This window comes from Lotus japonicus, chromosome 6 (genome assembly GCF_012489685.1).
Source record: "Lotus japonicus ecotype B-129 chromosome 6, LjGifu_v1.2".
In the NCBI taxonomy this organism is placed as follows: Eukaryota; Viridiplantae; Streptophyta; class Magnoliopsida; order Fabales; family Fabaceae; genus Lotus; species Lotus japonicus.
The window spans coordinates 42,123,620-42,266,880 of record NC_080046.1 but is presented as its reverse complement, the minus strand read 5'-3'; the positions used below and the strand labels follow the sequence as shown (position 1 = coordinate 42,266,880).

Below are 143,261 nucleotides of genomic sequence, written 5' to 3'. Positions count from 1 at the left end.
AAACCACAATTCTCACTCACGGTCCCTGTGGATTCGATATTAAAACCCAGAGATATCTGTGCACTTGCAGATTGACCCAACACTATGAAAGGTCCCTTGAGGAAATTCTTGTTACTGGGAAGTGCCTAAATAGATGCTGCCCCTGGCTGCGCCGTACACTTGATCACAGCGCGAAGAAACCCCACTACTTCTACGTCTATGAATACTTGTTCCTCAACTTGGGGATCAAGCTGCCCTTCTCCCCATTTCTCTGCCAAGTAATGAGAGAGATCAACACCGCTCCCTGCCAAATGCACCAAAACGCCTGGGCCTTCGCCAGGTGTTTTGAGATACTTTGCAACGCCGTCGGCCTTGAGTCGAGGGCTGCCCAATTCTTCCATTTCTACGTCGTGGAGCCGAACTCCCTGAAAGCAACAGGTTGGTTCTCTCTGAAATCTCGCACAGGTCGACAGTGCCTTCACCCATACAAGAGTAATGTCAAGATGGGGCCCGAACGCGGGTACTTCCGTGTGGTTGGGCACCCCACTTATCCTGAAGTCTTCACTCTCCGGGACAGGACTGCTCAGTTTCGTTTTTACTAGACTAAGACCCCCCGCATCGTTCCGCCGCCCTCGGACGCATCACTGAGTAGCGAAGACAAAGTCATCCTCAGCTTCTTCGCTAAGCTTCCCGTTCTCGAGTGTTGGCAACTGTTGGCGGCCGCTCGTGGAAACACCCTTAGTTCACTCTTAGGTTGAAAACCTGCCTACTCCCTCTTCAGATCGCACCATCTTCCTTTTTTTTTTTAAAAAAAGGCTGAACCTCTTTTTAACTCTTGCTAACACTCGTTGTGCCTATCTCTCTTTGTTTCTCAGAGGAAATGAAGTTCACCGAGACTGAACTGAAGAGCGCCCTTTCCGCCAAGGTGATTAAATTCCCCCCCCCGGTTTTCAACACTAATGGGGGTAAGAGAAGGCGCGCCGCCGCTTCGGACGGAGTCGACGGGCCCGTCGCCCCCTACCGAAAAAGCAAATCAAGAGGTCCAGAGCGCCATGTACGGCCGGCGAGACCGTCCTTCCCGAATTTGGTGAGCCAGCGTCGAGTGCCGCCGACGAGACTGTCCTTCCCCCCCCCCCAAAGAAGAAACTTTGAAAAACCAAAGAAGTTGATTCCGGCGAACCAGCATTGGTTGGAGAGGACAGGACTGTCACCCCTCCCCCGAAAAGGAAAAGCAAAAAACCCAAAGCTGGCGAGACCATTCCTCCCCGCCAAGACCCGGCTGGTGGGAGCACCTTGAGTCCGGTGGGCGGGGCGAAGGCATCGTCCAACCCCGAGGAGTCCAACGTCCGCCAACCTTCGCCCGAGGGCATTACCATCACCGCCCCCCAGCCAGTCCCTATGTCTGTCCTTCGACCCAGCGAGTTGGGGTTAGCTCACCTCAGGCCTCCCCCGCCCGTTCGACGAGCTGCCATGATGAGGGTCAAGTTCCTGCCACTCCTCCGTCTCCCTCGTCTTCTCCCCGCCGCTTTTCCCCCGCCTCCGAACACTTGGACGCTAGGGAAAAAGAGAATCCCACGGTGAACCGCCACCTTACCCCTGTCGACTTTATGTTGACCGATCCTTTCTTTGGGAATTTGAAGGAGGTAGAGGATCCTGATCTTGATAGCATGGCCCAAGAAGCTGTCTTGAGCCTCCTTCGCGTTGCTGCTTGTTTGCTAAGTTCTCCAGGGATGCAACCACCGCCGCTGAGGTCGAAGAGCTTCATTAGCAAGCGGAGGGGTATCGCACCGCCACGCTCCAAGCGTATAGCGAGCGCGACAGGTTGGTAGCCCAAGTGACGGACAAGGTGATCAGACTGAACAGATTGGGCATTGAAATGTGTGAACGCGAGTCTGACTTATCCGTTTGTGAGGGGAGAATCAAGGAGTTGGAAGATGAGCTTGACGACGTGCAAAAAGAGTTGGATGCTCAGGCCCAGGCGATTGTTGTGGGCAGGGAAGCTTGCGCCGCCAAAGATAGAGAGCTTGCGCTCCTGTGCAGCGAACTAGCGTCGTCAGGCGAGGCCCTCGCCATAGCAAGAGCCCAAATAGAGGCTAAAAGCAAAGCTATAGCGGAGGCGGAGGCCCGGGCATCCTCCGATGCCAAAGCCCTTGAAATGAAGCTCAAAATCGAAGCTGCTGCTGAGGATGTGGAAGAGCGTGGTCGTGGCTTCTTTCTTGCGAAGGCCCAAATCTTGCACCTATACAAAGAGCTGGACCTTAGCGAGATGGGGGCTTTCAAGAAAGTCACTCCCGACGGCTTGGTTGGCCCAAATGACCCCCAGGTTTTAACGCGGAGTACTTCCTGACTGCTGACAATGAAAGAGAAAAAGAAGATATTAATTCAGGCTGACTACTTGTATTTATTTTCCCTTACCACTTTTTGTATTTATGACCGCATGGCGAGGCTAGCTGTTAATGAAAATTCGTTGCGACTCTTTCTGTCTTCTTCTGCTTATCGTTTTGCCACGTTTTGCATTTGTTTTTCGATTTAAGTCTGAATTACGTTTGACGACTTTCAGTGTGTGCCAGGCTTAACTAGGACTTTTGCTCAGTTTTGAACTGAGGCTTTGTTCACACGCTTTTCCTGTAATATCAGGTGTGGCCTTGCCAGTTTTTCCTAGCGAGAACTTACTGTGGCTGGGGTCCCAATGGCCATGTGGGTTGCCCGAGGCTTAGCCTAGTTAGAGATGCTCACCCATATTTCGGGGAGGCTTTTTGGGATAAGAAGCTTATCCGCACACGTCGCCAACGGGTGGCAACGGTCGCGCCGGACTTTCCGGAGCGATCCCAGACATCAAGGTCATGTTAGGATCGCCACCTTCAGGGAATTTTCCCACCGAGCGACCGTTACAATTCAGTTGCGAGTTAGGAGTATTGCTGAGAACATCCTTTTGTATTTGATCGTAAAAAAAGATTTTTACATTTTTTGAGGGATGCCTCATTAAAAAAACTCCCGCGATTGAGAAAAATAGTACATCTTTATTTTTGTCCTTTACTTTGTTCCTTCCCGCCATGCCATCGCTCCTGCTCCGCCTTCCCAGTAGTGATCCCTTCCGACTAGAGCACCACGCCAAGCACCTCATCTTTCAAACCCGACGTGCTCGCCGCCCAGTCTTCACCCCTGTGAGGCCGGTCTTCCCGCCCGACCGCCCTATGGTAGAATGAGCTCTTGCCTAACTTGTTTCCTCGCTTGGCATACCGGGCCGCCCTTAAAGGTTTAAAATTCGCGGCCCCCACGGGTTTCCAATACTCCACTTTCCCTTTTCCTTTGTTCCCGCGGCGACGCGCTCGGCTCCGTTCCTCTTATTTCTTCGGCTCGTCCCGGGGTTGCTCAACTTTTTCCCATTCACTTTGCTCGCCGCCGCCTCGGTGTAGCTTTAACTGAACCGCTCCTTGTAGCACTGCCTCCTTTTCTCCACTTCTTTCCTGTTGCGTGCCCCAAAGAGCCGGCTTTCTGAACCTGGGCAACCCCTAGAATGCTGCGTCCTTTTGACTCCAATTGAAGAGGTCAAAATTGTCCTCCACCAAATTCTCCAGGTGCCTTTCCTGACTAACTGTTAACCTGGGCTCAATCGCCAGTACTCCCCTACTAAATTTTACATTTCCAAGTCCGCTATTACGTTTGCCCAACGCTCCTCTGTCTGAGCATCAGTGAATTGCCCATCTTTCCCTGCGGCGACGCGCTTGGCTCCGTTCCTCTTATTTCTTCGGCTCGCCCCGGGGTTGCTCAACTTTTTCCCATTCACTTTGCTCGCCACCGCCTCGGTGTAGCTTTAACTAAACCGCTCCTTGTAGCACTGCCTCCTTTTCTCCACTTCTTTCCTGTTGCGTGCCCCAAAGAGCCGGCTTTCTGAACCTGGGCAACCCCTAGAATGCTGCGTCCTTTTGACTCCAATTGAAGAGGTCAAAATTGTCCTCCACCAACTTCTCCAGGCGCCTTTCCTGACTAACTATTAGCCTGGGCTCAATCGCCAGTACTCCCCTACTAAATTTTACATTTCCAAGTCCGCAATTACGTTTGCCCAACGCTCCTCTGCCTGAGCATCAGTGAATTGCCCATATTTCCATGTCCTACCATCTAGCCTTTCCTGATTCCAATTACTCCTCATCCCCCCATACCTTTCACTAATCCACCGTCCCTGTCTTCTCGCGCCTCTTTGACCCTGGCCCTATATGCCCTGCTGACCTTGATCGCCTCCCAAGATCTCAATCTCCTGACATCTATGCTCATCGCTAGCTCGCTTCTTCCCATACAAACTCACGCAGTTGTTGTAGCATTCCCTCGCCCGCCGTTGATCTACCGCGATCTTTCCTACCTTGCCGCAGATCAGCGGGTACTTCACCGCAAGGTGAGCTGTTGATATCACTGCGCAAAGGCGATTCAATGTGTTCCGACCAATGATGACATTGTACAATGCCACTACCTGCAAAACCAAATACCTTACGCGCAAGAGCTTTGCGTTCTCATCAATACCAAAAACTGTGTCTAAATCCAAGTAGCCGCGCACCCAGACCTGTTCCCCCGAAAAGCCTACTAAAGTTCCGGAGTATGGCATCAGGTCTTTATCTGGTAACCCCAATTGGTCAAATGCATCGCCATAGATGATATCCGCAGAATTACCCTGATCTAAGAGCACTCTTCACACATTGAAACTATTGATCCTCACCTTTACCACCACGAGATCGTCCTTATGTGTCTTAACCCCTTCAAAGTCTGCCGACGATATCACTATGTCCGGGTGCTGAAAACTAAATGGAGTTGAAAACTCTTGTACTGAACTCACCGCCCACACATGCCTGCATCTCGCTGCTGGCGTGTCGCCGCCTCCGCCATAGCCCCCTGCAATTGTATTGATCGTTCCAACCGGCGGTTCGAGATCCTTGTTGAAGGTTTCTTAAGCTCTTTTCTTCCTTGTCGCCAATGTCTCCTTCTTGTCCGCTGTTGGTGTCTAGTGACAACCATCCCACCTGCGATCATCCTGCTGGCGGTTTCCCTTGTAGCGATTCACCTGTTGGCGGTCGCCTTGCCAGCGATCGCCGTGGTCATTCAATTGTGAGCGTCTCGCCCTGATCAGCCTCTCAATCTCATTTTTCAACGTAAAGCAGTCTTCGGTGTCATGGCCCGCCGAGCGATGATACTCGCACCACTTGGTTTTGTCTACTGCCACCCGCGGTGGGTTAACTTCCCTCTCGCCTCCTTCGACTGCGTGTGTTTGTAAGATCGAGTTTTGATCTAGTAGTACAACTCTATGTTTTGATGATTACATGTTAACTATTATGTATGAACAATTATAATACTCTAACGTTGTTTTATGAGTGTTCTAATTACAGGCCATGACGCTGGTCTTATTTCACATAATTCAGAAGAACAATGCTCAAAGAGTAACCTCTGAAACGCTTTCGCACTTACTATGTTCAATCTGAACAGTAGATTAAGCTTCAGAGGATCTGAAGATTATAAAACTCTGATATGGATTCAGCTCACTAAAAGCTCTGACTGATCAGAAGCTCTGAAGGATCAGAAGCTCTGAAGGTCCAGAAACTCTGAAAGTCCAGAAGCTAAGTAGTGAAGACTCTGAAGTCGAAGAGTAAGCTGGCTTTGAAGACCAAGTACTTCTCCTCTGAGTCCAGAAGCAGAAGGTACAAAGGTCAGAGGATCCAAGCTTCCTTCTGACTCTGATCACCAAGCTTCACAAGTTCCAATATGAAGCATCACTCTGGTCAGAAGTCAACTAGGATAAAGGTCATGTCACTATCCAAAGTACAAAAGCAATTGTACCATTCATCACGACCTTACCTAACCTATTCAGCCACAACAGAACTTGGAAAACCCAGATCTACCCTCCAACGGTAGAATTCCATGCAAACTTCCAAACCTAATTCCTTGGAGTATATAAAGAGCCTGAAGATGAAAGATGCAATTTAGAAAAAACTTTGTTGAAGCTCACGCGAAAATCAAATATTCTTTCAAAGCAATCTTTCTTCATATTGTACTAATTGTGTTTACTATTAGCTTGCTAAGAAGCATTTCTTTGTAAACCCAAACTTTCAAACAGTTGTTTGATTTTCCTTAAGGAGACCAAGGTTGGTCGGCTCCTTGAGAAGACTAAGAGAGTGAATCTTAGTGATAGCTAAGTCAGTGTATTGTTAGTCACTTCGCAGGTAGCAAGTGCAGTTGTAACAAACTCTGATTAGTGGATTGTCTTCATTCTAAGAAGGAAGAAATCACCTTAACGGTTGGACTGGATTAGCTTGAGGGATTTATCAAGTGAACCAAGATAAAATCATTGTGTGCTTTCCCTAACTCTTATCTTAACACTTTTATCTTTGGTGTTTGAAGAGATTTGTTTAAATCTCAAGTGGATTGAGTTTTAGATTTAAAACGTTATTCAACCCCCCCCTTCTATCGTTTTTCATACCTCCAGTGTTGCCTTTACTTCCCGGAGTAGTTCTGTCAAATGTGCGTTCAGACTTTTGCCTGACCCCTCTCGCTGGCGAGAGTCGGCTTGATGCCACGGGCGCCGACGTTCAAAACTTTCCTTGTTAGGATTGAGTTGTTCCTTCGCAAGCTTCTCCAATGGCTTTGTTTTCTTATCCCTTCGCTTGCTGCTTTCTCCCTTCTTCCGACCTTTCCTGTTTACCGGCGATATGTCCTTTTGACAGCCATATTTCTCCGCCTTTGCAGGCTTCCTTTTGAATGCGTCGTCTTCCTTATCCAGGATGTATGTATTCGCCTGAGCGCGGACTTCCGCCATCGAACGAGCTGGCTTCCGACTAAACTTGCTGTTCAGCTTCCCTGGCTGTAGGTCATTTTTGAATGCGCGCGCACAGGCTTGCGGTTCCGACTCCTCGATCTTAACAAATGTCGCGTTGTACTGCCTCACATACTGCTTCATGGCTTCATCTTCTGACTGGCAGACGTTGTACAGATCATCAATCGTAACCTGCTTGATCTTGCTTGGCGGAGAACTAAACAAGGAACTTCGACGAGAAATCGCGAAAGTTCTTAATGGATCCACGAGGCAAAGTCGTGAACCAAGCCATCGCCATGCCTTTGAACGTTGACGGGAACATCCTACACTTCACGCATCAGAAGCTACACTTATCACCATCTTTGTGTTCAAATAAAGCAGATGATCCTTCGGATCAGTATTTCCACTATACGTCTCCAGAACAAGATTCTTCATGTTGTCAGGTATGGCTACCTCCCTTACTGCCGCCGAGAATGGCTCAAACTCCGCTACAGCCTCCGCCTCCCGTTCTCCTTCGTCATGTTGCTCAAGGTGATAGTAATCTAACTGCTCCTGCAAGTAATCATTTCGTTGTCGTATGTTGTCAACGTTGCAGATCAAACATCTCCAATCTCTGTGAATGATCGGAGCTTGAGGCAACGGCGATCCACATCCTGAGACCTCCGGCGAGCGTGCCGGAGATCCTTGCTGCGAAGGTGAGGACGGTGGAGAAGGTAGTGGAGGCGTCGGAGAAGGAGGAGGAGGAGGAGGCGGTGGAGGCGGAGGAGGAGTCGGTTGCTCGCGACGAACCTCGCCTCTACTCCAGCGTATCGCTGCGTCGACGACGGCGAGTCTCCATCGAACTTCAACCGCGAACTAGAAATTCAACCAAAACACGAAAATCAGAGGAAATTGCAGGGAATTCCAAACTTCTCTCAACTAAAAACAGCAATCCACGTAGTCCGGGAATTGAAATCTACCGATCCCCACAGACGGCGCCAAATGTTCCTGCCAAGAACATAGAAAGAAGGTATAGTACCTAGAGTGAGAGGATTGCAATAAAGCAGATGATCCTTCGGATCAGTCTTTCCACTATACGTCTCTAGAACAAGATTCTTCATGTTGTCAGGTATGGCTACCTCCCTTACCGCCGCCGAGAATGGCTTAAACTCCGCTACAACCTCCGTCTCCCGTTCTCCTTGGTCCTGTTGCTCAAGGCGATAGTAATCTAACTGCTCCTGCAAGTAATCATTTCATTGTCGTATGTTGTCAACGTTGCAGATCAAACGTCTCCAATCTCTGTGAGTGATCGGAGCTTGAGGCAACGACGATCTACCTCCTGAGACCTCCAGCGAGCGTGCCGGAGATCCTTGCTGCGAAGGTGAGGACGGTGGAGAAGGTAGTGGACGCGTCGGAGAAGGAGGAGGAGGAGGCGGTGGAGGCGGAGGAGGAGTCGGTTGCTCAGGTTGCTCGCGACGAACCTCCTCACGGCTTGGCCTTCCCCTCACACGACGCGGTGGTGAACCGCGCCTCTGCTCCAGCGTATTGTTTCGTCGACGACGGCGAGTAATTCAGCATAGTTTTCAAAACCATAAAAAATGGTTTCATGATTATGATTTTTAATTTCAATATCTTGTAACATATATATCCCCACCATTTCCTATATCATCTTTTTTACCGCCCCCAATAATGTTACCTCCATCAAAAGTCTTCTCACTATAAAAAACGCCATCATTAACGTCGGTCCAAAATCTGACGTTAACAAGCCCAGAACTGGCACTATAGCCAATTTAGCGTCTGCGTCGGGAGTGACATTAAAAGACTCGAAGCTAACGTGTAACAACAGCCTCGTGGCCGACGCTACGCGGCGGTGACGCTGGTCGCCACTAATGGCCAACCGTTAGGGTCAATTGTATAGGCCGATGGTAACCTTAACTTAACGTTGTTGCGTGAATCAAGGCCATTTTTACGTTTGATATTGATAAGTGCCATTTTTACGTGTATTTATATATTATTTTAGGCACTTATTTGACCTATATGCTTGAATTATTCATCATTTTAAGCCTCAAAGTATTTAGTTCAGTAAAATACTTAGTTCTAGCCTAAAAAAAGTGAAAATGTTATTTATTTCATGTGTTGAACTTGGACTTTTGATACAGGGAAGAAATTTATGAAAAATCCAAGTTCAAAGTGAAAATTTGCATTTTTAGAGAAGCAGAGTGTGGTGCTAAGCGGGAAAAACCATGTGTTGAAGGAAAGTGTGGCGCTGAGCGGGATTCATGGTCGCTGAGCGCCCGGGGTCGCCTCAAACACCTATAAAAGGCCAGAAATCAGATTTTTGAAGTATCTCTCCATTTCTCTTCAAAATTCCTCTCATTTTGGCACCAAAACAGAGCAAGGGAGTTGGGCTTCATGAAGTTGAGGTCCCTAGGTCTAGGATTGGCGGATTGAAGCTCCAGAGTGTGGTGGTGACCGGCGAAGGACCGTGACAACCTCTTGGAGGCGATGAAAAGCTTGGGAAAGCTTATATCGTCGTGGATCCTTCGTCGTTCTTATGGGTTTCATCTCTTCTTCCTTATCCCTTGTACATGTTGTTTCTATTTTTGTATTTAGATTGTTGAAACTTGATTGTTTGAATTGTTGTAAACTCATTTGTTGATGTAAATCGAAATCTTTCATGTATGGTGTCTCTTTCTATGCTTCATGCTTCTAACCAATCAATTGATAATCAAATGAGTCTCACTAATTTAATTTGTAAATAGATCGAGAGGTTGATATGAGTTGGTGAATGCTTAGATAAATGAACTTAGAGCGCCTATGTCTTAGGTCACAACACCGTGTTAAAGTTTTACTTTCTTCGCTTCAAGTATCGATTGATTTGGGTTAGATTTCTGTGGATATAATTGTGGGTTCGGTTCAAGAAAGAAACCACTCAGTGAACTAGTTGTCCTAGAATGAGAATATCTTGGGTAGGAGCAATAGTGGATTTCCACGTGACAGGTGGGGTTATGAGTTTTAATAGGAGTTTCCGGGGTGGCAACGGAGATTTGCAAGCCTAGGGTACCTTGTTCTACGAAAAATTGGTCATTGAGAATGTCTTTGAGAGAGAACTTGAGTTGTAGTGTTCCTTTTGGTTTTCTAGATGGCAAGGGATTACGTCTAGGTATTCAACTAATAGATTCACCTAGGCTAGGGATAGTTAGGTGGATAACTCTCGGCATCATAAGTGAAATGTACCTTTACATAAGTGATTGAGTGGAAACAATTAGAGAATTAGGTGAAAATGCAATCTGAATGCGTGTTCTTCTCTCTTACCTCCGTAAACTTTCTTTTACTGCTTCCATTTATATTCAAAAAGCATAAAACCAATTTTATCAAACATCTTTCTATTCGCTTGAATCGATATTTAACTGGTGAAACCGATGTTCACACAATTTCTGATGACGATAAACCCGTATCTGCTTTGCTATGATTGAATCGTAAAGGTTAAGCCAAAAGCAGTACAACTAGGATAAAACCTTTATCAAATTTGCAATCATATGAAGTTATGCAGTCATATCAAAATTCAAGGTAACCTTAACTCTACTAAAATACTAGCTTATAGATAAGAGCTGTCGAATCCTTTATGAACATTAATTTGATTGTATCTCTAGTCAATGTGAGATTTCTAAACGGTCCTTCTGTTAAGAGGAAAATTGTTCAGGAAACTGATGGGAAACTTTGAACATCACTCCCAACAATCTAAATGTTTCTAGAAGTAACATCTATGATTTCTTCATTATCTAGCAATATTGTGATATTTGATATATTAAACACAAAATGAAAAACATTCTCAGCTGGAACATTTTTTATTTGATTTTGGATCCGATTTGATATTAACAAAAGCAAATACGCGTAGACTTTTACAGAATAACATACTAACCAAAATTGTTGCATCTATATACTTTAGAAAAGAGGAAGGTTGTGAGCCCCACCTCCATGACTTGGCACTCCAAGAATTACTCTAAACCACCCCCCTCTTTGCAGGACAAGTGTCACCTTCTGATTCTTTTGGACCAAAATAGTATAAGCCCATATTAATTTCAGTTTTTTTTATGGAGACCCATTAATCAAAGTCATTTGAATGATAATTTAGTTTTAATTGTTTTATAACCCCTAATTAATTTCATTCAAAAAAATTTGAATTATTGGTTGTCATGGAAAAGGAAATTTAGTTTTTGAAAATATAATAATTAGTTTTGGAAAATATTAATCAACAGTGTTAATAAATGACTCCATTATGCAAATTTCTTTTTGCATTCAATCCATTATACTCACCGATCCATTTTCAAAAAAGTCAAGGAATTTGATGTGTGTTAATTCTCATGAGCAATTCACGGACAGGGTCAGCAATACTAGAGGGGAAGTAACGTAAATAATGTGATTAATACTTGAAAGAAATTAATATGATAACACAATTAATGGTTTGAATCAGATTTTCCTTTAATAGCTCATCAGAATGAGCGTGTTTCTTATTAACATTGATTATGCACTGTATTACGCACTGTATAGTCAACAACTGGACTATTACAAAAAGAATCAGAATTCACTGCTAGACAAATACCATCCGTGCGTTGCTTTTTTTTTTCTTTCCTTTTTTAGGTTGAATATACCAATAACCCTAATTCCCAAATTACTATATAAATCACCCAATGGCATTCTTCAACTTCATCTTTTTTTTCCCACCAACTATTAGCTTTGAAATATACTTTGTTCTAATGGCAATCAACGATCTCGCCACTATCGATGCATCAAAAGAGAATTGGTCTATTGTAGCTAAGGTGAACTGTTTGTGGCTTAACCATAGCTTATATGGATCCAAGCTTCCATTTTCCATGGACATGATTCTTATGGATGAAAAGGTAAATCACTTTTTCACATAAACATCATGTTTGACGTTCTTTTGCTTAAACTATAAATCACTTATGTTCTCCTTTTATTGAATTTCAGGGTTGTAAGATTCATGCTTCGGTTAGGAAGACTCTGATATACCGATTCCAATCTTTGCTAAGTGAAGGACGTGTATATCAGATTTCTATTATTGCTCCTGGAATGGGAGAAAATTACTCCATGCGTGTTTTATTAAATAGGCAAAAAGGCTGTGACAATGTTAAAAGCATAAGAACTGTAAAGGGTGTTGTTTATCCCACATTCCGCAATGCATGCGAAGCGATGAGATTAATGGAGGATGACCGGGAGTATGTTGATGGAATTTCAATTGCAAGTGAACTTGGTTCCGGATCTCAGCTACGGAAATTATTTACAAGAATGCTTATGACAAACTTGATTTCCAGGCCACAAGAAGTTTGGAGAAAGTCTTGGACTCTTTTAAGTGATGGGATTTTATATGAAAGAAGAAAATCACTCAACATTCTAGGTATTTCATCAATATTAACTTTTTGGCCATAATTAGTAATATTTTCTTTTTTATCCGTTAAGAATTTAGTATGCATTTATTTTTTGACATGTATAATTGTCCACGTCTATTACTATTTCTTTCCATATGTTAATTGAACCAAACAGTATTTACCGTATTTAAAAAATTATGCAGCAACCTAAGAGATGTACTATCATAATTTTTTGGACAGCTAAAATGTAGAAATTACTTACCATATCTATTTTCTAATTTTTATGGAGATACTTTTTTCTTATACTCAAATTAACCTATAATTAGTTTTCCCAATAAAAAAAACAAAGATTCACCTACCAAACTCACAATTATTTGTTACATGTTAAAAAAAATATCAAAAAAATCTATATCAGAGATTCTATTATCTAAATAAATATGTCAAGTTTTTTAAAAAATACTTTTACACATGAGTATCACGTTCAAACTACTACCATTTTATAAAAATAATCCTAATTTGACATTATCAAAATATGGTGAGTGTGATTACAAGGACAATTTTAAGTTGTGTAAATGAATTTTCATTCTCAAAATGAAAAAAAAAAAACACAATATTTCTCCTTTAATTTTATTTTATAATTTAATTTATTTGCCTTATTTCATTTAATTTCCTTCAGATCTTCGTATAAAGGATGAAGAATTACATAACTTATGTATGATTGAGATTGAAAAAATATTGCAAGGCAATGGAAGGTCACTCAAAGAATTTCCATGTTTACCATACCCTAAACTTTCAGAAATTCATAATTTTGAAAATAGATTCGTAGCAGATGAGTTGAATTATAATAGGGATGAAATGGTAAAGATTCATGATTAATTGGTCAGTTCCCTTACTTCAGAGCAAGAGATTGTTTATAAGAATGTTTTGGACGCTGTGTTGTCTGATAACGGTGGATTCTTTTTTCTATATGGTTTTGGAGGATCTGGAAAAACATTTGTTTGGAATACATTATCTGCTGCTTTGCGTTCAAGGGGCCTTATCGTCTTAAATGTCGCATCTAGCGGAATTGCATCGCTATTGTTACCTGGAGGTAGAACGGCTCATTCAAGGTTTAGGTTTTCTATTCCTATTTCGATAAATGAGATATGAACCTGTAATCTTCGTCACGGTTCCCCAAAAGCTGAATTATTGAAAAAAGCAAGCCTAATTATTTGGGATGAGGCACCTATGTTAAACAAACATTGCTTTGAAGCTTTAAACAGATCTCTTAATGACATCATGAAGACTCAGTCTACCCATGGTTATGACATTCCATTCGGAGGTAAAGTTGTGGTACTAGGAGGCGACTTTAGACAAATACTTCCAGTTATTTCCAAAGGAAGTCGTTCTGAAATCTTCGGTTCAGCTATCAATTCTTCATATTTGTGGAAGCATTGCAAGGTAATGAAGTTGATTGTTAATATGAGATTGCAAAATGCTACATCGACTTCTTCAGCAAAAGAAATAAAAGAGTTTCCAGATTGGTTGCTTCAAGTGGGAGATGGTACAGCTAAAACGATTGGTGAAGAAGAAACACTTATTGAGATTCATCCAGATCTTCTTATTGAACAGTGTAAGGAACCGTTGCTTGAATTAGTTAATTTTGCATATCCAAACCTTGCGCATAATTTGCAAAAAAAATCATTCTTTCAAGAAAGAGCGATCTTTGCACCAACACTAGAATGTGTAGAGGAAATCAACAACTTTATGTTAGCAATGATTCCTGGTGATGAAACAGAATATTTGAGTTGTGATACTCCGTGCAAGTCAGACGAAGATTCGGGTGTCAATGCAGAATGGTTTACATCTGAATTCTTAAATGATTTCAAATGCTCTGGAATTCCAAACCATGCAATTAAACTGAAAGTTGGTGTCCCTATCATGCTCATTCGAAACATATACCAAGGTGCAGGGTTGTGTAATGGCACTCGAATGATAGTCAATGCTTTGACTAAATATATAATTGTTGCCACTATTTTAAATGGAAACAAGGTCGGTGAAACAACATTTATTCCAAGGATGAGCTTAACTCCATCTAATTCTGACATTCCATTCAAATTCCAGCGCAAACAATTCCCTGTTACTTTATGTTTTGCAATGACTATAAATAAAAGTCAGGGGCAATCTTTATCTCATGTTGGACTGTATTTGTCAAGACCTACCTTTACTCATGGGCAACTATATGTTGCACTTTCTAGAGTTAAATCTAGAAAAGGGTTGAAGATGCTCATCATAGATGACGAAGGAGTTGTATCTAACACTACACGCAACGTAGTGTATCAAGAAGTCTTCGATAATATTTGACATGTAAGTGTTTATTTATCTTACAATTAATTTCAATTAATATTTGACATGTAATGCATTACTTAAAAACTTGATTTTTATTACTATTCAAGTGTTGACAATATGAGGTATCTACAACCTCATCAAATTAATATATTTACTGTGGTCAATTCATCTACATGTTTGTAACATATGTTCGGTTCTATATCTTTCATACTTACTTAAAAGAGTCTAAACTAAGTTAAAAGACACATTACTACTGATTCATCTTTACAATAAAATTAATCGCCGTGCAACGCACGGGTAAAGAACACTAGTTGATAATGATGTTTGATAAGGGATGTTCAAGATCACTACGCTTTTGCAGCTCCAAAAGAACATCAACAAGGTCTTTCTCTGCTTCTTCAGTTTCTTTTTCTTTTCAAATTCTTGTCTTTATGACTTCTTACAGAGTCGTGTATAGACATTTTGGAGCCTAAGATGAAAATGTTAGAGTGAATTTTTTTTAACAAAAATCTTAAAAAATTTAATCTATCATATAAATTATTAATTTTTTGCATTTTGGATTTTGCATAACAATTCTGACTTTTTGATCTCCAAACAGTGTTGACTACCACCAACAAGAGGAAACCAATGATTGCAGATATGGAAACTTGAAGATCCAACCCCATACTTGCTATGGAAAAGAAAAAGGCTAGTTAGCTAGAATCATGTCATGACTGCATACAATCAGAAGTTAAATCTAAACAAAAAATATCCGTGTTCCTTCATTGCTTGGGGTGATTCTATGGTAGTGTTTCACGTGGAGCATAAAGACTTTTAACAAGAATAAAATGGATAGATGCACCTATTGGTCATCTTATTTAATTGGATAGTTGCATTTTGTTTTCTTTTAGAATCCCATCACTTTTATGAGAACACTGATTTGGATTGACTTTTTGAAGTTTTACTATGTCCATTGCACTCAAACAAATGTAAACTGCCAATTCTAATGCTTAAATTGATAATAAATAAATAAATGGGAAAACGCAAATTAGTATATATGTTATATCATGAAACAAAAACGATGATGATTGCATCGGTCGATGTTAACGAGTTAAAAATTAACACCATGATTAGTTTAGCAATAATGTTTTGTTCACCAATCAATTTCACCTCCACCTTGAGAAGTAGTGAAGAAATGAGAGAAAAATAAGTGATATAATATGTGATGTGACAGAAGATGCAGAGAAAGATAAAAATAAAAAATAATTGAAAATGAGATAAAAGAGAACTGAGGTGTGTATAAATCATTACTCTTAGTTAGTAGGTGTTTTTCTGGTGATCGTTTTGTATCAGCTTTACATTTAGCGTCTTTGTTTTTTGTCTCTTTCCTTCCCTCTCTATATTGTATTGGGTTGAAGTACCCCTTGTACTTCTTTCAATATAATCTCATTGGCTTATCAAAAAAAAAGTTTAGTGTTGACATTATGATTGATGTTAAAAGACTTAAAATTAACGTGTTTTGTTGGCACGCGACAGACATAAATTACTAACATTGGTTAAGTCGACTCTAAACCGACCTTATACATGTGTCATGATGGCTGACGACTATCATCCTTCAGTTAGTTTAGTTGTATAGGCTAACTCAAACCTTCACGATGTAGCGTTAGCCCAGTAGAAAAATTGTGTAAGAAAATATAATAACTGCACAACATAACATAATGTAAAGAATTAAAATATTTACCGGAACAATCTAAATGTATAGAAGTAGGTAAAAGACTCACTAAATAATCTCAAATGTATTTATCTGAGAAAAATGATGTTTGTTTAAATACATCTTATAAGTTTTTCATTCTTAGACACACTTGAATTAGTTTTTCATATCTAAAATCAAAATTTATTGTCCCCAAATGATAGTTCAAATAGTAAGAGATGGTCACATATTGGGTTGAGAGGGAGAGGTTCAGAGATCAAATATTGAAGAGGATAATTTATCTTTCCGATGACATGTTAAAAACAAATAGACAATAACATTATAGAAAGGGAAAAAAGAGATAAAATAGAATATTTAAAACAAAAGTAGATAAATTTTTATTTTTTTAATTGTATTCAATGTATAAATCTATATATATATTAAAGCAGTAACATTCCAAGCATGCCATTATAAAAAATCTCAGCTCCAGAATATTTTACAATATTTTATTCCCCTAACATTGAACCACAACGTGCCACGTGTCCCATTTGGATTATTATATTCAGATTTATTCCTCCATCCTTCATACTCTCTCTTCTCCCACTATCTCCATCCTTTTTTCTCTCCCCCATTATCTCGGTCTTAACATATAATTATACAGATGAATTAATTCTATCTAATTTCTATGTGCAATTAACCATAATTTCTATTCCTTCTCTCTCTCTTTCCTCCCCTTTCTCATATTATTGTTTCACGTTTCTCAAATTTCAAAGTGGTTCAATTGGAATTATAACTTTTGTGCAGGGCAAACCACTTAAATCAGTTTTATTTTCAATTTTTTTAGTCTTATATATTATATGCTTTTACCCTGCGTCTCTTGACTCTCTTCCATTATCACATTTATGGCCAATCAGATTTTTTCTTTACTCAATTTTAAAAACATTTAACTCCCACTCCATGTAACAAGCCAATCACGTTGCTTTTTTCATTTTTTTCTACTTCACTGATTGTCTTTAATTTCCTATTAATTGTGCGTGATTATTAAGACTAACATATTTCCAATCATCAATTTTGGTCAATCATAATTTAAAGTTATCTCTAATTCAAATGCACATTTAAACCATTTTAGATATCAAGACTGTCATTTCTTATACTTCTCATAATTACTTTGAGACATTTATTCAAAATTGCTAAAATATCAATTTTTGATTGGTGGAAGATTGTTAAAAGACTGACACGTGATGCAATTTATCCAACTACAATACGTATATAGACTCTCTTAATCAATTAATTGATTTAAACTATTGAGGTCTCCAACATATATTAATTGATTGATTCTATCACATATTATTTTGATTGGTTTATTTTGCCAACCCATGTTGATAAAATTCATGAGGCTTCACCTATAAATAACACATGAAGTTTGATTCAAAACATAAATCTTTCTTTCTCAACCAATCTGCGTTTAGTTTCTGCTCTTTCCTCTTATTGGAATTGAGATGATATATATTGATATTGATGGATAATAAGGTATGAACTCTCATTTCATTATATGAAATTTTTTTTTTTTTTTTTTTTGAATTCAAGTACGAGGCATATTATTCATAATAATGGTCATAAGTGTCTACAAAGATTGCCTCAGCCAAAGCTCTAGGGGGGGCATCCCACCGAAAGTTTGAAGGAAAGATGTTAGCCATTGAAGCTAGTACATGAGCAGCATTATTTGCTCTCCTATTGACATGTTTAATAATCAGTGAATGGAATGCTTCGATGATGTGTCTACAATCAGCTATGATGGGCTCTATATCTAGTCTGCTACCCCTGCCGTGAATTGCATTAACTACAACCAGGGAATCAGACTCTATAATAGCATCCTCAATTTGCATTTCTGTTGCGTTCTGTAGGCACCATCTCATCGCCAACGCTTCTGCACTAGTTGGATCTAGTCGATAGGACTCAAGGTATGTAGCTGCCACCATCATTTGTGAATCATGAGAGCGAGCGACCATGCCGTAACCAGTAGAGTTTTGTCCTGTCCATCCGGCATCCACATTGATTTTTATGGTACCTTCAGGCGGTGGCTCCCATTTCCTTATGCAGCTCGATTCCTCCTTATCCATATTCCAATCTTGAGCATCGTTCCATTCAGTAAAAAACTTTAGGCTATTCTGCATTGCTATATCAGGTGGGAGAAGCTCATTACTGAACAATTTCTGATTCCTAGCTTTCCATATCGTCCATAAGCCGAGGATAACATGCACCAAATCCTTTGGAGCGTATGCTGAGCAAAGACCTCGAAACCAGTCTGCCAAGCGGTCCTGGATAGAGTCTGTGCGAAGGCCAGTGGGACCTGAAAACCAGAGAGCTCGAGCCCATTGGCAGTGGAAGAACAAGTGAGTCATAGATTCAGTGACTTGTTGATTACAAAGACAGCATTCGTTTTGCACTTGAACGCCACGTTTACTGAGGTTCTCTCTGCAAGGTAGTGTGTTTGTTGCCACCCTATAAGTAAAATGCTTAAGTTTCCCTGGTATTGGTGCCTTCCATATCTTCATCCAAGGGAAGACAGAGTTGGAACTGCTGGGAGTCTGCTCCTGTTTTTTTGCTTGTAATTGAAAATAGGTAGATTTGACCGAGAAACGACCATCTCTACTCCATCTCCAATAGTAGAAGTCATCTCGAACGTTCCAGCCAAGGGGCACAGCTTTGATTGCATCCGCTATCTCTCTGGGGAAATTCTGATCAATTAGTTGAAAATTCCACATTCTGCTATTTTGACTAAGCAAGTCAGCAACGGTTGAGAGACCATGGACCTGAGTAGTTGTAATTTTTCCTTTGCCCTCTCCAAGCAGCCAGATATCATCCCATATTCTGATCTTCCTACCATCTCCTACCCGCCATGCTATTCCTTCCTTAACCAGATTGATAGTACCCCAAACACTGCGCCAGGTATAACTTGGTTGATAACCCACTTTTTCATCTAGAAGAGAGCTGTTTGGGAAGTATTTTGCCTTCCACACCTTATACAGCAGTGAATCCTCAACTTTCAGGAGCCTCCATACCTGTTTGGCCAGCATAGCTTGGTTGAAATCAGCAATATCTCGGAAACCTAAACCACCTTTGCTCTTTGGTTTGCAAAGTTGTTTCCAATTAACCCAATGAAGTTTCCGTTCATTATCCTTTTGTCCCCACCAAAATTTTGCCATTGAGCTCTCAATTCTCTGACATGTACCTGCAGGTAGTTTAAAGCAGCTCATATAGTAACTAGGGATTGCTTGTGCCACAGATTTTAGTAAAATCTCCTTGCCAGCTTTTGATAGAGTTTTTTTCCTTCCATCCCTTCAATTTTGCCCACACCCTTTCCTCAACCTTGGAGAAAATTTGCTTCTTTGAGCGCCCAATAAGAGTAGGTAAGCCAAGATACTTGTCATGGACATCAACAGCCTTTACACCCATCCGATTGCGGATCATCTCCATACTGGTAGAAGTAACATTTCGGCTGAAAGAAATAGCAGACTTATCCAAATTAACAAGTTGTCCTGAAGCTTGTTCATACTCTCTAATGACTCCCATGATACAATGCGCTTCCTCCATAGTTGCCCTGGAAAAAATCAAACTATCATCCGCAAAGAAGAGGTGGCTAATCTGAGGGGCGCCTCTCGCCACTTTGATCCCATGGAGCTTGTTTCTCCCTATCTGATCACTAATCAAACCAGAAAAGGCTTCAACACAAAGGATGAACAGATAAGGGGATAAAGGGTCACCCTGTCGCAACCTTCTCTGTGGGGTGAAATAATCAGTAGGCTCTCCATTTACAAGAATAGCATAGGAAACAGAAGAGACACACCTCATAATTAAAGAGGAAATTGCTTCCGGGAACCCCATGTATTCAAGCACTTTCTCTAGAAAACTCCACTCAATACGATCATAGGCTTTAGTCATGTCCAGCTTTAAAGCCATGTAACCCTTCTTTCCTTTTTTCTTTTTTTTCATGTAGTGAAAGACTTCAAAACCAGTAAGAGCATTGTCCGTAATAAGTCTTCCAGGGATAAAAGCACTTTGCTGTTCACTCACCACCTCGCCCAAGAAAACTTTGATTCTGTTTGCAATACACTTTGTGGCCAGCTTCATAATGACATTGCAGAGGCTTATGGGCCTAAGATCCTTGGGGCTCTCCGGTGCTTTAATCTTGGGGATCAAGCAGACAAATGTTTTATTTATGCAAGAGGGGTCCTCCCCTTCGTTTAAAATGGACAGCACCTTCTTCACTACATCCTCTCCCACAACACCCCAATATTTTTGAATATAAATTTTTGTTTTCTTTTTATTTAGATTGATGCGTTTTGAACCAAGTGGAAGTATCAATCGATCTTTGATTTGTAAAAAAATTAGTTTATTGTTTTCCATAGGCTTGCTGCTATTAACGTTGATTGGTTTTTCTCCTTAAATTAGCTTGCTGTTTCTTTTGCTATAGACACATTACTTAATTGCTTAATTTTAAAATTAATTAGTTTGTTGTAGACGATTTACTTGGCTGATGTATATTTGTTGAACTTTCAAATTTTGTGATTGAAACTACAAATTTCAGATGGATGGGAGCGGCGGCAGCAGCACCACCGCTACTAAGTTAATCACAGAGATCAAGCAAGAGAAGGATGCATGAAGAATTTCAGTCTCTTCAAACATTGGGATAGCTTTGAGTTTCAGTAGTTTTGATTTATGTTAAAAAAAAAAAACATTGTCTAATTTTGTAAGAGCAATTCCAAAGCTCCCTCTCAAACAATTCTGTTTTGTACTTTTGCCGCTTTTGGATCTTGATTTTGAATCAATGTGATCATGTTTTTTGCTTCATCATCTTTTAGTCAATCAACGAGTTATTTCCATTTCAAATTGAGTATCGATTTTTTATATAAGATTATAATATTTTATTTTGATATTAATATCTCAAGAGTACTAAAATCTAATTTGACTAACATTATGGTGTGATTTTAACACATATCAATGAGGGAGAGGGTAGTGGCACATAACCAATAAGCAAATCACTGCTCCATTCATAGTCTCCTCCATATCTTGAATTGACATTTTTCACTCCACTAGAATACTCCTAGATTTCAGAGTTTACAAATGTATGCCAAAACTGCTTACTCTCCTTTTGGAACAGGAATAAAATTATTATTATTATTTGAATATTTTGAATTAGTATGTGATATATACATCACCCGGTTACTATTATAAGCAAAAGTTATATTTTTAATAAATGATGTATGTGACTATTTTAATGATCACCCACATACATCATTTATTGAATGAATCTAAAAACCTAACTTTTGCTTATAATAGTGACCGGAGGGTGTATACAATTTATAAAACGTGTTTCTGTAATAGAGAACTATTTTTAATAAGAAAAAATAAGAATATATGGCAACCTATTTTAAACTTATTTATAAAAAATAGGTAAAACTTAATGGTATAGGTAAATCATTACTTTAGTAAACTACTAGGAATTGGCCTATCGGTTTTTATATAAAAAATGTCAAAACTTATAATTAGTCTTTTTGGCGGGTTCTTTGCTCTTGGGTTAGCCTTAGGTTGGATTTTCTTATGTGGTATATTCATTGTATATTCCTGATCGGGGTTCTGTTGGGCGTTTTTTTCTCTGGTTTTTTGGGGTTGGCGCTTCAATGTTAGGTGATAGCTTTTTTGTTTCACTAATCACCTTTTTGCCCTGTACTCTTTTGAGCTTTGTTCCCAAAGCTTTTTTTATATATCTTTATGCTTTGTAAAAAAATAAAAATAAATAAAGGGAAGATGAGATTTTTTTGAATATCCTTATAAAAAATAATTAACTTATATATTTACAACAGGGTAGATTTTGAAACAGTGTAATGGTAGATGAAAAATATAATTTCAATGGATTTATTATATAAGTTGACTGTTTTGATTACCGTTGTAATTTGATAGCATGATTAAGATAAATCTTCATTAGTTATAAATTATATCTTATGTTATTCCATAGAAAAAATAGTTAACTCCTTAATTATAACAAAGATTGTTTATGATCCAATTCCAGTTTGATTACGTTTTTAAACTTCAATTTTTCCATTATTCTCTCCTATTTTATGCTTCCGTTGGTCTCATAGGTCCCCTTAATTAATGTATTGCGTTTTTTCATCTAGATCAAAACTGAGTAAACACCTTTCAATTGACGATGGTCTTTATAAAAAACATATGTACACAAATTGACGGTACCATCCTCTTCAGTGTGTATATTTAAGATACTTATACTATTCAATTGAATGTAACATGTATTCTTCTTGAATATGTCAAACCATTTGTGTAATTGTGGACCGCACACGTTGGAAAGACAAACAATCCTCCAAGCAAACTTAATTATTTGTGCAGCCACCCATGTCACTTTGAAAGTGTATAATGAAAAATAATTACCCGGGAACTCCAACCATTTTTTTAGGGCTCATTGAAGTTATCAATTTGTAGTAGAAATTTTTAATTGAGCTGTCAAACTTATGAACTTGAAATTTTGAAAGATTAAATTGTGTATTTTCAAGGGATGTACCTGTTGTGACTATCAAGAACTTTTAATTATTATTATTGCTTCCAAGAATTTATAAAGAAATATCTTCTTCTGCTAATTCGAACGGTGGAGTTATAATTAAATATTTTTAGAAGTAAATATATATAAAACTATGATAAATATGTCTACTATTTTCCACTATATGTATCAGCTATTTTCGATAAATTTTTCTACATAAGTTTATGCTATTTCTAATCTTTTAAAATGATTTTAAGAGAATATATATAGAAGCAATATACTTTGATTGTGAAAATTGGGAACCCACGGGGAAGAACATTTTCATTATCCAAGTTCAAAATGAAAAAAATGAAGTTTACTAAACAAAGTTTACCATAAAAAAATGAAAACTATTATAAAGGAAATCTGAATCTAATTTTGAATTAAACTAATAGTGATCATTAGAAAGAAAGTTGTAGTGTTTATTGGTTCCTTATTTATTCTTGGATTATATGATAAAAGGTTTCCACGGATGAATATTTTACATTAATATACTTTTATGTTAAAATTCATTGAAAAATAAACTGATTTTTTAAATTACTTTAGGAGTAAATATAAACATATTGATTTTGAATATAGGGCTCCCATGTGGAATTAGAGAAAATAAACATATTTAGTTTATATTTCTTAATTATATAGTAAAAAGCTCCTACATAAGTAGTATTTTGTATGAAAATATTTTCAAGTTGAAACTAATACAACATGTTTTAATATAATTTTATTACTTTATCCAGACTTTTAAATAATCTTAAGAGTAGATTTATAAAAGCATTGAAAATAGGGATTCCACGGGAAAGAACATTAACAAAAATATATTTTCAAGTAAAAATAACAAAAAATAAAATCTAATTTAATTTTTCATTTTTTTCATAAGTTTAGAAGTAAATATATAAAAAAAATGAAGTTTTGATTTAAATATTAGTCATACTGGAGTTGGAATAAATTAACAAATATAGTCTATACTTTCAAGTTGGAACTAATAGACTATATATTTTTATTTAATTTTAGTATGTTTCTCATACTTTATAAATAATTTAAGAGTAGATTACAGAAACATTATAATTTGATTGTGAATATAGCCATATAAGGATCCCACGGGGAATTAGAGAACAATTAACATGAGGAACGTTTTGCATGAAAATACTTTCAAGTTGAAACTAATAGAAAATGTTTTATTATAATTTTAATAATTTTTCCATACGTTTTAAATAATTTAAGAGTATATATACAAAAGCATTATAGTTTGATTGTGATTATAGGGCTTTCACGGGGAATTAGAGGAAAATAAACATATTTAGTCTATATTTATTAATTATATAGTAAAAAGCTCTTACATGAGGAAGATTTGACATGAAAATACCAATGTTATGAAAACCGGAACGGACCGGCCGGCCATCTCACCGGTCCGGAGCCCTTCTAAAATCGGGAATTATTAAACCGGACAAGAACCGTAAGAACCGGTCAGAACTGGTAAAACCGCCGGTTCTGTGGCTTAACCGGTTGGTAAAAAACTGATTTTCCAAACAGACCTGCACTAATATCAAGCTGGCAGCCCTTGATTTCTGTATTGTTGCTATTAATATTAGTTATTTCCATAATAAAACTGTTGGCATTTATTATTTTTTTAAAATATAACATTTATAACTCATTTTCAAAAGAGAAACATTCATTACTCACCCCTTTGATTGAGAAAACCAAAAAGAATTGAGAGATAAAAATTGTACAGCTACTAAACATTTATTACTCACCCCTTTACTTATAGAAAATTGTACAGCTACTAAACACTTAACAAACCTACTGTTCATTTCAAAAAAATAAGCCTACTGTTAGATTTTCAAAAAATAAATGCAATGATTGAAAAAAAAAAGAGCAATGAAATATTTTGTAACGTTACTATGTAGTTTTAAAAAAATAACTAGGTGGCTAGCTCTCTAATCTCTATCATTTCATTTACGAAAGTTTTTTTTTAAGTATAGTTTTAGAATTTAAATTCTCATATTTAATATAAAATGTTTATAATTAGTGTTATATATAGTATAAATTATATTTGTAATAGTATAAATAATTAATATTTATATTTAAATACCATTTAAATACTACCGGTTGGACCCCGGTTCGACCTCGGTTGAACCTTTAAACCTTAAATCAGTATCTTCACCGGTTCAGTGACCGGTCCGGTTTTCATAACATTAGAAAATACATTCAAGTTGAAACCAATAGAAAATGTTTCAATATAATTTTAGTAATATTCCCAGACTTTTAATTAATTTTAAGAGTAGATATACAGAACCATTTTAATTTGATTGTGAAAATAAGGATTCCACAGAGAATAACATTTATATTAAAATATTTTCAATCTGAAGTAACAAACAATAAACTTTAATATAATTTTCTATTTTTTTTCATAAGTCTAAAGTTAAATATATATACAAATTTGAGTTTTTGATGGGAATTGGAATAATCGAACATATATAACTTTTATTTATTATTGTTTAAGTTACATATTAAAAAGCTCATACAGGTACGAACATTTTACATGAAAATACTTTCAAGTTAGAATTAAAAGAAAATATGTATTAATTTAATTTTAATACTCTTCCCAAACTGTGTAAATAATTTAAGGGTATATATACAGAAGCATTGTAATTTGATTGTAAATATAGGGCTCACACGAAGGATTAGAGAAGAATTAACATATTTGGTCTATATTTATTAATTATATAGTACAAAGATCCTACATGATGATTAACATTTTGCATGAAAATACTTTAAATTGAAACTAATAGAAAATGTTTTAATAAAATTTTAATAATTTTTCCATACTTTTAAATAATTTTAAGAGTAGATATACAAAACCATTTTTATTTGATTGTGAAAATATAGATTCCACGGGGAAGAACATTTATATTAAAATATGTATTTATATAAATATGAAATTTTGACGACAATTGGAATAAATGAACATATATAGCTTATATTTTTTATGCTTAAGTTTTTGATGAGAATGTAAAATCAATTATTGAGTCGCTAAATTTAAGTTTTATAAGCATCCAATCAGCATAAGAATCTCACGACATAGATTAATTCAGCTTCCAAATGAACAAGTTGTTGGAATAACAAGTCCTTTATACATTAGCGTGCGAGAGAGAGAGAGAGAGAGAGAGAGAGAGAGAGAGAGAGAGAGAGAGAGAGAGAGAGAGAGAGAGAGAGATGATGATGATGATGAACATTTAAAGCTAATGCGAAGATAAACATTTACCATGAAAATACCTTTAAAACTATTTGTCACACGGGGATTGAAAGTATATAGTCTATATTTGTTGATGTTTAGGTTACATAGTAAAAATCTGATACAAAGGGGAACATTTAGCATGAAAATACCTTAAAGTTGAAACTAATAGAAAATGTTTTAATATAATTTTTAAATTTTTTTCTAGAATTTTTAAATATTTTTAGGAATAGATATACAGAAGCATTACAATTTGATTGTGAATATAGAATCTGATGGGGAAGAACGTTTACCTTAAAATATTTTCAATTAAAAATAAGAAAAAAGAAAATTTTATTATAATTTTATGGGTTGAGTAGGAGAGGTCCAGATACCAATTCCTGAATGATGCAATTTATCAGTTCAATGTACCAAAAAATATCACATCTTTTATATGTTATACATTTTGTAGAATTATTTAGTTATGAGAAAAACAAAATAAAAAAATAAAAATCATGCAATTTATTACATATTCAATTTTTATAGCATAATCATATTAATTAAACATAGAATTATATTTGTATTTATTTATCATTCATATAAAAAAATAATCCAGATATTAAAAATAATTTTTAATATGTTCAGAAATATGCCCATATGCTTTGGCACGGGTATACATACTAGGAATAATTTTGTTTGAGGTTTCTTTTTGAAACTGAATATAATAAGTAGAATAAATTATATTTAATTTATTAATCTTAAGATCAAACAAAATTGTATTCGCGTTTAATTCCATATGTTTAATTTCAACGAAGGAATTTATGGCGTATACCCCCTAAAAAAAAACCCAAATCCTTTTATTCTTCTAGATGCCTTAATGAGCATTCATATGTTAGTGTGAGCAATCAAATTTTCTATATCCCCCTAAAACACCTCATTAATCCCATTCGTCCATCTCCCACAAATCATACTTAGGCTCCATTTACATTCTTTAAATTTCCAACAATAGTACCCCTTTTTAGAATCCATCATAACCTTAAATAATGATGATATTTCTTTTATTTTGCTTCATTAGTTTCTATTTCCTAGACCAATTTTCATTATATGAAGATCATTTCCATATTTCATTATGATGCATAAAAAAATGATTCTTTCCATAAATTTCACCATATATTAGTTCCATCAAATACAACAAATTACTTTAGTATATATTTGGGAGTTTTGAGTTTTTACATTAATTATTCCCCTTTTAAAAAACATCCAGATTCTGACAAAGGTAAATAATAATAAAAAGTTTTACTATGAAACTAATTAAATACTCTATTTACTCTAATATCGTTAGGGAGGCACTTTGTGCCATCCATCTCAATAATCTTAAAACAAATGGTCATATATTTTTTGTTTGAAACCAATATATTCAATTAAAAATCTCTCATGTATGTCCCTTTTCATTTTTTCATTTTATCCAAGGAAAATTTAATAATAATTCATCTAATATTATATATTTTTTTATATTTTGTATCTTTGTATTATAAGGGGTTTGGGCAATAGTATAATCAGATATTTTAATAGATCTGATTAAGAGAAATAAGAGAAGAGTTTAATTTTGATGCACCGACGGTGTAAAGTTTTTTTACACCGTCAACCAATCAGATTTCAAGGATGTGAGAAAATCTCTCTTTTCATTTAATTTCTTTAATAGAGATTTTCTCACATCCTTGAAATCTGATTGGTTGACGGTGTAAAAAAACTTTACACCGTCGGTGCATCAAACTTTTTCTCATAAGAGAATAGTTAGTTTTTGTAAGTTTTGTTATATTTTAGCTGATAAGGAAAGATTTGTTATTTTTTTTTACTGAGCATTATAAATTAGATAAACAACTTCAAATAAACTTTTTAAATAGCTTTTATATTTAAATTAATTATACATTTATTTAGTTTGTTTTTGTTAGATATCCCTAAAGAATAAAAAATCTACTTTATTACTTCAAAACAAAGTATTTGTTTTTCCAAAAAAAGATTTAGTTCCCTATTGAAATACCAAACACCACATTAACGTATGTTCTTTGAAATTGGCATCTTAGAAGGATTCATTTCCTTTGCTGTATTAAAGAAACCTCCTATGTACAATTGAATTTTATTATTTATTTGTGATTTTGAGAACGTTTGTTGGCTTTTTTTTAATCCATTTAATATTTGTTGCAGATCTTCAAATCAATGATGAGGATTTGATGAATTTATGTTTGATTGAGATAGAGAAGATGTTGCAAACCAATGGAAGGACACTTAAAGAATGGCCTAGCTTACCTTATCCATCTTTTTGTGAGACCTTTCGTTTTGAAAATCAATTTGTTGCAGATGAGCTTAATTACAATAAGGATGAAATGAACACACTGCATCAACAATTGGTCTGTTGCCTAACTTCTGAACAGAAAGGAGCTTATACGCAGGTACTAAATTATGATTAAATCATAATAGAAGGAAAAATGAAAAAATTCGTTTATGATGTGTTTCGTATGGCCTTATTAATAAAGCATGTCAATTTATAGGTATTGAATGTTGTGTCGTCCAATAACGGAGGATTTTTTTTCTTATATGGATTTGACGGATCTGGTAAAACTCTTGTGTGGATCGGAATACCCTCTCAGCTGCGCTGCATTCTGAAGGAAAAATTGTTCTAAATGTTGCGTTAAGTAGCATTGCTTCATTACTATTACCTAGAGGTAGAACTGCTCACTCTAGATTTTCCATTCCTATCACAATCCATGAATTATCAACATGTAATGTCCGTCAAGGTTCTCCTAAAGCTGAGATGCTTCAAAAAGCAAGTCTTATCATTTGGGATGAAGCCCCTATGCTTAACAAGTACTGTTTTGAAGCTCTAGACAGAACTTTGAAAGACATTATGAAGACCCAAACAATTTTTGGCCACGATAAACCCTTTGGAGGAAAGGTAGTTGTTTTGGGTGAGGACTTCAGACAGATTCTTCCAGTAGTTTTAAAAGGAAGTAGACCAGACATCATTTCTTCTTCTGTGAATTCATCATACCTATGGAAGCATTCTAAAGTAATGAAGTTAACTACCAACATGAGATTACAACAAGCTAGGTCCTCTTCTTCGTTCTTGGAAATCAAAGAATTTGCATATTGACTTCTTCAAGTGGGCGATGGCACGATTATCTCAATCGATGATGATGATTCTATTATAGAAATTCCCTCTGATTTGTTGGTAAGGGAGTCTGATAATCCTTTACTTGAGTTAGTCAATTTTGCATATCCCAATGTTATTGATAATTTGGAAAACCATGCATATTTTGAACAAAGAGCACTCCTTGCTCCTACACTTGAAAGTGTTGAAGAGGTTAATAACTTCATGATGTCAATGATCCCTGGAGAGGAAACATAATATTTGAGTTACGACACTCCATGTAGGTCAGATGAAGACTATGAAATAGATGCAGAATGACTCACTTCAGAATTCCTAAATGATGTTAAGTGCTCTGGTATTTCCAACCACAAAATTGTTCTGAAAGTTGGAGTTCCTATCATGCTGATTCGGAACATTGATCAGTCTGCTGGATTGTGTAATGGAACTAGATTGATAGTGACTGCTTTGACATCTTATATCATTGTTGCAACAGCTCTTTCCGGTTCAAAAACAGGTAAACCGGTTTATATTCCTAGACTTAGCTTAACTCCTTCTAACACTGGCCTTCCTTTCAAATTCTCAAGGAGGCAGTTCCCTATAACTGTTTGTTTTGCTATGACTATAAATAAGATCCAAGGCCAATCGCTATCCCATGTTGGATTATACCTTCCTAGGTCGGTGTTCACGCACGGTCAGCTATATGTAGCTTTATCGAGAGTAAAATCTAGAAAAAGGTTGAAGATACTTATAGTCGATGACAAATGAGTAGTATCTAATTGCACTCAGAATGTCGTGTATGGAGAAGTAGTCTAGAACATATGAATGGTTAGATTATCTATCTTAGATTTTATACTTCTTTGTATCATGCACATTGTAAGTAGCCGTGATGTATATTTTTATGTCTTATTTAAAACATTTTCCAAATTTTTGCAGATTCAATAAACTACTAATGAGCATGGGTAAACAAGCAGCAAGTGGAATGCATAAGGATCCTATTTTTCTTTTTATTTCTTATATATATTGATGTAATCTTCCGCCTTTGTTGGATTCAATTGTGATTTCATTGTTGTGCAAACGTATTAAATTTAGTTTCAATTGTTATCTATGGTTTTATGGCAGTTAATCGGTTCAATTTCATGTAAAAAAATTAACGTAAAAAATTTAGAAAAATCTTTCGCCGTGCAGCGCACGGGTAAAAACACTAGTATACGTACAATTGTACAAAGTCAGGGGGCACATTTTCTTTACCGTAAGTCATGGGGGCAACTATTTTACACAGGGGCAATCAAATCAAATACTTCAAGTTAGCATTATAATTTATAACTAAGTAATATGTTTTGTTTCAAATCAAACAAGTAAATTTTGGAATTGAAAATCAGGTGGGGGCATTTGACCTATGGTCTTGTATGTGCATGCGTGCCTGGATGCACCTATTGGTCATCTTACTTAATTGGATACTTGCATTTTGTTTTTTTTTTTTTTTGAATCCCATCACTTTTATGAGAACACTGATTTGGATTGACTTTTTGAGGTTTTACTATGTCCATTGCACTCAAACAAATGTAAACTGCCAATTCTAATGCTTAAATTGATAATAAATAAATAAATGGGAAAACGCAAATTAGTATATATGTTATATCATGCAACAAAAACGATGATGATTGCATCGGTCGATGTTAACGAGTTAAAAATTTACGCCAGGATTAGTTTAGTGTACATTATCACTGACGTTAAAAGACTTAAAATTAACGTGTTTTGTTGGTTCGAACCTTCACGATGTAGCGCAAGCCAAGTAAAAAAATTGTGTAAGAAAATATAATAACTTTACAACATAACATAATGTAAAAAATTAAAAAATTTACTGGAACAATCTAAATGTATAGAAATTGGTAAAAGACTCACAAAATAATCTCAAATGTATTTATCTGAGAAAATGATGTTTGTGTATGTAAATACCATTGGTGGTAGACCAATCCAGATTTATTCATTAAAAACAAAGTAAAGTTGCAATTGGTGGTAGACCACAAGAACCATTTAAATAAGAGGACTGATTCATAAACACTCAATAATATAGACACTCATAAGTCATAAACACATTTTTCTCTTTATTTCCACCTTATCACATTATATCATATACCAATTCATTTCTTCACTCTGATCTCTTTTTCTTTTTGTCTGAGTGTGTATACATAAGAGTGGGTTATGAATATTTTTTTCGGTTAGATTCTTACATTATACAGTAATAAAGTTCAAATATTGGACTTTTGGGATTCATTTTACAAGTAGAGAAGGAGAAGCAATTGGAATCAAGTTCAAGTCATCTTTTCTTATGACAGACGCTCCAAATAGCTCAGTCATGTCCAAATCCTCATTTTTCATTCCGTTGGGAAGTATCCAATCAAAGTGATACAACAACAAAGCAAGAATCCACTCAATATTTGCAACACCATAGTTCATGCCTGGACAAATTCTCCTTCCAGCACCAAAAGGGATATACTCAAAGTTAGTTCCTTTGAAGTCAATAGAGCTATCAATGAACCTCTCAGGATAAAACCTCTCAGGTTCAGTCCAATATTTAGAATCTGTTGAAATTGCCCAAGCATTGACTATGACCTTACTTTTTGCTGGTATGTGATAGCCATTAATCTCACAAGCTTGTGCACATTCCCTAGGAATTAGAAGAGGACCAGGAGGGTGTAACCTTAAGACCTCTTTGATGATTGCTCTCAAGTATTTGAGTTCATCCATGCAAGTTTCTTCAACCTTCCCTCTCTTATGGAATATCTCTCTCACTTCAGCTTGTGCTTTCTTCAATACTCTTGGATCCTTCATCATTTCAGCCATTGCCCAGTTAATGGTAGTTGCTGCTGTGTCACTTCCAGCAGTGAAGATATCCTGAAAGGCAATATATAAATATCAAGTTAAATCAATTCAAACATCAAAGGTATCCAGCACATCAAAGTACTGCACAATTCCCGGAAAGTGATTGGGAAATTTTGACAATTGATTCTGAGGGATCAATTCCTGAAAGAAGCGTTTGTGTGGGGAGCTTCTGACTTCTGAGTGTCATAATTGATTCTATGATAAAAGAAGCTGATTTTCGCACCAGAATATATAATTATTCACATGTTTATGATTTTGCAAGACAATTGATATGCTTACAAAGAGTATGGCTCTGATGTTTCTATTGGTTATGTGAAAATCCTGGTCAGTGCCACTCTCCTCAAATTTTAAGAGAACATCAATGAGATCTTCCTCTCCTCCTTTAACTTGGCCTTGTTTGGTTCTTGACTTTGCCTTATGGTCATCGATGATAGTCACCATAATTTTATCCAATTTTTTGTGTAGCTCTTCAAGCTTAGGCCTCATTCGAGTAAGGTTCTGGAGCCACTTAGCAGAAGGAAACAAATCTCCGATGAAAAAACCCCCAGCTAGCTTCAGAACTTCTCTTACACATGGTATGAACTCTTCTTGCCCCATGTACGTCTTGCCAAAAGCAGCTCTAGAAGTGATTGTGAACATCAATGAAACAATTGCTTGAGAGAGATTGATGACTGATCCTTCTTCTGAAGCAATGCGTTTGATGAGATTATTCACCTCTTCTTCTCTGATTGGCCTAAAAGACTGCACACGTTTCATGCTTAGAAGCTCTACAGTGCAAATCTTTCGAAGCTGTCTCCAGTACTCACCATAAGGTGAAAAGGCTATGTCTGTGGAACCATAAAACACTATATCAGAGACTAGAGAATAAGGCCTTGATGCAAAGGTAACATCATGGGTTTTCATGATTGCCTTAGCATACTCTGGTGAGGAAACAATGATGAAGAAGACCTCTCCAAGTTGGAGATGCATCAAGGGGCCATATTTTTGGGCCAATTCTCTTAATTTTCTGTGTGGTGGAGAGCCAACAAGATGGTGTATGTTTCCTATGATTGGTAGCTTCCATGGCCCGGGTGGTATATTTTTTTTTTTTGAAACTTCGGGTGGTATATTTGGAATTAAGTCAGTTTTCTTGAGATTCTTTAATTTTCGTGTGAAAATGAAGATGAGGAAAATGAAAGAAAGGGTCAAAGGGTAGAAGAATGGTTGAAGGTCCATTTAGAAAAAAACAGGGGAGTAAGGTGCATCAATTTCTTTCTGTTTGGTGAAAAGCAGCAATTCTATGTGTGTATATATAGACAATATGGAGCATTGAAGCAAGGGGTTCTTAGGGTACTAGACATTTTTTTATTAAGAATTTATTTTGGTATTTTCTCTGTTTTGTTTTGAGAGTAGTACATCAATAGAGTGGTAACATACATATGGCAGTGTCGCAAATCATTTGATGCAATAACGTTTTCCTTAAATATATGAAGAAAAAAAAGATATGAGAGATATATGATAAAAAGAGATAGTGGAAATGAAATAAAAGAAAAAATGAGTTGTAAATAAATCAAAATTTCAAAACGATATTGCTATATGTTAGATTAAATTTATGATATCACATAATTGAAATTAAATAAGATTCATAACATCGATAATATTAGAAAAATATTCTCTTCACACCTAAAATTAAATCACGCCTAATGAGAAGAGTAGAAAGATAAGTGACAGGTATGACAATAATGTGTTTCAATCTTATCTTTTATTCATTATATCCGCTAATTGTACACCGTCTATATATTAATGTTAATTTCTTTTAATTCTACGCTCTAAATGTCCAATTTTAGACGCGAGAGAGTGTATTAAGAAGTCTTGCGTTGACTTGAGATATTGCTAAATAAGCATTTACTAAACTTAGAGCAACTCTTACCACTAAACTAGCTTTTAAGGTAATGTTAGAGTTAACCCAAATTCTAAAAATTGATTCATGTGTTACATACTTCTATTTTTTTTACGGGAAGTGTTACTTGCTTGAAGTCATTCTTATTAGATAATATAAGATTATTTTATTATTTATCATAGTGGCAGATTATAGTCTTTTAGTCTTTTACTTATTTCCTATTTATATTTGCTCAAAGCTGTAACACTTGATTCACAATAATAAACTCTACTGAACCTCCTTCTCTTGCCCTCTTTCATTTACGTCTGTTAGTTTTTCTTTTTCACTGACTTTTTTAATGTCTTTATGTGTAATTATATGTCTTTTTGGATGAATGTGAGATGTCAACCAAACAATTTCATAACTAAAGAGACCGGAGGGAATTAAGAAATTCACTTATTGATCCAACCAAAGTTATCCATCTGGACTGATTCTGCGAGATCTCTACTCCAAAAAGGTTTAATTGGAATATTCTATTTGTTTTTTCTTAAAGTTATTATCCTGCCGGATGTAATGTTTGTTTGTTTTGTATAGTGCATGATCTATGCTTCCATGCCGTCACTTGTGAGGTTTCGCAAGAAGTAATAATTGAAAAAAAATAATTTTTATAATAATATAACTGAAAGATTCACTTTGGGGATGCAAATATTCTTTATACACACATCCTAGGACGGCTGCTATCCATCAAAATGAGATCATCAAAACTATCTGAATATTTCCTTAAAAAAAAATCAAAACTATCTGAATATTATTCCTCACATCTTAATTTGGTAGCAGAGAAGATAATGATTAGAAAGAAAATGAAACAAGAAGTAAAAGATAAATAAAACGAGTATATTTTTTTATGAAAGTATAATATCAAAGATAATGAAATGTTGAGCTATCTTCCTACTTGTTTGGTTGGGTAGAAACAACAATGATATATACACACTTCATTTTTTAAACACTTCATTTCCACTTATTTTTGTTTCTATCTCTCTTCTCTTATCATCTATCATATCTCATACTTTCTCTCTCTTACTTTTTCTTTTGTTCCTATCTCTTTCCTCATTCTACCTCTTTCACCTCAAAAAGAGGTGTGTGTAAGTAACATTATTGGGGTAGAAAACAACAATGATATATACACACCTTGTAACACCCTTTTTTTCCGTTATTAGGTTATTTACTATTATGTTTTAATTATTATAATATATGATAATTATTATGTGATTTTATTAGATAAGGTTGTTGGGTTAAGGTGATATATGGAGTGTAGCCCACTAGTACTACTAGTTTAGGGTTAGGAGTGAAATAAATAGTAGAAAAGAAAGAAAAAAAAAATAAGGATTAGAAGAGGAGCAGAACAGAAAACATGTGAAAAGGGAGGAGAAGAGAAAAGTGGAGAAAACCTAGAGTTGATCTACAAGAGGTAAGGGTTTGAATTCATGTTATTTGGATTGGTATGATAGTGGATAATGATAAAAAGCCTGATTTAGGAACCCTAGGATGCAGTTTTTTCTAAACTGAAGGTGGATAATTGAATTTAGGGTTATGAATTGTGGGTGGAAGAGAGAGGGGGTAGCGTGCCGCGCATGAGGCTGTAGAAATTTACGATCTCTTGAATCCTATTTCGAGCTCTATTAATGACCTAATTTGAAGAAGTAGTCTTCATAAAGGTTGTATCCCTTTCTGTTATAAAACTTTTGCCGCTGGTTTCACGTCCTTCCGACGTCTGTAGCTCGAGTTATATGCGTTTTAGTGAGGATAGGTTAAGCTGTCTCGTTTCTCACGAACTGCTGTTAGTGTTAGATTTTTCCTGAATTTTGTACTTCGAATTTTGACTTGAAATTTTACAGGGATTTACAAAACGTGTATAGGGAACCATGATAAAACTATTGGATTTTTCTGAGTGTATTTGAGGTATTTAAAAATTCGTCTAGGTTGTTGTACAGTTTATAACCGTTTTGAATAAATTGAGTCATTTTAGGTGCAAATGTTGTTTTCGAAAAAAGATGTGGTGCGCGCGCATGGTGATGCGCAAGGCGCGGTGGTGCGCGGCCATGACAAGGGTTGCGCGCGAGGGTGGTGGCGCATGTAGGTAGTGGTGCACGCGGTAGTGCGCGCATGAGGGGATAGTGCAGGGAGATGATGAGTTTTTATGGAAAATTAGGAAGAATCTAGTTTTTGTATAATAGTTGCAGAACCTGTTATATATGAATCATATTTAATTTACATCTGTTTAATAGTTCATCATATGATGTTCTTTTTGAATTGATGTTATGTTTGAGATGTTAAGTTGTTGTGATTACAAGTTGTATAATTGATAACATGTAATATGTGTTTTGTGCAACTGGTGATGAGGTGATGAATATGCTAAAATAATTAGGACTTGGAGATGGTATGAAATATGCATATGTTAGTTAAGTTTTGCACAATACACTGCATAGTTGTCAAGAGGCAACGTTTGCTAGTTCTCGTGGATGCTAGTGACTTGTCCCAAAACTGGAGTGATTTTGAAAGCCTAGAGCGAGGGCTTTATTGGTGGTTATCTGTCTGGAGTGGACGCGGTGATACCGCTAAGGATAACAACTTTGGTACCAAAGGCATTTGCACGGGTCTCACTTGAGTCATATGTGTTAGGGAGTTGTTGATGCTAATTAATGATAAATGTGATATTTTTTTGAGATTTGATGTTGTGGTAATTGGAGACAATAATATTTGCTTATTTGATGCTATAAATTATGGAGTATTGTCATAACTGTGAGATTGACTGATTATATTAAATTACATAATTTATTATTTGTTAGTGGAGTGTGAAGAATTTATGTGGAACATAGATAAGCTTTTACATTATTTATTATTATGCTTATCCATATGATATGAGTTCTCACCCTTATGTTGGAATGGTGTTCTATGCGACATCGCTCAGGTATTGAGGATAGTGAAACTTCTCGCGAGTAGTCGGGGGAGCTAGTCTTTAAGATATGCTTTTAGTGATGAGAGTCATGCTCTATTATGTAACACCGGAGAAACGTTTAGTATTGTGTCTGGATGTTAGGAGAAATTTTATGAACTCTCTTTATTTCTTTTTGGGTTATGTTTTATCTTGGAGTTGAAATAAATCCGCTGTGCTATGCATATGATATTGAGGCATCAAAGTTGAAAGTTTATATCTAAATTATGAGCATGACAAGTGTTTTTGATGTATGTTTTTGGAGAATAAATGTGACACCCTCTGTGTTATGCATTTTACTCTGATTTATGCTATAAAAATTACGCGGGGTTTAGAGGGTGTTACACACCTCATGAGTAAAAGGAAAATACTTTTGTTAAAGAATGAAAATGCCTCTGAAAATTGAAAATATGTATGATGCAATTGACAAGCAATCTTGTTCCGGTATGGAACTATTAAACTTGGGCTAAACAGTTGAAAGTAATCAAGAACGAACAAGATTTGAAAGAATGCGTGAAATGTTAGGTGCCCCCGCCGCTTGGGTGGTGCCTGATATTTATAACTTGGGTTTTGGTCCGAATGAACCATGGGTTACCCGGCCCATTTATTACATGATATTGATCAGCCCACTTATACATAAAGTCGGTGCGCCCATATCAGACCACAAGACACTAAGACTTAAGATTAAGTCGAGAGTGTCTTTGATAAGCCCACAAGGGATTGGTTCGCCTAATACAAAAGTAACAGTGATGATCTTTGTTGGCACGCGACAGACACAAACTATTAGCGTCAGTTAAGCCGACTCTGAACCGACATTATACACGTGTCATGATGGCTGACGCTATCATCCTTCACTTAGTGTTAGTTGTATAGGCCAACTCAAACCTTCACGATGTCGCATCAGCCAAGTAGAAAAATTGTGTAAAAAAAAAATATAATAACCTTACAACATAACATAATGTCAAAAATTTACTGGAATGATATAGATGTATGAAAATAGGTAAAATACTCTAAAAATAATCTCAAATGTATTTATCCGAAAAAATAATGTTTGTGTTGTGTAAATACTATTTTTTACGCTACCAATGGAGATTTATTCATTAAAAACAAAGTAAATTACAATGGTGGTAGACCACAAGAACCATTTAAATAAGAGGACTGATTCATAAACCACTCAATAATATAGACACTCAGAAACACATTTTTCTCTTTATTTCCACCTTATCACATTATATGATGATATACTAATTCATTTCTTCACTCTATTCTCTTTTTTTTTTGTCTAAGGGTCGATACATAAGATGATAAGAGTGGTTTATGAATATTTTTTCAATTAGATTCTTACATTATACAGTAATAAAATTCACATATTGGACTTTTGGGGTTCATTTTCCAAGCGGAGAAGAAGAAAAAGCAACCGGAATTAAGTTCAAATCATCTTTTCTTATGACAGACGCTCCAAATTGTTCAGACATGTCCAAATCCTCATTTTTCATTCCCTTGGGAAGTATCCAATCAAAGTGATACAACAACAAAACAAGAATCCACTCAATATTTGCAACACCATAGTTCATGCCTGGACAAATTCTCCTTCCAGCACCAAAAGGGATATACTCAAAGTTAGTTCCTTTGAAGTCAATAGAGCTATCAATGAACCTCTCAGGATAAAACCTCTCAGGTTCAGTCCAATATTTAGGATCTGTTGCAATTGCAAAAGCATTGACTATGACCTTACTTTTTGCTGGTATGTGATAGCCATTAATCTCACAAGCTTGTGCACATTCCCTAGGAATTAGAAGAGGACCAGGAGGGTGTAACCTGAAGACCTCTTTGATAATTGCTTTCAAGTATTTGAGTTCATCATTGCAAGTTTCATCAACCTTCCCTCTCTTCTGGAATATCTCTCTCACTTCAGCTTGTGCTTTTTTCAATACTCTTGGATCCTTCATCATCTCAGCCATTGCCCAGTTAACGGTATTTGCGGCAGTGTCACTTCCACCTGTGAAGATATCCTGAAAAGATAAAAAATTCAAGTTAAATTAGTTCAAACATCAAAGATATCCTGCTACACATCATATCCCACAAATGATTGATTCTGAGTTCCAAATCAATTTTGGCTCAGTTTTCATAAGTTGCTTTTGGTTGCCAGATTTGATTATGCGGAAATGAAGCTGATTTTCACAGCAAAAAAATATATCATTTTTCACATGCATATGATTTTGCAAGGCAATTGATATGCTTACAAAGAGTATGGCTCTGATGTTTTTATTAGTTAAATGAAAATCTTGATCATTGCTACTGTCCTCAAATTTCAATAGAACATCAATCAGATCTTCCTCTGCTCCTTCAACTTGGCCTTGTTTGGTTCTTGACTTAGCTTTATGGTCATCGATGATAGTCTCTATTATTCTATCCAATTTTTTGTGTAGCTCTTCAAGCTTAGGCCTCATCCCAGTGAGGTTTTGAAGCCACTTAGCTGAAGGAAACAAATCTCCTATGTAGAAACCCCCAGCTAGATTCAAAACTTCTCTTACACATAATATGAATTCTCCTTGCTCCTTGTACTTCTTGCCAAAAGCAGCTCTAGAAGTGATTGTGAACACCAATGAAAGAATTGCTTGAGACAGATTGAAGACTGATCCTTCTTCTGGAGCAATGCGTTTGATGAGGTTATTCACCTCTTCTTCTCTGATTGGCCTAAAAGACTGCACACGTTTCATGCTTAGAAGCTCTACAGTGCAAATCTTTCGAAGCTGTCTCCAGTACTCACCATAAGGTGAAAAGGCTATGTCTGTGGAACCATAAAACACTATATCAGAGACTAGAGAATAAGGCCTTGATGCAAAGGTAACATCATGGGTTTTCATGATTGCCTTAGCATACTGTGGTGAGGAAACAATGATGAAGAAGACCTCTCCAAGTTGGAGATGCATCAAGGGGCCATATTTTTGGGCCAATTCTCTTAATTTTCTGTGTGGTGGAGAGCCAACAAGATGGTGTATGTTTCCTATGATTGGCAGCTTCCATGGCCCGGGTGGTATATTTGGAATTGAGTCAGTTTTCTTGGGATTCTTTAATTTTCGTGTTAAAATGAAGATGAGGAAAATGAAAGAAAGGGTCAAAGGGTAGAATGGTTGAAGGTCCATTTAGAAAAAAACAGGGGAGTAAGGTGCATCAATTTCTTTCTGTTGGGTGAAAAGCAGCAATTCTATGCGTGTATATATAGACAATATGGAGCATTGAAGCAAGGGGGTCATAGGGTACTAGACATTTTTTTATTAAGAATTTCTTTTGGTATTTTCTTGTTTTGTCTTGTACACCAATGCAGTGGTAACATACATATGGCAGTGTCGCAAACAGAATATGCAATAAAGTTTTATTCACATTCACACCTAGAAATACAGGAAGAAAAAAAAGAAATCTCATGAAATAGACAGTGGAAATGAAATAAAATAGAAAATGAGTTGTAAATGAATTAAAACCCCAAAATGATATTGTTAGATGTTAGATTAAATTTATGATATCACATAATTGAATTTAAATAAGATTCATATATTAGTAAAATATTTTCTTTACAACCAAAATCAAACCACGCCTAGAGAGAATATGAGTAGAAGAGAGATAAACGAAAGGTATGACAATAATGTGTTTTAATCTCATCTTTTATTTATTATATTCGCTTATTGTACACCGCCTATATACGAGTAATTTAACAATTAATGTTAATTTCTACTAATTCGACGCTCCAAATGACTAATTTTAGGTGTGATAGAGTGTGTTAAGAAGTTTTACCTTAACTTGAGATACCACTAAATAAACAGTTACTAAAAGTAGAGCAATTCTTACCACTAAACTAGCTTTTATGATAATGTTTGAGTTAACCCCAATTTTAAGAATTGATTCAAGTGTTACATATTTAAAGTCATTCTTGTTAGATAATATGAGATTATTTTGTATTTATCATAGTGACTGTATAATCTTTTACTCTTTTACTTATTTCCTATTTATATCTACTGAACTCGGTGGTTTTTCGGGGCTCTCTCTTTGTTAAGAAAGAACTGAAACAAACTAAAGGACCATCCCTCAATACAGGAACTTGAGCAACATTCTTCCATCACTTTAATGCCCCCATGCCACTTGGGTTACATGCATGAGTTACCACACCCAGCTTGGAGGTAGGAGGCAGGTTTGGAGGTCTCCGCCCTCAAACGTTGTGCCTCTCCTGTGTCAGGACGTCCTAATTTAGTTTTTCCTATTGTTGAGCTAAAATCCTTAACACCACGATCCTCGACACCGGTGCCAGGAAGACGAGTTCTCGACAAAAAAGACCATGGTGAGACTTGAGGTTCGTTAGGTAACACTCCCACAAAGTCAAGGAAGTAAAAGAAAATTCGACAAGTCGATAAACTCGGCTAAGGAAGCATTTACCGAGTGATGGGCAATTACAAGCACGTGCGTGTACCCACGATGCCACGAATGGCAACGGTTACCCACGACCCAAGACCACCCACGTGTCAATTAAAATCACGTGCTCAGAATCTCCGGTTGAACGTGGGGTAAGGCGTCAAAATTCAAACCCACTAAGCCCATACACATTGAAGAAAAACCGCCAAGAACGTGGGGAAGGAAACAACGTTATAAATAGAAGAAGCTGCATCAGGAAAGGGGTTCCCAACTCAAACTCTGAAAATTCACCAGAAAGCTCTAATGTCCGCATCAATGAGACTTGATGACCCTATTTTAGTAGTGTTTTTAGGGTCATTTCTTTGGTTGTTTTGAGTCTTTTTGTTGAGTCTCATGTAGTGTTTCATGCATTCTCATGCATTTTTATTCTTTTCTCTAGTTTTTATTTCGTTTTGGTAATTTAGTAGTTTTATAGGTAGTTTTCTTGCATTTTAAGTAAAGTTTAGGACTTGCATGGTTTTGTTGTGTTTTATGAAGGACTTCTTGTGCTAATGAGCTCTTGGAGCTTCTAGAATCTTCCTTGTCTTGTTGGTTAGGTTTGGAGTGCAGAAACTGAAGGGGAAAGAAGGCCAAGAAGCATGGAGTTGATGAAGAACTTAAAGAGAATTGAAAAGAGGAGTTTCAGAAGCCAAAAAGTCTTTTTCAGGCAAGCTTGAGCGCCTAGGCGCTGGGAGTGGGCGCCTAGGCGCCAATAGGGTCAGAGAGCATGTTTTTCAACATGCAATTGGCGCTCAAGCGCTCTGAATTGGCGCCTGAGCGCCCAGTTTCGTTTGTTTTGCCTATAAATAAGGCTTAGGCCAATTTCTTTGATACATTTTGACATTTTACTCATTTTTTATCAAGTTTGAGAGCTGAGGAGAACTTTGGGGCCAAGGGAGGCTTCCAACTTGTATTTCTTCTCAGGTTTTCTTTACATTTCCTTTATGAATTCACTAGCCATGAGTGGCTAGTTTACTTTTTGCTTTGGGTTAAGAGATTCTATGAAATTTTAGTTTGTTAAATCCTATCTCTATGAATGAGTCTTGATTCAATCTTGTATTTCAATTCCTTATTGCATGTTTAGCTTTGGTGCACCTTTGCTATAGGCTAGATTATAATCAAATGGAAATTTGTTATGATTTAGGGACATGAATTGGAATAGGTCCTTCTATACTTGCTTCTAGGAATAGAGTGAGGGTAGGGTTTTGTTGGCCTGAATAACCATGCTATAAAACCTCATATAAATGACTAAGTACACAAGGAATTGGGCTTATCTTTCAATTTGAGAGAATTACTTTTGTGAGGAATCAACTAGTAAGTACATAGGCTATAAAAACAAGAGAGAAATCAAGATATCACATGCATAGGATAGGTGGACTAAAATGGATTAGTTGATCAAAAACCCAAGGCAATTTTCTATCAATTGTTATTTACATCATTTTCAACATTGCTCTTTTGCAAATCTTTTGTCACAATCAACCAAAATCAATTTCTAAATTTTACTGTTTTAAGAACTTGCAAACTTTAGGCTTAAATCAACAATTCTCACTCACAATCCCTGTGGTTCGATATTTTAAAACCCGGAGGTATTCGTACACTTGCGAATTGACCAACAAGTTTTTGGCGCCGTTGCCGGGGATTGTTTGTGGTTTTCGGTTTAAGTTAAAGAGTTTGTTTGTTTGTTTTACTAAGCATTGCATTGAATAGGTGTTACTAACCTTTTCTCTGTTTTTGTGATTTCAGTTTATGCACAGTAGGCTTGGCACGGATCCATTGCTGTTTGATCCGGAGCCTGAACGTACTCTTCGCCGTCGTCGAGCCCAACAAAGAGCTGCTGAGTTAGCCGCCATGGCTGCCCATATGACGGAGGAGGAGATGCAAGCCCACATTGAAGAAAGAGTGAATGAGGCTCTTGCTCAAAGACTTCAAGAGCAAGAATTGGAGAATGCTAATCGTTCTCTTAGAGACCTCACCTCGGCTGCCATGAGCTACGATTATCCGGGCAGCATAGTTTCCCCCGATGGCACGGGAAACTTTGAGCTGAGGCCGGAATTCATCAACTTGGTGAGCCAAAATCAGTATGGTGGAGGTGCTCTTGAAGATCCTCATGCACACATGGAGCGGTTTATCCGCAATTGCAACACCTACAGAGTTCAGAATGTTTCAGCGGACACAATCCGTTTGAGTTTGTTCCCTTTTTCATTGAGGGATACTGCTGAAGAGTGGTTGAATTCACAGCCCCAAGGTAGCATTACATCTTGGGAAGACTTGGCTGAGAAGTTCACCACAAGGTTTGTTCCAAGAGCCCTCTTGAGGAAGCTCAAGAATGACATCATGACTTTTACTCAATCCACCGATGAGAATCTCTATGAAGCTTGGGAGAGGTTCAAGAAGCTCTTGAGGAGGTGTCCTCAACATAACCTTACTCAAGCTGAGCAAGTAGCAAAGTTCTATGATGGTCTCCAATATTCTTCGAGGTTTGGTTTGGATGCGGCTTCAAGTGGAGAGTTCGATGCCTTACTTCCACAAGTGGGGTATGATTTGATTGAAAAGATGGCTATAAGAGCCATGAACTCTAGTAATGATCGCCAAGCCCGAAGAGGAGTACTTGAGGTTGAAGCTTATGATCAACTTATGGCCTCCAACAAGCAACTCTCCAAGCAAATGAACGAGATTCAAAATCAAATGAAGACTACCAGGATTGGTAGTCGAGTTGCCAAGGTGGAGTGTGTGACTTGCGGAGGGCCACATGACAGCGAAGAATGCACAGAGACTAGACCGGAGGAGGAAGTGAAGGCTATGGGTCAAGCTCGGAATGACCCATTTTCAAATACTTACAATCCAGGATGGAGGAATCACCCTAATTTTTCTTGGAGGCAAGGTAATAATGGGCAAGGAAGTGGTTTTCAAAGACAATTTCCTAGCCAAGGATTTCAAGGCCAAAGCTCAAGACAACCTCAAGAGCGAGGAGAAGGTGAAGGTGGTGGTTCCAAGAAGAGCTTAGAAGAGTTGGTGGAAACTTTCATCAACCGGACGGAGAATAATTACAAGAATCAAGAGGCGGCTATCAAGAATCTTGAGAATCAATTTGGCCAGCTGGCTAAGCAAATAGCCGAGAGACCTCAAGGTAAATTTCCTTCCGACACTATCCCCAATCCTAAGCAAGAAAATGCCTCTGTTGTAGCCACTAGAAAAGGGAGAGTGATAAGTGAATTGAAGAAAAAAACAGAGGGAGAAAAGAGAGAGGAGATAGTGGGAGGAGAAGTAGTTGTACCTATTAAGGTGAGAGGGGAAGTTGATCTTACTCCTGAAACTAGCAAGGTTCCGTTCCCTAAAGCATTGGCTAAGAAGAGCTTAGATAAAAAGTTTTCAAAATTTGTTGATGTTTTCAAAAAGCTCCACATTAGTATTCCTTTTGCCGATGCTTTGGAACAAATGCCTATTTATGCTAAGTTTATGAAGGATATTCTGCATAAGAGAAGAAGGTTGAAGGGAGTAGATGAGACGGTGTTGATGACGGAGGAATGTAGTGCCATTTTGCAGCGGAAGATGCCTAAGAAAAGAAGGGACCCCGGAAGTTTCACTATTCCGGTAGAAATTGAAGGCATGGCGGATGTGGAAGCCTTGTGTGATCTTGGAGCGAGCATCAATTTGATGCCACTCACCATGTTTGAGAGGCTTAACCTAGGAGAGGTTACTCCAACCATGCTTTCCTTGCAAATGGCGGATCGATCCCTCAAGACTCCATATGGGATTGTGGAGGATGTAATGGTGCGGGTGGACAAGTATGTGTTCCCCGTGGATTTTGTTGTGCTTGATATGGAGGAGGATGAGAAGATTCCTCTCATTCTTGGTCGACCCTTCTTAGCTACTGGTAGAGCTAAGATTGATGTTGACAAGGGTCACCTCATTCTCCGTGTTGGTAAGGAAAAGGTACGGTTTTCTGTTTTTAATCCTATGATTGAGACTAACCATGACAATGACTTTGTCTGTGATGTGATTAGAAGCAGGTCGAGGGTTTTGGAAGAGATCCCCAAAGTTAATGCCCAAATTGATGAGTTCCATCCGGCTCTCATCAAGCTTGTTAATGGTAACAAGTATGGGGGATCCAAGTACGAGAATTTGCATGCTCATATGGTGAAGTTTACCCAAGCTAGCACCCTTGCTAAGATTGAGGGTGTTTCAAGTGATGAAGTGAAGATTAAACTCTTCCCTCATTCTTTGACAAGGGAGGCTAGAACTTGGTTTGATGAGCAAGAAGACATAGCCTCATGGGAGGATTTACTCCAGAGGTTTTGTGCAAGGAAGACCTTGCACTTGTGGTAAGTTAATCAATGGAAAGGAATTTCCTTCCTAACACCATCGGAAGGAGAGTCCACCTAGGACTATAACCTAGGGCTAAATGGGAGACAACCCATTCTTTTTATTTTATTATTTCCTATCTTTTAATTTTGTAGTATTTTAGGTGTTTAATTTCAAAAAAAAATGAGAAAAAAAGTAAAAATTTTTGTGAAAAAACTGGGTTGAGCGACTAGGCGCCAAATCATGGGCGCCTAGGCGCCAATTAGTGGCAGAGGCACTGCCTCTGTATCTGGCACGAGCGCTCGAGCTCTCCATTTCGTTGTATCTGCCAGATTTTGGGTTTTAAAACCCCAACCTTTCATTTTCCCACTCTTAACTCCCATTCTCCCATAAAAAACGCACCCCACTCTCTCCATACCCCATTTCCACTTCTCATTTCTCACTTGCACACACATTAGCTCTTCCTTTTACTTCAAAGTTCTGCATTGCATCAAGTCTATTCCACTTGCACCCACTCACTCTCAAGTCAAGGTAAGTTCCATTTTCCACTTTTCTTCATCATAGTTCATGAGTTTTGCAATGCATGCTTCTTTTGGGTAAGGGTGAGTGAATTTGTGCTAGTGCAAGTTGGGTTTGGGTTGTGTATGTTCATTATGGGTTGGTTTTGTGCTTAATTAGAAAGGAGTTGTAAATTTGTGAGGAATGGGTAGTTAGGATTTTGTGGATTAGTTTAGTTTAGCTTTTGCTTATTAGGTGTTTGATAGAATGCCTCAATGGGTTCTCTTAGTCGATTTTTGGCAAGTGCTTGTGGTAGTTTTTCTCTCTTTGCCAAAATCGCTAAGAAACTTGTTGGGTGCTCTTAGGTTGTTCTGTTTTTGTTTTTGTACAAAGTTTCTCCTCTCATTTCTTTTTGAACTAACATTTCTAACGTTTGTGGCTTGTGTATGGGCTAACAACTTTGCAGATGCTTGTGAAAAGAGCAAGAACCAACACAAGAGCTGCAGCTTCTTCCTCCACCTTCCGGAGTTTTGATCGCTCCCGCTTCCTATCAGCGATTAAGGAGGAGTTTTACCGAGCTCACCTAGCACACAAGGAGTGTGTGAAGGAGCGGGGAGTTTTGTATCGGGAGGGAAGGAGAGACCTCTTGGGCATGCAAGAAGCCATGGAGATTAGGAGGTGGAAGAATTGGGTCAACCCCATTCCGTTTGCTTGTGAAGTCATGGTTAGGGAGTTCTACGCGAACACCTACTGTGACAATCAAGAGGACAGGTCCAGGCCACCGGTGAATTCATCTTGGTTCAGGGGAGATGTGATTGACTACAATCCAGCAGTCATTCGCAGGCATCTTGGTCTCCTCTCGGAGGACCAAGAGAAGGAGCTTTTCCCCGAGAAGGCCACTTATCATGAGCTCTTAAAGGAGAGGTCACCGGAGATCTTGGAAGACATGAAGGCAGTGATTGTTAGGCCTGGGCGGGAGTGGGAAGCAGTTGAAGATGAGATCATTTTTGTGAGAAGGAAGGATATGACACCACTGGCTAGAGTTTGGGCTGAATTTTTGCAGGATTCCCTCATTCCTAGCTCTAACAAATCTGAAGTTAGAGAGGTTACATTGGTTGCTATCTATTGCATCGTGAGAGGCCATCCTATGGACGTGGCCACCATCATTGCTGGTCGGATTTATTCCCTCTACAACAGGAGTAAAGACAAGCATCGGCCCATCTTTCCTCACTTGATTTGCTCTTTGATTCATGCGGTGAGGGACAGAGCTAGGAGGCCAGTCCATGTTATTGAGAAGAGGTTGCCTGTGGCACCTCTGCTCAGTAAGGAGAGGATCGCTCAACTTTATAAGGAATGGACAGCAAGGATGCCTCAAGAGGATGAAGAGGAAGAGGATCCTGAGGAGCCAGCGGGAGAAGATGAAGAAGAAGAGGAAGAAGAAGAGGAGGAAGAAGAAAATGTTGAGGTGGTGAATGAGGTGGTTACTCCACCACGTGCTGACCCTTCTCCTGCTTGGATGGAGGCCGCTTTCGGGCGGATGTTTTTGAGGCAAGATCGCCTACACAGGGATCTTGACCTCCATTGGAGGGGAGGTAGCACATCAGACCCCAGGTACAATGGGCCCTTGGATTTTAATACCTTGGAGCAGGGGATGATAGACTTGAGCTTGATGCATGATGCCGGTGTTCATCCGGATTATGGCGATGGAAGGGGTGATCATGACCCCATGGAGTGACTTTGTTGAGGTAACTCTACTCTTAGTTTAGGTCATGCATTTTTATCATATTTTCCATTTGTAGATTTTGTTTTCTTTTTGTTCATGCATTGTTTTAGCTGGTTTTGTTTTTGTTTTTGGGTCTTTTACTTCCCTATACTCACATGCTTTTAGGTATAGTTATGCTTCCCTACTAGTGCTGTTTTTGAAAATGCTTTCGTGAATACTTGTTGTTGTTTCGGGGATGAGTGATTGCATGTTGGGGAAGAGAGGAGGAGACTTCGGTCTTCCGAGTGTGTCTTGAGAAAGGAGTCGGTGTGAGTCCATTAAGGGTCTATCTTTGACCCTTCACCATAAAAATTCTCTGGAGGATCCTGACTCACTTGCAATTCTTGGTTCTGCGTTAATTTCACTCATAGCATGCTTAGTGATTTCTGTTTTATTCTTGAGACTTATAGGATTTCTTGAGATTCTGAGTTTGTGGTTGAACATTGCCCTTAGTTGTCCCATTTGAGCTTAATTGGAGAATCTTTTTGTAGCCAAAAGTTGGGATGGATGTTTGGTTGGAATATTGGGGGAGTGATGGTCCTTGTGTGTTGTATGGAGCTGGAAAAGTGAGAAATAGTCTCTTGCCCTAAAAGAAAAAAAAAACAGTAAAAAAGAAAGAAAAAGAACTCCTAAACAAAAGTTGGAGTTGGAAAAAGAAAAGAAGAGTTTGAAAAGGGGTGCAAGAGACTTGTGTAAAAAAAAAGGGTGTTGTAAGCTCCGGGGTTATTAGAAGAGGACCACACTCAATGTGCTTGAAAGCCTAGTTTTCCTTTAGGGACCAACCACCATCATGTTTTACCTAGCCAATGTTTCAACCCTTATGGAAGTCTCTTTGAGTATTTGCATGTTTGATCTTTGTTGCTATTGAGTGAATGACATTCAGGACCTATGAACTTGTTTGTGTGCTCAGTGCACTAAATGAACATCTCGTCCTAGGATTTTTAGTTCTAAATGCTTCTCATGAATGGACTCTACACTCTTCTCTTTTCAAAAGATGCATGAAGTAGGTTGACGGGTCTTTCTCTTGGAACTAGCTGAAATTACTTTGTCCCCCTGTTTTTGTGAAGTATTCCTTGTTGAGAGCACTTGTGTGGGAGCATTTCTTGCGCTTGAGGGCAAGCGAGTGTTTTTTACGCTCGAGGGCGAGCTGTCGTTGAGTATAGTGGTGTGATGACCCTATTTTAGTAGTGTTTTTAGGGTCATTTCTTTGGTTGTTTTGAGTCTTTTTGTTGAGTCTCATGTAGTGTTTCATGCATTCTCATGCATTTTTATTCTTTTCTCTAGTTTTTATTTCGTTTTGGTAATTTAGTAGTTTTATAGGTAGTTTTCTTGCATTTTAAGTAAAGTTTAGGACTTGCATGGTTTTGTTGTGTTTTATGAAGGACTTCTTGTGCTAATGAGCTCTTGGAGCTTCTAGAATCTTCCTTGTCTTGTTGGTTAGGTTTGGAGTGCAGAAACTGAAGGGGAAAGAAGGCCAAGAAGCATGGAATTGATGAAGAACTTAAAGAGAATTGAAAAGAGGAGTTTCAGAAGCCAAAAAGTCTTTTTCAGGCGAGCTTGAGCGCCTAGGCGCTGGGAGTGGGCGCCTAGGCGCCAATAGGGTCAGAGAGCATGTTTTTCAACATGCAATTGGCGCTCAGGCACTCTGAATTGGCGCTCAGGCGCTCTGAATTGGCGCCTGAGCGCCCAGTTTCGTTTGTTTTGCCTATAAATAAGGCTTAGGCCAATTTCTTTGATACATTTTGACATTTTACTCATTTTTGATCAAGTTTGAGAGCTGAGGAGAACTTTGGGGCCAAGGGAGGCTTCCAACTTGTATTTCTTCTCAGGTTTTCTTTACATTTCCTTTATGAATTCACTAGCCATGAGTGGCTAGTTTACTTTTTGCTTTGGGTTAAGAGATTCTATGAAATTTTAGTTTGTTAAATCCTATCTCTATGCATGAGTCTTGATTCAATCTTGTATTTCAATTCCTTATTGCATGTTTAGCTTTGGTGCACCTTTGCTATAGGCTAGATTATAATCAAATGGAAATTTGTTATGATTTAGGGACATGAATTGGAATAGGTCCTTCTATACTTGCTTCTAGGAATAGAGTGAGGGTAGGGTTTTGTTGGCCTGAATAACCATGCTATCAAACCTCATATAAATGACTAAGTACACAAGGAATTGGGCTTATCTTTCAATTTGAGAGAATTACTTTTGTGAGGAATCAACTAGTAAGTACATAGGCTATAACAACAAGAGAGAAATCAAGATATCACATGCATAGGATAGGTGGACTAAAATGGATTAGTTGATCAAAAACCCAAGGCAATTTTCCATCAATTGTTATTTACATCATTTTCAACATTGCTCTTTTGCAAATCTTTTGTCACAATCAACCAAAATCAATTTCTAAATTTTACTGTTTTAAGAACTTGCAAACTTTAGGCTTAAATCAACAATTCTCACTCACAATCCCTGTGGTTCGATATTTTAAAACCCGGAGGTATTCGTACACTTGCGAATTGACCAACAAGACTCAAGGAGCAAGGTGTGAAGATGGAGGAGTACGTTGCAGAACCAGCTTTTTAGTTTTCTTGCATTAAGCTTGTTAATTTCCAGTTCCTTCGTGCAATTTCTTGTCGAATTCTACGTTTCTTGTAGTTTTCATGTTATTTTGATTTATGTGACTTCATGTAATTGATCCTTGCTTAATGAAATCCAGTTTTCTTTCGAACCGATCATCACTGTCGAAAAATACTAACTCACACACAACACTTTGGCAAGACGTTTTCTCAAAAGGACCCCGAATCTAAACTTCCTTTAGTCGAACTAAGAGGATATTTGTTTACCAAAAATCACCGTAAACAAATTGGCACGCCCAGTGGGACCGTTTTTGTGAAAACCAAGTTTTACAGAAGCGTTTTGTGTGTTTATTTTATTGCATGTTACCTGGTATTTGCTACTTGCTTTACTTGTGATTTACGTGTTATATGCTCCTGAGAAGTGGTAAGACTGTGAGTATGGCAAGCAATCGAGGAAAAACTTCCCCCCAAGGGTCTAACGTGGGCAATCAGGGCAGTCCCGGGGGAAGTAGCGGTATCAATAATGAAGAAGTGTCTACTGGGATGGGGCCTGGCACCACTATGCCAATCCAGAACGTGGCAATTTCTGCAGTTGCAGAAATGTCTGTATCTACATCAGTGCAGGCACAACTTGTTCCAACGGTTACAAGAGGAGACATGCCTTATGGTATGCCTATATCTGTGATGCAAGGCATACAAGGCACGTATTCGACGTTCCCTGAGAATGCTCCCCCATTCAGCATACCCCCCTTTGGGGCAAATGGAACAATGTTGAACTTAGGGAGTAGTCGAGTTAGTCCTCCTGGCCCTATTCCTGGGTCTAGTTCACAAATTTATTTGTCTACAGGTATGAACACTGGTTCACTTCAAGCCATTAGGCAGCAAGTCGATGATAGTAACCATGAAATGGTTAACATGCTATCTCGTCAGATAGGCGAAATAATTAACCCTGTGCTCCAAAACAATAATGCCAATAATCAGCATTTGGCACGTCAGATGGATCGCTTGGCTACGGCCCTGGGGGCACCGGTCGAAATTCAACCGGCACCAGGGGTTAACCAAATCACATTGCCTAACCATGTCCCTGCTCCTGTGCGCTATCAAGCGCCACAACACCAAGATGTGGGGGCAAACCCTTTGTTTAGGGAGAATGAGGCAGCGCAACCACCATTGCAAAATGTGTATATGGTGAACAGGGAAGAACATGCTGATGGTGTGCTAGAAAGAATTCGACACCAAAATGCTGGGGGGCAACAAAATGTTGCTGCTGTAGTGGAACAATTGTTGAACCAACATGGCTTCAACGTGGGTTTCGCGAACAGACCCCATTTTGTGTCGGCCTTCACAGAAGAGGTTCTCGAATCCGAACTTCCTCGAGGCTGGAAGGTCCCCAAATTCACTAAGTTCTCTGGGGATTCAGGAGAGTCCACTGTAGAACACATAGCTAGGTACCAAATCGAAGCAGGGGATTTAGCCATCAACGAAAACTTAAAAATGAAGTACTTCCCGAGTTCTTTAACTAAGAACGCGTTTACCTGGTTCACCACCCTCGCCCCTAGGTCAGTCCATACGTGGGCCCAATTGGAAAGAATTTTCCATGAACAATTCTTTAGGGGAGAGTGCAAGGTGAGTTTGAAAGATTTGGCTAGTGTCAAAAGAAAGCCAGCAGAGTCCATTGATGATTATCTAAACAGGTTTAGGATGCTTAAATCTCGATGTTTCACTCATGTCCCTGAACACGAGTTAGTTGTTTTAGCCGCTGGTGGTCTGGAGTAATCCATTAGAAAGAAAATCGATACTCAGTATATTCGAGATATGTCCCTACTCGCAGACAAGGTGAGACATATCGAATTACTAAAGGCTGAAAAGTCTGAAGAAAGGACCAAGACTACTAAGTGGCCAAAGAAGGAAAAAGTAGCTTACATAGACGCCGACCCAGTGTGTCAAAGTCCATGCGTTTATCGAGAAGTCCCCACGGATGTCGACATAAATGATGTCAATCTGGCTGAACTCCAGCCAGGCGATCCTTATGTTTGTAAAGCATTGAAACCACATGAAAACAAACTCGGGGAAGAAAACCCCAAAAACGCAATCCCTGTTGTGAAAACTTATACTTTTGATGTGACCAAAGACCAAAAGCTTCCTTCTCCTGAACAGAGGAAAGGGAAGAAATATTGCAAATATCACAACTTTTTTGGTCATTGGACCTCACAGTGTGTTCGTTTCAGGGATCTTGTGCAGGGGGCATTGGATTCAGGAAGACTCAAGTATGATGAAAAAGCCAAAGGCCAAATGAAGATCGACTCTGATCCGTTGCAGGTAGTCGAGGCCAACTATGTGGAACCTTTCTACATTGGCATGGTCGACATTTCTGAAAAGTTAGATCTAGGCCTGACACTCGGGGAGGCAAAGGAGGAAAACATTGTTGTCGAAGAGCCAGCGGTCGAGAAAGAGTTGAGCTTAGATGAAGTTTACCCCAAGGCCGGAGAAAATCTTGTGGAATTTCTATCCCGGAGCAAAGATGGCGAGAAAGAAGTCATGTTGTGCCCCCGATGCAGCGCAGTCTTCGACAAGTCTGCAGCCAAAGCCTGCCAAGATTCTGAAATGAAGAAACATTATCAACAGAAAATGCCTGTGTCTAGAAGGCTGAAATATCCCCACGAGGAGTGGATTGAAAGAGGCCAGGAATTCGATGGCCATAGAGGCCAGAAGTCGAGGAATAAAGACAAGACTTACGTCCCTGATGCTGGGTTGCCAAAAAACCAATGGTTCAGACCAGCACCCCCAAGGCCGAAACAACACCAGAAGTGGCAGAAAATCGACCTAGGCCAGGGATCCTCTTACATCAACAACTCTCGCGTGTCGCGAAGCTATTCCTATGGTTCTGGGAACTACTATGCTCCTGAGCAAATGACCAGGACTCAGTTCAGGCGTTTTCTGAGGAAAAGAAAAGCTGAAAGGGAAAGAGGTGGCAAGTTCCATTCACTATGGGACATAAAGCCAGAAGACAACCCTCGCAACGAACCTAGTGTGGCGTCGATTATCAATCGGTTGGACCACGCCATTAAACAAGGAACAACTGCGCCACCAAACCCGGCCAAGGAAAAGGGGAAAGATGCTGTCGAATACGAGGATGAAGATATGCTCGAAGATTTCGATGACATCGATGGAGAAGACCTCAACATCGTCCGCATAGTGTCTATCTTACCTACTGAATTCAACAGAATATCAGAGGTTACAGAAAGTGAAGAGGATTACTATGTCGAGGAAGAACCAGACGACAACCCCTTGTGTTATTATGTGATGCAGAGAGGATCTGTCGAGGATGAGAGAGCTATTTTCCAAAGGCCAACCGAGCAGATGAAGAGCCATTTGAAACCGTTATTTGTTTGGGCCAAAGTCGAGGAGAAAGGAGTTAATAAGGTCCTTGTCGACGGAGGAGCTGCAATCAACTTGATGCCTGGGTTTATGCTCAAAAAGCTGGGTAAAACTGAAACAGATCTAATCCCACATGATATGGTACTTTTTGATTATGAAGGAAAGACAGGTTCTTCCCTGGGGGCAATCATGTTGAACATAACAGTAGGAACGGTGGCCCGCTCCACATTGTTCATTGTGGTCCCTTCAAATGCTAATTACAATTTGCTGCTGGGAAGAGAATGGATTCATGGCGTGGGGGCAGTACCCTCGACTTTGCACCAACGTATATCCATTTGGAAATCTGATGGGGTCGTCGAAAATGTACAAGCAGATCAAAGCTACTACTTAGCAGAGACAGGTTACGTTGGTAAGAAGAATTTCGAGAAGAGCCTAGCCACCATAGCTCCTTTGGACACAATGGCTAATCAATATTTCAACCCATACTTAGAGTACTCAGTGACATTGGATCCCATCCGGGGGCTAAACCTCAATGAAGCATGCAAGCCTGATGCCATGAGTGGATGGCACAGCGATGAAGAAAAAGATGTCACTACTGAGTGGCAAACCAGTAGTAAAGATGATTAATTCGAGCATAGCTCGAATTTCGGCTTACGCAGCCGAAAACAAAATAAGAACGGCCTTAGAGGCCGAAAGAATGGCCAAAGAAATGGCTATTGAAGAAGCTAATGTCTCAATTCTGCCTGTCGAAATGACATCTCGGGAAGAGGCAACAACGAATAAGGATAACACGCGCTTGGAAGAAGACGAGCAGAGGGTCGAAGAATTTGAAGATCTCCGTAATTTAAGGCTGGATTGCATCTACGATGATAGCTCATTGGGTTTCGAGAAGCCAACGATCGACATTTCCAAGAAAATGGAAGCACAGGACCCTTTGGAAGAAGTAGACTTGGGTGATGGCTCAGAAAAGAAGCCAACATACATTAGTGCTCTTATTGACCCAGAGTTAAAGGATAGGATGGTGAAATTACTCAAAGAATTCAAAGACTGTTTCGCTTGGGATTACGATGAAATGTCAGGACTTAGTTGAGAACTGGTAGAATTGCAGTTACCCATCAAAGGAGATAAGAAACCAGTCAAGCAATTACCTAGGAGGTTCCATCCAGATGTGTTGGTAAAAATCAAAGAAGAAATCGAAAGGCTCCTCAGGTGCAAATTTATCAGGACAGCTCGATATGTGGATTGGTTAGCCAACGTGGTCCCAATAATCAAGAAGAATGGAAAGATGAGGGTTTGCATTGACTTTCGAGATCTTAATGCTGCCACTCCAAAAGACGAGTATCACATGCCCATTGCTGAGATGATCGTGGATTCAGCTGCTGGCCACGAATACTTAAGCTTGTTGGATGGTTATTCAGGCTACAACCAAATCTTCATAGCAGAAGAAGATGTGTCGAAGACAGCTTTTCGATGTCCTGGTGCCTTGGGGACATATGAGTGGGTGGTCATGCCATTTGGGTTGAAAAACGCTGGCGCGACCTACCAAAGGGTAATGAATACCATTTTTCATGATTTTATTGAAACTTTCATGCAGGTTTACATTGATGATATTGTGGTGAAATCCCCATCAAGGGATGACCATTTATCCCATCTAAGGAAATCCTTTGAGAGGATGAGGAAATATGGCTTAAAGATGAACCCCCTTAAATGTGCCTTTGGTGTTATTGCAGGTGATTTTTTGGGTTTTGTGGTACATAAAAAGGACATCGAGATTAACAAGAACAAAGCTAAAGCCATTCTCGACACAAGTCCACCAACCAGCAAGAAACAACTGCAGTCGTTATTAGGAAAGATCAACTTCCTGAGGAGGTTCATTGCCAACCTCAGCGAGAAGACAAAATCATTTTCCTCACTCCTTCGACTTAAGAAAGAAGATGTATTCCGCTGGGAAGCAGAACATCAAAAAGCATTTGATGAGCTCAAAGAGTACTTGTCTAACCCACCCGTGATGGCACCACCCATAGGAGGGAGACCAATGAAGCTGTATATCTCTGTCACAGATGAAACCATTGGAAGTATGTTAGCCCAAGAAGATGAGGATGGCAAAGAAAGAGCCATATTTTACTTAAGTAGGGTGTTGAATGACGCAGAAACTCGATACACCATAATTGAGAAATTGTGTTTATGCTTGTACTTCTCTTGTATAAAGCTGAAATATTATATAAAGCCAATCGATGTAATGGTTTTTTCTCATTATGATATAATAAAGCACATGTTATCCAAACCTATCTTGCACAGTCGAATTGGTAAATGGGCTTTGGCCCTAACCGAATATTCACTAACTTATCCCCACTAAAAGCAATTAAGGGGCAGGCAATTGCCGATTTCTTGGCAAATCATACCTTGCCTAAAGAAATCGTAAACTATGTGGGCATCCAACCTTGGAAGCTATTTTTCGACGGTTCCAGCCATAAAAATGGAGCCGGAATCGGGATGTTCGTGGTATCCCCAGGGGGCATCCCTACGAAATTCAAGTTTAGGATTAAGAGTAACTGCTCGAACAATGAGGCTGAGTATGAGGCGTTAATATCAGGCCTCGAAATCTTGATAGCCCTTGGGGCAAAGAATGTTGTCATAAAAGGAGATTCTGAGTTGGTGATAAAGCAACTTACCAAGGAATACAAATACGTTAGTGAAAATCTGGCTAGATACTACACGAAAGCGAATAATTTGTTGGCCAAATTCGACGAGGCTGGAATAGGCCATGTTTCCAGGATAGACAATCAAGAGGCCAATGAATTGGCACAAATCGCGTCAGGATACGTGGTCAATAAATTGAGGCTGAAAGAGCTCATCGAGGTCAAAGAAAAACTAAACCCCTCTGACCTCGACATCCTGGTCATTAACAATATGGCACCTAATGATTGGAGAAAGTCAATTGTCGATTACTTACAAAATCCTGTGGGCACCATAGATAGAAAAACAAAGTACAGGGCGATGAACTATGTCGTCATGGGAAACGAGTTATTCAAGAAGCACGTCGACGGAACACTACTGAAGTGTTTAAGTGAAGACGACGCGTTCATAGCAATCGCAGCTGTTCACGATGGGTTATGTGGTTCTCATCAGGCAGGAATCAAGATGAAATGGATCCTATTTCGACAAGGGATGTATTGGCCTACCATCATGAAGGATTGCATGGAATATGCTAAGGGATGCCAAGATTGCCAGAAACATGCAGGGATACAACATGTGCCAGCAAGTGAATTGCACTCCATCATTAAACCGTGGCCATTCAGGGGGTGGGCTTTAGATCTAATTGGCGAGATTAACCCATGTTCTTCTAGGCAACATAAGTACATAATAGTGGCCATAGATTACTTTACCAAGTGGGTAGAGGCAATTCCTCTACAAAATGTTACTCAGGACGCGGTGATCGATTTCATTCAGAATCACATAGTGTACCGTTTCGGGTTACCTGAGTCACTCACTACAGACCAAGGCACAGTATTTGTAGGTAAAAAAGTGGCATCATTCGCAGAATCTTGGGGTATAAAACTCCTAACCTCGACTCCTTATTATGCTCAGGCAAATGGCCAAGTAGAAGCGGCCAACAAAACATTAATCTCCTTGATTAAGAAACATGTTGGTCGAAAACCTAAAAGCTGGCATCAAACATTGGGCCAAGTGCTTTGGGCTTACAGGAATTCGCCTAAGGAAGCTACCGGGGCAACACCATTTCGACTAGCGTACGGCCAAGAAGCGGTGCTGCCAGCAGAAGTGTATTTACAGTCATGTAGAATCCAAAAGCAAGAAGAAATTCCAAGTGAAGACTATTGGAATATGATGCTTGATGAATTAGTCAATCTCGACGAAGAAAGATTATTGGCATTAGATACCCTAACCAGGCAAAAGGATCGCATTGCTAGAGCTTACAATAAAAAGGTTAGAGTTAAATCTTTTATGCCTGGTGATTACGTATGGAAGGTTATTTTACCAGTCGATAAAAAAGACAAACGTTATGGAAAATGGGCTCCAAACTTAGAAGGCCCTTTCACAGTCGAGAAAGTGTTTTTAAATAACGCTTACTTGATTAAGGAATTAGGGGGTCGAAATCGACAAATGACAATAAATGGCAAATACTTAAAAGCATATAAGCCAATGTTGCATGAAATAAACATCGAATAAGGAATAAAAAAATAAATTGCCAAAAGTCGAATGTTTTATTAATTGAAATGAAGCATTACAGATATGGCAAAAAACGCTAAAAGGGAGGGTTGGCCCTATTACTATTGTATCTAGCCCTTAGAGGCTCCATGTTGAGATTCCAGTCGCGATTTCTCCTGTCGAAGATCCAGCTCCTCACGAGCGGTAATGGAAAGCTTGTCAACCAAGGCTTTCAGAGCTCCCACACTCCCCTCAGGGTCCACTTGATTCGAAGCAGCCCTCAACTAGTCAAATTCCTCCATCTTCTCATCAATTTGGTGTTCAACAAAGAACACTCGAGCAGTGAATTCCCGGTGTTCTTCATACAGAGGCACCGCTTCATGCAGAAGGCCCAGAAACTGCAGGAGAGGAATTCTCACAGAGGCAATAATATTCCGCTGCAGAAGTTGGTTGATGAGCCCAGTAAGCTCTTCAGCCAAAGAAAGGAAAGAATGTAACTCCCAAAACAGGTCTTGATCAAAGGCCAAACTCCGGATTTGATTAAGAATACGACGGCTAGCCATGGCTGAAGGAGTTTGTCAAAAACAGGAAGGGAATTCTGGAAAAGAAGTAAGGAAGAGTTTGAAGAAGTTACTGAAAAGAAGTAACCAAAAACGCTCTATTTATAGTATAACAACAAAGGAGTGCATTAATTAATAGCAATCAGTTGCCAACTCTTCATCTTATGGTTACACGCCACGTAAATTACCACTATCATCGTAAATAGCTTTGGCCTTTAATGGACAAAGACTTTCATTGAATCAAGAAAACGTGGTATAGGAGTGCAATAAATTGGCCTATTTCCCAGAAACCAAGCAACGACTGCGTAAAGGGTGCGATGGAGTTTGAACGGCGCAACAATAGTAAATAGCCGTCAGAATAAATGCATAGTGGAAACTGAAAGGACTTGGCAAATTAAATGTCAAATTATATGGTCTAAGTGCCAGAAACATTGTCGAAAAGTTACATGAAACTTGGCATCAAAGGCCATGATCGAAATAGTGCCATCATTACACATTGACAAAAGGAAATCTTAAAGCAGAAATTTAAAAGAGTTCAAGCGGTCAGCAAAAGTAGCAATCTTAGCGTCGAGATCCTTCTTCACAGCCTGGTCAACCTCCAAATCCTTGATAACCTCTTTTGTCGAGATGATCAGAGCTTTGGATTCCTTAGTAAGCGCATCCAACTGAGTCCTCACAGCAGGGCCTTCTTCGACCAAATCAGCTCGTTTCTTCTCCAACTTAGCAATCTCTCGATGCAGCTCCTCAAGTTTAGTGTCGACATCAGAAATTTCATCTGCAATCAAAACCTTCCTAGCAGCAAATTTCTTGAAGTCCTCTTTCATCGCTGCAACCTGAGCTTTACCAGAAGAGACTTTTGCTTCCTTAAGGCTAACAGCTTGGCCAACGTCCTTGGCTTGATGAAAAGTGGCTAAAGCATCCATCAAGAAAGATTGAAGGTTGGCCATAGCAGCAGCCTGATGAGAATCAAGCTTTTGACCAAGCAGGAAGACAAGCAATTCCTTAGCAGCATGACTCGTTTGAGAGTCAGCTCGAATCTGGTCGAGGAAGCCACTATCGAAAACGATAGCCTTCAGCCGACCCATGCTCTCCTCAATTTGCTGAAGATTGGCAATTCCACTGGATTGAGCAGTCTCAGCAGTAACATCAGCTTGACGGGGTGGAGAATCCCATTCCAAGGTGCCATCGAGAAAGCCATCCAAAGCCGCCAGTGGATCTTCCTCAAATAAAGTATCAAGCTTCTCACTAGACACGTGAGATGAAGAGTCACCCTTGGCTTGAGGCGAAAGTTGCACAGTAGCAGTCGACTTTGGAGGAGGCATGGGGTTAGCATCTTTATCAGGAAGATTTTTTGTTTCGCGAATGGGAGAAGTTACACCTTGAGTTTCCTACAAGAGAAAACTAGGAAAATCAGCCCAGGCCTCTTTAGTGGCCTCATTGATAAAATAAGACGCACATCCAAGGAACCACCAGAACGCGAAGAAGTTATAAAGATGGATGATTACCTGGTGGGAAGACCCTTTGGAAGGGCTCGAGTTGGTGGAGCTCTTGGAACGATGAGGAGATTTGTGACCGGATTTGCTCCTGACCTTCCTCCTTCCCTCAGACGTCAAAGTCTTTTTAGCTGAAGATACAGCTTTAGGAGGCTTCTCGACACCCCCAGTTTTGGATTTTGCAGGGTTGGGAGTTGGAGAGGTTTCACGGGACGGAGGATTGGAAGTGGAATGCTCATGGACATCAGCCTGAGGAAAAAAGCAAAACGCGATCTGACTGAGAAATCACAAATTAAAATATCACAAGGTACTCTTGAAAATAAGAAGCATACCTGAATAGCGGCGTCGCCACCACCTTCTTTGCCATCGCCTTCAGGTGCATCAGACACCAATGTAGAAGCCTTGCTAGCTGTAGAAGCATCAGCCCCTTTGGCCTTCTTCGGGCCAACCGAAGCAGCAGGTTTAGCTTTCCTTTTTCGGCCCTGTCGAAGAAAACATTAATCAAGATCCCGAAGAAGCCAAAAAGAAAAGGAAAAGCTAAAAGGAAAATACCTTGAGTTTGTCAGAAAGGATGACATTATCGTCCTCATCATCATCATCATCATCCTCAACCACAACTGGCTTGTCTTTAGAGGAATGGGCCACCGGAGAAATAACTTGAGGAGCTGGCTTAGTAATGACTTCAGCTGCAAATAGAAGGGAAAGTTAAGAAGTAAAGCAGCAAAGACAAGGCCAAGTCGAAATATTACCTTGACCAATACGCATATTCAGCGATATGTGGTTGAAGATTTCGACGGGCACATGATACGGAAAGTTCCATAAGTGGTATTTAGTCCAAGTCACTCGCTTTCGAGGAGGAAGAGCTTGATTGGCCAATACATTTATATTTACATGGTCAACCCATTTGGGCAAGACCGGTGGAAAGGCCAATGCAAACCTGCTCGTAGGCAAAGATAGGAACCTAAAGCCAGTTTTTCGAATAACAAAAGATAGACCTTCCTCACCATGAGGAATGACTAACTTGGATTTTTTGGCTTTGGATTCCCATTTTTTCCGTAATACTTGAGCCGCTTTCGCAACTGTATCTCGAAGGCGAAGAGTTGGATAATATACCACACCGAAGAACTCTTGAAAGGATCGGATTTCTGCCTGGTGCATACCTTTGGTCTTCTTGATATCCTGCTTCTGCAAAAGAAAAACATCTGTCATGCATTGAAGACAATCGACGAGGGGCTTCGAAATTTGGGTCCAATACCCAGACCACCAGGTTTTGAAAGCGTTAGTGGCATAATACGAAGGAACATAGTTGAAAGGGCTCAAGTTGAGAAGCTTCTTGTTGTAAAAATGAACTGTCGTGTCGAAAGCAGAAGCCTTTTTTACGGTCCCAGGGTATAGGACAAGGCTCTTGTCGAACAGGGTGTTGGGCAGAGCCTGGCTAAGCCCAAACTGTCGAGAAACCAATTGAGGATTGTAACCACACAAAGTATAATCACTGCTAGCGAAGCCCACAGTCAAGACCCTAGGCGAAATGATGGTCCTCCAGAGCATAACGTGATGTTCCTTGGGCAACGCAGGATCACACACGTTGGGATAAGAATTTCTCAGCCAGAAAGGGCCACGAACAGCGATGTAAGGGGAAAAACTGGAACGATAATGCTTCAACTCGAGAAACATGGTAAAATACTTTCTGAAATCGGCCTCAAAGCTCGACGCATCATAAGCCGGGGTCACGGTTTCGAGCCTGTGGGCATCAATCCTGGTGTTAGAAACAGCTGGGGGATCATCTTGTACCGGCAGGAGAGATTCGAAGACCGCATTCAACCAAAGTTGAAATAGCCAAAGAGGTCCAGCCGCATTCAGAGAAACGGTCTTAGTATTCCGAATATCTTCGACAGCTTCATTCAGCATCTGATAAAGGTTACCAAGAACAAGCCTAGCCATGGCAAGTTGTCGACCCTCGTGGAGCAAATTGGCTAGAGGTAAAAGCTTGGCAGGTATACGCAAAGACTTGGTACAAAAAACGTAGGCTGAAAGCCAATACAGCAAGAATGCGACATGTTCAGCATCAGATACCTCATCACTCTCGACATAATGGTCCTTGATAAATCGGCTAAACGAAATGCTATCAGTGGGAATCGAGATGGGTTTAACAGACGCAGGCACGGAGTGATAATCATCACCAATGGGCCATAATCCAGTGATGGCAGCAACATCCAGGAGGGTTGGGGTAATCATGCCAAAGGGAACGTGGAGGCAGTTAGTAGACCTCTCCCAAAAGTAAAGCGCGCTCAATATCATGGCAGGGTTATACGAAATTTGGGATCTCGACAGCTGAATCAAATCGAGAATCCCAACATTTTTCCAGTGTTGTCTTTTGTGCTTCTCAACCCTATCTAACCGTTTGAGATAGGCTTTGTCATTGGCAGAAGGGTTAGGAGGAGCTGAACGAAAAGCCCGTTTTGGGTCGTTCAGGAATGGCATGCGGTAAGAAGGTTGGAAAGCCAAGATAAGCTCCTCTCCCCTAACACTAGGATGAAATGACTCATGCTCCTCAGGAAGACTATTGGGCCTATCATGCTTTACTACTTTTAAAGGACCCAGAATGGCGCGTAAAGTACCATTAACAGAGAAAGGAATGAGTACCTGGGATTTCCAGATAGCTCTCTTCTCCGCTTCGTTGGGGGGTTCTGGGATTGCCACACGCTTGGATTCATCCAGCTTGAGCTCGGTGGCCAACGGAAGGGTCTGCTTAGGGGTGGTTTGCTCAGGATTGGAAGCCATTGAAGGAAATGATGGTTGTTCTGAAGAAAGTCGAGGAAGACGAAGGGAGAACTCAGGAAGAAGAAAGCTGCAAGCTTTAGGTTGTGAAGAGCGTAAAGCTTAAAAAAGAATGTCAATGGGGTATTTATAAGCAGAAATGCAAACGGAACCCAAGCCGCATTATGCCTCAATTTATGAAATTTGGAGTCCAAGTGATATTTTATTAATTAAATCATGTCATTGCCCAGCTTTTTGACATAGACGAAATTATGGCCCTAAAAAGGCTATAACTGTCAGCTAGTGGAGAGTCATCAGACGTTATGGCCACTGATTGGACTTAAGGATCGAACGGTCAAGGGTGCAGAACATTTGAATTGATGAGATTGCACGGACGCGATCAAAAACGCTTGGTGCCTTCCAGCTAAGGCAGTCGACAACCAACATTTTTGAGGGGCAACTGTTGAGCTAAAATCCTTAACACCACGATCCTCGACACCGGTGTCAGGAAGACGAGTTCTCGACAAAAAGGACCATGGTGAGACTTGAGGTTCGTTAGGTAACACTCCCACAAAGTCAAGGAAGTAAAAGAAAATTCGACAAGTCGATAAACTCGGCTAAGGAAGCAGTTACCGAGTGATGGGCAATTACAAGCACGTGTGTGTACCCACGATGCCACGAATGACAACGGTTACCCACGACCCAAGACCACCCACGTGTCAATTAAAATCACGTGCTCAGAATCTCCGGTTGAACGTGGGGTAAGGCGCCAAAATTTAAACCCACTAAGCCCATACACATTGAAGAAAAACCGCCAAGAACGTGGGGAAGGAAACAACGTTATAAATAGAAGAAGCTGCGTCAGGAAAGGGGTTCCCAACTCAAACTCTGAAAATTCACCAGAAAGCTCTAATGTCCGCATCAATGAGACTCAAGGAGCAAGGCGTGAAGATGGAGGAGTACGTTGCAGAACCAGCTTTTTAGTTTTCTTGCATTAAGCTTGTTAATTTCCAGTTCCTTCGTGCAATTTCTTGTCGAATTCTACGTTTCTTGTAGTTTTCATGTTATTTTGATTTATGTGACTTCATGTAATTGATCCTTGCTTAATGAAATCCAGTTTTCTTTCGAACCGATCATCACTGTCGAAAAATACTAACTCACACACAACACTTTGGCAAGACGTTTTCTCAAAAGGACCCCGAATCTAAACTCCCTTTAGTCGAACTAAGAGGATATTTGTTTACCAAAAATCACCGTAAACACCTATGTAACAAAAAAAACTGTACTGAACTTCCTTTTCTTGCCCTCTTTCATTTCCGTCTGTTAGTTTTTCATTTTCAAGTTTTTCACTAACTTTGTTTTTTTATCTCTTTATGTTTTCTTTGTGTTATTTGAGATGTCAACGAAACATTTTCATAACTAAAGAGACCGGAGAGAATTAAGAAATTCACTTATTGATCCAACCAAAGTTATGCATCTGGACTGATTCTGCCGGATGTAATGTTTGTTTGTTTTGTATAGTGCATCTATGTCTTCACCCTCGTTCTTTAAAGTGTAAGACAAGCATGCCGTCACTTATGAGGTTTCGAAAGAAGTAATAATTGAAAGAAAATAATTTTTATAATAATATAACTGAAAGATTCACTTTCGGGATGCAAATATATATCCTTTATACACACATCCTAGGACGGCTGCTATCTTCCAAAATAAGATCATGAAAAGCTATCCGAATATTACCATGTTCACACCTCATTTTTTATACACTTCATTTTCACTTATTTTTATTTTTATCTTTCTCCTCTTATCATCTATCACATCTCATATTTTCTTTTGGCTTAAATACTCTTTTGGTCCTTGAAATTTTAAAGGGAATCAAATCTGATCCCTTTAAATTTTCGCATCAAATTGGGTCTCTGAAATTGTTTTTTTAATCTAATTAAGTCCTTTTGCTCAATTTTAACTAGTCAACGGTCCAGTGGAAAGCCTAGTCAGCTAAGGATGGCCACATGCACTTTTTTCACATCAATTTTAGTCCCTTAAAAAATATTTTAATCAATTTTAGTCCTTGTTCTTCCACCTTCCTCTTCCACCTTCTTCCTCTTTCTCCATAACTCAAATCCTTAAACCTAGAAATTCAAAACCCTAAAAAAAACTATATGTTTATCACATTCACCTTGGTCTTCCTTTTGAATTTATATGTGATTTGAGTTACGGAGGAAGAGGAAGAAGGTGAAAGTGGAAGAAGGTGAAAGTGGAAGAACAGAAACTAAAATTGATTAAAATACTTTTTAAGGGACTAAAACTGATGAGAAAAAATCCACGTGGTCGTCCTTAGCTGACTAGGCTTGCCACTTGACTGTTGACCGGTCAAAATTGAGCAAAAGGAGTTAATTAGATTAAAAAACAATTTTAGGGACCCAATTTGATGCGTAAATTTTACAAGGATCAGATTTGATTCCCTTTACAATTTCAAGGACCAAAAGGTTATTTAAGCCTTTTGTTTTTCATTTTTTCTTCTTTTCGTATTTCTCTTCTTTACACCTCTTTCCACACCAATGAGGAGTGTGAAAGTATCATTATTCGAATATTACCTCACACTTAATTTGGTTGCAGAGAAGATAATGATTAGAAAGAAAATTAAACAAGAAGTAAACAAGATAAATAAAACAAGGAGTATTTTTTATGAAAGTATAATATCGAAAGATAATGAAATAAATATTAAGATATCTTCCCACTTGTTTAGTTGGGTAGAAAATGAATGATATGAAAATACTTTTGTTGAAGAATGAAAATGTCTCTGAAATTGAAAATATGTATGATGCAATTGATAAGAAATTAAATTAAATTAAAGCCACTTACCACTTCATGCAAACACTTGCGGCAACAAATTAGCTAGTCAGTACTACACAGTTAATACTTTGGACTCCTAAAAAATGTAATGACAAAAAAAAAATTGGTTAGTTTTCTCTTGATTCTCTTGAGAGCTTGGGGCTCACCTCTTTTTTTTTTTCTCTATTCCTTTTCTTTTTGTCCCAAATGGGCTCATTTTCTAAAATTTCCCCCAAAATCTTTCATTTTTAGTTCGCTTACATTAATTATAATTTTTTTTAAAATAATAGTAGAACGGAGAGAAAGCACCTCCAAACTACCGGGCAGGACGTCAGTGACTTGCTGGATAAGTCAGCAGAGATCCATTCCTAGGTAGGAGCGTCGTGAGATTACCCCAAGGAGGAAGGTTGCCACACTCTAATTCTCTTTAACAACAATAGGTTAGTATTATTAGCATCCATTTGGAGACTCGTAGGGTTTTCATGATAAAAAAAAAATCAAGGGAAAAAAGTGATTATGAGTAGCTTTTTATGAGAGATAAGTAATTATGAGACATCTTACCGATCTAAATGCAGTTCTTTTTTACATTTGGTTATGTAAAAATTAATTAAAAATATCTGGCTAAATTTTTTTTGGTACATGAGAAATATAAATTGCACCGGCCAATAATCGATCCCTGGACCTCTCCCTACCCAACCCATATATATCCCTCAACTCCTACCACTTGAGCTATTCTACGGGGACCTGGGTAAACTTTTTAACATAATAAATATCAATTAAAAATTTTAAAATATCTTTTATCGGTCATTACATATTTAATACTATACTTTCCATAAATAATTTATTTTCCAATTCATTACTCCCTCCATTCTTTTTAATTGTCGTTTTAGAAAAAAAAAAATCATATTTAACTGTCATTTTGATGTTTTAAAGTTATAACTTGTCAATTATACCCTTACTTTTTTAATAACTTCACTTCCTTTCATTTTTAGTTCTCTTACATTAATTGTAACTTTTTTTTTCAAAATAGTAGTAGAACGGAGAGAAAGCACATCCAGACTACCGGGCAGGATGTCAGTGACATGCTGGAGAAGTCAGCAGAGGTCCATTCTTGGGTAGGAGCGCCGTGAGATTTCCCCAAAGAAGAGGGTTGCCTCACTCTAATTCTCTTTAACAACAATAGGTTAGTATTATTAGCATCCATTTGGAGATTCGTAGTGTTTTCATGATAAAAAAATAATAATCAAGGGAAAAAAGTGATTATGAGTAGCTTTTTATGAGAGATAAGTAATTATGAGACATCTTACCGATCTGAATGCAGTTCTTTTTTGCATTTGGTTATGTAAAAATTAATTAAAAATATCTGGCTAAATTTTTCTTTGGTACATGGGAAATATAAATTGCACCCGCCAAGAATCGATCCCTAGACCTCCCCCTACCCAACCTTCATATGTCTCTCAACTCCTACCACTTGAGCTATTCTACGGGGACCTGACTAAATTTTTTAACATAATAAATAACAATTAAAAAATTTAAAATATCTTTTATCGGTCATTACATATTTAATATTATACTTTCCATAAATAATTTATTTTCCAATTCATTACTCCCTCCATTCTTTTTAATTGTCGTTTTAGAAAAAAAAATCATATTTAACTGTCATTTTGATGTTTTAAAGTTACAACTTATCAATTATACCCTTACTTTTTTAAAAACTTCACTTCCTTTCATTTTTAGTTCTCTTACATTAATTGTAATTTTTTTTTTCAAAATAATAGTAGAACGGAGAGAAAGCACCTGGAGACTACCAGGCAGGACGTTAGTGACATGCTGGAGAAGTCAGCAGAGGTCCATTCCTAGGTAGGAGCGCCGTGAGATTTTCCCAAGGAAGAGGGTTGCCTCACTCTAATTCTCTTTAACAACAATAGGTTAGTATTATTAGCATCCATTTGGAGACTCGTAGTGTTTTCATGATAAAAAAGAATAATCAAGGGAAAAAAGTGATTATGAGTAGCTTTTTATGAGAGATAAGTAATTATGAGACATCTTACCGATCTAAATGCAGTTCTTTTTTTTCATTTGGTTATGTAAAAATTAATTAAAAATATCTGGCTAAATTGTTTTTTGGTACATCAGAAATATAAATTGCACCCGCCAAGAATCGATTCCTGGACCTCGCCTTACCCAACCCACATATATCCCTCAGTTCCTACCACTTGAGCTATTCTACGGGGACCTGGCTAAATTTGTTAACATAATAAATATCAATTAAAAAAATTAAAATAGCTTTTATCGGTCATTACATATTTAATACTATACTTTCCATAAATAATTTATTTTCAAATTCATTACTCCCTCCATTCTTTTTAATTGTCGTTTTAGAAAAAAACAATTCATATTTAACTGTCATTTCGATGTTTTAAAGTTACAACTTGTCTATTATACCCTTACTTTTTTAATAACTCCACTTCACATTTTCCATAAAGTTCTAATTTCTCAATAACTATGAAGAGCTTTATGACTTTATGATTGAGAGAGAGTGATTAATGGTTTAATGATATGAGAGATTGGAAAAAAAAAAACTAACAATCAACTATCTTGGTTGAAGAGCTTTATGACTTTATGACTGAAATGTGAGAGGGTAGAATGGAAAAAAACTCTAACAATTCACTATCTTGGTTGGAGAGCTTTATACTAAAACGACACTTAAAAAGGAACGGAAGGACTAATTAATTAGGAGAGTATTTCACATGATTCGTCACTTATTAGTCTTCTTTTGGGCGCAATACTTTTTGGTCGAAGACCTTTTGTTCCTGACGGACCTTCTCGGTTCAAAGGCAATGCATGGAGCATAAACTTGTCTATTGCGTCCAACAAGCAAGGACCTCGGCCCACAACAACATCAACCCCCATTGGAGGCTCCAACAAGCTATTCAAACAAAGGATAAGACGACTCACCGAAAAAACGCTCCTTTGCTAGGGTTTGAAGGCAAACCACAGCAACCAGCCGCCACCCCCATTGGGGGGTCCTCCCCATTTGGGGATTCCTTCTCCTCCGCCATGGGGGCCTCTCATGCTCTAGGTAGGTAGTTTTCTCCCACAATAGGTGGGTTATCATCCACATTATGTGGATTTTCTACCCAAATAAGTGGGTTTTCTCTTCTTTTTATGTTGGTTTTTCCACCCTTTTGTAACCACTTCTGTTATCACCGCCCACCGTGCCGCCGCCATGCCATCTCCACTGTGTCGCCTCTGCCCTCATCTCGCAACCTCCTCTGCCTCTTTCGTCGTCTCCTCCTCTGCCCATCTTTTCTCTCTTTTGATGGTTTTTCTCTACAGCCTCCTCACACCCGCGAGCCTCACCTCCAACCTTCAGTCGTGATCACCATCGTGTTCAACGATATTCACCGCCCCCTCCTTTCAGATGTGATCTTTTGCTTGTTCTGAGGTGTTGTGCACCGCTGCGGTTGTGGACCTTGTAGCAGAGTTGCTGACGACAGAGCCGACAAGGTTTTGGAGAAGCGACATATAAGCTTTTATATCAAATATTCACTTCGTTCGCATAAGATCAGGTTCTGGGTTGGTGGTGGAGCCGACGCCGTTCCACCTTCATCGTCTTTGCCTTTGTCGGAGCTTCCAAGCTTTAGTTCCCAAAAAGCTAGGGTTTTTCTGGATATCTTACTTTGGGCTTAGCTTTTGGGCTCTTTGGTGAAAGGCTTGGTGGTTTTGGGCTTGCAAGTTGTTTTATTCAATTAATCTCCTTTAGCTAACCGTGTTTAGATGTATAAAGGAGTCTTATGGTTAATTGTAATGAACTTTCTTGTAAGTTTACTGTACTTTAGCTAGCAGGCCCTTGTATAGCATATGAAAATTTGTTTGGGCTTTGTAGAAGAGACTGAATTTGTTTGGCTCTTGTAGCCTTGTACTAGGGCATGACCCTTTTCAATGAATGTAACTTCCTTCTTTGACAAAAAAAAAAAACAAAGGATAAGACAAGAGATTGGGTCTACCCCAATCCTCTTAACAAATTATCTTTTCTACAAAGTTAGAAACATTAGCTAGCAAAGCATCCCCTATATCTCAGCCTTGATCAGATATTTGGGTTCCTCTGTAACAAACATAACAAATGCAGTTCTATATCTTATGATAATTTGATAATTACTAACTATAAATTAAGGGTCACCTTACACACCCTTAATGATAACACTTTTTATAAACTGACCCACTGCTCTTTCATATACTGACTTGAGCATCAGAGTCTAATATTACGACCATCTAATATTATAATTCATCTTTATATTCTTCCGATAATATCTCAAATCATAAAATCATATCCATTTGTGGGATTTCACATAAAACAAACATTCATAAGAACTATACAATGGAATCGAGAAAATGTATTTGATATTAAAATGAGAATACGCTATTACAATAAACCATAATGTCCTCAAAAGAGTTACTACCAACCCCTAGAATAAAGAACGCCGACGAGAGATAGGTTTTCTAAAATAACTAATTATACTAAAAGTTTAAGTTGTTGGGTAAATGTCACATAAATGATTTTAATTATATTATAACTAGATATTATACTCGTGCGTTGCACAGATTTACTTACTATATTATAGAACATTATGGAATAAATTATTATAGTTTAAATAAATAAAATTTAAAATAATTTTAACTATAAATATAAAAAAATTTGTTAAAACATTTCAATAAATTTAATTAGAGTTATTTTTGTGTAAATAATTACTAGTACTCAAATTTAATTATTGATATATAATTATTAGAATAGAAATAATTTTAACAACTTAAAATTTTATTTATTTAATGACATAAAAAGTTATTAATTGAATTTTAAATATTTAAATTAAGTAATAAGTTAATTTTATTGTTTCATATATTTATTACAAATAAAATTTGATGTTTGGTACAATGCATTCAAGAATCAGTTCTTCTAGATATTATACCCGTGCATTGAACGGGTTTACTTATAGTATTATTTAACATTATATATAAATTATTATAGTTTAAATAAATACATTTTAAAATAATTATAATTTTAAATATATAAAATATTTGTGTTAAGACATTTCAATATATATAATCAGAGTTATTTTTGGGTAACTAATTAATAGTCCTCAAATATAATTATTGAAATTTAATTATTAGCATAGAAATAATTTTAGCAACTTACAAATTTATTTATTTAACGATTTAAAAATTATAAATTTAATTTGAAATATTTAAATTAAGTAAAAATAAAGTTAAACAAGTTTTGATATCCTTTTTTTATAGTTTTTACCGGGAAAGTCATTCGTTGTGACCTTTCAAGACCAAGAAGAATAAATTAATTTTAACTTTTCGAATTATAAGTTACAACTTAAATAGCATAAAATATTATCCAGTGAACTTAAATTGATTCAACTTATTTGGTTTCTGAATGTTTCCTCATCGCTGATAGTCATGATACTAATCCCTCGAGTCTTTATTATCACGTTTAGTGGATAGATCTCTCACAATAAATATTTATACAACTTTGGCCATTATTATTTAAATAATTTTTTTGATAATGTACAAATATGTTATAGATAATATTAAATACCATTTTGCGGCATTTTTAAATTAAAACTATTTTATCTAAATTATTTATTAAAAATATTATTTTATTATTAACTAATTTTAATTTTTATGTCAAATGACAAACTTAAGCAAATTTAAGTTTTTTAAAAAAGTCCAATTTCAGTTGGTGAATGTTGTTATTTAATGTAAGTAGTTGAATATTTTTCGACAATACAATTTTATTTCAGTTTTTAATTATTTTTTCATATACTTTTACAAATCAATTTTATTAGTTCTTAATATAGTTTAATACAAAGGTACGAGAGTTTTATGGTTTAGTCCATTAAATGCAATACTCAAGTCTCCTTTACATATAAACTAGGTATTATGCCCGTGTGTTGCACGAGTTTATTTACAATATAATAGAAAAATTATTGTGTTTAGACATCTAAATAGAGAGTATTAGAGTGTTTTTATGCATGAAATTGCTTGTATTAGGGTTCTCTTTATGTAGATAAATGATATTACTGAAATTTAATAAATTTTTTGGTTAATGATCAAATTAGTCCTAGAGTTTGTAAGAGAGTTTAATTTTAGTCTCTATGAGAAAAAATTACGTATAGTGGCAGTCAATTTTACAATTACTGACAGTTTTTCACTGCCACTAAACGTCATTTATCCTCAGAGGGACTAAAATCACACTCGCTTACAAACTCAGGGACTAATTTTACCATTAACCCTAAATTTTTTTGAAAAGGAAAATATTATGAATAACATAAACACATTTGAAAATATTTTTTTCAAATAATACACACATGCGTTATATTTAATAGTAAATATCTTATAGAGAAATTTATTTAATTTTTAAACTATTTTTCTAGAGTGTTCATTAATAAATTTTATCTAGACTATTATTTAATTTAAATTATTAATATTTACTACATATAAATATATTTCTTAATTTTTCCCTCAATTTATGATTGATGTTTAATATTCTAACTATTTTTAAAAACTACTTAATAAATTATTCTTTTGTATAAGAAACTGAAAAATTGACCATTAATAGTTAAAAGGGTTAAAATCTATAATCGTCTCTGTACTTTGAGCGAGTTTTGAAAACCGTCCCTCGCCGGAAAATTATCTGAAAACCATCCTCAGACTATTGAAAATAATTTCAACCCATCTCTCTGGCCGCCTCAGGTCCGACTAGCTCCTTACGTGGCTGTCCACGTCAATTGGGTTAAAACATATAATCGTCCCTGCACTTTGAGCGAGATTTGAAAACCGTCCCTCGCCGAAAAACTATCTGAAAACCATCTCAGACTATTGAAAATAATTTCAACTCATCCTACAAAATGCATAACAACACACGTCATGAACAAGCAACACATGGTGATGAACAAGCATGCATAATTTCAAGCAAATTTCAAGTTTCAAGCATCACTAAACCCAAATCGCACACTGTCACCTTGTATAACAATATGAACAACTCAGCAAATAATGCAACAAGATAACAACTGAACAACAATAAAAGACACAGGAAATTGTTAACCCAGTTCGATGCAATATCACCTACGTCTGGAGGGTTTTCACCCAAGAGAGATAATCCTCTATTATAGAGAAATTGTACATAAAAGGTCTCACAAGAACTGCCTCAGTTCAACTACCTTTTCTACCTATCTCTACCCGTGGAATATTACTTAGGTCTCCCCCTAAGTATGAGAACATCCTCTCACTCTCTCTTACAATCACTGCCACAGTGATTGAACTCAAGTATGAGCTACAAAGACAGATCTCAAGATCACACAGAAAGACATTCACCCTTAGCTCACAACTATTACATAAAGCTGTTAAGAGTACAAACAGTATAAACTCGATGAAAACCCTAATATAATGATATGTTCTCTACAACGAGACTAGGTCTTGAGTCTTCATATATAGTCTTCCAGGCCTTGTCTTCATTGAGCTTGAAAGAGCACACGGTCCATACACAAATCAGGAAGTTGTTAATTGAAAACAACCGAGTAACAAATCTACTTCAGATCCTCGTAAATAAGCAGATCCAACTTCCATAAATGGCTCCAAATCAAACCCCATTGAACCGGGTTTGATTACACAAGGAATATCCCTTGACGGCGCACAGAAGCTTCCAACAAAACCTAACTTGAAAAACAAAGCTTCACAGATAACCTAATAACCAACTAACAGCAGATACTGAGGGACAGATGTCATAGGCAAGTTATTACAACATCGGGTCCGACAAGTTGGCACACACATACTTAGCTAAAATGCAGACAACCAAACAAAGGAACAACAAACTCCCCCTTTGTCAAATTTTAGCTAATATACTACACTACCATAAAGACTCTTTAGAAACACTTGTAGCTTGAAATACCAGAGAAGAGTAGTTCAAACCATACCAGGGTAGCTTAAAACATTCTTCAACAACAAAGTTATTATCAGCAGCTATGAATACCCAGATGCAGTACCAAAGACTAGAAACAAACAGAGTACAACACACAGCAGAAGATCACATCACATCAGCATCATCAAGAACTACTGCTACTGCTACAATTACTGCATACAGCCATAACTCCCCCTTATTAGCACAATTTGGCAAAGGCTCAAAGAAGAAAAGTCATGCTATTATAGAACAGTCATTCTAGTGTTGAGAGAATCCAAGAGCAGTACTCAGAAGCTTATTACAGACCAGGAGCAAATGTAGTAGGTATAGAACCACACAAGGCTGTAGCAAATACATCCAAAAGGAAAAAAAATTAACTAAAGAAAGGTGCTACAAGGGCTAGAACTGGTGGATCCAGTTACATCCTCCTTCTCTTCTACAGTAGACTCCTCAATTTCCCTGTTAGACTCATCATCATCCTCTCCAGCATTTTCATACTGAGCCTCTTCTTCCTCAACACCAGCATTGTCATCCTCAACATTCTCAGTAGATTCTTCAATATTACCTTCCTCAGCACCAGCAGCAGGAACCTGTGTCATGGCTTTGATGAGCTTGTCCACATTCCGCTTCGTAATCTTGCAAGCCTGAATAGTGGCATCTAAGGATTTGGAGACAGCCCTCAATTCAGCCAAAATATCATCTTTGCTTGCACCACCTGCCTGAGTAGCACTGGTACTGGCAGAACCCTTTACTGGAGATAGCACAATGTGTCCCAGCAAACAAGCGATAATCAAACATGAGAGGCATAGGTCTCTTACCTTGTGATTCATCAACCCTCACAACATGAGGATGTTGTTTGACAATTAGTTCAGACAATAGTCAAGGAAATAGAATTGACAGTCTCACAGCATAAGAGCCTGCATGCTTCAGAGTCTGATAAAAAACCAGTTTGCCAAAATCAAACTGACCACCAGTGCCAATTAGATAGAGCATTCTTGCAAGGGGAGGAGTTACACCAGATAGGTGATTGGTGGCCATCCAATTTGCACACCCAATCTTGAAAAGAACAGCATACTTGGTAGTTAACTTCCTAGAGGGAAGAAATCCTTTCTTTGGCCACTTCTAGACCATCTTGCCAGTAAGGGTCTTAGCAACCCTATTTAAATCAGGTTCTTCATTAGTTCCAGCAACCAGACTTCTTCCCAAAAACTCATTAACAACTTCAGAAGAGAAATTAACACACTTTCCTCTGACATAGACCTTCCTGAACTCGGGACTACTCTCATCATCACAGTCAGTAGAGATATTCACAATGAATTTCCTAACCAATTGAGAGAAACATCTGCCAATGTCCTTTACAGTCTTCATCAAACCTGCATTAACCAACAGTTCCATGATCTCTTTGAGTTCCAAGGCTTGGATCCGACGACACTTCTCGTTTTCCAAAACTAAGATTTGCATCCTAAGCTTCCTTTCGAGTTTATTATCCTTATTTGAAGATTTAGAGGTTGTTTAATGTCTTATGAGTTTTCTTTACAAAATAATATCCTTTTAGTCTTATCGCAAAAACTTATAAGTTCTCGGGATCTCCAAATCCCAAATGACTCCAGAGAATGTCTCGATCCATGAAAACCATAACAAGGCCCGAATCTCATTCGTCCTATCAAACTTTCTCAAAACTCTCAAAATAAAATCGGCATGACCTGCCCGCTATTCTCACTACTCAGAATCACAAATATCAGCGAAAAACATAATTAAATCATCACAGTCAACAAACATGTCATATGTCAATACATCTCAGAATAAACACGTAGCACTTAGCATATAAAGCATGCACCACACATCCTAGATTACCCACATAGCACATAGCATGTAAGTCAATCTCCAAAAACAGTCAGTAGATGAATCATCTACATTGTCAGCCGAAGCCTCAGAAAACATTTTTCCAATCAACCACAAACAAGTGCATAAACAGTAAATCAATGTCGAAAGCATCGACCCTAAGCATTAACTAAAGATTCAGTGAGTAGCCCTCACCTGCAGATTCTCCAGGATGGTCCTCTAACTCTTCTTCACAAGCAAAGCCTTGCTCCTCAGGAAATTCCTCAAATGAACCTTTAAAGTAAAACCACAGAATTCTATCAAAATCTATCGGAAACTAAGCTATCAATGCTCACTAAGGTTACCCGAAGTAATACATACTCCGAGGTACGATAATCTAGCGCGAAAGGACAAGTTTTCGAAAAAGGAATTTTCCTCCTCCCCCCCTTAGAGTGCTCGGCCACTATTGGTAATTGTGGGGTTCGATTTTTCTTCGATCAAACTTGGTTCCTAGGTTATTATTAGTCGTAACTAAGGGTATTCTAAACTCGGAAAAATTATCGGATAAAAAACTGTCGCAGGGGTATTTTGGTCAATATTTTTAGCTCAGAAATTCAAAACTGAAATTTCGAAAAGCAAATTGGATGGGGACGTCACCAACGACGTTTATGACAACTAATCCTACTAGCACTAAGCTAAGGCGATAGTTTTCAGCCCAAAGGACGAAGCTTTGCCCCAAAATGGGTATTTTCACCAGAATTGAAACTCGACGGTAGTTTTTCGAGAATCGGCGAAGTATTATTAGCTAAACATACTCAGGAGAACGTAGGGAAGATGTTTAGAATCAAAAATGAAGTATTCAGGATAGTTTTGCAAAAACCTCAAAACTATGAGCAGAAAGACATAGAGAAAAGCTATGGAAAAGACGATCAGAGGTAAGGATTAGCGACTATACCTCGAAACCTTGAAGTAGCAACTGTTGGATCAACGATCAAGCAAGAAATGAACAAAAACTCTTATTCCTCTTCCTCTTGGTGAGCTCGCAGGTTTTGGAGAGAAAATGGTGGAGATTTGTGATATTTTCTCATTTCTTGGCTATATATAGAGGTTGGCAAAACGCGGGAAAATGAAAGTTTCGCGAATCTGATTTTTCCGGCTTCATTCTCCGTGAATTCTAAGATAGGTTTTGGCGACATAAATCCAAAACTCAAAAGAGGTTCCCTAGTATTTTAAGTGACTAATGCAAAATCGGTGTAGAACTATTTTACCCGATAAGTTGCTTTTTGCATCGAATGTCGGAATAGAAAACTTCCTTCTGAAGAAAGATTGAAATCATCAAGAGAAATGGGTGTACGCGTGTAGAATCTTCATTTGAAGCTCTGAATAGAAAAAGTCTTCATTGTCGGTTGATTCAAGGGTTTTTGAACTATCAGGGTTTTAGTTTCGGCAAACTTCCGATGATTGGAATCGGACGTTCGTAGATCCTAGAGTTTCGCCTTGAAACGATTGTCGTATATGGAATAAGAGAAGTTCTAACATTTCTCTGAAGATTTTTGGAATTAATTTCCATCGTGACTTTAAGTGAAAACTAGCTATTTACTAGGGTTTCTGCCCTAGGTTTAAGCGTATAACGATCGTGTTATACCTTTTATCGATTTTGATACAATCCTTAGACTTTTCCTGAACTTTCTCCTTCATAAATTTATTTCATTTAGTAAACTCTTGTTCAGGTTTCCTTTCACGATACATCAACCCTAATCGTGAATGAGAAGTTTATTCACTTAGCATAAACTGAAAAACTTGGGTCTTACAGTAGTGGTGATGTCAGGAACATCTGGCTCGACATCTGGCTCAGAGTCAGTTTCAGCAACATATTTCCTCTTCTTTCCAGTGGATGCAGCAATCTTCTCATATTTCTTGTCCTTCTTTGTCTTCTTCTCAGGAACTGAGACCTGAGATGCTTTTGGAGTCTTGGGAGTCTGAGGACCAGGAACCTTTTTCTTCTTTTCTTTCAAACCACATTCTTGCTTGTAGAAACTGTGGCCTTCTTACTAGCAGAGGCAATGACTTTCTTGTGCACTTCTTGATCATCAGAGTCTTCTTCTTCAGAGGCAACATACACTTGTTTCTTACCCTTCTTGGACAAGGGTTCAGGGGTTTTCTCATGGGGAATTTCAACAGAGGGAGTCTTCTCACTTGAAGATTCCTGACTAGCAACCTCAGTATCATCTTCCTTCTCAGTATCAGGTTCACTAGGGTTTGCCTCAGAGTTCGGTTCAGAATCACGATCATCCTGTGATTCAACATTTGGCATGACATCCTGTGCAGTGGCAACATCTGCAAGAGTCTCTAAGGCATCGCTTTCTTAATTATCATCAACAAGTGGATCAGGAATGGAATCTTCTGAGATGTCCTGAACACTTGAAGTTTTCCCTGTGCCTCGCTTGACAACATGCTTGATCCTCATACTCCTTGTCTTCTTGGCTGGTCCAGACGATTTTGGAGAGACAACTTTTGCAGAAGAACGAGTAACCCTAGAGGGAGTAGAAGATGCAGTCTTCAAACCAAGAAATTTGACTCCATGTGATTTCTTCATAGGTTTGGGACCGGCAACGATCTTCTTTCCTGAATCTTGAGTCATGATTGAGAGCAACTTGACACACTTACAAAAATAACCGTTAGAGTGCAAAAAACACAAAGAGAGAGAATAAATCAAGTTTGTGGAACCAAGACAAATCAGTTATGTGTCTTCCTCAACTACAGCAAGGGCGGTTAAATAGAGGAAATTATAACTGTTGCCCTTGACATGTGTCAATAACTGCTATAAGTCAGTTATTACACAAATCCCCAATTTTCCTCTTAACTCCTCAAACGTAGACGCATCCAGTGCTTTTGTGAAAATATCCGCTAACTGCCTATTTGTTTCCACATGCTCAAGAGTGATAATCTTTTCTTCCACCAAATCTCTAATAAAGTGATGACGAATGTCAATATACTTAGTCCTGCTATGTTGAATTGGATTTTTTGAAATGTTGATGGCACTCAGGTTGTCACAGTATAATGTCATGACATCTTGCTCGACATTGTATTCCTTTAGGATCTGCTTCATCCATAATAGTTGAGTACATCCACACTAGCAGCTATATACTCAGCCTCAACAGTAGATAAAGAGACACAATTCTGCTTTTTGCTGAACCAAGATATGAGATTATTTCCAAGAAAGAAGTATCCTCCTGAAGTACTTTTTTTGTCATCTGCATTTCCTGCCCAATCTGCATCACAGTAGCCTATCGAATTGGAATTAGAGTTGTGACCATAAAAGATTTTGTAATCAGTAGTTCCATTAATGTACTTTATAATCCTTTTGACTTGAATCAGATGACTCTCTTTAGGTGCAGCTTGATATCTGGCACACACTCCAACGGAGAAAGCAATATATGGTCTGCTAGCAGTGAGATAAAGAAGACTTCCAATCATACTTCTGTACAAGCTTTGATCAACATCAGTTCCACTTTCATCTTTAGTTAGCTTGATATGGGTTGCTGTAGGAGTTCTCTTATGAGTTGAACCTTCAAGTCCAAATTTCTTAACTAGTTCTTTAGCATACTTGCTCTGTGAGATGAACATGGAGTCTTCCATCTGTTTTACTTGCAACCCCAGGAAGTAATTTAATTCACCAACCAGACTCATTTCAAACTCAGATTTCATGTGGTGAACAAAATGTTCTACCATGTGGTCTGACATGCCTCCAAAGACAATATCATCTACATATATCTGAGCTATCATGACTTTTCCACCATCCCTTTTCACAAATAAAGTCTTGTCTATTCCTCCCTTGCTGTATCCCTTGCTTATCAGGAACTCAGTCAACCTTTCATACCAAGCCCTTGGCGCTTGCTTTACCATACAAAGCCTTTCTTAATTTGTAAACATGTTCTTGAAAGGTTGGATCTACAAAGCCCTTTGGTTGTTCTGCATAGACCTCCTCATTCAGGTATCCATTCAAGAAGACACTCTTTACATCCATCTGGAACAGCTTGAATTTTAGAATGCATGCTAGTTCTAACAGCAATCTGATTGATTCCAATCGAGCAACAAGAGCAAAGGTCTCATCAAAATCAATTCCTTCCATCTGAGTATACCCTTGAGTAACTAGTCTGACCTTGTTTCTTGTCACATTACCATTTTCATCTGACTTATTTCTGAAAATCCACTTGGTACCAATCAAATTCACGCCTTCTGGTCTGGGAACAAGATTCCATACTTCATTACTCTTAAATTGACTCAATTCTTCCTGCATGGCATTGATCCAGTACTCATCAGTTTGGGCCTCCTTGATGTTCTTTGGTTCAATCTTAGAGATGAAGCATGCATTTGCAATGATGTCTCTAGACCTAGTAATAACTCCTTCATTTAGATTCCCAATTATGTTTTCTTTGGGATGTATCTTCTGAATTCTGATTGAGGGAACAACCTCCTTAGATGACTCTTGTTCTTTTTCCTCTTTAGGTTCTGTGTCAGACCGGATGTCACAGTTATTTGGTCTCTCATCAACTATCTGAGGCGCATTATCATCTCCATCTGTGTTGACTTCACTTAGACTGCTTACCCTGTCATCCACAACCACATTTATGGATTCCATCATAGTTTTTGTGCGAGAATTGAACACCCTGTAAGCCTTGCTATTTATTGAGTAACCCAGAAATAACCCTTCATCACTCTTAGGATCAAGCTTCCTCCTCTGTTCTCTATCATTTAAAATACAACACTTACTTCCAAAGACATGAAAGTACTTAACAGTAGGTTTCTTCCCTTTCCACAGCTCATATAGAGTAGAGTCAGTTCCTGAATGTATAGTTACCCTGTTGTGAATATAGCAAGCAGTGTTTATAGCCTCAGCCCATAAGTGATAAGGAACTTTCTTAGCATGAAGCATTACTCTAGCAGATTCTTGCAGTGTTCTGTTCTTTCTTTCAACCACACCATTTTGTTGCAGAGTAATAGGAGCAGAGAACTCATGCTTGATTCCTTCATTTCCACAATATTCTAAAAAAAATCAATTCTCAAATTCCTTTCCATGGTCACTTCTGATTTTTACAATTCCATAGCCATTTTCTCTCTGGAGTTGCTGACTTTGATCTCTGAATACCTCAAAAGTGTCTGGCTTTTCTGCAAGAAAGCTCACCCAAGTGAATCTTGAGAAATCGTCAACAAATACAAGCACATACCTTTTTCCACCAAAGCTTTCTTTTTGCATTGGTCCCATCAAGTCCATGTGTAGCAGTTCTAAGGATCTTGTTGTACCAATCTGAGTCAGTTTCTTGTGAGAAGTTTTAGTCTGCTTTCCAATTTAGCATTCTCCACACACTTTGTCTTCTTCTATCTTCAATCTGGGAATACATCTGATGGCTTCCTTAGATATGACCTTCTTCATGCTTGTGGGATTTAGATGTCCCAAATTTTGATGCCACAGTTTTTCTTCATTTTCCTTTGATACTATGCACACTGAAGACATAGCCTTTCCTGTGGAGACCACATATAGTAGTTGTCTTTGGATCTCACTCCAGTCATGACAACTTCCTCATTCTCATTAGTAACAGTGCAGCCAGCTTTGTTAAAAGAGACATTCAGTTCCAAGTCACATAATTGACTTATGCTAATCAGGTTAGCAGTCAGGTCTTCTACCAGCAAAACATTACTTAGATTCGGAGAGCCACTACTAACAATCTTTCCAAATCCCTTGATTCTTCCTTTAGCACTATCACCAAAGGTGACAAAGCTGGTTGAGTGAGGTTTGATATTATCTAGGTACATCTTCACACCAGTCATGTGTCTGGAACATCCACTATCAAAGTACCAATCCTCCTTAGAAGATGCTCTCAAAGAGGTGTAGCCAACAAGAGCTGTTACAATGTTCTTAGGTTTCCACTCTCTTCTCTTTGGATTAGCAAAGGTGTGCATCTGAGTAGTTCTCCAATGTTGAGGTGTTCCATACAACCTATAACAGTAAGGTCTTATATGTCCATGCTTACCACAGTGATGACATTTCCAGGTTGTGTTCCTCATTATCTGGGTTGGAGGATAAGAATAAGGAATCTACCGGTACCCTTGTTGAGCAACATGTTGGGACATTCGGCTTGACATCTTGAACTCAATCTTCTTCTCTGCAGGAATGAACTTGTTACTGACCTTTTTATTTTCTTCAGTTGCGGGGTCTTCAGTATATCCTAATCCTGTCATATCCTTTACAACCTTTCCTGTTTCTAAAATTAAGTCAAACACATCAGTTCCTTTATTCAACATACGAACAGATTTTACCATACCTTCAATTTTTGACTTCAGCACAGTGACTTCTTCTTGAAGGCTGCCATTCAATATCAGCAAATTCTGCTTCTCAACTTCCAGATTCTTGACAACTCCTTCCAACTTCATTCTTTTTTCACAGGCATCCTTCCAGTTATTGAATAGAAGTTTGTAGGTTTCTGCAAGTTCCTCCTTAGATATTTCACCATCACTTGATTCTGATCCAGAGTTGAACTTCACATAAGACCCATGACCTGAGGTTCTTCTTCTTCTTCTTCTGTATCATCATCAGACCAAGTTGCCACCATTCCTTTACCCAGTTTCTTTAGATAAGTTGCACATTCTGCCTTGATATGCCCATATCCTTTACACTCATGACATTGGACACCTTTGCTTTTGTTGGATTTGTCTTCTTCCTTGTTTCTGCGAGCAAAGCCAGAGTGTTTTCCAATGTCAGACCGCTTGTCTGGCACATTTGGTCTAGGTCTTCTTTCAAACCTCCTCATTACTTTGTTGAATTTTCTCCCAAGCATAGCTATTGCTTCAAACAGATTTTCATCAGAATCTTTATCACTTGCATCATCATCTTTAGTATTTGATACAAAAGCTGTACTTTTGCTCTTCTTGTCTGACCTTTCGTTCACGGACATCTCGAAGGTCTGTAATGAACCAATTAATTCATCTACTTTTATGCTGCCAATATCCTGAGCTTCCTCAATTGCTGTCACCTTCATATCGAATTTCTTGGGTAAAGATCTAAGAATTTTTCTGACAAGCTTTTCCTCAGACATTTGTTCTCCAAGTGTAAATGATGCATTTGCCATGTCGAGCACCCTCATGTGAAATTCTGACACAGTTTCATCGTCCTTCATCTTCAGATTCTCAAATTGAGTGGTGAGAAGTTGAAGTCTTGACACTCTTACTCTTGTGGTACCTTCATGAGCTACTCTGAGGATTTCCCATGCATCCTTAGCCACAGTGCAGGTATTGATTAACTTGAACATGTTCTTGTCCACTCCGTTGAAGATGGCATTCAGTGCTTTTGAGTTTGCTAAGGCTTCATCATCTTCCTCTTTGGTCCATTCTTCTTCAAGCCTCAACTCAGTGGTTGAAGTTCCCTCTTTGTCACTTTTCACATGATGTTTCCACCCTTTGACAATGGATTTCCATGTCTTGCTGTCAATTGATCTAAAAAATGCTACCATACGAGCTTTCCAATAGTCATACTTAGTACCATCCAAGATTGGTGACCTATAAACAAATCCTCCTTCTTTGCTGTTATCCATAGTATCAGAATTATCTCCCTAGATCTCACCCAAAAGTAGAACAGGGGGTGTCTGCTCTGATGCCAATTGAAATTATGGCAAGTATAACTTGGATGTTCTACCAGATGTCTAAGACACCTTGTATAACAATATGAACAACTCAGCAAATAATGCAACAAGATAACAACTGAACAACAATAAAAGACACAGGAAATTGCTAACCCAGTTCGGTGCAATATCACCTACGTCTGGAGGGTTTTCACCCAAGAGAGATAATCCACTATTATAGAGAAATTGTACATAAAAAGTCTCATAAGAACTGCCCCAGTTCAACTACCTTTTCTACCTATCTTTACCCGTGGAATATTTCTTAGGTCTCCCCCTAAGTATGAGAACCTCCTCTCACTCTCTCTTACAATCACTGCCACAGTGATTGAACTCAAGTATGAGTTACAAAGACAGATCTTAAGATCACACAGAAAGACACTCACCCTTAGCTCACAACTATTGCATAATGCTGCTAGAGTACAAACAATATAAACTCGATGAAAACCCTAATATAATGATATGTTCTCTACAACGAGACTAGGTCTTGAGTCTTCATATATAGTCTTCCGGACCTTGTCTTCATTGGGCTTGAAAGAGCACACGGTCCACACACAAATTAGGAAGTTGTTAATTGAAAACAACGGAGTAACAAATCTGCTTCAGATCCTCGTAAATAAGCAGATTCCAACTTCCATAAATGGCTCCAAATCAGTATAGTATGGAAGTTGTTAACACGAAATGAATATTATTAATATGGAAGTTTGAGCCAAAATACTTTAGTATCGTACAAACTGACTAAGAAATAAAAATGAGAACAAAGTGCAAAGCTGAGAAGTGCACTAAACCCACCACCAACCCACAATTCATCAATAATTTATTACTATCATTACTAAGACAAATCACAAGTAAATTTAAAATTAATTTTTAAAATAATACACAACTGCATTACAGTTAATTTAAACAGCATACAAAATCATTTCATATTTTAAAAGTAAATTTCAAAATATATATTCACAAAAAGCATCCAACCATTAACTAATTTCAATATCTAACATGTTTGTTTTATTTAAGAGATATTAGTTTGTGCTATTTTTTTATTTTTATTTTCAACCTTAAGTTGATAATTAATTGAAATAAAAATAAAAATATTAAATTAATTAATCTTGCCAATGATGTCAAACTCGATCAAATATTATATATATATATATATATATAAAACTTATGAACATGATATCTAAATTTAGTTTTTAATTTGTTATTTATACGTAAAACGTAGTAAAAAGTTTTATTGGTTAATTTTTAAAATTCATCAATTTATGAATAATAATTAAAATTAAATTTCTGTCAAAAAAATAAAATTTTAATTTTAATTTTAACATATAAGAATTTGAATTTTTTTACAATTATTTATAAATGTAAAATTTATTTTTACTATATATTTTTAGTAATGTAAAGGTAGTCAATTTAAATTATTATTATTATTATTTAAATTTAATCAATATTAAAAATTATTTTAAAATATGAGAAATTGAAAATTTTGACAATTATTAATTAGTATAATGAATAACAAAGTAGATGTAGTATTTTTTTCATTTTTTATTTAATTATCTAATGTATTTAATATAAAGGTAAACTAATTAATACAAAAGTTCAAGTGTGCTTTACATATATATATATATATATATATATATAAATAGAATTTTTTAGTTTTAAAACTATTTTATCAAAATGATTGGTTAATAAATATTATTTTATTATTGACTTCAATTTTTAATATTTGAGAAATGAAAAAATCAAGTAAATTTTATGTTTATGAATTATAATATTTAATGTAAGTAGTTGAATAGTTTTTGACACTATAATTTATTACATTTTATTGTTTAATTTATTTATTACAAAGATTTTTTTTTCGAAAGTCTATGACAAAGAAAAATTGATGTTTGGTTAATGCATTTAATACAATGCAACACTTGTGTTTTACGTATGTATTTAATGCAAAACTCAAGTGTGCTTTACATATATATACTAGATATAATACCCGTGCGTTGCACATGTTTACTTAAAATATTTTTAACAATAGAAATAACACGTTGTACGAGTTTATTTACAACATTTTTAACATTAATTTTTTTTTGAAAAATGAAAGATGATATATTAATAACGGGCATATAAAATTGATTATAGTTTAAATTAATACATAAATATTAAAATATTTGTATTCTAAAATAAAATATAATAATTGTGTTTAGACATTTCAATAATTTCAAAAAAAAAGACATTTTAGTAAATAGTATTAGAGTTCTCTTTGTATAAATAATTAATACTACTCAAATTTAATAATTAATATTTATTAATTTTAAAAATGAAATGAATTTTTTAATTAATAATATGAAAATTAATTCAGTCAAATAAGTTTTTAATACCATTAAATAACTTGTATTGTTCTATCCAAGAACATAGGAAGAAGTACGGTACCCATAGTGAGAGAATCCTAATGTGAGAATCTAGAGAGAGTTTAGAGCGTAAACGCTTAGAGAGAGGAAGTAACTGAATTTCAAGTTTTTATTTCTCAAATGAGCTAAGAGTCCCTTACAATTGGTAACTGTCCCCTCTTTATAGATTTTGGGGGTTGGGCTTGGCGCTCCTAATTTTTCTTAATGGGCCAGTTGGGCCTCCTGGGAGAAGGCCAAATTTCTTGGCTTGTACGTCGCCCCGGGCTGGCGCGCCTGGGCGAGGGACCCTAGGGTCTCGCCCAGTCCACAAGTCCACAAGACACCGAGCTCGAAGCATGAGAGCTGAGTGTGTCTTTTAAGAAGAAACCTAAGGCGACGATCATGAGTAAACTATCTAACGTCGAAGCCTAATGACTTAAAACAGTTCCTAACATGGCTTGACAACTAGAGCCTAAGACTAATTTTGGTTCTCTTAGCAAGTTTCTTCGGTCTCCCAAGTCCACAAGTGAGCTAGTGGCGACAGCCATCATCTACACTTGGTCTTCTCGCCCAGTTGCAGTCATGCATGTGTCATGAGTCGTGGTGGCTTGACGCACATTAGGCCTATGCCACGTGGCAGCATAGGTCTGCAGAATCCCAACTGCCTTCCTTGAAACGTCCCCTCAAAATCCCCGCAAAAGCCTGTCAGTTTGACTTTAAACCAATTAGCTTCAACTGTTGCAGTTTCCATTTATTGCGACATTCCCACTCCCCAAAATCCCGCAACTACAATCATTTCATCGTCGGTATGGTGCACGATTTTCCACCTTTCCCCCACGTTCCTCAATTGCCCCCAGCACTCCCTTACACGTTTCCCCTTGATCATCATCATCCCCTTCCTATAAAGACGTTGCTTCCCCATCCCTTACTCCTTTCACAACCCCAACTCCTGGCCACCCTTTTTACGAGCGAAACCCCTTCAACAGACCATTGCCCCAGTTCACACAGCGCCCCATGCGCCGCCCTTTCTCCCAGTGAGTCTTTACAACTTCAGAGTAATTTTCATTTCCTAAGCCCTTTCCTTTAATGGCTTCAAGACGCCGAACCAAGAACTCCAACCGAAATATCACCGTTGCCACCCCTTTACGGTACGTTCCCCCTGTCGACCCTCCCCCCCCCCCCCGGGGGTTGTTCCGCTCGATAAAAAAGACATTGTCGCTTTCCGAGCTAAGTCTTCGGAATCCTTGGCAGCTCTTATAGTAAGGGGCCTCCCGGCCGGAACAATTCCTAACCAACCGTCCAATTTAGAGCAGTCGTCGTCCATCTGCGAAATTTCCTCAGAGTCTGGTGGGTTTTGTCATGAGAAACCCCTTGACAACATTCTGTACTGTGGCTGTTGCTCAGCCTCTGAGCGCCCTTGGTGTAACACCCCGATTTCGGTGGCGTCACTTTAGTAACCAAAAAGAAAATAAAGGCGGAAAAACGTGACTATTTTTTTTTCGATATTTGTTTTGAGTAAATAAGAGACTTGTCGAATTGAAAGACGTATCGACGTAAGATAAACAAGACTAATATACAAATATATATACAATCCCCACCGTAAACAGCATACCTCGTCACGAGTAACCTCCAGCGACGGGAAAGTAGTGCCTGACGGCAAATATGTACAACACAAAATATAAGGTCAATATTCTGATATACAGTCCTCCAAAAGAAAGTAGGTCAGCTCAAAACAGCCCGAAGACCTCCTAATCCGACCAACTCCCTGTGACTCCCGTAAAGAGAACCACACAAAAAGCTAAAGGTCGGGGACCTACCCTGCCCCAAAATGAGAAAAACTGAAGATCAGAGCCACGACGCTACTCCTACCCTAATCCCGACTAGAGGAGTACTACACACCACTCCCAGCTACGCATCACCATGATCGTCGTCTGAATCTGAATCCAAAACGATCACGTCAATGACTGCATCAGTCCTCACAGCGGGTCCCACGGGTACTGTACCCGATCCCAAGACAGCAGCTGCCGCGACGGTGGGTGAGCTAGACTCAGATGAAGCCCCTCCTACAGGAAACTCCTCTGAAGGGTCCTCCTCGTCCTCAGGTGATGGTGGTGGTACCACAACTCCAGGGCCACAGTGCACGCCCGGCGGTAGGTTGAAGCTAACCGTGTGGCGTCTCAAGACTCCTTGCGTCAGGTTCCCCATTCGGTCCACGTGGTCCTCCATTATTCGCCCCGTGTAGATGGCTCGGTGACCTGTGGGGTCGACCACCCAAGAGCCCGGGGTGTCCGTGTCTAATAACTCAAACCTGGTCCCCCCCGAAGGGACGACCATGTCGAACCACTCGGCCATCGACATCTGACAAAAAGGGCATACATAGCCCCCCATACACAGGTAGCACGCGCAAGGGTCAACTCAAAGAATTACATAATAGTACATCCAATAGGCAAAACTTAAGTAGTAGCCACATAGGCTTAATTATGAATGTCAACATTATAAATTGCATAATCTGTCAAATAGGAATAAATAACATTTGCTGGCAATTAACATATCTCAAAACGTTAACAGGTAACAAATACAAACAGCAACTAAAATCAGCATGAATGGTGCATGAAATGCATATGCAAAGGAACAAGATGCATTCCGGAGGGATAGGCACCAACGAGTCAGCCCTAACACCAGCCACGGTGGGACCATTTCTGCTCGGGTGTCTCTTATACCAAACAAAGTGTAGTCAGATAAGCAGTAAACCCGCAGGCCTGCCATTTCCGTCTGCTGCCAAGAATCACCGCAGTGTTCTTACATGGAAATCCGGGTCTTATGACCATTTTTGGAATCCAACGAGGTCCGGCATCCCACCGTGTATGAATGCAAGTGGTTAGCCAGACAACGTCTCCTACCTCACTCATCATGTCGTCACGTGTTCTAGCTAACTAATTGTCTCTAAAAAGAATACCCTAAGGTAAATGTCGATTCTGCGACAAAAGACAATTAATTATAAAAAGTATCTCATGATGATTTCTCGAATCATCCGACTCATCTCCATCCGATGGTCAAAAACTGCTCAGCGAGCAAAAAGTACCAATGTACTTGGAAACTACCCGTTTCCCGGCTTATCTTTCAGATAGCCCAACAACAAATCAGCTCATCGAGCGAAAGAGCATCAACATACTCAGAAACTTATTAATTTTCCCGACTTATCTTTTAGATAGTCCAACAACAAAACTGCTCATCGAGCAAAGAGTATCAACATACTCAGAAACTCATTAGTTTCCTCAAAACTTGGACTCGGCGACACTTCTCATTTTTCAAAACTAATATTCAAGTCCTAAGCCCTTATTTGCGATTGTGATCATCATTTAAAGATTCAGAGGTTGTTTAATATCTTATGAATTTTCCTTGTAAAATCGTTTCCATTTAGTTTTGTCTCTAAACTTATGAGTTTAAAAGATCCCATAATCCCAAGTAATTCCCAGAGAAGATCTCGATCTATCAAAACAATAACAAGGCCCGAACCTCCGTTCGTCCCGTCAAACTTTCTCAAAATCTCGCGATAAATTCTGGCATAACCGCCCGTTATCCTCACTCTGGCGAACAACAGATATATGTGTATTTGCATAATCAAAGTAACACAATCCAACAGTCATGGCACATATATCAACACATTGAAGAATAACCATGTAGCACTTAGCATATAAGGCAAATATCACACATCCTAGATTAACCAGGTAGCATTTAGCATGTGAATCAATCTCAACAACAATCAAGCGATAAATGATTATCAATTGTCAGCCGAAGCCTCAGAAAACGTTTTTCCCAGTCAAACACAATCAAGTGCATAAACAATAAATCAAGTCGAATTCGTCGACACCTAATTCATTATCTAGTATTCAGTACTAACTGCAATTCCAATCCCAACACATATTTGCTTTCCCGTGTCGGTTCGCTTTCTTTTATTCTTTAGCTTCGTCGTCAAGCGCTCTCGTTATTCGTACCCTTCACAAGTACACATAACATAATTACTATTTGAGTTAACCTACTAACTCAAGGTCTAAAGCTATGACTTCAGGCAATTGACTCGAAGCGGATGTATGTTAAACCTAATCCCCATAATGGTTATAACCCATTAGGATCAATTTCAGAAATCAAGACAAGTCGTCATAATGACAACAAAACACAATAAACAACGCTTCAAAAGCTTTTGAATTAGTAAATCACTTTAAAACCAAAAACTTATATCTTTGTTAACATAGAAAAGTATACATAATTAATACTTACTACTCTCGTTTTCCTTAGAGTTCTCAGTCTCCATTAGAATACTCATTGAGGTCTTAAATCACCTAACGTAAAAATAAATCCTTCCCAACTAAATCCATTAACCAATAAACAAACTCAAATAAAGTTCCTCCTCTGTCCTTCTACATACCCACGGCCTCAAGGCCCTGTTTTCACCAAAATATTTTCTCAAACTCTTTTGTATTTCCATTGTTTCAAAACTAATCTCATAATCTAACTCAACTCTATCGTGTAGGATGCAAGGGCATTTTTAGTAGTCTAATCCTATCATGTAGTGTGGATATAAGACAACTATATTATAGGAGAGATTTATAATGGCTAGGTGTTGTGAAGGTAATCACTAATGTCATATAATTATAGTGAAATCTAAAACTGTATCATCTGGCCATACTTAATTAGATAGTACCCGTGGACCATTAATTCTTTTTTTTTTTGTTATAACTACCACTTACCAAGAAAACCATATTTTATAACCATTTAATCTCTAACATGTAGTAGATAGAGTAAATTGACACCATTATGAAAAGCACAAGAATGGCTTGCTATGACCAAAGTCACGTAAATTAAGTGACAGATTTAATCAAGAAGGAAAACAGAGTTTGTGAAAGTGTAGTGTTATTAAGAGTGTAAATTGACTACTAACAAAAGCTAAGTATGTAATAAAATAGTTTGTATGCCATATTTATTTCCTACATCATCTCCTTAACTAAATGGTTACTAGCTTTACAATTCTCCACTCAAGCTAATAAGGTTCATATCTGGATTAATAACAAAACTACCAAAAATTTCAATCCAAAACTAAAGATCCTTATGATATACATATATGCTTCTCCATAGGTTAAACTTTAAACACACAAAAAACGTTATATTTGTACAGCACGAGACTCTTCCTTCTTCCACTGGTTTATGTGACCTTTTCAAAAATTCAATGACATTGTGATCAATAAAACACATCTTCCATTCTCCTTAAATTTCGTTGACACTGCAGAGGAAGAATATGCAGGTTTCTACATAAATTATAGAGTGAATTACCATTTTGGTCCCTAAGAAAGTAGGTGCCGGTCATAGTAGTCCCTAGAAATCATTAATGGTGAAAAAAATCTCTGAAAGTGTTGACGTCGGTCATAGTAGTCCCTATCTATGTTTGGTCGTTAGTCCCTAGGACGGAAAATGCCCATGTGTCAAGTTATGTGCCACGTGGGTTTCAATTTTGTCCCCAATATTATCAATTTAGTCCCTGACAAGCAATTTAATTTAATTATAATTAAAAAAAATAAGAATAAAAAATTCGAATTAAATTTAAATATTTAATTAAAATTATGAATTAAAAAAATAAAAAATTAGGAATCAAAACAGTAGTAGGAATCGAGAACAGAACCTAAATTGATTCTACCATCAAGCAAACATGAAACCCAAATTGAATATAGCATCTACCCAGAACCTTTTTGTTTGACAACATCTACCCAGAACCTAAGAGAAAGATAGGAATTGGCCACATCCCCTACATGTATGTTTCTATGGTTAAAAACCCATGTCTAGCACCTCCACTTATCTCCCCATCCTTCTTCTTCCTTATCCTTCTTCCTAGAAAACATGCTAAAAAAAACCCAGAATAACTTGTGTGTTGCCTGTCCAAACTCTTGATTTCCTGTCAGAGTAAGCCCATTCAATACCCGATTATAAGTAAATTTTCTTAGCAAAAACCCTCTAGCCATCATCTCTATTAACAAGTTCCCAGCCACCACCAAATCCTCTGATTTCTTCCTCACAAACATTGCACTGATCAGAACATTATACATGTCCAAATTGGGCAAGCACAAACCATCCCCATCTTCTCAAAACATGCTCAAACCCTTCTCAAGCTCCCCAACATCACAAAAATAACGAATCACCACATTGTAAGTCTGAACACCAGGCCTGATGCCATGTTCCTCCATCCTCCCCATGAACTTCACCGCCCTCTCCATGTCACCAGAATGACACAAACCTCTGATCTGCAACTTGAAATTTCCAACACTAGATCTGAGCCTCGGGGGAAATCAGAGAGACCCAGTAACCCATCTGGACGAATCAAGACGCAAATTGCGAAAAGGTCGGAACTTTTATGAACAAACCTTGATTGCTGATGCTTTCGCGATTTAAGAACCTCGAAACTTGGCCGAAAATCGCCCTCCACGGCGGATCATGGAGGCGATGGGGAAAGGCTACTGGATCCTCATTTACTCGCGGCGAGGATTTTCGTGGTGGTGTCTGTTTCTTCAAACGACGAAGTAATCATCCGGAAAAGCCATTTTCAGGCGGCGGTGGTCGGCAGCTGTGGCGAAACGACGAATTGACTTGGGGGTTTTGTTGCGCACCTCACGGGGAGTCGAAAGGTGGTGTCGAATTGTCTATTGGTCTGGTACTTTGGCCGAAATCGAGGAGATAAGGTGGTGGTGGTGATTTTCTCCATAAATAGTGTGGTGGCTCGACCATGGCGAGGGGAACGGTGGTGACGGTAAATGAAGAAGATGATGATGTGTGGATGGATCTTTGTTTGATTTTGGTCTCTCTTCAATCTGATGATCTTGGTTCCTCTCTAGATGTAGTTTTTTTTACTATAATTTTTTTTTGTTACGTCGGAAATTATTATAATTAATATTTAGTCTTTTTTTAATTCATAATTCTAACTAGGATTTTTATTTTTATTTTTTTTAATTATAATTAAATTAAATTGCTTGTCAGGGACTAAATACGTGGCACATAACTTGACACATGTGCATTTTCCGTCGCAGGGAATAACGGCCAAACATAAATAGAGACTACTATGACCGACGTCAACACTTTCAGGAATTCTTTTCACCATTAATTATTTCTAGGGAGTACTATGACCGGCACCTACTTTCTTAGGGAACAAAATGATGATTCACTCTAAATTATATGGTCCAATTTGCTATCATGGGGACCTGGTCCTAATTAGTTTCATTGTTTCCCTAAGATCATTTTGAGTATGATCATTTCATTACTTTTCTTTTTGTGATGCTACCTATACCAAATTAAAAGTTGTTCTTGCCATGAACATTGAAGAGAGGTATAGTACCTAGAAGTAAAGGAATTGTGCTAAGAGAGAATGAGAATCAAAGAGAATGCTGAATTTCAAGTGTTATTTCATCAAATGAGCAAAAGTCCCTTACAATTGGTAACCACCTCCTATTTATAGAGCTTGGGTACTACCCATTGGGCCCATTGGGCCTCCGAGATCAAGGCCCAATTTTAAGGCCAGGGCCCCGCCTCAGGGCGGGCTGCATGCTGGGCGTTGTCCCTCTAGGGGTTCACCCAGTCCACTAGTCCACAAGACACCGAGCTCGAAGCATGAGAGCTAAGTGTGTCTTTTAAATGCCTTTACATGTGCCCTTGTATACTGGGATCTAAGCTGCCAATCGTGACTTAAGAAAAGTGTGACAAACTACGTCGCCAACATGGCGTGAGTAAAAGGAAATTAACATCTTTAGCCACCTAGTCCACTGACTTGGCGAGCAACCCGAGCTGGCAAGTCCACAAGTCCACAAGTCCACAAGCGGCGAGGGCGATCGCTCCGTTCTGGCGATTAACTAGAGCAGGTACATGATTGTTCGCCGGCGGGAAAGGTGGCAGGCATTGGTCACGTGCTGATCATCCAACCATGGACTGGCAGTATTCCCGGTCGAGCGACTAAACTTTGTTGCTGGTATCACCTGTCAGGCGATGGCGTTTGGTTTCTTCAGTGGCGAGGCTTTTCGCGCTTTCCCTTATTTCAAAATCCTTTCAAATCCCTAACTGCCCCACGTGACTGCCCCACGTGATGTGTCAGTTACATCAATTTCCCTCTTTCTCTGGAACCGTCACTTCACTTTTCATAACCGTCCCAACGTGCGCAGTAACTCCCCATTACACGCGACCCACTTTCCCAAAACCATCATGACTTCCGACCTTCCACACGCGTCCAACACGCGTCACCCTTCCAGCTTTCCCCCTTTTCCTATAAAAACCCTTCTTCCCTACAATCATCCCTTTCCGAAACCCCTCTTCACCTCCCTAATCGCTTACCAGACTCCTTCTGCCAACTTCCGTTCCGGAGCCATCGCTTATCACCCCTTCCGCTACCCACTCTTCACATCTTACTCCGGTGAGTCCCACTGTCCTTATCTCTGCATCATACACATACTCATCTTTTCCTTTCTTTCACTTCGCTGCCTTCTAAAAATGGCTTCAAACCCTACCTCCCCTAATCACTCCTCTTCCTCCTCCGAAAGCGACCCTGATTCCACCGCCGCCGGCGGCCTCCGTTTAGAGGTTCCGGAGATCCCAGCTTACCGACTAAAAACCTACGCCACTCTGCCCCTTCCAGTCCAAGTAGCCCCCAAACACGAGGCTATAGACCAACCTTCCATCTTCCAAGATAGCGATCTCATTGTGCAATTCGTGAACTCCCTGGGTGGCTTGTCCAATGACGATGAGTTTAACGCCAAACTCAGGATCTGGATTTGCAGTCCCGGGGATCGCCCCTGGCTTCATAAGCCAAACGGCGACGTAAAGAGATCCCACTTTTTCTTTCCGTATGAATACATGTTTAGCGAGCTTGGAATCAGGCTTCCTTTCTCGCCCTTCGTCCAAACCGTCCTCCGCGACATCAACGCGGCTCCCTGCCAACTCCACCCCAACGCCTGGGCCTTCATTCGGTGCTTTGAAATCTTATGCGCCACGGTTGGCATCGCCCCCTCTCCCACCAGTTTCTTCTACCTCTACGATGTTGACCCCAAGTCCTTAAAGGCCCGAGCCGGCCGGAAGTGCTTGAATCCCCACAAAAGTAACGCGAAGTCCTCCTTCGCGCGGAAGTACTTTCGTGTGGCGGTTCACCCTGCCTATCCAGAGGCCTTTACCCTTAGGGATGGGACCGCCCTTTTCCCTCTTTACTGGACGGAGAAGCGTAATGGGATTACTGATCCTTCAGAGGAATCATTGTCCCCCAACGATAAAGCTTTTCTGAATCTCCTTGCCCCGCTCCCCATCCTTGACTGCTCAACAGTCCTTGAGGGCGCTGACCACTCAAGGACTCCCAAATACCTAGGTTGTCCATAGCTTGGTTTTCTTATCGACACCTTCTTTTCTCGCCTTCTGAGTTGTCACTGATGTTTTTTATTGTTGCAGAAGATATGAATTTCACGAACGCCGAGCTCCTGAAGGCCCGCGAGAGGAGAATGGCTCGCTTTTCCCCAAAGTTCAACACTGAGGGCGACGTGAAAAAGCGGGGCGGTGCCGAGAACCAAGCTGAGGGCGCCAAAGCTCCCAAGAGGAGAAAATTGGTCAAAGCCTCCTCCGGCGCCGGCACCTCCAACCCTGGCGCTCAGACCTCCACTGCTGCTGTGCCTAAAGGCAAAAATGTCGCTGAAGCCTCCGTCGCCGCGGTCACCGAGACAACCACCGTCCCGGCTCCTACTTCTGCCACTGCCGCCGCCGAGTCCACTGCTGGCGCCGAGTCCACTGCTGGCGCCACAATCGCCTCCTCCGGTGCCATAGCCACCTCCGCTGACACAAACACCAACATTTCCCAATCTCCGGCTGTTGAGAAACCTGCTGCCACCAATGCCGCTGCGTCTTCCGATACTCCTGCTGGGGAGAAAGAAAAAGAAGATGAAACCCCGAAATCTCCCACCCGCCAGGACGCACCTCCTAGCCCACCCCAACAAATGATGGGGGCTCCATGCCCTCCCCGCCTCATCAAGAGGAAAGATCCTGCCCTGGCGCCACCATTACCTCTGAAGCAGCCCGGATTGAGCAAGCTCCTGCTCCCGAGGGCAGCTCTACAAGCTATTACAATATGCTCCCCAATGCCATCGAACCCTCAGAATTCCTGCTCACTGGCCTCAACCGCGACGCCATAGAAAAAGAAGTGCTGAGCCGAGGCATCAACGAGACTAAGGAGGAAACCCTTGCCTGTCTTTTACGTGCTGGGTGCATCTTTGCCCACGCGTTTGAGAAGTTCAACGCCGCCACCGTTGAAGCTGAGCGGTTGAAGGCCGAAAGTGCTAAGCATCAAGAAGCCGCCGCTGCTTGGGAAAAGCGTTTCGACAAACTAGCGACGCAGGCAGGAAAAGACAAAGTCTATGCCGACAAGATGATTGGCACGGCGGGGATTAAAATCGGCGAACTAGAGGATCAGCTGGCGCTGATGAAGGAAGAAGCGGATGATCTTGACGCAAGTCTTCAAGCTTGCAAGAAGGAAAAAGAGCAAGCTGAGAAGGACCTGATCGCCAGAGGCGAGATGCTGGTTGCTAAAGAGTCGGAGCTCGCAACATTGCGCGCTGAGCTGGAGTTAGCGAAGAAGGCGCTGACGGAGCAAGAGAAAAAGTATGCCGAGTCCCTGGCCCTGGCGAGGTCTAACATGGAGGCGGTGATGCAAGCCACATCTGAGGAAATCAAGAAAACGACCGGCGCTCACGCTGAGGCCCTCGCCACGAAAGATGCCGAGATTGCTTCCCAACTGGCCAGAATCAAAGTGCTCGAGGACGAGCTGGCAACGGAGAAAGCCAAAGCCACTGAGGCGAGGGAACAAGCCGTTGACATCGCCCTTGACAATCGCGAGCGCGGTTTCTACCTCGCCAAAGATCAGGCCCAACATTTGTACCCGAACTTTGACTTTAGCGCCATGGGAGTAATGAAAGAGATAACCGCTGAAGGACTGGTTGGTCCCGACGATCCTCCCCTGATCGACCAACACCTCTTGACAGCGACTGAAGAAGAAGAGGAAGAAGAAGAACAAGAGAAAGAGAAAGAAAACAATGAATAATGTAATTTTAACATCACTTAGCTTTTACTGCCTTCTTGTCATGCACTTTTCCGCCATTCATATATATAAGCAACTTTTCGCCATAGCTTTTATATTGCCGTTAGATATTTTGTAAATCATGTTGGAATGCTTTCGCCAAATATTCATCCGCCGACCTTATATCTTGCGCCATTTTTTCACGCGTCATATGATTGAATTACGCCTAACGATTCTGTGCGTTAATTTTAACTAGGACTTGTTGCTTGGTATTTCCCCACCAAGACTTTAACATTTTCCACAAAGGGATAAATGGCCTCCATTCTCGAGGGCTTCGCCCGGGGCTTTGCCCGCTCGGGGCTTACAATGCTTGGGTCCCAATGGCCATTTGGGGGTCCCAAGACTTTTGCCTAGTTAACGGTGCTCGTCGTATTCTGGCGAGACTTACCCAGCACATCGTTTACGGGACCGGCGATCACGTTAGACTTTCCGGGGGGTGATTCCCAGGCGTCAAAGGCCATTTGTGGAATCGCCGCCACCTTCAGGGTTCCAGCAAGCCCCTTTGGGGATCAAGCTCGTCCCACTTAGTGATCGCCGTAATTCTTTATGTCGATCGGCAATTCCGATCGTCAGGGAATCCCTGGAATTTTTGGACACGAATTTCGTGAATTTTCGTTTTATTTCATTGACGGAGCGCCTCATTAAAAAACTCCTTTCGGAGAAAAAGAGCACGCTTTGTTATTGCAATACATTGGAGAATTTGAAAACACTTCAGAAAATTTCAAAGATATCTGGCTCCGGCGACTCCGCCTTGTTCACTTTCTCGCCTGCGATCAACTATAATAGTAACGCAAGCTCAAACCATTGAACGACCGAGGTAACCGCCTTCCATCAAGCTCTTCTAAGTGATAGGCCCCATTACCAAGAACTTTAATAATGCGGTAGGGCCCTTCCCAGTTAGGAGTAAGCTTGTTCCCCGGAGCTCCCGATCGCCACTTGAGGACCAGGTCGCCGACCTGCATATCTCGGACGCGAACCCTGCTGTTGAACTTTGCCGCCACGCGCTGCTTCATCGCTGTTTCCCGAATGTGCGCCTCGTCGCGCGTTTCCGACAAAAGGTCCAGCTCCATCGCCATGTTGGCCTGATTTTCCCCTTCAAAACCTGGTTGAGTCCGCCATGTGAAGTTGTCAATCTCCACCGGCAACATGGCATGTACCCCATAGGTCATTCTAAAGGGGGTTTCCCTTGTAGTAGATTGCACAGTGGTGTTGTACGACCACAGCACCACCAGAAGTTCATCCAACCAAGCTCCCTTAGCCTCCGCAAGCCGTCGTCTTAGTCCTCGTAGGATTACCCTGTTCGCAGATTCCACCTGCCCGTTCGTCTGCGGATGCTCAACAGAGGCGAACCTCATCTGTATGCCCATTTCCCTGCAAAACTCCCTTGTTTGGCTGCTTGAAAACTGGGTCCCGTTGTCAGACACGATCGCCCTTGGAATCCCGAACCTGCAAACAATACGCTTCCAGTAGAAATTGACTATCTTTGCAGAAGTAATCTTGGCCAGGGGCTCAGCCTCAATCCACTTAGTGAAGTAGTCCACCGCCACTAATATAAACTTCATTTGCGCCTTGGCGGTCGGAAAAGGTCCGACCAAGTCCACACCCCACATGGCGAAAGGCCATGGGGCGCTCATCGTTACCAACTCTTTTGGCGGTGCCTTAGACAAATCCGCGAACACCTGACATTTCTTGCACTGCTTCACGAAGTCCATACAATCTTTCCTGAGGGTGGGCCAGTAAAAACCCGCCCTCGACACCTTGCAAGCCAAAGCCCTTCCCCCGATGTGGCTCGCACACACTCCTTCATGTACTTCAGACATTATCGCCTCGTACTTCTCTGGCGGTACGCATTTTAACAACGGCGTTGAAAAACCACGGCGATACAAGTGTCCATCAATAAGAGTATAGTGGCTCGCCTCCCGCCGTTGTTCCTTCGTGCATTGCTCCACTTCCGCCGGGTCCCCCGCCAAGATAGATATTATGGGACCCATCCATGTCCCCCCTCGGTTTACGCACGCCATGAGCTCGCCTTCGATGCTTGGGTACGCCAGCGTTTCCTGAATCACACTTTTGTTATTGCCGGGCTTCCGCGTGCTCGCCAATTTGGCCAGCGCGTCCGCCCGCTGATTTTCTGCCCGAGGAACGTACTCTACCACGACCTCTTGGAAAAGTGTCATCAAATATCGTACCCGCTCAAGGTACTTGAACAGATTGAGATCTTTGACCTGGAAAGTTCCCTTCACTTGATTCTCCACCAATTGTGAGTCCGTTCTTATCAACAAGCTCCCGATCTTTACTTCCCGCGCCAACTTCAACCCGGCGATGAGAGCTTCATACTCTGACTGGTTGTTTGTGGCTTTGAACTCAAATTTCAGCGATTGTTCCAGTATTAGATCTCCTGGTTCTTCCAACGTTACTCCCGCGCCACTGCCGCTGCTATTGGAGGATCCATCTACAAAGAGAGTCCACTGTGTGTCTACTCTTCCAAACCGATCTGGGGTTAATTCCACCACAAAATCAGCCAGCGACTGTGCGCCAACCTTGCCTCGTTTATCATATTGCAACCCATATTCGGACAATTCAACCGACCAGGCGACCAATCTGCCTGACAAATTCGGCTTTTGTAACACTTGTCTCAGGGGTAAATCCGTCCGCACCCTTACTGGAAAACTCTGAAAGTAAGGTCTTAACCGCCGGGCGGTGACGAGGACCGCTAATGCTGCCTTCTCGATTTTCTGGTATCTGACCTCTGCGCCCTGGAGTGTGTGACTAACAAAATAAACAATTCAATGTTCGCCATCTACCTCCTGCAATATCACAGAACTCAGAGCACTATCGCTCACAGCAAAATACAAATGCAGCGGGTGTCCCTGTATTGGCTTCGACAAGATTGGTGGCGACGATAGGAGTTCCTTGAGGCGAACAAAAGCTTCCTCACACTCCGCCGTCCACTCAAATGCGACATTCTTGCGAAGACACTTGAAAAAAGGGAAAGATCTGTCACCAGACTTAGGAAGAAACCGAGATAACGCTGCTATTCGCCCTGTTAAACGTTGGACCTCCTTCACATTAGAAGGGCTTTTCATCTGCTGAATCGCCTTACATTTATCTGGGTTTATCTCTATTCCTCTGGATGTGATCATGAATCCCAAAAACTTGCCACCCTGAACACCAAAAGAGCATTTCTCCGGGTTGAGGCGCATATTGTGCTTCCTTATCTCGCCTAATGCTTCCCCGAGATCTTGATGATGGTCCAAACCACGTACCGATTTAACAATCATATCATCAACGTAAACCTCCATGTTTCTTCCCACCTGCCCAGCAAAAACCCTATCCATCAACCTTTGGTTGGTCGCCCCAGCGTTCTTTAGTCCAAACGGCATGGTGCGATAGCAATAATTGACTCTGGCGGTCATGAAAGCCGTTTTGTCCTCGTCTGCCGGGTGCATGCGGATCTGATGATAGCCAGAATAAGCGTCCATCAAGCTAAGCAGTTCGTTGCCCGAGGCACCATCAACGAGGCTATCAATGCTGGGAAGGGGATATGAATCTTTTGGACATGCTTTGTTTAAGTCTGTGTAATCTACACACATTCGCCACTTCCCGTTCGCCTTCTTCACCATTACGACGTTCGCCAACCACGTCGGATACTTCACTTCCCTGATGAACTCTGCCGGCAGCAACTTGTCAACTTCCTGTTGAACCGCCTTTCCCTTGTCTCCTCCCAAGCGCCGCCTAAGTTGTGAAACAGGCTTGACACTTGGATTCAATGCTAGTCGATGGCAGATGAAGTTTGGATCAATTCCAGGCATGTCTTTGCAGCTCCAAACAAACAAATCTAAGTTCTCCCCAAGCAGCTTTGTCAGGCGCGTCTCCTGCTCTTCTGTCAGTCTGGTCCCAATCTTCAAAGTGCGATCGCCAAACTTTAGCGCCTTCGTTTCTTCAATCGGCGTGGGCCTGTTTACCCGCCCCTCGCCACGTGGGTCAAGATTTTCATCCGAAGCTTCAATTTCATAACATCTATGACCGACCAACGCACTCTTCTTGCCATACAAGTTAAGGCAATTATTGTAACACTCCCTCGCCATCTTCCGGTCCACCTTCAGCTTTCCAACATTTCCACTGCTTAGCGGATACTTGACCGCCAAGTGGGCTGTAGAAATTACAGCACAAAGGCGATTCAATGTATTTCGCCCAATGATGACGTTGTAAGACGCCACCACCTGGAGAACCAGATACCTTACCTTCAAAACCCTGGCACACTCATCTTCCCCGAATATTGTGTCTAGATCAATGTATCCTCGCACCATCACTTGCTCCCCCGCGAAACCTACCAAGGTTCCCGCATATGGAGTCAGATCACTGTCAGTTAGTCCCAACTTGTCGAATGCATCGCCATAGATAATATCAGCCGAACTACCCTGATCCAGGAGTACCCTTCTAACGTTGAAACTGTTCATCCTTAACTGCACTACGATCGGGTCATCCTTATGAGGCTTTATCCCCTCAAAGTCTGCCATCGAGATTGTTATGTCAGGGTGTACAAATCCAAAAGCGACCTCATGAACGGAATTAACGGCACGAACATGGCGTTTCCGCGCCGCATGGGTGTCGCCACCGCCGCCAAATCCTCCAGCGATGGTGTTTATGGTCCCGACGGGCGGTCCTGAGTGTTGAGCGAACGTGTCATCAGCTCCTCTTGTGGCGATAGCCGCTGATTCTTGCTTTTTCTTGCCCTTAGTGTCCACTCGCTCCTCCTCTCGCTTATGCGTTTTGTTGTGATCGCCGTTGTTGCGCCACTGGCCTTGGCGATTTCCTTGATATCCCGCCCGAATCAACTTATCAATTTCCCGCTGCAAAGTCCAGCAGTCGTCTGTGCTGTGCCCGGCGGACCGATGGAATTCACACCACTTCTTGGGATTGGCGTCCCGTGATTGATACTTAGGGGCCTCTGGCTCATCCACTAGATTTGCGCCCCTCGCCTCACGGAGCATATCCGTTAATTCAGTATTCATTACCATGTCAGCTTCCTCCCGCTGGCGATGGGACTTGGATTGCCATGGCCGGCGCTGTTCACTGCTCCTTGGTCGGCTTGAATACCGGCTTCCCTTTATCTTGCCTTTGCTGCTTGCCATCCCCCTTATCTTCGTCATTCTTATCTTTTTTCGCGCGCTTGGGCGACGTGTCGCCCTTTTCCAGCTTTGCGCGCTTTCTTTTGAAAGCGTCGTCCTCCTCATCAAGGATATAAGTGCTGGCACGAGCACGCATCTCTTCCATCGAGCGCGCCGGCTTACGTGTCAATTTGTTGTTCAATCCTCCCGGTAGCAAACCGTTTTTAAATGCTAAAGCACAGGCTCGAGGCTCCTCGTCCTCTACCTTGACCGACGCCGCGCTGTACCTTGCCATGTACTCTTTCAGTGACTCCCCTTCTTGCTGGCGAATATTGTATAGGTCATTGATCGTCACCGGCTGATTCTTATTCGCCGAGAATTGCACTAGAAACTTGGATGAGAAGTCTCTGAAATTTGAAATCGATCCGCGCGGTAAAGTTGTGAACCACGCCACCGCCGTCGATTTAAACGTCGATGGAAACATCATGCACTTCACCGCATCTGACGCCGCAATTATCACCATCTTCGTATTGAAATACAGAAGATGATCCTTCGGATCGGAATCTCCGCTGTAAGAATCCAGAACTAACGTTTTCATATTATCCGGAATCGCCACACTCTCCACATCCTCCGAGAACGGACGGAACTCAGCCACGGAATCTGCTTCTCTGCTTCCATCATCTCGCTGTTCGCGACGGTAGAAATCTAACTGAGCCTGTAGATGCTCATTCCGCTGCTGGATGTTGCCAATGCTGCGCATCAAATGGCGCCATTGCTCCTCTGTTACCGCCGGTTGTTGCTCCGGAGCAGGTGAGTTCTCTGGTGAGCGCTCCAGAGATCCAACCTGTGAAGGCGATGGAGGAGGTGGTGGTGATGGAGGAGGAGAAGGCGGTTGTACTCCCGCCATTCGTACCAGAGAATCTAGGACCACACGATGAGGCCGTCGAGGCGGCGAAATTCGCTGTCGCACCGGTGAATGATGCTGTCTCCTGCGTCGAGTCTCCATCGAAACCAAGAACGATGCAAACTCGATCGGAAAACGAACACCGGTTACAGAATCAAAGTCAAAAGTCCAGAGAATTGCCTGATAGCATTCAGAGATAACTTCCTGCACAATCAATCCACGTGAATGGGAGTAGAAAGTTTACAGTCCACACAGACGGCGCCAAATGTTCTTGCCATGAACATTGAAGAGAGGTATAGTACCTAGAAGTAAAGGAATTGTGCTAAGAGAGAATGAGAATCAAAGAGAATGCTGAATTTCAAAGTGTTATTTCATCAAATGAGCAAAAGTCCCTTACAATTGGTAACCACCTCCTATTTATAGAGCTTGGGTACTACCCATTGGGCCTCCGAGATCAAGACCCAATTTTAAGGTCAGGGCCCCGCCTTACGGCGGGCTGCATGCTGGGCGTTGTCCCTCTAGGGGTTCGCCCAGTCCAAAAGTAAAACAGGTTTATGTAAGCTTTACCCAAAACAGAAAACACATACAAAATTTTCATTTTCCAACTGGACTAAGAGCATCTCCAATGGAGTCCTTATTTTGGGATCTTAAAATAAGATCCGGATCTTATTAGATCTCACCATTGGAGCTATCCTACGTGACATGAGATCTTAATTTTTGCTAAGATCCGTGTCTTAGCTCAGGTACTCTCAAATGTGGGATCTTAAATAAAATAATATTTTTTTGTCTCTCTCCTTCAATACAAGAACCAAAGTGAAAAATAGGGAGAGAAATAAATAATATAAATATATTGAGTACTGTGGGTCCAGTTAAAAGTAAAATAAGATCTCAACCACTAGAGTAAAATGTGCATAGGGACCTTATGAGTGTCTTAAATCCTATGTCGCAATCTGGACCCACAAAAAGTAAGTTAAGTCCCAAAATAAGATCTCACCATTGGAGATGCTCTAATAATTAACACATAGCTAAGCTAACAATCCTATTTTCCTCCCCTCATAAACTTATCAGGTATAATACAGTAAACTAAATGGAAGAATACAATTGAAATTCCCATGCCCTTTGCAATTGAACAACCAAGACACTAACTCACACACACAACAGACGCATAAGGGCCCCTATTGACCCAAAACTTTTAAGCAAAAAGTTCATGTCTTTCTCCTTCTACCTCAAGTCTCATGGTCATGGGGCTGAGCTTCAATTCTTCCTCTGGTCATGGCCTTATCTTCCTCTGATGAACAGCAAGCCCTGAGCACGGTGGCAGAGAACAAGGAATATGGAGATTAGGAGATGATACAGAGAAAAGAATTAGGGTTTTGAAAAGGAAAATTTGAAACTGATAAGGAGAATCACCTCTTACTGATGATTGGGCCTTGGATTCAGGAAAAGGAGGTTGAGAGCTTCAAGAAATTGGCCTCCGTTCTCAGAACAAAGCTCGCCGGAGTAGACGGCGGCGGCGGCGGTCGCCGGTGTCGCGGTGGCCGATCATCGAATCGATGAAGGGGTTTTGTTGCGGTTGATGAGAGGAGTTCAGTGGTGGCGTTGGTTTCTCCAAAAACTTAATGGTTCGCCGGAGATCGGAGGAAAAAGGTGGTGGCTCTCATGGAGAGGAAAAACAGAACATGGACAGTGGTGGTTGCTGCGTGAAGGAGGCATGGAGGTGGTGGTGGTGCTCGCGGTTTTGGCTCGTGGTGGTGTTGTTGTTCCAGACATGTTGGAAAGAAGAAAATGGTGAGGAGGAAGAAGAGAAGTTGCAGAAGAAATAGAATGAGGAAGAAGAAAAGGTCGACGAGTGAGTGAGAGAGAGGATATGGTTCAGATTTTTAATGAGTGGCATGTGCATCCTTTGTGTGAGTATGTGGGACCAATGGTGTATCCATACATCATGTATGGTACATGCATGTGCTGAAAGGAAAAATGATTTGATCTGATGGGGGTGGCTCACGTGCAAGGAAAAGTGGGGAGAAAGAAAAAATAATTTAATGACTAAAGAGGGAGAAAGAGTGGGGACGGTTGAGAGAGTGAGTGGAGGAAGAGAGAAAAATCAATGCTTATTAGGGAAGTGGGGACCACGTGAAGGAGAGATAAAAAGTTAGTGAAAATTTGAATTTTGAATGAGTGGGTGGGAAGAGAGTGGATGGTGTGGGAAGGTGTGAATGAATTAATTGAGTGGTTGAGGGAAAAGAATAAAGAATATTCTTTGGTGATAGGCTAACATAGGTAATTATAAGAAGGTAACCTGTTAGAACAGGTCATCTCTATAAAAAGAAAGGGATAATTAGACAATAGAAATTCTTAAGATTAAAATGAAATGACACACATAAAAATAATTATAATTTTATTCTTGTATTTAAATAAAACTATAAAATAAAAATATTGTAATTAATTAATACTCGATTAATTTTCACGGATCGCGATTAGATTCGAGTAAGGAAAATAATATAAAAATACTAAAATATAAACACACCATTAAATAGCTATAAGGAAAATATTCCTTAAGGTATTTTCCGCCATCGCGGCGCAAGTAATATTTAATAAAAATAATTAATAAATAAAACGCGTTGTCGTACGATATGCAAATTAAATAAATAAACGTTCTATTTACTTTCGGGTCTCACACTTGGCTTCGCCTCCCTGACCACCTCGTGAATCACCCCCAATTCTTCTACGTGTACGAATACATGTTCACAAGTTTGGAAATCAGGTTTCCCTTCTCTCCGTTTATTTGCTCCGTTTTGCGTAGTATCAACGTCGCCCCGTGTCAGTTCCATCCAAACAGCTGGGCTTTCCTGCGATGCTTTGAAATCCTCTGCGAGGCAATCCAGCAAGAGCCCGAGCCCTCTCACTTCTATGGGGCGTCCGCCCAGCCTTCACCACCACGCAGCTGGGTTTCCCTGGAAGCTAGACCCAACTGCCAACGCTTCAACCCCTTTTAGTCCACAATTACCACCGACCTCGCCCGAAGGTATTTCAAGATCATGGTATCTCACGAATACCCCGAGACTTTTACCCTGAGGGACGGAACCACCCGATTTCCCTTCTACTGGACCCAAGAAGTATCCCCAATAGTCGACCCACCTGATGATTCCCTAACTTCTGAGGACAAAGTTGTTATCAGCTTCCTAGCTAAACTCCCGGTTTTAGACTGCTCTCGCGTGTTCGGTAAAGCCAAAATTTTATCAACTCCCGCTTACTTAGGTTTTCTTGCCCCTTCCCTGCTTCGACCCTTATCACTTGTTTATTTTACACTTCTTACCCCTGGCTGACTCTTTTGTTGCTTTTCGTTTCAGGGAAGATGAATTTCGCCAGTGCGGACCTTCTGGCCGCCTTTGAAAAGAAAAATAACATCCTGTTTCCCCCCGGGGTCAACTTGAGGGGCGACAAGACATCTTCTCCAACGGCCCTGGCGGGTGAAGGTGGAAAACGGGCTCTTGGCGAGGAAGCCTCCCGACCCCCCCTAAGAAGCCACACCACTTGACTACTACCTCTTCTTCTGGCGGGCAGAGCGTTCCCGTTACCGTCACGACTTCTCGTGGACCGGAGGAGACTCTTAAGGCGGCTCAACTCAGCGGACCCCCCAAGGTGACTCTTGCTTCTTCGCTCAACGCCCGGGGCGATCCTGTTGGTAAATCGCCCCCTGAGGGGACGGTTATCCCGCCACTCTTCGGTTAAAGCTCAACACAATCTGCTATTTTACCGCCACTGTTCCATCATGAAAATAGAGATGAGGTATAGTACCTAAGGTGCAAGGAACGGGATGAGAGAATCTAAGAGAGTTTAGAGCGTAACCACTTAGAGAGAGAAAGTAACTGAATTTCAAACTTGTTATTGCATAAATGAGCTAAAAGTCTCTTACAATTGGTAACCGTCCCCTACTTATAGGTGGGGGAGTTGGGCCTAGCGCCTCTAAATCATCCCAATGGGCCAGTTGGGCCTCCGGGACAAAGGCCCAAGTCCCTGATGCACTCCTTGCCCTAGGCCAGCGTCTCTGGGCGAGGGACCCTGAGGTCTCGCCCAGTCCACAAGACACCGAGCTCGAAGCATGAGAGCTAAGTGTATCTTTAAACAAAAGAGACAAGGCGATGGACGTAAGAAACTAACTAACGCTAAACATAAGGCACGAAAGTAAAGAGCAATGGCCAACATGGCTTGGTAATCTAAGGCCTAAAATTTGAGATTTTGAACGCCTCGTCGCGTTCCCTTGGTGGCTTGAGTCCACAAGCTAGCTTGTGGCGATGACACGTGATTTTCCCGCCCCGTTGTGGCCACGCACGCGTCCTGAACCTTGAGACCTTGATGCTTTTGGGCCTACGACACGTGGCAGCCTAGGTCTGGAAAATCTCAACTGCTTCCCTGAAACGTCCCTTCGAATCATGGTTGAGCCTGACAATTTGAATTTAAACCAATCAGCATCAACCGTTGCACCTTTTCATTTAATGCGTCCTCTCTATTCCCCAAAATCCCGCAACTGCCATCATATCATTTCCTGACATCATGGGGCATGATTCCCCACTTTTCCTACACGTTTCACAACAACCTCCCTTAGCTTTTCTTCACACGTTTCCTCCCAAACGATATTTCCCGTTTACAAAGGTGTTGCCCTACCCATTCTTTTAATCCTTTCACGATTACAATCTTGCTTCCCATCTTGCGCGAACCTTTTCCACAGTTCATTGCTTTAGCTTTTGCGACTTCCTGCGCACCGCCTTTCTTCCGGCGAACCTTCACAACATCAGAGTAACCTTCACTTCTTGCACCCTCTTCATAATGAGGCCAAAGCACCAAACCAGAAATTCCAAGCGTAATGTCACCGTCGCCACTCCTCTGCGGTGCGTTCCTCCTGTTGATCTGCCCCCCCAGGGGGAGCTCCGCTTGAAGAGAAAGACACCGTTGCCTTTCCGAACGAGAACCTGGGAATACTTGCCGGTTCCCGCTGTTAGGGCCCTGCCCGCCGGGACGATGCCCAACCAACCATCCAGCTTGGATCAGTGGTCATCCATTTGCGAAATTTCTTCGGAATCCGGTGGGTTTTGCCATGAGAAACCTCTTGACAACCTCATGAGTTACGGCGTGTGCACAACCGCCGAACGTCCTTGGCTCCGTCCCAAAGACAACCACGTGGGTGTTCCCCACTTCTTCTATGTGTATGGATACATGTTCACCAGTTTGGGAATTAGGTTTCCCATTTCCCCCTTCATATGCTCCGTGCTTCACAGCATCAATGTCGTTCCTAGCCAACTTCCCCCAACAGTTGGGCTTTCCTACGATGCTTTGAAATCCTTTGCGACGTGATTCAGCAAGAGCCTGAACCCTCCACTTCTTCTATTTCTATCGCGTGTCCGCCCAACCGTCGCTGCCACGCAACTGGGTTTCCCTAGAAGCAAGGCCCGGGCGTCAACGCTTCAACCCTTTTTTGCCCAGCATTGCTGTCGATTTGGCTCGGAAGTTCTTCAGGGTCGTGGTGTCCCACGAGTATCCCGAGGATTTTACCCATAGGGACGGCACCGCCCGATTTCCCCTCTATTGGACCCAAGAAGTGCGCCAAGTAATTGACCCACCCGAGGACTCCCTGACCCCCGAGGATAAAAATGTCATCAGCTTCCTGGCTAGACTCCCGGTTTTGGATTGCACTCGTGTAATCGGAAAATCTTTTCTCACTTCCTTCTCCGCCTTTCCCGCTTTCTGCTAGCTTACCCTTGCCGCTCTTTGCTTCAGAAAAAATACGCCAAGTCAGCGAGGGCCTTCTGACCGCCTTTGAGAACAAAGGAAACGTCTCGTTCCTCCCCCTCCCCCGAGTCAACCTGAAGGGTGACAAAACGTCCCTGTTAAAAGTGAGTGGGAAGAGGCTTCTCGGCGAGGAGACCTCTCGCCCGTCCCCAAACAGACCACATCCTGTGGCCGTTACATCGTCTTCTGGCGGGGAAAGAACTCCTGTCATCTCTGCATCTTTTCGCAGACCTGAGGAGACTCCCAAGCTGAACCAGCCCGGCGAGCCTTCACTGGCGACTCCGGTTTCCTCGCCTCACGCCCGGGGTGATTCCGTCGACAAGCCTCCCCTCAGTGCGAAAGTAATCCTAGCGCCTCTTGGTCAAAACTTAATGTCATCTGCTAGTGCTTTACCGCCCAATCATAGCTCTGCCCCAGGGCTTTGCAAATCGAGAGCCTCCATATTCCTTGTCCCTGACGCCAGCGCAAGTTGCGAGGATGGACAAAGTGGTCAAGCAGCAAGGCTTGGACAGGGTTTCAGAAGGCGCATTGGCGACGGCGTTCCACGCTTTTCATCATTACAAGCGGTCCGCCCAGGATGCCGAGGTGTTGCGATCAGAGGTGGCGCGTCTCCGTGCCCTCAACGCTGGATTTGTGGAGGAGCGTAAGGCGTTCCTCGCCCAACTAAACGCCAAGGAGACTTCGTTTGCCAAAACGTTGGCCGAACAAACTAGCCGTGCTGAAGTCAGCCTGGAGTTTCGAGACAGAAAAATCTCTGATTTGGAGAAGGCCCGGGCGAAGCTTCGGCTGGAGGCTCAGGAGGAATCTGAAGCAAAAGTGGACCTGGTGGCCTCCAAGGATCAAGCCTTTTCCTCAATGGAGACCGAACTCGAACACCATCGTGCTGAACTGGCAAAGATGGATGAAGCTTTATCCACGATGAGGACACAAGCTCAGCTGGACGCGAAGGCCTTGGAGGAAAGAACGAGGTCAGACGCCGCTGCTTCCGCCGTTTTTTAGCACGGCCGTGGTTTTTCCCTCGCCAAAGCCCAAGTTCAGCACCTCTATCCCCAGATCGATCTTCACCAAATGAGAGCATTCAAAAAGGTTATCCTCACTGGGTTGGTTGGTGTCGACGATCCCCCAGGCTTTGTCGCCGAGCGTTTCCTGAACAAAGAAGATGTAGAAGGAAACAAAGAAAGTTAGCGGTTCTTAGGTTGATTTTGCAATTACGATCTATTTTTTGTGGCTTATCTTTTAATGTAAGCCCTAGATTTTGCTTGTGCCCTGTCCTGCTACGTTTCATTTCGCGCCAGCTTTCCATACATTTTTATTTACTCCTGCTTTCCTTTCTCGTCGACGTCGTTCCTGCTACGAATCGTGCGAGCTCTCGGCTATGAACCGTACGAGTCCTAAACCTCGTGCCTGAAACGCCTCTTTCCCAGATTTCAACGGAAGGTTACCCTTGACCACCGGCCAAGAACACTTATGACTTTAATGTGAGTTGCACCATTTCTCAAGGAAAACTCCTCGAGAAACTGCCTTGGTATTAACTCCTGGAGACTGATTTTAACATAAAAAATAAGTATAAACAAAAGCCTGATCCCACTAAGTGAGGTTGGCTTTATGAATATGTTTGACATTACAGTGAAAATAATAGCATTATATTTGCTAACAGTGTGCTTCTATATATGCAGCAATACTACTCAGCATCAGCACGGGAATTGGCACGATTAGTCGGTACATGCCAAGCTCCGGTTATACAACATTTCTCTGAAACGATTTCTGGGTCAACAACCATAAGAAGTTTTGAACAAGAATCAATATTTAATGACACGAATATGAAATTGATAGACAAGTATTCCCAACCCAAATTATACAGTGCTATTGCAATGGAATGGCTGAGTTTCAGGTTGGATCTTCTATCCTGTACCGTATTTGCCTTCTGTTTGGTGTTCTTGATATCTTTTCCAAGTTCAATTACTGATCCTGGTGAGTAGTTGAAATTACATACATTTACTTGTCACACTCCTTATAACACCAGGTATATATATAACTTCAATCCTTTTCGAACTTCACATGTATTTCTGTCTTAGGCATTGCGGGATTGGCAGTGACATATGGGCTTAATCTAAATTCTATACAATTTAATCTGATCCGGTATCTTTGCAATTTGGAGAACAAAATTATATCTGTAGAAAGAATACTTCAGTACACCTCCGTCCCAGGTGAAGCTCCTCTTGTAATCAAAGACAACCAACCAGATCATTCTTGGCCGTCATTTGGAGAGGTTCATATCCAGGATTTACAGGTATCTTTCAGAAGTTATTCATTTTGAATTGAATACTAGAATTAGGTCAAAATCTAGCTTAGGACTTTCAGGGTTGCTCTACCCTTTATAAGGACTATTTTGGCCATATCTCTAATCAATGTGAGATTTAGTAACAGTATTTATCTATCTATCCTTAATGAGGCAGTGTGTGATGCAGGTTCGGTATGCTCCACACCTGCCTCTTGTTTTACGGGGTCTTACTTGCACTTTTACTGCTGGAGCAAAAACTGGCATTGTGGGAAGAACAGGAAGTGGAAAATCAACTCTAGTGCAAACACTTTTCCGACTTGTTGAACCTGTTGCTGGAAAAATCTTGATAGATAACATTAACATATCTTTGATTGGACTTCATGATTTACGGTCCAAACTAAGCATTATTCCTCAGGATCCAACAATGTTTGAAGGGACTGTAAGAAGCAACCTGGACCCTTTGGAAGAGTCCACAGATGAACAAGTTTGGGAGGTAATTTAGTTTTGCTTGACACTAAGAAGAAGTTTCCGTTTTAGTCTTTAGTACCAGTACATATTAATCTATTTCATGATATATTTTAGGCTCTAGATATGTGCCAACTTGGAGATGAAATAAGGAAGAAAGAAGGGAAGCTTGACTCCTTAGGTATGAATTCTGAAACTTTGAACAAATATGTTAGGATGTGTTACAAGTTATAATTAGATGTATAAATGTGGTGAGAATCTACTACTTACCATGATGAGTTCTGCAGTTACTGATAATGGAGGAAATTGGAGTATGGGTCAAAGGCAATTGGTCTGCCTTGGCCGGGTTCTTCTTAAGAAAAGTAAGATTTTGGTGCTTGATGAAGCAACTGCACCAGTTGACACAGTCACAGATAATATTATTCAGCAAACAGTTAAGCAGCATTTTTCAGAATGCACAGTCATTACAATTGCTCATAGAATAACATCAATCCTAGACAGTGACATGGTTCTGTTTCTAAATGGAGGCAAGCAATTTTTTCCCCTTTCTTCTTCTTTATTTGTCAATTTTTATTTTCTTCTCTAGCTCATAAATGTGGACCCTGGACATGGTTTCTCTTCATATTGATCCTGCAGGGCTAATTGAGGAATATGATTCACCAAAGAAACTGCTTAAGAACAAGTCTTCAGGTCTTGCTCAATTGGTTGCCGAATACACAAGGAGGTCAAACTCTGGTTTTGGAAGTTGAACTGAATCTGAATTAATGTCACCAACAATATATGTTGTTACGCAGAGATTTTACAGTTACACATATTTTCTCAGAGACTTGTATGTGACTCACTTTATATGGATATATCACAAATAAGTGCTTGTCTGATGTTATTAAATAGTTAATGATATAAATGGCCAACCAACATTTAGCTAGCTATAAACCGAACTGTAAAATGATACCTATGCATACCTGAGAAATTAATATGGACATCCTAACTCTCTTCTAGGAGAACCAGCAATCCGGGGTTCACATATGAGCAGGGGGTGTTGTATTACGCGCATCGCCTGGTAATTTCTGCTTCCTCTCGATGGATTCCCACACTCCTCCATGAATTCCATGCAACTCCCCAAGGTGGACATTCTGGTTTCTATCGAGCATATCGCAGAATTGCAGCCAATGTGTATTGGATTGGTATGAAGGGCATGATCCAAGATTTTGTCAAAGCCTGCGACATCTGCCAGAGGCAAAAGTACTTGGCAACTTCTCCAGGCGGATTACTCCAACCCTTGCCAATTCCGGATAAGATATGGGAAGAGCTTTCTATGGATTTCATAACGGGTTTGCCCTAGGTTAAGGGGACTGATACAGTTTTTGTGGTGGTTGATCGTCTATCGAAGTATGCACATTTCATCCCTTTGCGTCATCCATTCTCAGCAAGGGTAGTAGCAGAGGCTTTTGCCCTCGTTCCATAGTGAGTGATTGTGATCCCATTTTTGTTAGCAACTTCTGGGTTGAGTTATTCAAATTGCAGGGCACTCATTTAGCCATGAGTACAGCTTACTATCCCGAGACGGATGGACAAACAGAGGTGATTAACCGCTGTTTGGAGACATATTTGCGTTGTTTCATTGCTGACCAACCTCGCACATGGCTCCACTGGCTACCTTGGGCAGAGTATTGGTACAACACTGCCTAGCTTCTACAGGAGTGACCCCTTTCGAGGTAGTCTATGGACGCGCTCCCCCCACCATGTTGCGTTTCACTGTCGGAGAAACAAAGGTGGAGGTTGTAGCTCGAGAGTTGCTGGACAGAGATGAGGCTTTGCGTCAGTTAAAAGCCCATTTGCTTCGTGCTCACGGACATATGAAATCTCAGGATGACAAGGGGCGGAAGGATAAGCAATTCACGGTTGGTGAGTGGGTTTTCGTTAAGCTTCGTCCCCATAGGCAACAATCGGTGGCTCAAAGGATTAATCCGAAGCTCTCGCCTCGGTTTTATGGTCCTTTTGAAATCATCGAGCGCATAGGGGCAGTGGCTTACTAGCTCCGTTTGCCCCAAATGTCTCGCATCCACCCGGTCTTTCACATATCTCTTCTGAAGAAAGCAATTGGGGACTATCTAGTGGAAAAGGAATTGCCAAAGGGTCTTGCTGGAGAACTACCCTCATCTGTGGAACCGAGTTCAATTTTGGCTGCTCGTACCATTCTGCAGCATGGTACGAGCAGCAGGGCGAGCCTGTCAAACAGTACCTTGTTCAATGGAAAGGAAAAACAGGGGATGAGGCTACCTGGGAAGATAAATTAACCATTTTGAATCAATTTCCCGCTTTCAACCTTGAGGACAAGGTTGTTCCTCAAGCCGGTGGAATTGATAGAGCTCTAAATGAAGATTGGGCCACAACACATGAAGCTAGGCCCAAAGTATGGAAGGTTTATGTTAGAAAGAATAAGAAAGGGGAATATTAGAGAGAGTGAGCTGGCAATAGTTAGTTACGCCTTTTGCGGGTGAGAAGGGTGTGTGAGTGGGGTGAGATTTCCATATAAGCTTTCTGTTAGAATGGGAATGGGTATGATGAGAATTAGCTAGTAAGAATAGAGTGAAGAGAGTCTCAACTAAATACTAACTTCTCAACCTCTCTATTAGTTCTATCACAAACTCTTTACAACTATCAGTAATTCTCACGAGCAGAATGTCAATGAGATGCATTTCAGGTTTAGCTATTCATGGTGGCCAATTAGGAAGTTTAGTGTATAGAAATACTTCATCTTTGTTAAGATTACTGTTAATACTGTAGAAGCACTTTCTATTGTTGATTTCTGCAACTATTTGATGTCCAATGCTTGGTGATTTGGCAGGATGAGATTCAGAAAAAAACAGGCAACATAGTAATGCTAGATGAGGGTATATTCGATGTAGATGCAAACACATCTATTGATCAACTCTCAGAAGATTTGAACATCAAGATGCCTGAGGTTTGCTATTTTATATAAACGCAAGTTACATATTTGTCTATGATTAAAGCTGCAGTTACGCGATGTTTGTAATCATGTTTCTATCAACTTTGTATTAATTTCATGTAGTTAGTGCAAGTTTTCAGGTTGATACACATTCCATTCTTATATCTTTTATAGACTATGATTCTTCCTGATTTTGTGGAGCTGGAGCATCTTTCCATCTTAGATATAGACACCATTGCTCATTTGGATTTTTGGTGTTTACTATAATAATTAGAATTTAATGACTACTTGGATGGAGACAATGATGTTGGAATTATATATGCATACTACACATAAGTCATAAATCGTTAAGCTATTTCAGACTTGCAGGCCTCTTAATATTCACTTCACATCTACAATTACAGGATCACCAATACGAGACAGTATCTGGCTTCGTATGTGAAAATTTTGGCTACATCCCCAAGATAGGTGAGATCATAGAAGTACCTCTTGAAAGAAAAAATGAAGACGATAACGATGCCCCCATTGCTGACCACCAGGATCAGAAAGAGACTTTCAAACTTGAGGTAACCAACATGTTAATCTAACAAGCTGAATCTAAAGCTTCACTTTTCTTTTACTCCTTTCTCTTCTGTCCCGTGTAGATAGAACTCTAGTTTTTTTGTTATTTTTGTGTAGATACTAGCAGGAAACTCCAGAAAGGTGACCGCTGTTCAGTTTACGAGGATTAATGGTGGTCATGAAATGTTGGAGAATAAAGAAGTAACTCGCAAGCCGACAAAGTTCATGAAAAGAAAATGGAGCAGGAGACGACACCAAGTTTGTAAGAAGTGCATCTACAGAGATTTCTAACGCAATTATTGTACCAAGTTGGTAGAAATGCATTTCCACAGGCACCAGAGAACAGCTTTTCTAATTATGCCAAATTTGAAAGATGAAAAAAGACGCAGAAAGTGAGAACCTGGAGTGAAATCAATGTGATCATCAAACTTGTAGAGCTTTCTGACGCTTTCAGTTTGCCATATTTGTAGCAACAGAGAAATTGAAAAGATTGAGCCATACATAAAACATGAGAGTCAATGCTGAATAAAAGCATTAGAACTTTACCATAGCTTAATGTTTGTCAGAATTGCTCTAATTAGAAAATAAAACTATTTTATAGTATCTATATAAATGCATTTGTCACATTAGCTTATTTGATCGTCTCTCCATAAATGGGGAGAAAAACTTGTTTTAACCATAAGTTAGAGAAATAATTTATTTTCAATTTCAGAGAAAAACTTGTTGAGGCGATGAGTCAATGACCAAACAAAGAGTCGTTTCTGCTGACCAAAACAAAGATATACAATTGAGTTTGGATTGCGTTTCCTCCGCTTTAGGCTAGAAAGTTGAAACTAACATAAAAAGATCAAGTACTTTCACCATTTTGTCAACCTTCAACACTTGAAACTTTCAAAAATACAGCAAAATGAAAATTGTCTCCCTTGGAAAGTTCTCTCTTTAGCTAGGGTGTAATGTAAAATTGGTAAAACCTTAAAAGATTGAATCCTATTTAGCAAAGGCATTGAAATTAAAACATACACTTCAAATGATTACAGGAAATCCTGCAGGGGTTCCCAATGAGATGCTCGACACTCATTCTTCGCGAAGAACTTGTCATATGCCCATTTGATGTGCGGGTGCGAATTAGTCTATTCCGAATATATCTGAACGAAGGAACATATATTGCATGAGATACTCTATGATGATATAATGGATCTTCATAAAAATTGAAAATAGCCTCTGCAGCATTATCCCTCAGTTCCTCGTTCCCTTGATGAAGTAAGACCATGAGAATTGGAATTGCGCCTGCCTTAGCTAGGGCCAATCTATCTGCTCCATCATAGCTTAGCTCAGCAAATACCCTAGAAACATTCTCCATTACTGTCTCAGTTCCACTCCTTAAAAGCACAACAAGGACTGGGATTGCGCCCGAATCCCGGATCACAGGTGATGAGATTCGACAACCAGATAGATCCCACATCACATTGGTCGCAGATACTTTAGATTCATGATCACCTTCTCTAAGAATTCTCACCAAATGCCCAACAATCTCAATAGCACTATGCTCTCTAACAGCCAATTCAGAAAGTACATCCTCAGCTATCCCCTTACCATAAGGATCAGGTCCTTGAAGGAGCTCAACAAAAAGAGGGATAGCCCCAGCTTGAGTAAATGGTCTAGTTTTACCATCAACATGAACGGATAACCTACGAAGAGATTTGGCAGCTATAAGTTTAGTGGTTTTATCTCCATCACGCAACAACTGCACAAGCACCGGAACCGCTCCTAATTCAAGAAGCTCATGCTCAGTCTCACCTGGGACTCCACCAAGCAATTCAATTGATTGGCATACTCTTTCCCTAGAGATCATGCTGCCAGTACCAGCAGCCTCGACAATAAGATGAAGAGCTCCTAATCTCATGAGTTCATTCCTGACATTCTTCTGCAATCCTAACATACTCAAAATCTCTAACAGATACAACCTAATATTATCATTGTTATGAGAATTCAACAAGTTCATAATGACTCGAAATCCGCCCCCGGAAAAAACTGTTATCCTACTTTCATTACTGAAATTGACAAGAACTAGCAACAATTTAATCAAAACTTCCTGCATCGTTCCCTTGGAATGAGGCAATAACCTTATCAAAGAATGTGTAACACCATGTGTACCCATTTCAATTGCCAACGCGGCACCATCACCTCGGCAAGAAATGCACATCAAGCAGTAAGCAGCAGCCTCTTAAAGTGAAGGAGAAGGATCATTTGGAATACTTTTAGCAAGAATCTCCGTGAGAATAGGTATGGCAGGAGATAATATATGCTTAGGGACATGCTCAGAGAAACGAGACAACTTGTCCATGGCTTCCATTTTCAAAGGCTTGGTCCCTAAGACCATAACATTCTGAAACTTCCTCAGTGCTTCTTCCCAACCAAGGTCCATGGTTTCACTTTCAACCTGTTCCGTTCAACGTAATTCAATCAGCATAAATAATAAATCAAAAAATATTATTATTCATAATATTCTACTAAAATAACAAAATAAAAATCAAGTACAAGCCAAAATAAATTTTATACATGGATTGATGCATAGAAAATACTACTGCTACTAGCACTCTAAGAGTAAAAGAAAACCGAGTTATAAAGCAAGAAACATAAAATTTAGGGATGAAGAACACAAAAGGGGAGTGAATCCCACATATGGTACAATTCTTCATCATTGTCAGACTATAAATAATAAAACAACGAAATAAATCAACACATAAAATTTATTCTTCATCAGAGTGATGAGGATTAGTCATAAGACTTAGCAATATTACTACAAACATAATATTTTTAATATTTGGTGCTGATTTAAGCATTTTATAAATTATTCTATAAATATATGTTAATTTATAATATATTATAAGTTATATACTCACATAATATTTATTATTTATCTAAATTGTAGGTTAAAATCGATCTCTACTGCTCCAAATCTAAACCTGTGCGTAGCTTTTCTATTTCAGTTTTAAAACTTGATTATTGGGCTTAAGCCCAATAACTATGAAAACCCTAAGTCTGTTACCAACATTTTACGCTTGGCAGGGAAAGACTCTATAGCAGCAGCCGCATTTCCTCCTCTTTATTCCTTTCTGACCAAATATTCTATCTCATCACTCTTTTCTCTCACTCTGCCGAAGATGGTGCCGCCTGCTGTAATAGTGAGACGGTGGGTCTGCACCGCATGGGAGGCTAAGAGGAGGAGGAGGGTTTGGCCTCATCAAAATCATTCACATGATCATTTTTTGGTACTTCGCTTCTGAAGTTTTCTCTCTCAAAAGTGGATCTTCCTAAATCGCATACTCCCAGAAATCACGTTTTTACTGCGATTTGGGGAGTTAGGTTACAATTTAAAACCAATATAGATAGAATGTGATTTAGGGGTTTGATTATAGCATGGGTTGACGATGAATCACAAATTAAATCACTATTTTGACTACCATGGTGAAAATGTAAAAACACTACTATTCAACATGAGAGATTTCTTCACGAAACACATGAAATTTGTGTAATAAATTATCGAGATCTCATATATAGTTATTGAAAACCATATACATTATTATAGATTGCGTACCTGTAGTAGGTTGAAGATTGAAGTGTTTTCCTTTGTCCTTTGGAAGTTGGCGTGCTTAACTCACAAAATCAAAGAGAGGGGGTGTTGCAGAGTTAGTTGATGAGACTACAGAAGACTTATATATAACTCCAGTCCATTTTCAACATGGGCCTATGGTTAAATCTTAGACTGTGCCGCACACTAAAAAATATTACAAATATTCAAGCCCAATTAAGTGGAACCCTTAAATCGTCAAGTGAGCTTATACATTTTATCTAGATTATGAATTAGCCCTTTTATTAAAACAAAAAATTAAAATTTATTACGGCCCACAACAATTAATTAATAATTCTAAGATGTTGAGTCGGGGAAAAATAATATTACATAAAATAAAAAATCAACAATATAAAAAGTTTCCACACATTCTGCAATACTTTTCCCACAAAACCTGTTAAATATAACAATATACTCCATTCGTTGCTCAATATTTGTCACTTTAAGGTTGTGATACATGAATTCAGAAATATCATTTAATGTTCTAATTTTATTAAAATTACTATGTAACTTCTTAATATCCCCCTTATCTCTGTTATTAATTATATCTTTTTAGTTCTCCTACTACTAATAAGTTCAGGAGACTAGTTAAGTATTATAATATTCTCTATAAATTGTAAAAGTGACTTGGGGTGTTCTTGGTTTTGTCGTGGTTCTATTTTGGGTTTGTTTGTGTGGGCGTTTGGGGCTTAATCCCTCTTTTGTTGTGTTTATCTGTCTTGTGTTGTATTCTCTTTTCTTGAATTTCTTGAGCTTTCTACTATATTTATATATATTATTGATCTTTCTAAAAAAATTGTAAAAGTGACAACTAAATAAGAACAAAAAATGACCAAAATAGTGACAACTATATAGGAACAGAGGGAGTAAAACTATTCATTTGACCCATTAGCTTTTGAAATAATTGGTTCTCTTGAGAAAACCCTCATCACTCTGAATCTTGTTTCGTTTGTTCCGTCACCGCACCTTTATCGAGGTATCTTATTGCAACACTAACTTCAACCATCAATGCTTACGTAGCTGTAGAAAGGTATTCGTATGATGGCAACTTCTTCATTAATGAAATGTTATTTCCTTTAAAAAATGAAGATGATTATCATGCCCCCAATGCTGACCACCAGGATCAGAAAGAGACTTTCAAACTTGAGGTAACGAACTTGTTAATCTAACATGTTGAATATAAGGGTTTTGTTTGACCGTAGTTTTATTTTTCTATTTTAAAAATATATTTAGTTGACCCTAAAGCCTCCCTTTTCTTATAATCTTTTCTCTTGTGCCCCATGTAGATAAAACTTCATTTGTTTGTGTAGATACTAGCAAGAAACACCGCAAAGGTGACCGCTGTTCAGTTTACACAGATTATTGGTGGTCATGAAATGTTGAAGAATAAAGAGTTAACTTGCAAGTCGCGGAAGTTGATGAAAGAAAATGGAGCAGGAGATGACACCCAATGTTAAAAAGTGCGCATGTACGTTTTTATAGAGCTAATTCTCCTAACAAGAAATTAGGAAGAATGATAATTAGTTGATTGTTTTTCATTTTCTTTAGTCTAGAAAGTTGAAACACAAACATCAAAATAATCAACATGTACTTTCACCATTTCAGACACTTCATTTAAAAAATTGCACGTTCTTGTAAATATACTAAGAGAAGTTGTCTAAATGATCCTAGGTAAATTAAACCACTCATGGTTTTCGGTAGACTAATCACATTTAAGATAAATGAGTTAGAATTTTCATATTTTATTCATTAATTTATTTATAAATAATCCTATTAGTCCATTAGGGTGGAGTTACCCCTTATGAGTCATTTAGACAACCCCTACTAAGAGCTATAAGCAGAAAATTTGAAGGATCCATCAAATGAAATTAGAACACCAACACTCACTTGCTGAATGCATGATTTTGAGGAAGAAGATTTTCATCGACGTTTTCTCCTTGATTCAGAAGACCTACAACCTTGAGTGAGTAGAGCTTCCTCTGTATCCCACACTCTCTTTCACAACTCTCAGTACGACAAATTGTGGAGCCGTTAGATTTTTGATTCAATGATTATAGAGGGGACTAGGCATAACAGTTATAATCCTAGTCTTTACTCATCATAGGCCCAAGGGTTAAGGTCCCCACCAAGCACTTTTCAAGCTCGAATAAAAAGATCACTTAATTAATAAGGGAGCCTACTTATGCACCTCTTCAAGAATCATAAATTAACCAATTTTTCATAAAATAAAATAACAATTTATTTATTGCAGCCCATAGCACTGTTACATAATTCTAACAAGTGCACATTATTGAAACCTCAAAATAAAAATAAAAATACAGTAAAATAACGATTGTCTCCCATGGGAAGTTATCTGGCTAGCAAGAAAGGAGGATAATACCCCTGCTTTAGTTCTGATGAAAACATACACCTATGTTAGGGTGTAATGTAAAATTTATAAACCTTAAAAGATTGAATCTATTTAGCAAAGGAATTGTGATTGAAACATACTGTAAGACCCAAGTTTTTAAGCTTATGCCAAGTAAATAGAATCCTATTCACGATTAGGGTTGATGTATCGTGAAGGGAAACCTGAACTAGAGTTTACCAAATGAAATAAATTTATGAAGGAGAAAGTTCAGGAAAAGTCTAAGGATTGTACCAAAATCGATAAAAGGTATAGCACGATCGTTATACGCTTAAACCTAGGTCAGAAACCCTAGTATATAGCTAGTTTTCACTTAAAGTCACGATGGAAATTAATTCCAAAAATCTTCAGAGAAATGTTAGAACTTCTCTTTTTCCATATATCACAAACGTTTCGAGGCGAAACTCTAGGATATACGAACGTCCGATTCCAATCATCGGAAGTTTGCCGAAACTGAAACCCTGGTATTTCAAAACCCTAGAATCAACCGACGATGAAGACTTTTTCTATCTGGAGCTTCAAATGAAGATTCTACACGCGTACACCCATTTCTCTTGATGATTTCAATCTTTCTTCAGAAGGAAGTTTTCTATTCCGACATTCGATGCAAAAAGTAACTTATCCGGTAAAATAGTTTTTACACCGACTTTGCATTAGCCACCTAAAATACAAGGAAACCTCTGTTGAGTTTTGGTATTATGTCGCCAAAACCTATCTTAGAATTCATGGAGAATGAAGCCGGAAATATCGGAATCACGAAACTTTCATTTTCCCGCGTTTTGCCAACCTCTATATATAGCATTAAAAACAAGCCTCGAAAACCAAAAATCATACCGATATTTCTTTGAAGAATTAGAAGATTCAGCGGGGAGAATATCGTGTCTAAAATACGTTGGAATCAGTAGGAAGAATCGGAAATCACTCTCATATTTTTATCTTAACTCTATGAGCAAAATCCTCCGATATCTAAACAAATCTGTACCGGTTTACAAAATATCTTCTCAAAATATCTGTTCATACTCATCCAATCTTGATAAATATCTATTCATACCTATCCAATCTTGATAAATATCTATTCATACTTATCCGATCCTTGCTAAATATCTTCCATTTCATTCCCTATATATATATGTTGAAGCTTGAGACAAAACCTCACAAACACACACACACAAGCCGCGGCCAAGAGGAGAGGAGGAGAAGAAGATTTTCTTGATTTCTTGCTTGATCGTTGATCCGACAGTTGCTACTTCAAGGTGTCGAGGTATAGTCGCTAATCCTTACCTCTGATCGTCTTTTCCATAGCTTTTCTCTATGTCCTTCTGTACTCTTAGTTTTGAGGTTTTTGCAAAACTATCCTGAATACTTCATTTTTTATTCTAAACATCTTCCTTACGTGCCCAAGAGCACTTCTGTCGGATTAGTTTTTCCGTTATGTCGCCGGAACTCCGCCGGAATCAATTTCTGCTTAAAATACCCATTTTTAAGCAAAGTCTCAACCTTTGGACTGAAAACTATCGCCTTAGCTTAGTGCTAGTAGGATTAGTTGTCTTAAACGTCGTTGGTGACGTCCCCATCCAATTTGCATTTTGAGATTTCAGTTTTGAAATTCTGAGCTAAAAATATTGACCAAAATACCCCTGTGATAGTTTTCGATCCGATAATTTTTCCGAGTTTAGATTAACCTTAGTTACGACTAATGATAACCTAGGAACCAAGTTTGATCGAAGAAAAATCGACACACACAATTACCATGTGTGGCCGAGAGCTACCCTAGGAGGAGGAAGAAAATTTCTTTTTCAAAAACTTGTCCTTTCGCGCTAGATTATCGTACCTCGGAGTATATGCTACTTCGTGTAACCTTAGTGAGTATTGATTGCTGAGTTTCGGTTAGATTCTGAGGGAATTCTGTGGTTTTTACTCTAAAGGTTATTTTGAGGAATTTCCTGAAGAACAAGGAGCTGATTGTGAAGGAGCGTTTGAAGAGAACTCTGGAAATTGGCTAAGGTGAGGGCTACTCACTGAATACTAGATAATGCTTTAGGTGTCGACGAATTCGACTTGATTTATTGTTTATGCACTTATTTGTGTTTGACTGAGAAATGTTTTCTGAGGCTTCGGCTGACAATGTAATTTATTCATCTACTGACTGTTTCTTGAGTTTGAATCATATGCTATGTGCTAAATGGTTAATTTAGGATGTGTGATATCTGCTCTATATGCTAAGTGCTACATGGTTAATCTAGGATGTGTTAATATATGTGCTATGATTGTTGGACTGTGCTAATTTAACTATGCCATTACATCTATATCTGTTATGCTTCAGAGTGAGGATAACGGGCATGTCATGCCGATTTTATTTTGAGATTTTGGGGAAGTTGATGGGACGGACCGAGGTTCGTACCCTATTATTGTTTTAGTGGATCGAGACCTTCTCAAAGGAAAATTGATTTTGAAAATGATATTGGAAAAACCCCATTTGAATTCACGTAAGAACTTGGGTTGTTCTGTCTAAGGCAAGAAGGGCTTTTAATGAGGCATTGTGCCCGGCCAGCTTACCTGGGAACTTCTCGGGCCATTACTTGGGTGATGATGGACCTTTTGTTTTGAGACCTTCTCCAGGGAATCATTGGAATTATAGGATCTTGGAAACTAATAGGATTAGAGACGAAACTTAAACAATTTCATAATGAACCTCCATAATGTATTAAACAACCTCAAAACCCTTAATATAATGATAAAAGACTCAGACGAAAGTTTAGGGCTTGAACATTAAGTTTTGAAAATGAGAAGTGTCGTCGAGTCCAAGAGTTGAGAAAACTAATAAGTTTCTGAGTATGTTGATACTCCTTCGCTCTTTGAGCAGTTTGTTTAGCCATCCAAGGGATGAGCCAAGAAGCTTCACTGAGGCGTGAGACCTTGTGAAAGCGAGAATCTTCACTGAGGCGTGAGACCTCGTGAAAAGCATGGATCTTCACTGAGGCGTGAGACCTCGTGAATAGCATGAAACTTCATTGAAGCGTAAGACTTCGTGCAAGTGTGTAAATTCATTGAGGCGTGAGACCTTGTGAAAGCATAAAACTTCACTGAAGCGTGAGACTTCGTGATTGTATAAGACTCCACTGAAGCGTGAGACTTCGTGAGAGCATTGATGACTCGAAGAGTTATCGTGAGTGTTTGCACTCTTTTTATGATTAATTGTATTTTGTCGCAGAATCGACTTTTACCTTAGGGTATTCTTTTTAGAGACAAATAAGTTAGTTAGAACACGTGGCGACGTGTCGAGTGAGGTCGGAGACGTCGTTTGACTAATCACTTTGCATTCATGCACACATTTTGAGGTTAATACACGGCGTGATACCGGACCTCGGTGGATTCCAAAATGGTCATAAGACCCGGATTTCCATAAAAGAACACTACGGTGATTCTTAGTAGCAGACGGAAATGGCAGACCTTCGGGTTCACTGCTGATCTGACTACACTTTGTGTGGTGTAAGAGACACGCGAGCGGAAATGGTCCCACCGTTGCTGGTGCTAGGATTGACTCGTTAGTGCCCATCCGTTCCGGAATGCATTTGTTAACCAGCATTGCATTTCATGCAACATGCATACTGACTTAGTTGCTGAGTGTGATTGATAATTGTTAATCTTATCTGATGCATGTTAAGTGTTATTACTGTCTTTTATATTCATTGTGAAATATACAACCCTAGGATGCTATCCCTAACTTATAAGCCTAGGTAAGTTATCTATATCTGTATCTATTGGATTTATTATTTACATAATTCTTTGGAGTTGACCCTCGCGTCTTCTGTGTGTGCTTTGGCGGACAAACGCCCTTTGTCAGATGTCTATGGCAGACTGATTCACGATGGTTCACCCTTCGGGGGGAACTAGGTTCGAGATGCCGGGATAGGAGCGCATCGCGGTAGCGAGAGGAGGACGGATGGTGTACATAGACTTGGTCGTTCTGGATTCAGATTCGGACGACGATCACGCTAGTATGTAGGTTTTAGTGCTGGCGTGAGCTCCTCGAGATGGGATTAGTGTAGGAGTAGAGTCTTAGCTCTGACCGTTATGTTTTCTTTTGGGAACAGGGTAGTTTCCCACCTATAGCTTTTTGTGTGGTTTCTTTACGGGAATCACAGAGAGTTGGTTGGACTTAGGAGGTCTTGTTTTAGGCCGTTTGGGCTAACTCATTCTCATTTTTGAGGGATAGTGTTGCGAACACTTGACCTTTCTTTTGGTTTGGTACTACAGCGGGGGCTGTATTTATCGTATATTAGTTCGGATATCCTTTGTTGTAGAGTTTCTATTTCTTCCAGTCTTTGGTTCTATTATCGAAAACAAAAATATTCACGTTTTTCCGCTTTAATTTATTTTTGGTTACTAAAGTGACGCCACCGAAATCGGGGTGTTACACATACACTTAAAGTGAATGCACAAGATCCTGATTCAAAATGAGTTCCAGCTGCTCGACACTCATTATTTGGAAAGATCTTGTCATGAGCTCCTCATTTGATGCACAAATGTGAATTAGTTTACTCTGCATATCTCTGAAAGAAGAAAATTTTATTGCATCAGATACTCTATCATAGTGTAATGAATCTTCATAAAAGTTGAAAACAGCCTCTGCAACATGATCCCTCGGTTCCTCATTCTTGTGATGCAGCAAGTCCATCAAAATTGGGATTGCATCTGCCTTAACAAGGGCCATTCTATTTTCTCCATCATAGCTTAGCTTGGCAACGACCTTAGAAACATTCTTCAATACCTTTTCAATTCCACTCCCCAAAAGCTCAACAAGGACATGAATTGTACCTGATTCCCGGATCACAGATGATGGGTTCTCTTTACCGGAAAAAACCCACATCACATTGGCCGCATATGCTTTTGATTCATCATCGCCTTCTTTCAGAATTCTCACCAAGTGCCTGACCATTTCAACAACACTATCATCTCTAACAGCCAATTCAGATAGCACATTCCCGACTATCCTCTTACCAAAAGGATCAGGACCTTGAAATAGCTCAGCAAAAAGAGGGATAGTCCCAGCTTGACTAAATGGTTTAGTGATTTGATTAGTATGAGCAGATAACTTATGAAGAGAGTTGGCAGCTATAAGTTTAGTGGTTTGATCTCCGGTGCGCAACAACTCCACAAGCACCGGTGTAAGATCAAGTTTTGATCATGTAGTACAACTCTATGTTTTGATGATTACAAGTTAACGTTTAGTATGAACAATTATGGTACTCTAACGTGTTTTCTGAGTGTGTTCATGACAGGCTCTGACCCTGATATAATCTCACACAAATCAAAAGCACTTTGCTTAAAGAGTGACCCTAGCAACGCTATCGCAATCTCTATGTTCAAACTGAACAGTAGAAAAGCTTCAGAAGATCTGAAGATAGTCAAGCTCTGATGTGGACTCAGCTCACTTGAAGTTCTGAAGATCGAGACGTTATGATAACCCAGACACTCTGAAGGCTCAGAAGCTCTGATGGTTTAGAAGACTCTGAAGATCCAGAAACTGAAAAGTGAAGTCTCTGAAGTCCAGAAGCAAACTGGCTCTGAAGACCAAGTACTTCTCCTCTGAGTTCAGAATCAGAAGCTACAACGGTCAGAGGATCTATCCTTCCCTCTGACTTTGATCAACAAGCTTCACAAGTTCCAACACGAAGCATTCCTCTGATCAGCCACAGCAGAAGCTGGAAATCCCAGATCTACCCTCCAACGGTAGCATTCCCATGCAATGTTCAAACCCTAATCCTTGGAGTATATATATAGGCTGAAGACTGAAAGATGTTGTTGAAGAAACATATATGCGCAAGCAATATTCAAATCTTCTTAGCAATCTTTCTTCATCGAATTCATTGTGTTTACTACAAGCTTTTCAGAAGCAATCTCATTGTAAACAATATTTCTTTAAACAGTTGTTTATTTTTACCTTTAGGAGATCAAGGTTGATCGGATCCTAGAGAAGACTAAGAGAGTGAATCTTAGTGTGAGCTAAGTCAGTGTATTGTTAGTCACTTGTAGGTTTCAAGTGCAGTTGTAACAAATCTCTGATTAGTGAATTGCCTTCATTCTAAGAAGGAAGGAATCACCCTCACGGGTGGACTGGACTAGCTTGAGTGATTCATCAAGTGAACCAGGATAAAATCCTTGTGTGTTTTTCTCATCTCTTATCTTAAGCACTTTACTTGTGTTTCGAAAGATTTGTTAAAATCTTAAGTGGGAAGTTTTATTCTGAAAACGCTATTCAAACCCCCCCTTTCTATCGTTTTTCATACCTTCAATTGGTATCAGAGCGCAAGTTCTGATTACCACACCTAACAGTGTTCAGTGATCCGGGCCGGTGTGAAAAACAAATGGCTACCACCAGTGAAACGCAAAAAGATGGTTACAATGCAAAGCCTCCTATGTTCGATGGTCAAAGGTTCGAATATTGGAAAGACAGAATCGAAAGTTTCTTTCTGGGCTTTAACGCAGATCTCTGGGATATCATTGTGGATGGCTATGAGCGTCCAGTTGATGCTGATGGCAAGAAGATCTCCAGATCAGAGATGACTGCTGAGCAAAAGAAGCTTTACTCACAGCACCACAAAGCTAGAGCTATTCTTCTTAGTGCTATTTCCTATGAAGAGTACCAGAAGATTACAGATCGTGAGTTTGCCAAGGGTATCTTTGAATCCTTGAAAATGTCCCATGAAGGAAACAAGAAGGTGAAAGAATCAAAGGCACTGTCCTTGATCCAGAAGTATGAATCCTTCATCATGGAACCTAACGAGTCCATTGAGGATATGTTTTCCAGATTTCAGTTGCTTGTAGTTGGAATAAGACCTCTCAACAAAAGCTACACTACAAAAGATCATGTCATAAGGTTTATTAGAAGTCTTCCTGAAATTCGGATGCCTTTAGTGACTTCAATAGAGCTTACAAGAGATGTTGAGCATATGAGTTTAGAAGAACTCATCAGCATACTGAAATGTCATGAACTCAAGCGCTTAGAAATGCAGGATCTGAGGAAGAAGTCTATAGCTTTGAAATCCAAATCTGAGAAGTCGAAAGCTCTCCAAGCTGAAGTAGAAGAATCTGAAGAAGTATAAGAAGATGCTGATGAAGATGAGCTAACTCTGATCTCCAAAAGGCTCAACCGCATCTGGAAGCACAAGCAGAGCAAGTACAGAGGCTCTGGAAAGGCCAAAGGAAAGTTTGAATCCTCATCTGGCCAGAAGAAGTCCTTAGTCAAGGAAGTCACTTGTTTTGAATGCAAAGAATCAGGGAACTACAAGAGTGATTCTCCAAAGCTGAAAAAGGACAATAAGCCAAAGAAGCACTTCAAAACTAAGAAAAGTCTGATGGTGACTTTTGATGAATCAGAGTCAGAAGATGTTGACTCTGGTGGTGAAGTTCAAGGACTCATGGCTATTGTCAAAGACAAAGAAGCAGAGTCAAAAGATGCAACTAACTCTGAATCAGCATCAGAGGAAGATCCTAACTCAGATGATGAAAATGAGGTATTCGCTTCTTTCTCAACCTCTGAACTAAAACATGCTTTGTCTGATATTATGGATAAGTATAACTCTTTATTGACTAAGCATAAAAAGTTGAAAAAGGATTTCTCTACTACTTCTAAGACTTCTGCTGAACATGAGAAAATTATTTCTGAAATGAAAAATAATAATCATGCTTTAGTAAATTCCAACTCTGTGCTTAAGAACCAGATTGCTAAGTTAGAAGAAGTGGTTGCTTGTGATGACTCTGATAGTAAGAATGAATCTAAATATGAAAAATCCTTTCAAAGATTCCTAGTTAAAAGCGTAAACAGAAGCTTGATGGCTTCAATGATCTATGGCGTAAGCAGAAATGGAATGTATGGCATTGGCTATTCTAGACCCAGTAGAAATGAGCCTCCTATGCCTAAGGCTAAATTCTTGTATGGACATTTTGTACCCTCTGGTACTATATTACCTGAATCATTACCTGTTAAAGTTGCTGACCCCCCTCTCAAAAAGGGAACCTTCTCCATGTCTAAATATCATGCTAAAATTCCTTTACACTGTCATGTTGAGAAACCCAAGGTGATCAGAACCTCTGAGGTAACTAACAAGAGAGGACCCAGAAAGTGGGTACCTAAGGATAAGATTATCTATGTTGCATATATCCTTGATCGCTCCATTGAAACACCAATCATGGTATCTGGACAGTGGATGCTCGCGTCACATGACGGGAGAAAGGCGTATGTTCCAAGAGCTAAAACTTAAGCCTGGAGGCGAAGTTGGCTTTGGTGGCAACGAGAAGGGTAAAATTGTTGGTACTGGTACTATTTGTGTTGATAGTAGTCCATGCTTTGATAATGTTTTATTGGTAGACGACTTAACTCAGAACTTATTGTCTATAAGTCAATTAGCTGACAAGGGTTATGATGTTATTTTCAATCAAAAGTCTTGCAGGGCTGTAAGTCAAATCGATGGCTCTGTTATGTTTAACAGCAAGAGGAAGAACAACATTTATAAGATCAGATTATCTGAGTTGGAATCTCAGAATGTGAAGTGCCTTCTTTATGTTAATGAGGAGCAATGGGTATGGCATAGACGGTTAGGGCATGCCAGTATGAGAAAGATTTCCCTGCTGAGTAAGCTCAACCTTGTCAGGGGCTTACCTGATCTGAAGTTCTCTTCAGATGCTCTTTGTGAAGCATGTCAGAAAGGCAAATTCACAAAAGTCCCGTTCAAGGCAAAGAATGTTGTCTCAACCTCAAGGCCGTTGGAACTTCTGCATATTGACCTGTTTGGACCAGTGAAAACTGAGTCTAAAGGTGGCAAAAGATATGAGATGGTCATTGTTGACGACTATAGCCGCTGGACATGGGTAAAATTTCTATCCCGCAAGGATGAGTCCCATTTTGTGTTCTCTACCTTCATTGCCCAAGTGAAAAACGAGAAGGCTTGTAGGATTGTGCGTGTCAGAAGTAATCATGGTGGAGAGTTTGAGAATGACAATTTTGAGAGTATGTTTGATTCCTATGGAATTGCACATGATTTCTCTTGTCCCAGAACTCCTCAACAAAATGGGGTTGTTGAGAGGAAGAACAGAACTCTTCAGGAGATGGCTAGAACCATGCTCCAAGAAATTGGCATGGCAAAGCACTTTTGGGCAGAGGCAGTAAACACAACATGTTACATTCAGAACAGAATCTCTTTGAGACCAATTATGAATAAGACTCCTTATGAATTGTGGAAAAATATAAAACCCAACATTTCTTATTTTCATCCTTTTGGTTGTGTTTGCTATGTTCTAAACACTAAGGACAGATTGCATAAGTTTGATGCTAAATCTTCTAAATGTCTATTACTTGGTTACTCTGATCGATCTAAAGGTTTCATATTTTATAATACTGATGCGAAAACTATTGAAAAATCAGTTCATGTTAGATTTGATGATAAGCTTGACTCTGATCAGTCAAAGCTAGTTGAAAAGTTTGTAGATTTGAGTATAAATGTTCCTGGTAAAGGCAAAGTTCCAGAGGAAGCTGAGCCAGAGAAAGATGAACCAGAAGAAGCTGGTCCCTTTGATTTACAACATCAGAAGAAGAGCGAAATTACTGCGTCTCATCCTAAGGAATTGTGTTGATCCGAGGATATAAGGGTATTTTTGTGGGTCTTTTATTTTATTTATAATTTATTTTCTAAGTTTTAATTAGCTTTTATGGTATTTTTAAGTAATTTTCGTATTTTTAATTAATTTATGATTTTAGGAGTTTTTATTATGATTTGATAGATTTTAGTAGTTTTTATCTTATCATTAATTAGTATTTTTTAAATTAAAGATTTAGTTATGATTTAGGTTGTTTATTTTTGGGTTATTATCTACCTAGTATTTTATTTTGGTTTATTTTGTGATTTTTATTTTATTTTATTTACGATTTTCGGAATAAAAAGAAAAAAGAAAATCAGGAAAAGAGATCTGATCCGGAGCTGCAGGTCCACGGAGCTATTGTGCACCCGCAGGAGATCAAACGGCGGTTACTTTGTCCCCTGCCATGTGGCGCGATGGTGGCACAGGCCCACCGTAAGACTGTGGTGCGAGTAGCACTGGATGCCGCCCCTTTTAAAGCACAGGCCAACTGCTGGATGACACGTGGCACTGGTAAAGGACGGATTTTGACATTTCCCCAAACCTGGACCACGTGATTTTGAACGGAAAAAGCAGTACTATTAGGGATATATATATATATATATATATATATATATATATATATATATATATATATATATATATATATATATATTTTGGTAGAAGTATTATGGGAGGCTTTTGGTGATAGGAATTGAGCACAAACTACTTAGGATTTTGAGAGTTTTTTCAAGGTTTTTCCTAGAGACTTTAGGTGATATTTTTCTTATCTCTTGAATTTTTGTTATGGCCATGCTTGGCTAAACTTCTTTCAGTACTTGGGTGTGGAACATTTTTAGGATTATGTTTTGATTCGAATCTTTGCTTCATATGAATTTTATTTATTAATCTACGTAGTTGTTTCAATTTATCTTGATTATACTTGAATGCATGCGAGTAATTTACTGATTCTTCTGAGAACGGAAGTTGATTAGGAATTAGAGAAACAAGGAAACAATTAGATTAGGCGTTCCCTACTGCTTGATTCAAGAGTATAACCTAATTGCGTTGGCTAGTTTAAATAGAACTTAATCTTCAATTCCCTGGTCTAGGTGCTCGTAAAACAGATTTAGTAATTGAATTGAAAGTCTAGGGCGTGTGAGTTATCAACATCTTCGAACATAGGCTAAATCGCCGTATAGGAGTTTATTAAATTCATATGAACATTGTTAGAATGAAGGCATAAGCCGAATAGGTGAAACAAGACCCAAGTACTATTTTTCTCATCTGATTTCATAAACTATTTAATTTTTCGCTTTTACTTTTTATGAGTGATTGTTACAATCTTTAAAATCCTTAAAATTGATTTTTATTTTCATAATCTAAATACTAGAAGTTAATATAATTAGTATTGAATCACAATCTTCGAGGGATCGATAATTTATTACTACGGGCAACTTTGTACACTTGTAAATGAGCTATCAAGTTTGGCGCCGTTGCCGGGGATTGTCTTTCCAATACTGGTTTTAATTAATCTCTTTTGTTTAGATTTTTTTTTTGTCTTTTAATTTTTTTGTTATTCCATCTTTATTGAACGGGTGCTTCTAATTAGTGTATTCAGTGTATGCGAGGTACAGTTGATCTAGAGGCATTGCTTTTTGATCCAGAAATCGACCGCACCTTTCATTACCGATTAGCACAACAAAGAAGAGCCCTTGCATCTGCAATGGCAGCTGAAACGAATGCTGAATTGGAAGCGCGACTTCGAGCGGAGTTCGCAAGAACTCAAGAGGAACGGGTGCAGGAAGCAGTGCGCCGAATCCAGCAAGAAAGAGAGCTAGAGGAGGCCAACCACCCTCTTAGGGATCTGAATGAACCTGTCATGAGTTATGATTACCCAGGAAGTATAGCTCCTCAGAATGTCGAGGCTCAGAACTTTGAACTCAGACCTGCACTCATCAACCTGATCAGTCAACATCAATATGGAGGATCTTCCACTGAAGATGCCCATGCTCACCTAGAGCGGTTCATCAGAAACTGCAGTACTGCACGTCTTCCCAATGCCGAGCTTGTTCGTTTGCAACTCTTTCCTTTCTCACTAAGGGACACAGCTGAGGAGTGGCTCAACTCCCAACCTCAAGGCAGCATAACAACTTGGGAAGATTTAGCTAAGAAATTCACTAAAAAGTTTTTCCCTCGTACCTTGCTAAGGAAGCTGAAGAACGACATCCTGGTTTTTAAACAGGAAGATACTGAGAATCTCCATGAAGCTCTAGAGCGGTTCAAGAAACTGTTAAGGAAGTGCCCTCAGCACAACCTTTCTTTGGGAGCACAGGTAGAGAGATTTTATGACGGCTTGGCTGATTCTGCGAGATCAAACTTGGAAGCAGCAGCTAGTGGCGAATTCGAAGCTCTTTCAGCTCAAGCAGGTTGGAACTTAATCAATAAAATGGCTGAAAGTGCAGTGAACTCTACCAATGACCGCCAAAACAAAAGGGGTGTACTGGAAATAGAAGCGTATGATAGGATGGTTGCTTCAAATAAGCATTTATCTCAACAAATGACAGCTATGCAACGACAGTTCCAGGAAGCCAAGATATCTAATGTGGATAGTATCCATTGTGGAACATGCGGTGGTCCTCATGCCAGTGAAGATTGCGGTGCAGATTTTGACGAGGAAGTCAAGGCTTTGGGAAATTCCTAAAATAATCCTTATTCCAACACCTACAATCCGGGGTGGAGGAATCATCCTAATTTTTCCTCGAGGGAACATAACAACTTTAATCAAGGAGGAAATAATCAGAGGCAATATTCAAATCAAAGATTCCAGTCTCAGAATTCAGGACCTCAACGGAATCAGGATCAAGGCAGTGGCAATGGGAAGAAGAGCTTAGAAGAATTGATGGAGAATTTCATTAACAAAGCAGATACTAGTTTCAAAAATCGTGAAGCTGCTATAAAAAATTTGGAGACTCAGGTGGGACAGATGGCCAAGCAAATGTCAGAAAGACCCCCAGGTATGTTTCCTTCAGATACTGTCATTAATCCTAAAGAAAATTGCTCTGCCATAACTCTTAGGAGTGGTGCTACCTTGAGTGAGCCTAAACAGAAAATTGTAGAAAACAATAATGTCAATGATGAGTTTGTAGGAGATATTGAACCTTTAGGAGAAAATAAGAAAAAAACATAAATAAAAAGAAGAGGAAAAGAGAAAAGTAGAATTAGAAAAAAGTTTACAAAAGTCCCTTTTTCCCCTTTCCCCACTAACATAGCAAAGAGGAGGTTGGAGAAGCAATTCTCCAAGTTTATATCTATGTTCAAAAAGTTGTGTGTAGAGCTCCCATTCTCTGAAGTTCTGGAAAAGATGCCTCAATATGCTAAATTCATGAAGGAGATACTCTCAAAGAAAAGGAGGTTGAGTGAAGAGAATGAGTTCGTTGAGCTTACTGAGGAGTGTAGCGCTATTCTACAAAGGAAGCTTCCACCCAAACGAAAGGTTCCAGGTAGTTTCACCCTATAATTTTGGGGCTTCAAAGTAAGTGAGAGCCTTATGTGATTTAGGGTCAAGCGTCAACTTAATGCCCCTATCAATGTTTGAGCGACTTAATGTTGGAGAACTGAAGCCGACAATGATGATGCTTCAATTAGCGGATCGCTCCATAGTGGCTCCATGGGGAGTTGTTGAAGATGTGCTAGTAAGAGTAGGAGAGTTCGAGTTCCCGGTGGACTTCGTGATAATTGATATGGATGAGGACTCTAAAATACAATTGATTCTGGGAAGACCGTTCCTAGCCACTTCACAAGCGAAAATAAATGTGGGGAAAGGAAAAATATCTTTAAGGGTAGCTGATGAGAAGATCAGTTTCAACATATTTGACCTGAAGCCAAAACCAGTTGAGAAGAATGATGTATTTTTGGTGAAAATGATGGAAGAGTGGAGTGATGAGAAGCTGAAGCAGTTCTTCCTGAAAGAAAAAGCTGGAGCATCAAATAAGAAGAAAAAAGAGGACACACAGATCAATCAAACTGAACAAGTCTACTCAATGAGCATGATTGTCAACTCTGAGCAGAAGGAGGAGATCGATTCCAAGCAGAAGGAGGAGATCAACTCAAAGCAAACGGAGGAGAAGGTAAAAGGTGGGTGCTTCCAATGGAAGCCAAAGCGTAAGAAAGAAGAAAAATCTTTTATCCCTCTTAACTCTAAACTTAATGATTGTGTTTTAGCTCTTGAGGTTGCATGCAAAAATCTAATTAAGGTGTGTACTCAACTGAAAGATCCCGAAAGTGAAATGCACTATGGGATAAACCCTGGATGACATTCTGAGTCTAGGGGAGTCTAGCAAAGACTATAAAATTGCGCTTCTTGGGAGACAACCCAAGTGATAGTTTTAGTTTCATTTTATTAGTTTTAAGTTTTATTTTCGTCTTGTTTTCTTAGTTCTAATAACTTTTCTGCTTTTGTTTCCTGTTTCATAGTGTTCGTATTATTTATTAAAAAAAAAAAGGAAAATTCAGTCAGTCACGGCCACTGGAATTTTTTGCGTGGAAAACGGCATGAGTTGGTGTTAATTCCGTGCAAATGCAAGAGCAACATTGCTTCTGGAAATTGCAGCATGGAAATGGTGCCATTTCAAGGCTATTTCCAAGCCATAGCATGAGTCAAGGCTAGGAAAAAACACTTCTAAAATTTTCAGCATTGAATTTGGCGCGGTTTTAGTGTATTTTCCGCGCTGTTGCGCGAGACAGAGGTGGAGGCATTAGTTCTGATTTTTTCAGCATAAAAAACGGTGCTATAGCACCAAGATTGTTTCAAAAAAAAAATATTTTAAAACAAAAAAAATAAACAAAAACACGTGGGCACGAGGATAAAAAAAAACTACTTAAAATAATAGAAGATTTGGTTTTTATAACAAAAATAAAAACAATATTACTATATCTTAAACTTATCTTTTCACCTAATAAAAAAAACTATCTTTCTTCAATCAGTTTTGTTTTCAAAAACGTGCTCTTCTACTCCTCTATTTTTCCCCACACAGTTTTCTTCTTCTTCTCCTCCTTTAAAATTTTTCTTCTCCCTTTAATCACCTTTGTTGAATTCTTTACTTTCTCAGTGCGTGTGTCTCTCGACCGAGGTATGTTTCTTTTTCTCATATATTCTTCTCGTCCTCCACTCACTTGTTTCGAGTTCAGCTAAGATTTATGGGGAGATTTTGAGCTGAAATTGTATGCTTAAATGTATGCTCACCAAGTGGTTGATGAAATCTCACAAAGAAATTTGAACTTGGTTCTGCATCTTTTTTATTTTTTTGGTTAATATCACTCTTTGATTGTGTTTTAAGGTGTTTTTATAGGATGAGCTTGGATAGAGATGATATGAGCATTGGAGCTGACGGGGGATTCTGAAGCTCAAAGTAGCGGAGCGGCTGGAGAGGAGGATGATGATGATGAGCCTCAGAGCTCATATTAGGGGAGTTATTTCCCTTATCTTTTTATTTATTTATTTTAATTTTCTTTTTTTTTTCTTATTCAAGTTGAGTCTTGTGTGGTAGTAGTTGTTGTGTTTTGTAGAGTCAGTTTACCCTTATATGCTTGTGTTGTGCACCATATTACTTGCGTATCTTAAGCGGTTTCACCCTGAATTTAGATGCTAGTTTTGTTTGTGAAAATTGCTGAAATATGTTATTTGGGGTGATTCACATGTGGGAAACTGTTTGTGTTAAGAGAATGAGAGTTGGGTAACTTTGGGAACCTGAGTTAAGTTGCTTGGAAACACTGTTTTGAGTTCTGATAATGGGTACACTTACCCTTTTGTTTCTGAGTGTTGAGTGAATATTCTGACATACTTGTACCTGCTTGAACCTGTCTTGATTTGCATCTCGGTTGAATATGTGCAGTTTTGTGATTCAGAGAGAGACTTATAGGAATTTTTGTTGGCTTTCAGAATTTGCTTTCATATTTCCCTTAGTGGCCCCTTTGAGCCTTAATGATTATTTATTTGGTACCTTGCTTTGGTGATTTGTTTGGTTGTTAAGTGATCTTAGTTACTTGAAAATTGGCAAGAGCTTCGAAAATTGTAGGCTTCTCTTCTCTCAAAAAAAAAAATGAAAAGGAAAAAATGTAACATTTGAGGTATATGCCTCGGAACAAAGGAAAAGGAAAAAAATATGAACTAAGTGAGTAAGGTTATGGGGGTGGTCATCCCACTTTCTATATTCCCCAATCACTTCATTACTTTGTTCGAAATGAAGAAAAAGAAAAAAAAGAATTAAGAGAGAGAGCCTAAATGTGTTTAATCTATTGCTTTTGTGTGCTTCATGAAGAATGATCACTTAACTAAATTGGGTAGCCCTTTGAGTTGTCAATTCTTTCAATTCCAAACCCACATTGCACCTTTGGCCACGTTTCAACCTGATGAGGTCTCTCCTAATTGCTTTGCTGTCTTATTTGATTTTGAGTTGAAAGATAGCCAGATTTGATGCACTGTACTTGTTTGTTCATGAGCTGAGAGATGTGTGAGCTTAATTGTGTATGGACTCTTGACTTTGTTTCCCTGCTGCTTGTAATTCTCACTTACTGAAGTTTATTCACTTTCTTATCTTAGCACTTGCATGAACTACTATGATGAACCCTAGGTTTTTAGACTGAGAATTTGGCATCTGAGTTAGGGGTGATTAGTTCTATGCTTGAGGGCAAGCTAATTGAGTTTACGCTTGAGGACAAGCTGTCGTTGAGTATAGTAGTGTGTTGACCCGAGGATATAAGGGTATTTTTGTGGGTCTTTTATTTTATTTATAATTTATTTTCTAAGTTTTAATTAGCTTTTATGGTATTTTTTAAGTAATTTTCGTATTTTTAATTATTTTAGGATTTTAGGAGTTTTTATTATGATTTGATAGATTTTAGTAGTTTTTATCTTATCATTAATTAGTATTTTTTAAATTAAAGATTTAGTTAGGATTTAGGTTGTTTATTTTTGGGTTATTATCTTCCTAGTATTTTATTTTGGTTTATTTTGTGATTTTTATTTTATTTTATTTAGGATTTTCGGAATAAAAAGAAAAAAAGAAAATCAGGAAAAGAGATCTGATCCGGAGCTGCAGGTCCACGGAGCTATTGTGCACCCGCAGGAGATCAAACGGCTTTTACTTTGTCCCCTGCCATGTGGCGCGATGGTGGCACAGGCCCACCGTAAGACTGTGGTGCGAGTAGCACAGATTTTGACTTTTCCCCAAACCTGGACCACGTGATTTTGAACGGAAAAAGCAGTACTATTAGGGATATATTAGGGCTGAGCATCTTACCCAGACCCGACCATAACCCGACCAACCCGGTACCAAACAAAGCTTCTCGGGCGGATAAATACGGGTCATGGGTTGTGCGGGTGAAAGATGTGAGTAGGTACGGTTTTGTTTGGGCGGGTGCGGGTTCAATATTTTTGTTTCGTCGGTGCCCGCACCCGACCGATTCTACATAGTATGAATTTTAAAAAGCACTGCTGCGTGTATTTAATGCTCTGTGCATTGTACAAGTTTTTCAAAGCTGTGTCTTATCAAAATTCAAGTCAATGTCAAGTCTCTATTTTTTTAGAATTAAAAAGTTGTAGATGGAAACACGTTACCCACTGCATCACGTTTCAGTTTCAGAAAAAGTAAAGGTCTCTTCTTCTCTCCCTTCACCCATGCATCTCTCATCATCTTTTCATCCCCACATCAGAAGCCTTTTATTTTTCTAGTTTTCTCTACTTTCCATTTTCCCTCATACGTTCTAAAACTGTCGAAAGTCATTCATTGTGTCATTCTACCATTTTCCTCTAACTGCTATAAGCTTCGAACACCACTGGAAGCCATTCATGGTAGTGGAGAAGCAAGCTATTGAGATCCATTCCTCCTTTCTTCATCTCTGTTGCTGCTCCTTCTCTCACCGTCGTTGCTTTCATCGCCGGTGTGGCTTGAAGAGACGAAGCGACTCGCCGCTGCTCCTCCTCTCTCCTCCGCTACTTTCCTCACCGGTGCGGCTTGAAGAGGCGAAGCATAGTCGCCGGATCACCACTGCTCCTCTTCTCTTCCATGTTGGTTCTTCTTGTTTTCCTTCCTCTTCCCTTGTTCACTTGACCCGTGAAAACCGACCCGTCCGACCCGTCCACCAACTCAACCCGCACCCGAGTTATCCGATCCCTGATTCGGTCGGAGACGGCCTTGAATATGTTCGATTAAAATCCGCCCAAACCCGACATCTTTCACCCGGGCCCGCCCGAAACCGACCCATGCTCAGCCCTAGGATATATATATATATATATATATATATATTTTGGTAGAAGTATTATGAGAGGCTTTTGGTGATTGGAATTGAGCACAAACTACTTAGGATTTTGAGAGTTTTTTCAAGGTTTCTCCTAGAGACTTTAGGTGATATTTTTCTTATCTCTTGAATTTTTGTTATGGCCATGCTTGGCTAAACTTCTTTCAGTACTTGGGTGTGGAACATTTTTAGGATTATGTTTTGATTCGAATCTTTGCTTCATATGAATTTTATTTATTAATCTACGTAGTTGTTTCAATTTATCTTGATTATACTTGAATGCATGCGAGTAATTTACTGATTCTTATGAGAACGGAAGTTGATTAGGAATTAGAGAAACAAGGAAACAATTAGATTAGGCGTTCCCTACTGCTTGATTCAAGAGTATAACCTAATTGCGTTGGCTAGTTTAAATATAACTTAATCTTCAATTCCCTGGTCTAGGTGCTCGTAAAACAGATTTAGTAATTGAATTGAAAGTCTAGGGCGTGTGAGTTATCAACATCTTCGAACATAGGCTAAATCGCCGTATAGGAGTTTATTAAATTCATATGAACATTGTTAGAATGAAGGCATAAGCCGAATAGGTAAAACAAGACCCAAGTACTATTTTTCTCATCTGATTTCATAAACTATTTAATTTTTCGCTTTTACTTTTTATGAGTGATTGTTACAATCTTTAAAATCCTTAAAATTGGTTTTTATTTTCATAATCTAAATACTAGAAGTTAATATAATTAGTATTGAATCACAATCTTCGAGGGATCGATAATTTATTACTACGGGCAACTTTGTACACTTGCAAATGAGCTATCAAATTGATTCTGGGTAACAAAGATGAACCAGTCAGAACCAGATCAGCCTTCAGACCCTCTGAAGAGATTCTGCTCAGTCTGAAAGGATTGATGTCCTTAATTGAACCTAAGTCATTTGATGAAGCTCTTCAAGACAAGGACTGGATTCTGGCTATGGAAGAAGAACTGAATCAATTTTTCAAGAATGATGTTTGGAGCCTAGTGAAGAAACCTCAAAGCGTTCACGTGATTTGAACCAAATGGGTTTTCAGAAACAAGCTGAATGAGAAAGGAGATGCAGTCAGAAACAAGGCAAGGCTAGTTGCTCAAGGGTACAGTCAGCAAGAAGGAATAGACTATACTGAAACGTTTGCTCCGGTAGCAAGACTGGAAGCTATCAGACTACTGATCTCATTCTCAGTGAATCACAACATAATTCTTCATCAGATGGATGTTAAGAGTGCCTTCCTAAATGGTTACATCTCAGAGGAAGTCTATGTTCATCAACCTCCAGGTTTTGAAGATGAGAAGAACCCTGACCATGTTTTTAAATTGAAGAAATCTCTCTATGGTCTGAAGCAAGCTCCCAGAGCATGGTATGAGAGACTCAGCTCATTCATTCTGGAAAATAAGTTTGTAAGGGGTAAAGTAGATACAACTCTCTTTTGCAAAACTTACAAAGATGATATCTTAATTGTGCGAATTTATGTTGATGATATTATATTTGGATATGCTAATCCATCTCTGTTCAAAGAGTTTTCTAAGATGATGCAGACTGAATTTGAAATGAGTATGATGGAAGAACTCAAGTACTTTCTAGGTATACAAATTGATCAAATACCAAAAGGAACGTACATCCATCAGAGCAAGTACACTAAAGAACTTCTGAAGAAGTTCAACATGACAGAATCTACAATTGCTAAGACTCCAACGCATCCTACATGCATCCTGGAGAAAGAAGATGCAAGTGGTAAAGTTTTTCAGAAGCTCTATCGTGGTATGATAGGATCACTTCTATACTTAACTGCATCTAGGCTAGATATTCTGTTTAGTGTTCATCTATGCGCTCGTTTCCAATCAGATCCGAGGGAAACCCACTTAACTGCTTTTAAGAGGATCTTGAGATATCTTAAAGGTACCACTAACCTTGGCTTGATATATAAGAAAACATCAGAGTATAAGCTTTCAGGTTACTATGATGCTGATTATGCTGGAGATAGAACTGAGAGAAAAAACACTTATGGAAATTGTCAATTCATGGGAAGTAACTTAGTCTCATGGGCAAGCAAGAGACAATCAACCATTGCACTATCCACTGCAGAGGCAGAATATATCTCAGCAGCCATTTGCAGCACTCAGATGCTCTGGATGAAACATCAGCTAGAGGATTATCAAATCCTTGAGAGCAACATCCCAATCTATTGTGATAACACTGAGTAAGAATCCTATCTTACACTCAAGGGCAAAACACATTGAGGTAAAGTATCATTTTATTAGAGATTATGTTCAGAAGGGCGTACTTCTTCTGAAGTTTGTTGATACTGACCATCAATGGGCAGATATCTTTACAAAGCCCTTAGCAGAGGATAGATTTAATTTCATTCTAAAAAATCCGAATATGGACTTTTGTCCAGCATGAAGATGGATCAGAACCTCTGGCTACGATGCTTCTCTATCAGAAGATGTCTAGTTCAGAAGGTAACTCTATCAGAGGTTTAGTACCCATTGGTGCTTACTCTGAAGCTGAGACAGTAAACGTGTGTCAGTTGCTATGATACATCGTTCCTTGTGCCCGTGGTGACAATCTGTTGTAATGTGAGTAGAAGTGCTTCTCTCCACCGTATGATATGTGTATTAACTGTTTGTAATGATGTCTTTAATTTTTAACCGTTGATTTTACTTTGCTTTTTAATCAACAACGGTTACCTTCTAAAACCACTATGCACACACGTTTCCCATCACTTTCGGTTTTACCTTCTCTCTCCTGCTTTTGCAAAACCCTTATCTTCTTCAATTCTCTCTCGCTTTCAACCTCTTCTCTTCTACCCAAACCTTCATCCTCAACAATGGTGAATCAAGAAAGAGCTGACTCCGGTGACAAGTCTAATTTGTCGATGGAAGAGTTTTTTCCAAAATGGTGGTGGGTCTTCCAACAGGGCAAGTGGGTCCTGTTCTACGTCCTCGTTCAACTGAGAGTTCTCAACATGAAGTGCAAGACACTGAAGATGTTGTCCCACTTTCTCAGAGACAATGTGTGGTTACCTGCTGCTTTGCTCCTGAAGAACTCCAGGTTCTTGCTGAATGGAGATTTGATTTTGATGTCATTGCTGCAAATGGGTTTGACCTGCGTCCTGAGATTCAAGCACAAGGCTGGGAAAGGTATTTTCAAAGGATCAGTGGTCCTGTGTATGATAAGCTTGTGAAGGAATTCTGGAAACACGCAGATTGCAATGAGCACCAAGTGGTATCCTTCATTCTGGGAAAAAGGATCATCATAACTGAGAAAACAATTGCAAGGCTTCTAGGTCCAGAATCGAGCAAGGGCTACAAGTTTCAGTTGCAATAATCAAAGGTCTCAACCAACACCAATGAGAAAGTCAACATGGCTCTCTACTCTACATGGAAGCCAGGAAAGAATGATTGCAAGACCAAGGAGCTTCACCCTGATTTGAGAATCAGGCACAAGATTCTTCTGCACTTCATCAACCAGAGACCAAAGGGAAGCTCTCCTGATTACATCAACTTCACCCAGAAGGTGTTGTTGTTCTTCGTCAAGGACCACAAAAAGGTGTGCCTGCCTTACTTCATCTTTTCTTATCTGAAGGAGTGCATCAAGAAGTCCAGAACCAACTCTTCACCAAAATCTGCCATAAAATACATACCTTTTGGTAGTTTGCTTTCTGACTTCTTTGTGGAAAGCAAATTGGTGCATGCCCTGCGAAGGTAGGGATGTTCTGAAGACTTGACAACAATGGCTGGAGATACTTTCAATGCCACATCCTTAAAAAGAATGGGCATGATCGAAACCAAAGCTGAATCCAGCACTGCTGAAGGAAGGTCTAGGAAAAGGATTCCTCTAAAGGGCTATCCTCTCTGGTCCAAGGCTGATGATCCAGAGGCAGTCAGATACTATCTTGAGGATCTGAAGCAGCAAGACTTTGAGATTGATGTGAACAAATTCTTCAGAAATCTCCCAGAGCCTCCGGACTTTGAGTCCCCAAGGAAGAAGAAGACCAAGAGGAAGCAAGTTGAAGCATCTGAGGAGAATGATCCCTCTGATGGTGATGACAATGATGATGATGATTCTCCACCGCCTAAGAAGAAGGCTAAGAAGGAAAAATGTGTTGAAGCTACTACTCATCGTCTCAGACGAAGAAAACTTCTGGTTGAACAGCAGATAAGGGAACAACTCTACTCTGCTATTGAAGAAGCACGAAAGAAGAAATAACAAGAAGAAGAAGCTGCAAGGATTGAAGAAGAGCAATGTGAAGCTGCAAGGTTGCAACCTCTGGAACAAGCTGCTCAACTTCAAGCTGAAGCTGAGGCTCTCAGAAATCAAGCTTTCAGCATTATTCCAGTTGCTTTTGCATCAGGTCAAGCTTCTCACTCTGATCAAGCTACAACATCTGTTCCACCTCAGTCAGATCCTAGGATTGATCTCATTGAACAACGCCTTGACTCTCATGATGCCATTCTTCAAGAGCTAAAGCAGATGTGCACAGAGCTTCTACGGAGAACACCCAATCCTTAGATTTTAGGAACTCTCTCTTCTTATATGTTCTTATTTATTTGTTTTAATTTTCTTTCTTTTTAAACTATGTTTTCTTCACTTTTCTTTTTATGTTATGTTTTTCTATTACATTTCCCATTATGTGCTGCATATTAGTTGTTCATCATAAAATGTTTTAAAATTAAC

At 39.4% G+C, this 143,261-nt stretch overlaps 10 protein-coding genes, 1 long non-coding RNA gene and 2 other non-coding genes across 13 annotated transcripts; 5 read left to right on the top strand and 8 right to left on the bottom strand.

The window, feature by feature from the left end:
- The first annotated feature begins 11,508 nt into the window (after positions 1-11,508).
- Positions 11,509-14,923, top strand: LOC130725335 (uncharacterized). Its single transcript, XM_057576575.1, has 5 exons — positions 11,509-11,652; positions 11,741-12,167; positions 13,037-13,247; positions 13,401-14,169; positions 14,912-14,923. The coding sequence occupies exons 1-5, from the start codon at positions 11,509-11,511 to the stop codon at positions 14,921-14,923; spliced, it is 1,563 nt and encodes a 520-aa protein (XP_057432558.1).
- Positions 14,924-31,163: 16,240 nt separating this feature from the next.
- LOC130723822 (cytochrome P450 71D11-like) lies at positions 31,164-33,226 on the bottom strand. Its single transcript, XM_057574957.1, has 2 exons — positions 32,243-33,226; positions 31,164-31,975 (listed from the first exon to the last, which is right to left on the bottom strand). Exons 1-2 carry the CDS (start codon positions 33,176-33,178, stop codon positions 31,352-31,354), a joined length of 1,560 nt encoding a protein of 519 aa, XP_057430940.1. The 5' UTR covers positions 33,179-33,226; the 3' UTR covers positions 31,164-31,351.
- A 4,657-nt stretch (positions 33,227-37,883) lies between these two features.
- On the bottom strand, positions 37,884-39,991 carry LOC130723678 (cytochrome P450 71D11-like). Its single transcript, XM_057574790.1, has 2 exons — positions 39,057-39,991; positions 37,884-38,825 (listed from the first exon to the last, which is right to left on the bottom strand). Exons 1-2 carry the CDS (start codon positions 39,957-39,959, stop codon positions 38,199-38,201), a joined length of 1,530 nt encoding a protein of 509 aa, XP_057430773.1. The 5' UTR covers positions 39,960-39,991; the 3' UTR covers positions 37,884-38,198.
- Positions 39,992-43,572: 3,581 nt separating this feature from the next.
- On the bottom strand, positions 43,573-43,679 carry LOC130727063 (small nucleolar RNA R71). Its single transcript, XR_009015103.1, has one exon. It is a non-coding gene; the product is annotated as a small nucleolar RNA R71 (small nucleolar RNA).
- Positions 43,680-73,915: 30,236 nt separating this feature from the next.
- On the bottom strand, positions 73,916-77,673 carry LOC130725334 (uncharacterized). Its single transcript, XM_057576574.1, has 5 exons — positions 77,377-77,673; positions 77,152-77,311; positions 74,667-74,911; positions 74,484-74,594; positions 73,916-74,284 (listed from the first exon to the last, which is right to left on the bottom strand). The coding sequence occupies exons 1-5, from the start codon at positions 77,671-77,673 to the stop codon at positions 73,916-73,918; spliced, it is 1,182 nt and encodes a 393-aa protein (XP_057432557.1).
- Positions 77,674-78,464: 791 nt separating this feature from the next.
- LOC130725333 (uncharacterized mitochondrial protein AtMg00810-like) lies at positions 78,465-79,145 on the bottom strand. Its single transcript, XM_057576573.1, has 2 exons — positions 78,847-79,145; positions 78,465-78,765 (listed from the first exon to the last, which is right to left on the bottom strand). The coding sequence occupies exons 1-2, from the start codon at positions 79,143-79,145 to the stop codon at positions 78,465-78,467; spliced, it is 600 nt and encodes a 199-aa protein (XP_057432556.1).
- Positions 79,146-86,968: 7,823 nt separating this feature from the next.
- On the bottom strand, positions 86,969-104,569 carry LOC130722168 (uncharacterized). Its single transcript, XM_057572818.1, has 2 exons — positions 103,970-104,569; positions 86,969-103,864 (listed from the first exon to the last, which is right to left on the bottom strand). The coding sequence occupies exon 2, from the start codon at positions 101,779-101,781 to the stop codon at positions 99,331-99,333; it is 2,451 nt and encodes an 816-aa protein (XP_057428801.1). The 5' UTR covers positions 101,782-103,864; positions 103,970-104,569; the 3' UTR covers positions 86,969-99,330.
- Positions 92,177-95,603, top strand: LOC130725332 (predicted GPI-anchored protein 58). Its single transcript, XM_057576572.1, has 2 exons — positions 92,177-92,273; positions 95,113-95,603. Exons 1-2 carry the CDS (start codon positions 92,177-92,179, stop codon positions 95,601-95,603), a joined length of 588 nt encoding a protein of 195 aa, XP_057432555.1.
- Positions 104,570-110,022: 5,453 nt separating the features above from the next.
- LOC130725331 (ABC transporter C family member 3-like) lies at positions 110,023-111,838 on the top strand. Its single transcript, XM_057576571.1, has 6 exons — positions 110,023-110,314; positions 110,419-110,633; positions 110,812-111,117; positions 111,207-111,270; positions 111,377-111,616; positions 111,726-111,838. The coding sequence occupies exons 1-6, from the start codon at positions 110,164-110,166 to the stop codon at positions 111,836-111,838; spliced, it is 1,089 nt and encodes a 362-aa protein (XP_057432554.1). The 5' UTR covers positions 110,023-110,163.
- Positions 111,839-113,840: 2,002 nt separating this feature from the next.
- LOC130725330 (DUF21 domain-containing protein At1g55930, chloroplastic-like) lies at positions 113,841-114,891 on the top strand. Its single transcript, XM_057576570.1, has 3 exons — positions 113,841-114,054; positions 114,444-114,605; positions 114,718-114,891. The coding sequence occupies exons 1-3, from the start codon at positions 113,971-113,973 to the stop codon at positions 114,889-114,891; spliced, it is 420 nt and encodes a 139-aa protein (XP_057432553.1). The 5' UTR covers positions 113,841-113,970.
- Positions 114,892-115,609: 718 nt separating this feature from the next.
- LOC130725329 (protein spotted leaf 11-like) lies at positions 115,610-116,803 on the bottom strand. The gene has a single exon (XM_057576569.1). It carries the CDS (start codon positions 116,801-116,803, stop codon positions 115,610-115,612), a length of 1,194 nt encoding a protein of 397 aa, XP_057432552.1.
- A 15,662-nt stretch (positions 116,804-132,465) lies between these two features.
- LOC130727082 (small nucleolar RNA R71) lies at positions 132,466-132,572 on the bottom strand. The gene has a single exon (XR_009015122.1). It is a non-coding gene; the product is annotated as a small nucleolar RNA R71 (small nucleolar RNA).
- A 2,137-nt stretch (positions 132,573-134,709) lies between these two features.
- LOC130726790 (uncharacterized) lies at positions 134,710-138,773 on the top strand. Its single transcript, XR_009014997.1, has 2 exons — positions 134,710-135,385; positions 135,605-138,773. It is a non-coding gene; the product is annotated as an uncharacterized LOC130726790 (long non-coding RNA).
- The last annotated feature ends 4,488 nt before the right edge of the window (positions 138,774-143,261 follow it).

What these genes read in the sequence shown, in the direction of transcription:
- LOC130725335 (XM_057576575.1), top strand. Translation starts at nt 11,509, where the DNA reads ATGGCAATCAACGATCTCGCCACTATCGATGCATCAAAAGAGAATTGG. An exon ending in TGATTCTTATGGATGAAAAG is followed by an intron (nt 11,653 to 11,740) that starts GTAAATCACTTT and finishes ATTGAATTTCAG; the next exon opens with GGTTGTAAGATTCATGCTTC. An exon ending in AAAATCACTCAACATTCTAG is followed by an intron (nt 12,168 to 13,036) that starts GTATTTCATCAA and finishes CCCTTACTTCAG; the next exon opens with AGCAAGAGATTGTTTATAAG.
- LOC130723822 (XM_057574957.1), bottom strand. Translation starts at nt 33,178, where the DNA reads ATGGACCTTCAACCATTCTTCTACCCTTTGACCCTTTCTTTCATTTTC. An exon ending in ACATCAGAGCCATACTCTTT is followed by an intron (nt 31,976 to 32,242) that starts GTAAGCATATCA and finishes ATTGCCTTTCAG; the next exon opens with GATATCTTCACTGCTGGAAG.
- LOC130723678 (XM_057574790.1), bottom strand. Translation starts at nt 39,959, where the DNA reads ATGGACCTTCAACCATTCTACCCTTTGACCCTTTCTTTCATTTTCCTC. An exon ending in ACATCAGAGCCATACTCTTT is followed by an intron (nt 38,826 to 39,056) that starts GTAAGCATATCA and finishes TTATCTTTTCAG; the next exon opens with GATATCTTCACAGGTGGAAG.
- LOC130725334 (XM_057576574.1), bottom strand. Translation starts at nt 77,673, where the DNA reads ATGCCAAATGTTGAATCACAGGATGATCGTGATTCTGAACCGAACTCT. An exon ending in TTTCTACAAGCAAGAATGTG is followed by an intron (nt 77,312 to 77,376) that starts GTTTGAAAGAAA and finishes AAAGCATCTCAG; the next exon opens with GTCTCAGTTCCTGAGAAGAA. An exon ending in AGACCCTTACTGGCAAGATG is followed by an intron (nt 74,595 to 74,666) that starts GTCTAGAAGTGG and finishes GTTCTTTTCAAG; the next exon opens with ATTGGGTGTGCAAATTGGAT.
- LOC130725333 (XM_057576573.1), bottom strand. Translation starts at nt 79,145, where the DNA reads ATGATAGCTCAGATATATGTAGATGATATTGTCTTTGGAGGCATGTCA. An exon ending in ACTGATGTTGATCAAAGCTT is followed by an intron (nt 78,766 to 78,846) that starts GTACAGAAGTAT and finishes AGTGTGTGCCAG; the next exon opens with ATATCAAGCTGCACCTAAAG.
- LOC130725332 (XM_057576572.1), top strand. Translation starts at nt 92,177, where the DNA reads ATGGCGAGGGGAACGGTGGTGACGGTAAATGAAGAAGATGATGATGTG. An exon ending in TCTTCAATCTGATGATCTTG is followed by an intron (nt 92,274 to 95,112) that starts GTTCCTCTCTAG and finishes ATGTCGCTGAAG; the next exon opens with CCTCCGTCGCCGCGGTCACC.
- LOC130722168 (XM_057572818.1), bottom strand. Translation starts at nt 101,781, where the DNA reads ATGAGGAGGACGACGCTTTCAAAAGAAAGCGCGCAAAGCTGGAAAAGG.
- LOC130725331 (XM_057576571.1), top strand. Translation starts at nt 110,164, where the DNA reads ATGAAATTGATAGACAAGTATTCCCAACCCAAATTATACAGTGCTATT. An exon ending in TTCATATCCAGGATTTACAG is followed by an intron (nt 110,634 to 110,811) that starts GTATCTTTCAGA and finishes TGTGTGATGCAG; the next exon opens with GTTCGGTATGCTCCACACCT. An exon ending in GGTTCTGTTTCTAAATGGAG is followed by an intron (nt 111,617 to 111,725) that starts GCAAGCAATTTT and finishes TTGATCCTGCAG; the next exon opens with GGCTAATTGAGGAATATGAT.
- LOC130725330 (XM_057576570.1), top strand. Translation starts at nt 113,971, where the DNA reads ATGCTAGATGAGGGTATATTCGATGTAGATGCAAACACATCTATTGAT. An exon ending in TGAACATCAAGATGCCTGAG is followed by an intron (nt 114,055 to 114,443) that starts GTTTGCTATTTT and finishes CTACAATTACAG; the next exon opens with GATCACCAATACGAGACAGT. An exon ending in AAGAGACTTTCAAACTTGAG is followed by an intron (nt 114,606 to 114,717) that starts GTAACCAACATG and finishes ATTTTTGTGTAG; the next exon opens with ATACTAGCAGGAAACTCCAG.
- LOC130725329 (XM_057576569.1), bottom strand. Translation starts at nt 116,803, where the DNA reads ATGTGCATTTCTTGCCGAGGTGATGGTGCCGCGTTGGCAATTGAAATG.